We start from the raw sequence: 102,904 nt of genomic DNA on the forward strand, positions 1-102,904 counted from the left end.
AAAATTATTTTAAAAGGGTGATAGAAGATGACAAGACAAATTTTTTAATAAAATAATGTCGACAATCTTTTATTACCTTGAAAGCTTTTGATGGAAAGCCGACAAAAGGATGGGAAAGCAAACAATTTAGAATTACAAAAATGTCGGCCATCAAAAATTTTTAATTAGCTTTGAAGTTTCAAGAACTGACAAAGACTTGAAGATTACTTTGGTCCCTAGCAAATGATATTTTAATAATAATAATAATAATAATAATAATAATAATAATAATAATAATAAATAGATAAAAATTAATAAAATTTCTTAAAATGTATAAACATATTTTTTGATTTTTTTCTAATTTTTAATGTTTTTAGGGATTTTATTTAAGTTGAAACAATTGAAACAGAAATTAATACATATATATAATACAAACCAATCCAATAGTTCAAATGAACTGACCGGATCACACTTTTGAAATTTTACATGAAAAACATGTGCCAGGGGGGAGGGGGTGGAGGCTGGAACTATTCATTATTTCCTACCCTCAAAAACCCTAACCTTTGAGCTGTAATGCCCGCCGCTACCACGCTCCTATCCGTTGTCGTTTCACTTGCAACTAACAACTAACACAAAAAGGAAAATAAAAAACAAAGAAAAGAAAATTGTGCATAAAAATAAAATAAAGGAAAAGATGTTAATTCCACGATGATAATGATTACAGTTCATGGATATATCACCAAGATCAAAGCAAAAGGTCATGCTACCATGTAAGAATCACAAAAACTAAGCACATATCTAACTATTTAATAACAAGAACATGTCAATACATCATTCAAACCAAAATAAAAGGAATGTTAACATTCAAGAATCACAATAAAAAAGACTCTATTTTGATGTCTTCTAAATACTTTGTGTGGTTCAAGCCTTCCCCCCTTTGTTGCACGTAGAGTCTTCTTTCTTGTTGTATGACTCTTCGCAAGCCCACTTTCCTCTTCTCTCTCTCTCTCTCTCTCTCTCTCTCTCTCTCTCTCTCTCTCTCTTCAAGATTCAACGTAAAGCTCATCCTTTATCCAATATAGGCCTCCATTGTGCTTTTAACTTTTGCTCCCTAGTGCTTCCATTGTTAGCCTCTTGTTATATTCCCCCATAGCCTCTTATGTATAATAGGAGACTTAAGGCATCTAAAAACCTTTAATTTTCAAGAATTCCCTTTAGGACAAGGAAAATCTTCTCCTTGTCCTCTAGGATGCTTGGAAACTCACATAGCTCCATCCTTATCAAGAAAAACCAACAAAAAACAAGGATAAATGGTAATTAATTCCTTCAACTCACTCAATTGAGCAATTAAAAGCAAGAAATTTTAACAAGTTAAATAACACTCAATTAAAACTGGGCATTGGTAGAGTACAATGTCATTGTGGATTGGCCATTCTTGAATTTGATAAAGGTTGCCTCTCCTTTACTAAAATATTGAAGGGAAATTTACCATTCCAGTCATAAATGGATGATTGGACCTCAATCATAAATTTTCAATTGGGATATTTGCAAAAGTACCAACACCCTTATGCTCTAGGATGGAGTTCGATAATTAAAAAAAAAAAGCATTTCATAATTGGGGTCAAACTCATGTGTGCAACAAAGAACAACAAGCATAATGCTATCAGCTCACAAGGAGTTGATAGGAGACACTTCATAGAATGGTAGATGGCTATGAAGAATTGGTGAAGACAAAATTGAAGACTAGCCATTTCTTCATAAGAACATATCATTTCTAGATAAGGATGACACACCCTTCATTTTAAAGAGCAAACGGACAATAAAACTAGAGGGGATATAGAAATCATAGTTAGCCAAAGGAGACCCCTGGCCTTCAAAGTGCACAGTTGCCTAAAAGTCCACTAAGTTCCTCATTAGAAGGCCTCTCAATAGCCAAGGCTACAGCCTCGTGACCTTAAGGAATCATCTCAAAAGGAATAATGGATCGTTCTCCCTAAATGAACAAGTCTCTAGTCCTAGTAGACCTATCCTTCTAGGAAAAGCAACTATAGATAGGTTTTCTATGCTTGGAGGCTGCCAAGCTACCCTTCTTGGTGATCACTATTAAAGTAACACACACACACACACACACACATATACTAGGAAAATAAAAGAATGGATAATTCATCGGGGACTTACAATGAACACTTGGCACTACAAAAAATAAGGTTATTAGTGACGGTTTTGAATTAGTCGCTATATCTGCCATTACTAATACTTATTAGTGACGAATTTTTCAAATCGTCACTAATAATAGAGTATTAGTGACTGATTAAAACTGTCACTAAAAAGTCTAAGCCCGTTACAATAAATCTACACCAGCTCGATCAAAAATCGTCACTAAAGTCATAGTATTAGTGACGGTTTTAAATTCGTCACTAATGCTCTATTATTAGTGATGGTTTGAAAATCGTCACTATTGCTCATAGGCAACTATTAGTGACGGTTTTCAAACCGTCACTAATACTACAAAACTGTCACTAATAATTTTAAATTAATTTGTTTCCAATTATTAATTCCTGTAAAAATCTGTAATTACATTTTCGTATATGTAACATTAAACCATAATTGCTAAAAAAATCATAAATTATTCAAAGTTCTAATTCAAATTTAAATAAAAATACAAATATATTATACAAATTCAAATTCAAATACAAATATATTATACAAATTCAAATTTAAATACAAATACATTATACAAATTCAAATTCAAATACAGAAATTTCATATGTTTAGATAACAAAAAAAGTCAAAAGCTGCATCTGTAGTGCATGGCATCATGTAGACGTTGTGACGGTTGCAAACCCTACAAAATATGAAAGTAAAAAAAAATTAGTATATGCATTTTGAAAAATTTTGGCAGTATTTCTCCTGTAAATATGACATTTTCCATAGAGATATGCTCCAAGCCTAGGTGTTTACAATAAACAATTCACAATAATCCAACTAGTAATGAATTTTGCGAGTGCACAAGAGCTTCATATAATAAGCATTAAATAATGTAACATGTTCATGCATCTCATAAACAATATATATCAAAATATAGTTCTATGAAAAAATAAAAGGTGATGTTTATGGTTTCCATGGCTTCCATAGGACTCTAAAACAATTATAATAATCAAATAATGCAAATGAGTCCATGATTGATAGAATTTTCACTTAACATATGCAAAAGTAATTTTAGAGATGAAGTTCAAAGTTCATTTGAAGTTCACTCATTCTTTCAAAAATGCTTTAACATTCAGCACACTATAACCATATGAGCATATGGTATATGGCTATGATTATTTTGGAAAAAAGTCAACAAATTTTTGGCAGCATGCCATCTATAAATAGAACATTTCCCAAACCTGCAAGTCACAAAAGCATGCAATTCACAATATTTTTGCATCATACAAATGCTATTTAGATCAAGATATGCAACAACCTAAAAGTATCTACCAGCAGGCAATACACATCACTGCATTAGCCATGTAGGTGGTGTTCCAATCAAGCATGTAGTTCTATTGTCCACTACTAGCATGCAATTCACAAGATATATCAATCAAAGCAAGCAGTCTAGAAGTTAAATCATCTATTAAACTGAAGTTAGATATATACCCATCTCTAGCTGCAATGAGGTCATGGATGACAGAGAAGGACGACGAGGTCGTGGATGGTGGTGGCTGCATCAACGATTCTTTATCTAGTTTACCCGAAGTTTCTTTTCACAATTGATTTGAAATGCAATAAGTCTACCCATGTAGACAAAATGAATTTTAGCCTTTCATCTGATAGGTTGTCTCTTATAGTTAAGGTATGATTTAAATATTAATTTTATTTCTCTTGAATCTTGATGCCCTTCTTGTGGATGCAATGGGCAAGCTTATCGCATTTCAAATCAATTTTGAAAAGAAACTTTGGGTAAACTAGATAAAGCCCCTCCATTCATTGTATATACACTACAAATGATATGCCCACTATCAAAAATAGAAATTATCAAAAGTAGACCTAAAATTATATAACAAACCCTTCTCAATGACGGCAAAATCTAAGCTGAGGATAATTAAATTATATCTCCTTGACCCTTTTTACACTTTTAGGAAACATTTGATAATGTTGTTTGGTCCTAAAGTATTGTATACTATCAAACAAGGCAATCGCTTGGGGATGAAATGATGTAAACAAAAACTTAAATTTCATGAGCTCAACCATAAAGTTAGCTACTAACGAAAACATTAATGATCCGTAAAAGAATAGAGCCTGAAAAAAAAAATGGTCCTGCATACAAAATAAAGTAGAATTGACAGAAAAAAAATATATTACCAATGCAATTTCCTTGATTTTCTTATTTCATTTTCCTTTCCTTCGTCTAGTTCTTCTTCTAATTCATTTATACCTCGTGTTCAAACATAGGCTAGACCTAACCACTCATAGCCCATGAAAAAACACACCTTTACACCCACATACAATCGAGAAAAAAAATAATAATAAGCTTCTTGAAGATTGTATTGTACTCAGGAGTCTCCCAAAAAGACACGAGGCCGATCCCACTAGGGTCAGCCCCACAAGGGTTTTTACGGGAGACTCCTGGATACAATCTCCTAAAAAGTCAATCAAACTCCTATTAGAATTTCAAAAATGTCTCATCACCATAGTTTTAAGTGCCACTATCATTTAAATTTGTACACAAACTCATCAGAAACAAAATATAAAAATATAACATATTTTAAGATCTATACAATTTCAAATTTATGTATCATCCTAAAGGCTGCTAGGCCATGTTTGGAGCCATGGCTTTTAAGTTTTAGATTTAAATTGATGTAGATTTGGATGGGACTAAATATAAAATCTGCATTTCATCCAAAATTCATGAAAATCTAAAAACCTGAAATTTATGCTCTAGGTTAAGAAATTTTACAAGAATAATGTTGAGAATGAAATTGGAACACTACATAATATAAAGCAGTTTTACTTACGAGGTTAAACTCATGCAGCCTGCTGATTAGATTAAGAGACCCAACTAACAAATATTATTGTATTCTAGTGCAACAAGGCAAAAAAATTTCTCTTGTGCCCAAAAATTATATTTCCCAAACTAATATTGAAAATAATATCCTGCAAAGGATGGTCCTCTGCACACTGCAGAGGAGAAAATCTTTGCCCAGGTGTATTTTTAGTCTTCATGCTGTAAAAAAAAAAATTCTAAGTAGAAGAATGCAAATACTATATATTCCCCCGTCCCCCCTCTCGGCGTCCCCAACTCACAAACAAAATCACTTAAAAAAATGGGATCAAACTAAAATCTCTTTTGAGCATCCATGATCCAATTGAGTCACTGGCATACAAGATACAAATATTAGCATATCCCTACAAATATTAGCATATTCCCCCATGACCCATGATCTCCTACTGCAACTGTTAATGACAGCAACCAAAAACAACTGAAGGAGAAATGAGAACTTACTAGTCGCAGAAAAGGGGAGATTGCAACAGCTAGATTGCAGAGGGGAACCGAGCGATGGCCTATGGCGACTCACAGGCTGTGGCTTGCGGCCGAGAGCAGGGGGAGACTGGGAGAGACAATCGTGGAAGTAGGAGGCTAGGGAAGAGGAGGAGCTGGAGTAGGAGGTCGGGGAAGTGGAGGAGCTTGAGTCAGAGGTCGAGGAAGAGAAGGAACTAGAGCAGTAGGTTTTCAGAAGCAGGCAGAGGGGAAGAGGCCAGACTGGAGAAGGAGGGGAAAGTAAAGTGGGAACGCGAAAAATGAATAAGAGTTTTTGGGCAATAGTGATGGTTTCAAAACCGTCACTACTACTCTCCGTCTATTTTTTTTTTTTATAAATAACAAAGTATTAGTGACGGTCCAAAATTCGTCACTGATAATGGACTAGTAGTGACGAATATTGAAATTCATCACTAATAAGGGACCAATGGTGATGAATTATAAATTCGTCACTAATATTCTGAACTTAAATTTTTTTTAATTTTTTTTAAAAATGAAGTATTAGTGACGAATCTAAATCTAAAAATTCGTCACTATTGGTCCTTTATTAGTGACAAATCTACAACATCATCACTAATACTCTGAATTGAAATTTTTTTATTTGTTTTTTAAAAAACAGGAACTACTAGTGACGGTTCTCAAATCCGTCACTAATAAAGGACATATAGTGACGAATTCATAAATTCGCCACTAATACTTTGAACTTAAAATATTTGACTTTTTTAAAATAGGAAGCATTAGTGACGATTGTCTATCCGTCACTAATAAGGGGTCAATAGTGACAACTTTACAAATTCGTCACTAATACTCTGAACTTAAATTTTTTTATTAGTGACGGTTGTCAAATCCATCACTAATACCCTAAACTAAATTTATTTTATATTTTTTAAATAAAAGAACTATTAGTGACGGTTCCAAAATCGTCACTGATACCCTTAACTAAATTTATTTTATATTTTTTAAATAAAAAAACTAGTGATGACTGTTTCAAAACCATCACTAATATCCTCTTATTAGTGACGGATTTGGGTATCCGTCACTAATACCCTTAACTAAATTTTTTTTGTATATTCATAAATATTAGTAGTGACGGTTTGTTAATCATCACTAATAAATGACTTTTAGTGACGAATTTAATCTATCACTAATACCATAGAATCGTTACTAATATTTTCCCGAAAAAATTTTAGCATGAAAATTGTTTACTGCGCAGTTTTTAGTGACGAAAATATTAGTGACGATTTTAAAACCGTCACTAATACTTTCGTTACTAAAAACCTATTTTTTTTTAGTGTGGCTTAACAAAGGATCTTACTTAGAAAGATCGAGGATAGAATTTGAGAGAGGAAAAAACCAAAGATGGACATGAAAATGGGAAGAGAGAAAGAAGAAGTATTGGATGGTTGTTGGAGATGTCGCTCATATTTGAGTGGAATGCAAGCACCGGGGAAGCATAGTGATGTGAAGAATAAGGAAGTTGGTTGTAGGAGATAACCATCGACAGTTTGGTCGATGGTAGGCTCAACGATTTCAGCCTCGAGAGACAATCATCGATGGTTTTAAGGAAACTATCGACGGTTTCTGTCTGTAGTAGAAACAACTCTCAGCATCAAATCATCAATGGTTTCGTTTGGTGCAAGTTACGGATTTTTGAATTGGTGATAAGTAGATTGAAAGATTTCGAGGGATTTTCCTTCAAGGATTGCTACATAAGGATTTTCCTCCAGGGATTGCTACATAAGTATTTTAGTTATAGTATAAGTCTTCTGTATGCGTAGGGTTAGATTTAATCATTATTTTGTATCCCTTGATGTAAGCTTCACATGAGGTAGTGAAAATCAGTCGTTTGCTCCCGTAGAAGTAGGTAAATTGCCGAACCAAGTAAATTTCTTGTGTCTTTGATTTTATTGCTTTCCTTTATTCTCTTTGTGATTGATTGCTTGTTTACATATATTCATCATTAGGTGATTGCATTACTTGTTCCAGATTGATTCGAGTTTGTGAGGTTTCTAATGCGCATTTGAATCAACAACTAGTATCAGTGCTATTAGTTACAATGGTTGGGATCTCTTTGGTAATTTCGATGGAACGAGAAATTTTAAACTTTGGTATAGAAGGGTTAAGGACTTGTTGGTGCAATAAGGTATTGTAACAACCTAGCTAATTTACCATATATATATATATATATATATTTTATAACAACATACATAATATCTAGCTAAACTGTCATAGTCATGGTCAACCTGGACCCATGGTTACCAGGGATATATCTGTCATAAAACTCTGATACCTAAGCAGCCGAAAACATAAAATTATATGCATGCCATAAATACCAAAAATCATACAAGAGTTCTATCAAATTTGTCATATACATATACATACTATCATCCACAAAAGACCAAAAAGCGATCCTAGGGTTTCAACCCCAAAGTCCATCTAATCCTAGCTCAATCCACTTACCATATAGATAGGGTAGTCCATTCCTCTTCTACTGCTGCGGGGTTTTATCCGCCCTCCTACCTGGATTTCCTGAAATGTTTGTAATACTAGGGTGAGACACCTCTCACTAAGTGAGACAAATTAATATCAGTGTGTGGCAACATGAGCATTTTTCGTGATATACATAAAAACAGTACATAATTCATAACTGGTATAACAGTTGGATCATATTATATAAAAACATGGTTTATCATAACATAACATATCATACTAAATTTCTGTACTAATAAAATCATCTTATATAATCATATCATACTTCAATTATTACTCAAGATAGATAGTTAGTTAGCCATCGTCATGTCTTACCCCCCCATATGATAGGGTTGTGCGGCCCAAAGGCGGGACCTAGCAATGATTGGCCGACCATGTTAGTCAAACATAGGTATGTGTAAGTACGATGGGTATGTTCTACCTGTGTGCCGGACTACCTGGGGAACTACAACACTCCCATAAAGCCACATCGACTGCCATCTCCCACACTCTACATAAGATGTGTGGTATTACTAACATATTCTTAATCATAAACATATAGCTACTGTACCGTACTTCGTGAAACTAAACTGAACTATTCGGGTTCTGATAACATATAATACCTTTCATGATATTAAAACGTAACAGTTTCATAGGGTAAAACATGACATGATATTATTTCTTGAATCTTGACATAACTTACATAATCACGGCATTTACGCTGGCTTATCATAACATACTTGTCCATGAAATTCTTGCATATCGTAATTTGTAAATCACGGCATTTACGACGGCTTATCATAACATACTTGTACATGAAATTCTTGCATATCGTAACTTGTAAATCACGGCATTTACGCCGTCTTATCATAACATACTTGTACATGAAATTCTTGCATATTGTAACTTGTAAATCACAGCATTTACGTCGGCATAACTCATATCGTAATAAACATAATTCTTGCGTATTGTAACTTATTCTTAAAATATAGTTCCTGAAAACTGTGATAACATACTTATTTGGGAAAACTCATAGTATTTCAACATAGCATAATTTTCATAAAAATATTGTACTCGTGCCACACAAATATACATAACCATATAAACTCATAATTAATTCTGAAATCATATTTCCATAATAAACGTATTAAAATAATTTCCTTGTTCAACAGCAGTATTCCCAAACATAGTTTTAAATCATACATATTTTCCTAAAAATAAATGTTGTTAAATTCATAGTAATTTCATCAAAAATACTGACTTAATTTATCCTCTTACCTGACTTACTGAGAAGCCCACAAAATATTCCAAAACTACACCTATGGTGTTCCCAGCTCAACACACTGAAATTTACATTTTCCCAAATTCAACTTTAGTATATTCCATCTACTACACTTTTCTTAGTCCAAAAATACCAAATACCTTATAAAATACTAAAATAACCAACTTACCCAAATTTTGGGATGATGCCCAAGTTGGCCTAACAAACGATTTACTCCAGTAGACTTGAAGAGAATCTTCCCAGGAGTAACGTGGCCGCTTCAGATCGTTGATCCGGCCAATAACGAAGTCAGAATTCTAGAGAGAAGGAGAGGGAGATGAAGTTAGAGAGAGAGAGAGAGAGAGAGAGAGGGAGAGAGAGAGAGAGAGAGAGAGAGGCTCTGCATGAAATTCCCTCGCAGAAAAATGAGTTTAGGCCTTATATAGAGTGCTTGTCCATGTGGCCTCGTCGATGAGTCATGAAACCTCGTCAACGAGTTCATGAAGGAGGTTGACGATGAGTACTTGACCCTCATCGATGAATTTTAGATCCAGGAGACAATCGTATTGGTAAGTTCTCATCGAGGAGACACACGTCCACGTCAACAAGCCCAAGAATCCTATTCGTCGACGAGAACTCTGCACTCGTCGACGAGACCCTGTTGAATCCTTTTTGGAAATTCCTTTTTATCTTCTTTATCTTATTATTTAATTACCATAATCCTTTCGGTCTCTACATTCTCCCCTCCTTATAATATTTCATCCTCAGAATTTAATATCTGTATTGAACCCCATCCTTTGAGGAAAATGGGCTACTTACTTTATTACTTACACTCACTTATGGCGGAGGAATACCATGGTTACATTCAGGGTTCTAGGAGATTACATGATATATATAAAAAAAAAAAAAAATCTCCCAAAACCAAAATACTACCTACTAACAGAAAATTATTACATGTACTTAACTAGCCTGTACGAAATAAACTTACCATACTTAGCTGCATCTTCCTTGATTACTGCTGGTCCCCACTAAATAAGTGCTAGTATTTTTGTCGTACTTCTTCCTCAAGCTCCCGTGAAGCTTCTTCCACCACATGATTCCTCCACAGGACTTTTACTAATGGAATTTTCTTATTATGCAATTCTTGTTCTTTTCTATCTAAGATCTGCACTAGTATTTCCTCATAAGCCAGTGATTTTCGGAGTTCTATTCCTGCATAACTGATCACATGGAAGGGATCTGGGACATATTTCTTCAGTATAGAAATATGAAACACGTCATGTATTCTAGATAAAACTGGTGGTAAGGCTAGTCGATAGCCCACTAGCCCCCACTCTCTCAAATATCTCGAAAGGGCCAACAAACTTAGGGCTCAGCTTACCCTTCCTCCTAAACCTCATAGTACCTTTCCATGGCGCCATTTTCAAAAATACATGGTCTCCTACCTTGAATTCCAATTTTCAGCAGCAATTATCTGCATAGCTTTTCTACCAACTCTAAGTTGCACTAATTTTTTCTCTAATAAGCTGGACTTTGTCGTATGCCTAGTGCACTATTTCTAGTCCCAAAAATTGCCTCTCACCAACCTCATCCCAGTATAGAGGAAAACGACATCTCCTACCATATAATGCCTCATAAGGTGTCATGTCAATGTTGGTCTGATAGATGTTATTTTATGCAAACTCTACCAGCGACAAATACTGGGTCCAACTACACCTAAAATCCAGCACACATGCCCACAACATATCCTCTAATATCTTAATCATCCTCCCTAACTACCCATCCATCTGAGGATGAAATGTCATGCTGAATAAAAACTGAGACCCCAGAGCCTCCTACAGGCTCCTCCAAAATCGTGACACGAAACGTGGTTCCCGATTTGATATTATAGACACCGACACACTATGTGATCGTATTATTTCTTGAATATATATTTCTATCAGTTTATCAATGGAGTATTCAACTTTAATAGGAATAAAGTGAGCGATCTTCATTAGACTATCAATGACTATGCAAATAGAATTCTGCCCCTATCATATCGATGGTAAACCCGTCACAAAGTTCATAGAAATGTGATCTCATTTCCACTATGGGATGTACAGTGGTTGTAACTAGCCAGCCGATCTTTGGTGCTCAGCTTTTACTAGCTAGTACGTCAAACATTGCTAGACAAATTTAGCAATCTCTTTCTTTATACCGCTCCACCAGAAATACTCTCGTAGATCCCTATACATTATAGTGCTACTTGGGTGTACCATGTACAGGAACCTATGAGCTTCCTCAAGGATCGTCCTTCTGATATTCTTATTTCCAGGTATGCATAACCAAGTATGGAACCTCAGAGCTCCGTCATCAGATATACTAAACTCCTCCCCATATCTGTCCTGTACTTTCTCTATCAACTTCATCAACTCTATGTCATTCTTCTGGGCTATTTTAATCTTTTTATATAGAGTAGGTTGCACCACTAGGTTGGCAATAAATGTCTGGTGATCACCTTTTACTAATTCTATTTCAAGCCTCTCCAAGTCCATCTAGATCGAGGGCCGAACTACTGCTGCTAACTGTGCTATTTCTTCTAATTTTCGGCTCAAAGCATTAGCCACCACATTAGCTTTACCTAGATGGTAGCTAATAGAATAATTGTAATCCTTGATAAGCTCTAACCATCTTCTCTGCCACATGTTCAAATCCTTCTGTGTGAAGAAGTAAATTAAACTTTTATGATCTGAGAATATTTCACATCTTTCTCCGTACAAATAATGCCTCCAAATCTTCAGTGCATGAACCACAGTAGCCAATTCTAGATCATGAGTGGGATAATTCCTTTCATATTCTTTCAATTTTCTAGAGGTATATGCTATTACTCTGCCCTGCTGCATTAATACACATCTAAACCCCCTCAAAGACGCGTCACAATAGATCACGTAACCATCACCTCCTGATGGAATAGTCAATACTAGCGCTGTGATGAGCCTCTACTTCAATTCCTGGAAGCTTTGCTCACAACTATCATCCCATTCAAACCTAGCATTCTTTCTGGTTAGTCATGTCAGTGGCTCTGACAATGCTGAAAATCCTTCTACAAACCTTTGGTAATAACCTGTCAGTCTTAAGAAACTCTTGACTTCTTGTATGTTCATTGTCCTGACCCTATTCACTACTGCCTCTTTCTTACTAGGATCTATAGAAATTCCATCCCTTGATATAACATGTCCCAGAAATGCAACTTTCTCCAACCAGAATTCACATTTACAAAACTTGGCATATAATTTCTTTTCCCTGAGCATTTGAAGTACTAGCCTTAAGTGCATCTCATGCTCCTCAAAACTCCTCAAGTAGACCAGTATGTCATCAATGAAAACTAAAACTAACTGGTCTAAATACTAGTGAAAGATTCTATTTATCAAACCCATGAATACAGCAGGAGCATTCGTCAGACTAAATGGTATAACTAGAAATTCATAATGCCTATACCTGATCCTGAAGCTATCTTTGATACATTTTCTACTTAACTTTTACCTAGTGATAACTTGACGTGAGGTCGATCTTGGAATAGACCCATGTACCCTAAAGCTGATCAAATAAGTCATCAATACGGGGTAGAGAATACATATTCCTAATTGTTATTTTGTTTATTTCTCTATAATCTATGCACATTCTCATAGACTCGTCCTTTTTCTTCACAAATAAAACTATAGCTCCCAAGGGCGACACACTAGGTCTGACAAATCCTTTATTTAATAAATCCTGCAACTAATCCTTTAATTCTCCCAATTCTGCTGGAGCCATTCGGTAAGGAGCATTAGAAATTGGCACCATCCCTGGAAGTAAGTTGATAGTAAAAACTATCTCACGGTCGGGAGGCAACCCAGGTAATTCTTCAGAAATATGTTTGAAAACTCCTTAACCACTGGTGTGCTGGCAAGCTTTAATTCCCTTTTTGTCACTTCCTTTACATAAGCCATAAAGCCCTAACATCTGTCTCAGAGTAGTCTTCTCGTCTGCATGGCTAACACTAACTGAGGTGGGGATTGCACCCGCGATCCCAAAAATCTGAATTCTAGCTTTCCTGGTGCTCTAAAAATCACCTCTTTCATATGACAGTTGATACTTGCATGGTTAGTAGCTAGCTAATCCATACCTAGTATTACATCAAATCCATAAAAATCTAGCACAATTAGGTCAGTTGGTAATACTCTCCCCTAAATTTCTACTGGGTAACCCCGGAGTACCCTGCGACACCTCACTACTAACCCTGTCGGTGTTGCTACTGATAGTTCAACATCTAATAACTGTGTCTCAACACCACCCAATTTAACATACCCCGCAAACACAAAAGAGTAGGTGGTACCTGTATCAAATAAAATTAAAAAAAAAAAAAAAGCTTGATATGATAAAATAGTAAAGGTACCTGTTACAACATCGTCTACAGCATCCATGTCTCCCGGTGTCAAAGCATATACCCTCGTCAGAGCTATATTCCTCTTCTAGCCTCCACGAGGCACCTGATAACCTCCTTAGTGCAGTATGGGAGCAGGTGTGGTACCCAGTGGTGTAGGACAATCTCGCACCAAGGTCTACCATAGTGATAGCAGACGCCTTTCCCTACTCGACACTCTCCAAAGTGTCTATTTCCACATTTCTGACATATAGGGTAGGTCTGCACTCCCTGAACCTTACGGTCCCTAGTCTCTTGTCTCTGTTCTTTGCCATAATTTCCTCTCCTCGACTAGCCTCGACTAGATCTCTGCTAAAAGCCCAAAGGCATGGATCTTTTCTTCCGTCCCTGCTCCTCTGTACCCATCCACTCACCGGCCTTAGCCACAGCTACTATGTCTACCAATTCAGCAAAGTCCTGCATTTTCAATACAATTACCTGTTTATAAATTTCTTTCCTTAGACCTCTTTCAAATTGTCTCACTTTCTTTGCCTCATCAGGTATGATGTACGGGGCGAAGCAGGACAACTCTATAAACCTCGTCGTGTACTACTTGACTGACTGCTGTCCCCGCTTCATATTTAGGAACTCCTCGACTTTGGCCTCCCAGATGTCGAAAAGTATCTATCAAAGAAAAAATCTTTAAACTGGCACCAAATCATAGCTATAGGCATCACTCTCTGTTCCTCCCATAGTTTCACCGCAGTCCACCACCTTTCAGCCTCCCCTATCAGTTTATAGATAGTGAATAAAACCCTTTGTTCCTCCGTGCACTGCAGTACCGCCAACACTTTTTCTATTTCCTGCATTCAGTTTTTAGCAACTGTAGGATCTACTCTTCGTGAAAATGCCGGAGGATTCATCTTGGCCTACAGATGGGCCTCCCTACTCTCTAGTACTTCATGCGATCTCATCCATGACCTGCTAAACCACACTGCATAATATTGCATTTAAATCAACTTTGCCTAAACCTGAGGGCCCTGCTCCGTCACTATCGCTCGCATGTCCACTGCCACCTCCAGGGTCCATCTGGAAAAGACAATAAACATGACTTAGGGACCTCTGTCCATATAACTTACATATCTAACCAAAAACTCATATTATCCCTTCTATCTTAACATCCTTATTTTAATTCAGGATCCAATCTTACACTTCAAAAACACAACCCAATAATAGTTTACTATGGATTTCCTGAAATCGTCACCCCAGGAAAGACACAGAAGCCATGCCTCTAAACTGCGGAACAAAACCCAAAATCCTTTTCCTATACTCTGGTATTGTCTCCGCTGCACTCTAAAGTCTACAAAACCTAACAACCTAAGCTCTGATACCAAACTGTAATGACCTGCCTAATTTACTATATATATATATATATATATATATATAATAACATACATAATATCCAGCTCAATTGTCATAGTTATGGTCAACCTGGACCCATGGGTAACAAGGATATATCTGCTATACAACTTTGATACCTAAGCAGTGGAAAACATAAAATTATATACATGTCATAAATACCAGAAATCATACTAGAGTTCTATTAAATTTGTCATATACATATACATACAGTCATCCAAAAAAGACCAAAAAGTGATCCTAGGGTTTCAACCCCAAAGTCCATCTAACCCTAGCTCAATTCACTTACCCTACAGATAGGATAGTCCAATCCTCTTCTACTGTTGCGGGGTTCTATCGGCCCTCCTACCTAGATTTCCTGAAATGCTTGTAATGCTAGGGTGAGACACCTCTCAGTAAAGGAGACAAATTATTATCAGTGTATGACAACATGAGCATTTTTCGTGATATACATATAAACATTACATAACTCATAACTAGTATAACAGTTGTATCATATTGTATAAAAACATGGTTTATCATAACATAACATATCATACTAACTTTTTGTACTAAGAAAATCATCTTATATGAACATATCATACTTGAATTATTACCGAGGATAGATAGTTAGTTAGTTATCGTCATGTCCTACCCCCCCCCCCCCCACATGACAAGGTTGTGCTGCCCAAATGAGGGACCTAGAAATGGCTAGCCGACCATGCTAAGTCAAACATAGGTATGTGTAAGTATAATGGGCATGTTCCACCTATGCTGGACTACCAGGGGAACTATGACACTCCCATAAAGCCACATCGACTACCATCTCCCACACTCTACATAAGATGTGTGGTAGCACTAACATATTCTTAATCATAAACATATAGCTACGGTACCGTGCTTCGTGAAACTAAACTAAACTATCCACATTTTGATAACACATAATACCTTTCATGATATTAAAACATAGCAATTTCATAGGGTAAAACATGACATGATATTATTTCTTGAATCTTGAGATAACTTACATAATCACGGCATTTACATCGGCTTATCATAACATACTTGCTCATGAAATTCTTGCATATCGTAACACTTAAATCATGGCATTTACACCAGCTTATCATAACATACTTGTATATGAAATTCTTGCATATCGTAACTTGTAAATCACGGCATTTATGCCGTCTTATCATAACATACTTGTACATGAAATTCTTGCATATTGTAACTTGTAAATCACGGCATTTACATCGGCATAACTCATATCGTAATAAACATAATTCTTGCATATTGTAACTTATTCTTAAAATATAGTTCCCAAAAACTACCATAACATACTTATCCACGAAAGCTCATAGCATTTCAACATAGCATAATTTTCATTAAAATATTGTACTCATGCCACACAAATATACATAACCTTATAAACTCATAATTAATTCTCAAATCATATTTCCATAATAAACGTATTAAAATAATTTCCTTATTCAACAGTACTATTCCCAAACATAGTTATAAATCATACATATTTTCTTGAAAATAAATCTGTTAAATTCATAGTAATTTCATGGAAAATTCTGACTTAATTTATCATCTTACCTGACTTACTGAGAAGCCCACAAAATATTCCAAAACTACACCTGTGGTGTTCCCAGCTCAACACACTGAAATTTACATTTTCCCAAATACAACTTCAGTATATTCCAACTACTACACTTTCCTTAGTCCAAAAATACCAAATACCTTATAAAATACGAAAACAACCAACTTACCCAGATTTTAGGATGGTACCCAGGTTGGCCTAACCAACAATTTACTCCAACAGACTTGAAGAGAATCTTCTAGGAGTAATGTGGTAGCTTCAGATCGTCGATCCAACAAATAATGAACCCGGAATTATAGAGAGAAGGAGAGGGAAATGAAGTTAGAGAGAGAGAGAGAGAGAGAGAGAGAGAGAGAGAGAGAGGTTCTGCATGAAATTCTCTTGCAGAAAAATGAGTTTAGGCCTCATATAGAGTGCTTGTCCACGTGGCCTCATCGACGAGCCAAGACACCTCGTCGACAAGTTCATGAATGAGGTTTTTTGACGAGCACTTGACCCTCATCAAAAAATTTCAGATCCAGGAGACAACCCTCCCGGTAAGTTCTCGTCGATGAGACACGCATCCACGTCTACGTGCCCAAGAAGCCTATTCGTCGACGAGAACTCTGCACTCGTTGATGAGACCCTGTTGAATCCCTTTTAGAAATTCCTTTTTCTCTCCTTTCTCTTATTATTTGATTACCATAATCCTTTGGGTCTCTACAGGTATGGTGAAGGAACTATACGAAAAGAAGCCGAAAGACATAGATGACACGAGTCAGAAAGAGTTGAAAGCACACCTTGTGTCTACTATCAGGCTTTGTCTAGCTAATGACGTGATATATCACGTCATGGATGAGGAATTGTCGATGGTAGCTTGGCTGAAACTAGAGAGCTGGTATATGTCCAAGTCTTTATCAAACAAGTTGTACCTTAAGAAAAAACTATATTGGCTTAAGATGCTAGAGGCTTCAGACCTCACTTAGCACATCAACGTATTCAATTAGATCATTAGTGATTTGAAGCGAGTTGATGTGAAGTTCAAGGAAGAAGAAAAAGTGTTGATGCTACTTAATTCCCTACCTACATCTCTTACGTATGAGAATCTAGTTATGACTCTGACATTGGGGAAAGAAACCCTAGAGTTGGAGGATATTACGACTGCATTGTTAGGATTCTAGCAAAGGTGGAAGGCCATTGATGAGAGTTCACAACGTAAAGGGCTCATGGCGAAGGGTAATCAGGATCGCGGGAGAGGCAAGTTCTGGAGCAAATTAAGTGGTAATTAAACTCAATCACAGTCTAAAAGGAGGAAAGATGTTTAGTATTTTAAGTGTGGTAAAATAGGGCACATAAAATCAAAGTGTCCGAAGTGGAAGAAGGGGAATGTAGAAACTCAAGAGGGTTCATCAAAATCTATGAATGTAATGAAAGAAGGAGACTTAGGGAGCAGTGATTGTGATATGCTTTCTACTTCATCAAGTTTTAAACACCTCACAGATTTTTGGATCCTAGACTTGGGATGCTCTTTTCACATGACGCCCAACAAAGCCTGGTTCACCACTTATAGATTGGTGAGTTATGGTTTCGTTCTGATGGGAAACGATATTGTTTGCAAAGTTTTCGAAATGGAGGATATCAGAATCAAGATGTATAATTGTGTGGTAAGAACATTATGTGGTGTAAGGCATGTACTTGATCTGCAGAAGAATGTGATATCATTGGGCACTTTGCATTGTAACGAGTATAGTTACAAGTATGAAAATGAGACAATAAATGTGTGTAAAGGCGTCTTGATGGTCATAAAGGGATAGAGGTTAGCAGGGAATCTCTATGCACTGCTGGCGAATCAATGTAAATTGTCTACCACTCAATACCCAAGGACGGACGCCGATGTTCAGGTCATGTCAAAGGTTTCCTATGCCAATGTAGTGGGGTGCTTCGGCAGGCAACAGAGCGATCCATCAGTTATAAGATTTGTAGATGTAGACTGCACAAGGAACTTGGATGATAGGAGGCCTGCAACAGGATGTGCTCTGGGAGGGCATATTAGTTGGAAGTCTAGGATACAGTCTTAGGTTGCACTTTCAACAACTAAGTCGGAGTACTTGGTAGTGGCTGAGGCTACCAAGGTAGCATTGTGGTTTAAATTTTCAGTCAAGGAGCTGGGTGTTTAGTTAGGTGGAGTTCCTATTACCACGGACAAGTTCAAGCATCGCTTGGACTTGGTTTTCGTCTCAAGGTACTAGACGAGAGGCAATTCCAATCTACTAGCCTAGTTGGAGCAGCAGGTTATGCTTCTTCATTTCTCCTAAGTGGTGAATATTTGCCAAGGTGGAGATTGTTGGAGATGTGGCTCATATTTGAGTGGAATGCATGCACCAGGGAAGCATAGTGATGCGAAGAACAAAGAAGTTGTATACAATAGATAACCATCGATCACTTTGTCGACGGTAGGCTCAGCAGTTTCAACCTTGGGAGATAACTGTCGATGATTTTAGTTTGTAGCAGGAACAACCCTTGGCATCAAACCATAGATGATTTGTCTGAAACCATTGACGGTTTTGTTTGACGCAAGTTACAGAGTTTTGAATTGTTGATCAGTAGATTGGGAGATTGGAGGATTTTCCTCCAGGGATTGCTACATAAGTGTTTTAGTTATAGTATAAGTCTTTTATACTCATTGGGTTAGTATTTAATCATTATTTTGTAATCTTTGATGTAAGCTTGTTGTAAGCTTCACATGAGATAGTGAAAATCAGCCTTTTGCTCCTATGGAGGTACGCAAATTGTTGAACCACATAAATTTCTTGTGTCTTTTATTTTATTTCTTTCCTTTATTCTCTTTGTGAGTGATTTCTTGTTTCCGTATATTCATCGTTAAGTGCTTGCATTACTTGTTTCAGATTGATTTGAGTTTGCAAGGTTTCTGCTGCACACTCGCATCAACATTGAGGAATATTAGCATAGCTAAGAAGAAACAAAAGATAAGAGAGTAAGAGAACAAGAGGTTTGATGATGAAGATGTAGTAAAGAAGAAAGGGGATAAAATTAAAACTTAATCAAAGAAGGGCAATCTAGCATAGCCAATATGTGGTGCAATCCAAGTGCTTGGGGATCCCAAATTATAAGGAACATCCCCATCATGAACACATGGCCCCTGAGAACCGAAAGAATATCTAGGGCGCACATAAGATGCACATAAGATTATCATTTTACTTCTTGAGACATACCTCGTGAAAACAAGAAGTTTCGATAATACCATATGTCATATGCATGTAATTGAGACTGAATATTGAGTAGGGAGTTGCCGCGCTTATTAGTATGAACCATGATTACTAACCTTGGAGAACACTAATCTAAACACCCGACAAAATGCCATGCTAGAGGGCAACTAATAAAGGGGAAATGGCAAGGGGACATGTTTAAACGCACACACGCACCCATGAAGGGAATGGACCTTGGTAGTCTTGTATGGATTCCATGCGAATCATAATTAAGGCACAAGTCAACTTTGACGCCAACAAGTGTAATTGTCCCTTAATTACTATAGTGGGCACTATAAACTAGGAAAATACACCTAATTTTTCCCTTGATTACCTAGTAACATCTTATCATAAACGGACACAACTAAATCCCTAACCCCTCTCCGCCCCTCCCCCCCAATCCACACCTAAGCAATTAATGGGCATCCGTATAAAAGCAAAAGGAAGGGGTGTGAGCTAAGTGAGCACACTTTGAAACCTTAATGTTGCAACTCTATTAAGCTCTTCCTTTGACTTCCCTATAAGCTTAAGGATCATAAGTTTTTTAGTTTGGTGACTTTGTTTCTTAATGCCCCTTTCCAAGAGAGAGCTAATAAATCATGTTAATTTTGACCTTAACAATGAATAAAAATGATTCATGAACTATAAATAAGAAGAATTTTTTTAAGTTTGGTTGCAATGTCTCCTTAGTGGTCTACCCAAAGAAAAAAAAAGATTCTCTCCTTGGTAGGAGGTGAAGAGGGTCATCTTGCGCACATATATCTCTTTAACATGTAAGAATATTTTGCAATCATGCACCATTGATGTGGTTTATTACCGGTCATTTGATCACTCAAAGTCCTTGGCCTCCTTTTGTACATGGTCTCTTAATGGACATCTCAATGATCAAATATCAAGACTTAATATTGGAGGGATTGAGTCAAATCTTAGAAGAGGATGAGAAAGTATATGGAATGGAAGATTAGCTATCATATAGTAAATTGTTAAGACTTAAGTTGTGTTTGGTAGTATGAATTTTAGGTATTGAATTTGGACTAATTTAAATTTAGATTTAACTTAGTATAATTTTATATTATATTTTATATCCACACAATTATGAATTTAATGTTAAAATTCACCTGTCTAAACATAGGAAAAAGATAATTTTAGCCAGTCAAATTAATCAAAATGCATAAGTTCTTTTTTTTTTTTTTTTTTCTTTTGACATGATGCAATTTTTGTGAATTGTGGCTCACATTCTAAGGGAAAGTATGAAGGAAATCAGCAGTGCATCAGGGTAAACGTTGATGGTTGGGCTCAACGGTTTGGTAGCAGAATTTCAGATAATTACATTTTTTTCCTGAAACCGTCAGCGGTTTGGCTCGGGACACCCAGCGCATATTTTAAACTTTGAATGGGGAACGTTAATAAGGTTGGGGTTTGTAGGGAAAACCTCCGAGAACTTTATATATATGTCATATCTGATATATTTAAAGTGTTAGTTGATAGTTGTTGAGAGATTTGAGAGGGTTGTTGTATTACTCTTGTAATTTACACAAGAAGATAGTGAATCCTTATCATTTGCTCTCATGGATCTATTGTCAAACCACATAATTCCTAGAGTCATTGTTATTATTATTGCTTTCATTTACTTACTGTGGTTGTGGATTGTTTTTTATTCACCATTAAAGTGTTGCATTGTGTGTTTGATCCTTTTACACAAATATATATTCCAATGTGCATATTTAGGGGTTTTACACAACAAATTGGTATCGAACCAATGTTGTAATGGCCTCTGCAACTTCGTTTGCAAAATTTAATCTTGTCAAATTTGATGGAATCAGGAAATTTAGTTTGTGGCAAAAAAGAGTGAAGGATATTTTGGTGTAGCAAGGCATGGTGAAGGCCTTATACAGAATTCAACTAGGAGGCGTGGATGAAGCAACTTGGAATGAGTTGGGGGCAAAGGCAGTATCAACCATCCGTTTGTGTTTGGCTGATGCCGTGTTGTTTCACGTCATGGATGAGGATTCTCCAATAGTAGTTTGATGCAAACTAGGAAGATGGTATATGTCTAAATCTTTATCGAACAAACTCTTTCTTAAGCAAAGGTTGTATTGGCTTAAGATGGTGGAGGGTTCAGATTTGAACCGGCGTATCAACACATTCAATCAGATTGTGAGTGATTTGGTGCATGCTGATGTAAAGTTCAAGGAGGAGACAAGGCGATGATGCTATTAAATTCCCTACCAACGTGTCACATATATGAGACCTTGGTTATGACCCTTACATGGGGTAAAGAGACCCTAAATGTCGAAGAGGTGACAAGCGCATTGCTTGGTTTTCATCAAAGAAAAATGGCCAGCAATGAAGTTTCACATGGTGAAGGGCTTGTGGTGAAAAGCAACCAAGAACGTGGAAGACGGAAGTCTTGGAGTGGATCTCAGTTGCAGTCCGAGAAGAGGAAGGACGTGAAGTGTTTTAGGTGCAGTAAAATTAGGCACATAAGACCGAAATGTCCGGAGTGGAAGAATGGGAATGCTGAAAATTAGTAAGGTCCGACAAAATACACAAATGTAGTGGAAGGAGACTCGAAAAGCAGTGATGGTGATATGCTATGTGTTTCATCAGGTTTGGAATACCTTATGAATAATTCTTGGATCCTAGATATCAGATGCTCTTATCACATAACAGCAAATAGAAAATGGTTTGATACCTACAGGTTAGTTTATATTAGTTGTGTTTTGATGGGTAATGATATTTTATGCAAATTATTTGGTATTGGGAATGTCAAAATAAAAATGTATGATGATGTTATAAGAATCATATGTGATGTAAGGCACGCACCAAGTTTAAAGAAGAATGTTATTTCATTAGACACTTTAGAAAGCTCTATGGACAATCCTAATCTTCAAATTTTAAATGGGACATAAATGTCAGGGAAAGTAAAATCAACAAAAAAATTCTGACACGATAAGAATGATGTTGGCAATTATAAATTCTCATCGAATCATTAGTATGCATTTGAATTAGCTTTCGATTCTATATAGGGCATTATAAATAGATTTAAAATATTAAATATTTTATATTTAATTGCAAATTTTAATTTATGAAGAGTGGAGCTCGAATCGAGAGAGAAAATAGGTCATGCATTTTTGAATATGAGCATTTTTTATTTTATTTTTTTCTGTTAGGATAAATTAGAGAGGAAACTAGCTCCTCTATATTAATATAAACCGGCATGATGGTTCTCAATTTTGTTCAATTTAATTTTAAAAAATTGTTCTAAACAAAAAAACAGAATGGATTCATCGATTGATTGACTCATCATGATACTTTGACAGAGTCAATGTAATGAAATTAGATAAGCACGTGCAACACCAACCGCGAGGATATGGTTGGGTGCTTTGAGTTCTTTCTGGGTTAGCTGGGGGGCGGGGGGGGGGGGGGGGGGGGGGGGGGGAGAGAAGTCCCACAAAAGGGCGAAGACCCCAACAATCACACTAAAACCTTTCCCTCTCTCCAGATCGATCTCTCTCTCTCTCTCTCTCTCTCTCTCTCTCTCTCTCTCTCTCTCTCTCTCTCTCTCTCTCTCTCTCTGCGTGTGTGAGATAGAGAACAGAATGGAAGGCGGAAGAAGCAAGAAGATGAAGATACTGTGCCTGCATGGATTTAGGACCAATGGGAGTTTTCTGCGCAAACAAATCAGTAAATGGGATCCTTCTATCTTCCCTCCGCATCATTTTGACCTGGTATCTCTCTCTCTCTCTCTCTCTCTCGTTTGGCTTTTGTCCTGGGAATGATTTTTATTGCCAAAATATTATTCATTAACACAACTGATACTTCACCGAATTGAATAAAAAATACTTGTAAATAGTATTTTAGTGTAAAATTCGGTTGGGTTGGTCCTCCCTATATAAAAATGATAAAATAAATAAAAAGAAAGACGAAGTTTGGGAAGTTGATCTTACATAAATATTTTTTTTTTTTGTAATGTTGAACTTATATTAAAGACTGATTAATTAGTCGTGGAGGCACGTTTAGTTTTTCAAATCATGTATGGTTGGTTTTTAAGCTTTGTGCTTTTTCTCTTTTTTTTTTTTTCCGTACAGACTCCTCATATGATTTGTATGACTAACTTCCTAAGCATCCAAGAGTATTTTTCAAATCACCCCTTGTTTTGGAGATAATTATCTAGACAATTGTAATATAGAACGTTATGTGTGTTTGCGTGTGCACATATATGTTAAGTCTTTCTATAAAGAGTATTGTCATGTGGGAAGAGAGTACATCCAAGAGAGTGAATTTGTAAAAAGGGGTTAACTTCGTGTTTTTCCTCCTACGCTTTTCTTTTCTTATATTAGGAACGGTTGTTAGTTTTCGACAAGTGTAGAGAGAGGAGTGTTAAAATCACTTGTTATTTTCTTTTACATCTTGATAGTGACCTCTTGTGATGGAGGCCTAATGTCAACCTATATAAATTTCTTGTAAGGTTGTCTACTTTTTGTTAGGGGCGACAAAATGGGTTTATGGGTCAGCTTCGAGCGGGCTATAAACGGGTCGAGTCGGGTCGTTAATGAGTCGAGGTTAAACGAATGCCAATCATATAAACCCTAACCCACCCATTTATTAAACGGGCGGGTCGTAAGTTACCCATTTGAAAAAAATTATTTATTTTAAAACCTCAAATTACAGCACATCTGGTTAGGGGTGAGCCTAATTCAGGGAAACCCGAATTAATCGACCAAAATTGGTCAGTTCAAGTCAGTTAAGAAAATAGGATCAATCAATTCAATTATGGTTTTACAAAATTCGATTAATCAATTAATTAGTTCGGTTAAGAGAAATGTTAATTCGATTAATCGAAATAATCAATTTAATAATTAATTAAAATTTAAATATAAATTAGTATACGTTAGAAGCTGCTTAATTAAGCTTATGGATAACGTGACAATGTAAATTCTACTCTTATAGTTCAATAGTAAAATAGATAACGTGACAGTGTAAATTCTACTCTTATAGTTCAATAGTAAAATATCTTTTTTATTAATAAAATTAATAAATGAGGTGCTTAATTAAGCTAGAATTGGTTAAAAAATCTACAATTATATTTTGTTTTTATTAATTAATTTTAAATTAATTTGGTTAACCGAATTATCCAAATTTGGTCGGGTTCGGTTTGGTGAGGCCTCTCTATTCGGTTGGTTCGATTAACCGTTATCATTAATCAAAAATTTCGATTAATTCAGTTAATTAACTGAATTTGGTCGAATTGCTCACCCCTATATTCACATATCTCTCTCATTTATTTAAAAATTTAAAATCCCAAATTACAGCACATCTCTCTCTCGGTTGAAGGGGAATCAAGCTTCCTCACTTATCACAGCTCTCTCTCTCTCTCTCTCTCTCTCTCTCTCTCTCTCTCTCTCTCTCTCTCTCTCTCTCTCTCTCGACTTCCTCAGTTATCAGATTCAAACAAAATTACAAAATCAGTAAACCACTAAAAGTCTGAGACTGAATGATCATGAGTCAGCTAGATTAGCTAGAGATGGAGATGGAGATGGGGACAGGGATGGGGACGAAGACGATGGTGAACCGCAAGAATGACCAGATCTGTTCAGGCATATCAGACCAAAGATGAGTGGAGAGCTGCAACGTCAAAGTTCAAACTGACTTGCGAGTTTGCGACTGCGAGAGCAAAGAGCAAGAGTTGAGGGCATTAGAGGTGAGGGGATCTGCCACAGGAGACTATCTACGACAAAGAGGCGGAGCCATGGAGTCGGGGTTGGGATTTTTTGGGGGAGGGTAGGACACTGCAACTTTGCAAGTTTGCAACCGGACAATGAATAATGAAGACGGTCGTCTGTCTCCCACGTGATGGAGCGAAAGCAACGAGGGTAGAGAAAGCCAGTAGGCGGCAGCCACGGCCAACAGAAAATTTAGGGTTTTATGGTAGTAAGGCAGGGTTGTTAAAAAAAATGGCAGTAAGGTAGGGTTAGACACTTAGACGGTTTGTGGGTTAATGTGTTTAATTTATATATGGGAATAGGAGCCAAGTCACCCGAGTGACCTTACCTAACCGGATTGATCCGTTTATAAAGGCGAGTTACGACCTGTTTATAAACGGGTTGATTTTTATAAACTCACGGATGACCCATTGGGTCTAACCCATTTTGTCAGACCTACCTTTTGTTGTCTTTATTTTTTTTGTTTACCTCTTTACCAATTAATGTTGTGGGTGGTCCTTGTAGTCCAACAAAGTAGTCTCCGAGCTATGGTTTTCATCTGTATGGAGTTTGACAAAATTACTTGAAGGGAAAAAAACAATTAGAAAGAGCTATAAGCAATCAGTTCAAGGTGAGGAAATTTAATGACAAAAAAAAAAAAAACTTTAAACTATATATAGAAGTTGAAGGTCTGACATGTTAGTGCAATTTAAGTTATGGACCAACAATGTATATCAAGTTTTAACACTCTCCTGCACGTGCAACCCGACAGCACGTGGAGAGATAAACATATAATAATTTTTTTAATATCATGGAATAAATTCAGGCGACGAGACTAGAACCTAGGCTCTCCTGGTAACCAACTCTTATACCATGTTAGATTATCACTTACTTAAAAATTTAAGCTGTTAGGTTGTGGGCCAACAATGTATATCAAGTTTTAACACTCAGGAATGAGAAAGACTGAAAAAGATGTTCAAAGATGATTGTGAAGAAATAGACATAAGAGTGGCTTCTGCAATTTATTCATGTCCATCGAATGATATCTTATTCAATATCAAATGTGAGAAGATGGTTGTGAATTTGTGAAAAAAATTGGAAAACTTTTATCCAATTAAACCTCTATTCAATCAAATTCTCCTAAAAAGGAATATTTATTCTTTGAAGATGATTGAAGATAGTAAAGTCTCGAATCACTAAGCGAATTGAAAAGCATTGATGTGATGTCGAAAGATAAAAAAAAAAGGTGGTGAGAGTTTTTTTTTATGTTCTTGGATAGTTATAATGGTCTTATTATAAACTTTAGTTACTACACAAAATACCAACACAAATCTAGTTGATGTGAAAACTACACTATTAGCCAATGAACTTCAAAGAAGTGCAACCATTGAGAGCTTTGTGTTTAGTGGAAATGAAGTTCTTACTTTTAGACTACGATCGAGTAAACAAGGAACATCATCAAGGAGAAATGGAATGTTAAGAGCGAATTTCGAAATAGAAAAAATCAAGACAAGAGACACAGGGATCAAACAAGTCAAGTGAAAGAGTCCATTACCATTTGTAATTGCTAATAAGGTTCTCATACTCAAGAAAAATGAATTCTTGATAGCAATGCAACTCATCATATATGCTAATATATATCATGGTTTCATTTTTATGATATTAGTGAGGACAACTATGTGACAATGAGAAACAAATCAAATCTAAGGTGGCAGGAGTTTATTGTATCCGGATAAAAAAGTTTGATAGTGTTATGAGAACTCTTGAAAATGTTATACACGCATCAGACTTTAAAATAAAAAAGTAAAAAAACTTGATTTCACTCTAAAAATTAAGATCAAAGGGGTATATGTTCACCGCTCAAGGTGAATGTATAAAAATATCAAAGCTAGGATGCACTTGTGGTGATGAAGTGATCCCAAGAAGGAATCATGTAGTACAAGTTAATCAGTGTATCACATAAAAGAAAAATGTGGGTGGTTCAAGTGCATGGAAAAAGAAGTTTCTTTCCAAAGAAGTGAAAGGTGGTGGAGCCAATAACCAAAAATTTCACATTTGGGGAAAGGGCCATAATATTTCTAACAAGAGGAAATTTTACTAAGGTGGAGGATACAAGCTCGATGATGGAACCACATATTCGTGAAATAGAGATTTGTTGAGCTTGTCTTGCCCATGTGGTCAGATCCAACTTATGCAAATAATAAAATAAAATATAAAATAAAATAAAAAGGGAAAAGGCGGTTTGGAAGTTGATCATTGCATAGGGTATAAATATTTGGTAGTCATGCCAAGTTTGTATTCGAGGCTAACTAACTAGCCTTCAATAGTGGAATCATATCTTATCGAGGCATGCATAGTAGACTTTGCAACTTGACCGTTTTGTCCTTGAAGACTCCTTGTATGACATGTGTGACTTAACTTTCTAAGCACGTAAGAATATATTTTCAAAGTCATGACTTGATTTTGGACAACTGTCTAGAGAATTGTAACATTTTTATTCATTAGATGGTTGAACATTGTATATAGGTTGGGTCTCTACATGAGGAATAGGGTCTCATTACTATGAAACAAGTGAATTTGTAAAGGAGTTTACCCCATGAGTTCTTCATCCAACACATTTCTTTTCTTGTTCATATTAGGAAAGGGTTCAAGAGAAATGTTAAACTCTTTTCTCTATACCGTACTAGTAAATCTTGTTAGATCACAGTGCTTGGGATATTTTTAAATTTTAAAATATAACTACGATTTGTTATCACTTTATAGTTTTTAATGATTTTAAAATGGGAATAAAAAAGCCTCTATTGAAACCCTTTGTGGAAATGTATGGTGTTCCCCTGAAAAAGAATCTCATACATAAGATGTAAGCCAAACATAGGAATACACTCAAATATCAAATGAGAATTTTCCAGAGTTGTTGGCTGAATTCACCATCCAAATGAATCTATTATTTGCCTCCATAACAAGAATATAATTTTCTTATAATTATTTAATTTTTTAATTATATACTATTTTGTGATTGGTTAGTTCTTTTTTTAAAAAAAACTTTCGAGCTCCTACTAACAACTCATTTAACAATTTAATTCTCATAATTTTGAATTATTTCTATTAATGTAAAATTATAATTTTGGATTAGTTGATTTTTAAACTCCTCCTTTACTGTAAATTGCTCACTTAATAATTTAATTAATTTTTCACAATTTTGCATTCAAATTTTATCTTTAAATATTGCATATATCTCCTATGTTAATATAAAATCAAAATTTATTTATATTTATACTTTATGTAAATTTAACATTACAAATCTCCTTCATTTATGCCCAAAACCCCTCATTTTTATAATTATAAATAAAGGGGTGTCATGTTTTTTTAATTGTCCTCAATCCCTTTATAGTTCTTAGAATTTTTCCTCACCCTCTAACAATTATACGTATTTTATCACTATAAAGTTCATTCGCAAAAAATCGTCACCCCTTTTATGATTCTCTCTAATTACTTTTTTTTTTTTTTTCATCTTAAGCAAACATCTTTTACTTGGTTGAATCCTTGAAGCATGACGAAAATTGACAGAAGCGAGAGTGGTTTCTTCTTCTTCATTATTTTGTTTATTTTTTGTTTTTTGCTTTTTGTTCCTCTCTCAAAATATTATGCTATTGTGAAGTTTGTTCATGAGATTTTACAAGAAATGCATTAATTTGAGGATGAATGCATTGTGTTCAATTGATCTAAATTTTTTTAAATTCTTGTTTGGTAAATATTAGTTTGAGAAGATATGAAACAAAATATGGTTTATTTGTTTTGATATCCACATCATCAATTATTTCCTTCTAGTTATAATCCTCCTCATGAACCATAAAAAGATATTAAAATTATTAACGAGTTATATGAAAGTCAAGATTGAACTCAACAATCTGGTTATGACCTGTTGCAGGATAAAAATGGTGATAACCTGCAAAACTGCTCTCCGACTTTCGTTGACCTGAAAAGGGTGAAAGCAAAACAACCTTAGAGGACCCAAGATATACTTCGGGAGATCACTCTGATGCCTAGGTAAGGGGAATGCTTCAGAGAGGTTGAATGCAACAGTAAAGGTGAGTTAAGAATGTGATACCTTCGCTTGTTTGCGTCCCCCTCTTTATAGTGGAAAGGGTTGACCCTTGAGGTGATTCGTCATTATGACGCGGGGGACGTGGATCACTCCCAGGTCATAAAGCGCTAGCATGTATCACTCCGAGCGTTTAAGGCAGCAGCATGGATCTGTCCCCTCTTTATTGAGTTGGAGTTGATTGCTCTTGCCAGAAGGTTTGACTTGGGAAGTGATGTTTAGGTGTTGACTTCCTTTTTTCTAACGGATATATTTTGGGCATATTAATTGTCCCCCCTTAGTTTCAAATTTCAGAACTTGTTCTTGAAATTTCAAAATGGGGTCTCTCTCTTTTTGGGGGCTCGGTTGGTTCGAGCTGATTGGACTCCCTTTCAGCTCTACCGAGCCAATTCATGTGCCAAGCTCCCTTCTGTCGAGCTGATGCCCCATGGGTTCGGATAGTCCGATCTAGTTAGGCTCTCATTCAGCTTTGTAGAACTGGTTCACATGCCGAGCTACTTTTTTCGTGCTAATGATGTAGGGGTTTGGTTGGTCCATGTCAATGCTTGCTGAGACGATGTCTAGGAGGTTCGGCTAAGACGTTCTTGCCAAGTTGTTCTTCACAGCAGCTTGTGCCGATCTATTCTCTGTCGAGCTATGTTCTTAAGAGTTTCTTGCTGAGCTACTTTTGGCCGAGCTACCCTTAATGGCATTTCTTGTTGAGTTGCTCTTCATGGCATTTTTTTATGAGTTGCCCTTCATGGCATTTGTTACTGAGCTGTTTCGATCGAGCTACTCTTCGTGCCATTTCTTGCCGAGTCGTTTCTGCCGAGCTATTCTTCGCTGCATGTCTTGTCGAGCTGTTGTGTCGAGCTGCTCGTCATGGCATTTATTGCTGAGCTATTTGTGTCAAGCTGCTCCCCGTAGCATTTCTTATCGAGCTGTTTCTGTCGAGCTGCTCTTCGTAGCCTTTCTTGCTGAGTTGTTTCTGCCGAACTGCTCTTCACGGCATGTCTTGCCGAGCTGTTTGTCCCAAGCTGCTCGTCATGGAATTTCTTGCTGAGTTGTTTCTACCGAGTTGCTCTTTGTGGCATTCCCTACAGATTTGTTTCTGCTAAGCTGCCCTTCATGACATTTCTTGTCGAGTTGTTTCTGCCGAGCTACTCTTCGTGGCATTTCGTACCGAGCCATTTCTGCCGATCTACTCTTTGCGGCATATCTTGTCGAGCTATCCATGCCAAGCTGCTCATCATGACATTTTTTACCGAGCTATTTGTGCCGAACTGCTCCCCATAGCATTTTTTTTGTCGAGCTGTTCTGGCTGAGCTACCCTTAGTGACATTTCTTGTCGATCTGTGTTTGTCGAGCTGCTCTTCGTGGCATTTTGTTGATGTACTTTGTGGTATCACGAGTTGTGCTCGTCAGATGGGCCGTCCCTGCTTATCTAAGTGGTGCTTATTTGTCTTTGCATTCTTCTGGCCTCACAAGTGTTGTTTGTCAGTTGGGCCCTATTTGCCTAACGAGTTGTGCTCTTTTATCGGGCTATTGTGTGGCCTCACGAGTTGTGCTCGTCAGTTGGGCCTTGTTTTTCCTAATGAGTTGTGCTCACTGGGCTATTGTGTGGCCTCACGAGCTATGCTCGTCAATTGGACCTTGTTTTGTCTAATGAGTTGTGTTCACTGGGCTGTTGTGTGGCCTTATGAGTTGTGCTCGTCAATAGGGCCTTATTTGCCTAATGAGTTGTGCTCATTATTGGGCTGTTGCGTGGCCTCACAAGTTGTAATCGTCAATTGGGCCTTGTTTGCCTAATGAGTTGTACTCATTACTGGGTTGTTGTGTGGCCTCATGAGTTGTGCTCGTCAGTTGGGCTTTGTTTTCCTAATGAGCTGTACTCATTACTAGGCTGTTGTGTGGCCTCATGAGCTGTGCTCGTTAGTTGGGCCTTGCTTGCCTAATAAGTTGTGCTCATTTATTGGGCTCCCTCCTGGCCTCGCCAATATTGCCTGTCAGTTTGGCCGCTATAATGTGATGTTGGAGTCCTTCCTTGACGTTCGCCGCCCTTGCAAGATTTAATAATCTCTTGTTAATCGTGCCATACCTTGGGAGAATCAAGACTTTTTGGAATTGGCGTCACGTCAGCGTATGTATGGGGATTAGATTTCTTTCCCTCGAGATGCACACCCGGATTGATGAGCTCCAGCCTTATCAAGATGCTAACTTTTTGGGGATCCATGTAAACTTTCTCTATAAAGGATGTGGGCTCACTATTTTGCTCCTCATCTCACCCAAAGGGTCCCCTTCTGTCTGCTAGGTACGTTTTCCTTCCGCCTTGGTCTTGGTTGCTTTATTCTGTTTGTGTTTGCCATTGTGGGTTTGTTTTTGTTTTGTTCTTCATGTTCTTCAATTTTCTTGTAAAAGTTTGCCTGGTTGATCCATTTTTGCATAATAGCTTCCGTGTTCTTGTGGAAGGTTTTCCTGATTGATCCAATTTATATATAACAATAAGTTGTTTGCCTTGTTTGTCTCACACTTTGATTTTCTCATGGAGTCTTCAATGCCTTAGGCCAAGACTCCAATCACTATGAGGAGTGCTCAATGTGATCTTTCTCCCCCCGGACATGCAAAATGTTCGTCGCTTCTTTGTTATCCCTTTAAACATTAACATTAGGTTACCTACCAGCTCCAAGTCTGCTCTCGACTTAGGTCCCAATGAAATCTATTTATATACCAACTATCTCGACCTAGGACTTAGGCTACCTTTTTACCCTTTCATCTCTAGTGTGTTACGTGTTAGCTTTGGTGCAATCCCAAGAGGGGGGGTGAATTGGGTATTTAAAAATTATTGCCTAGGTCAATTGATTTAATAGCAGTATTACACAACCTAGGGTCAATCTATGTGATTAAAACATAAACATACACGTGCAATAAAAATAAAGTGCGAAAAAGTAAACAGTACACGCAATATGTTATCGAGGTTCTGCCAAATTGCCTACGTCCCCACCTTGGCTAACAAGTATAAGAATTACCACTATAAGCTCACTTAACAGGTGGAGCAGTACCTAAACAACTAGGTCAATTAGCATAGGGTTGACCTCAACCTTTACAACCAGGTCAATTAACACAGGGCTGACCTCAACCTACACAATCCTTCTCGGGCTAGATTACCGCCCCCTCAGGCCACACCTAGAAATACAACAATAATTTCTCAATCAAATGGTACAGTGATTATGCTTTCATGTAAAGCAAATATGTACCCAATATGCACAATATAATCAATACACTACCAAAAGATAGGATTTGGTAAGGTCAGTGTAGTCTAAGTGTCTACTCTCAAATATTTATGCAAATATTGCAATCAGTGCGTGAGAGTGTAAATGATATGGTCTTTGTGTTAAATAATGATTTCAATCACAATGCACAAATATAAATCACAAGCACATTTCAAATATCTCAACAAATAATTTTTCTCAATATAAACCACAAGAGATATTCAAATTTAATTTATAAAATGATTTGATCTTTGTATTTAACAAGATAAAGTCAATCAAAGGATATTTCAACAAAGATCTTTTTGCATATGCACAAATATCTCAACAAAATATTTCTCAAAGTAAATCACACGAGATATTTGAGATCGGTTTGTAAAAATTATTTGATCTTTGTGTTAAGATGATATTATCAATCAAGAGGTACACTAACAAAGATCTTCACAAGCAAAATATCCCAAAAGTATTTTTCTCAAAAATAAGCACGCGGGATATCTGAAAGAGGTTCATAAAAATTTATTTCACAAACAAAAAGCAATACGAACTCTTGATTATTGCAATGATGATGCAAAACTCACAAGCTCTACGAAGTTTTCCTACGGAAGACTTATTAATGAAGTCTCTTAGAAAAACTCAAGCTTACTCTCGAATAAAAATATATATATCAATCAATTAGAACTAACGAGAGTGTAAGCTTAACTAGAAACTCAGAATAGCACTCTTACTTTGCAAGGTTTGCAATGAGGATGAGTAAGAATGAAGAAATGAAGCTTGTATGTGAGAAATAGAGTTTTTAAGAATCATAGGATATTTGCTAATTGTTTTTCTAAAATTCTACTAATTATTCTAAATGAGGGGGTATATATAGACTTCCCCAAAAATATAACCGTTCAAGACATATATGGAATTATTAGGATTGTTTAAAAATATTTTAATACAATTAACCCCGTTTAAAAATATTAACCACGGTAGAAATATTGGGGCAACCCGAGAGCACCAGTCGACCGAAGGAAGTTCGGTTGATCGAGTTGCTTTAAGTTCAGTTGACCGAGCATAAAATGTACTACAAGTTCGGTCAACCGGACATGGAGATTTCAGGGGTGATTTTTCTATTTAGCGTGGTTCGATCGACCGGGAGGATTTGAACTAAGTAGTTCGGTCGACTAGACCATTGAGTTCCACATGTGGGAACTTAGTCGACTAGGGCGTTGGCATGCAATTTGGGCACAGTCGACCATAAGGTCAATTTGTTGACTCTTAGGGAGTTCGATCGATCGGGTGGAATATACTGAGCCGAGCTCGGTCGACCGGGCAGTGGTCAAAGTGTTGACTTGGTCCCATTTTGGTCGACCAAGAGGTTTTTGTACTTTCAAGTACGGTCAACCGAACATGCATATTCAGTGCATTTGAGTCCTATCTAATTATGCAATCACCCTATTCATATAACCATATATATTTGTGCATGTGTAAGTGTCCTAGGGTCATTCTAGGTCTTTTTCATTTTGAGAAAACCAAAAAAATCTGGTGTCGGTCGACTAAAGGGTGTTCCCTAAGGTCCATCTATGGTCTTGAGTTTATCCTTCCTACCATACAGGTAAGGCATTAATTATTATAGACCATTTTCCTATCTTACTATTACAGACCCAAAATGATAAATAATGAATTACAACACAAATTGATCTTTAGGGTCTTTGTCTTCTTTAAGCCCATGTGCTTGCACCATATGATACTTCTGATTGGTCATGCACACAAACTCATCAACCATTAAATACAACAGGTATTTTTCATTATCAAAACCAGGTGTAACCTATAAGGTCAACATTATGCTTTTATCGCATAGCCCCTCACAACTTGTTCCCAACTCTTACCTGTCATTGGTGTGCTTTGCTATTCTTCTGCTCCAACAAGGTCATCAACCCACGGTGCCTCTCTTTCAAAGCTGCTTCCAATTAAGGACGCACTTTGTAGAGAATGAACTGTACTACTTCAACTCCTTGCCCAGCTATAAGCTATTTACTCCGGGTAGCTCTTCCATTCACGATTGGAAGTCTAGCTACTTTTTTGCATCTGGGGAGTTAAACTATCATGGGCCTCGCATTTGGTCTATGCCTCTCGATGGTGATATTCTCTTCTCCTTCTTTACTAGTTTTTGTCATCTTCTATACATTTAATAGCAACCAACAAAGCAAAAGGCCTAGGATGAATAGTACATACCAACTGTGTCTACTTTGTTTTATCCTATGAAATTCCACTTTGACCAGACCGACCTCCAGGGAGCAACTGAACCGCAATGGTCTCTGAGCACTCGCTTAGACAAGGTCTTTCTTAGGCATCAAACGTGGAATCAAGGATCCTAACAGAGGAACACCTCCGTATCAACACTATTCAATCTAGCTCTGATACCAATTGTCGTATCGAGCACCCCACTTGTGCCAAACACCAATACTACAACTAATGCTATTGAATATATATAAAAAAAACTAAAGTAATGCAAAAACTAATAATAAAAGACAGTAAAAAGAACAAGACAAGAATTTAACGAGATTCGGTATAGAATTACCTACGCCCTCGGGCCCCAACGATCAATCCACTATCATGATAAAGCACAACTTTGAGATGTGTTTTAAAAATGGAGAGTTGAGCTCTTTATATAGTTTCAACCTCAACTCCAAAAAACACTTCTCACCAATGTGGGACAAACAAAGAAAAAATTCAAAACAACTTTTTATACCAATGTGGAACTATTCTACCAATGTGGGACAAAAAATAACAGAAAATGTGGAAGGTGTGGATTGATTGATGCTATGAATTTTACATACTTCAAAAGTATTGATGGTCATGCTCCCATAATTTGGTAATGGATTAGTTTTCACATTTGGCCGAGGAAATCGAGGAGAGAGAGAGACGATAGAGACGTGAGGAGAGAGAAAGAGAGAGCTAAGCGCTCTCTGGATTTCCAACTTGAAGGATTAGATCCTTTAGGTAACTTAAGTTATATATATATATATATAATTTAATTATTTATTTATTTTATTTTTAGAATCACTACAGAAGACATAAATTTTCAAAACCTTTGACATGTCCATCTTGCATGCCTCGAATTAACCTTAATTCTTCCTTCTCCTACATCCTACAATTTATGGAGAGTGGGTATAGCACTCATGCATTGTAGTGATAGTGTGTGAATTAAAGCACTTATAAAATGCAAATGCATAAACATGAAATGAAACTCCCTTTTATGCTCTTCATTTTCACCTTTTAAGTAATAATAATATTATCTATTGTCGCACAACCCTAGATGAAACTCCCATAAAATGGAATAATAATGTTGCCAAAAGAGGGCAAATTCAACAAACTAGGACCTTTGTAATGACTTTGTAACCATATTGCAGAGACTAATCAGCCAAAATTGGCCAAGATAAGGCTATACCTCTTAGAAACTAGAACTATCACAGTTTTTGTTATCTTCATTGGAACATCTCTAGATTCGACAATCCTTTACACTTCTTTCCAATACTAAAGAACTCACAATATCCTAGTAATTTTTTAATAAATTGGTTGGAACCCATGTGATCTAGGGTCTTTGGAATACTTCATCAAAATAAGAACTTCAAATACCTTATTTTTTTGTCTTTAGAGTCACAAGGCTCTAAGCCTCATCACAGGCAATCTCATATAATTATTAGTGGTTAGGAAGGGGGTATGCATGAAACTATTAGAAGCAAAAAATGGATTTATAATATTTTATTTTCCTGTCTTGGAGAGTATGCTAATCAAAAGACCAAGACCTATCACTAAGTTTGACTCTTTCATTTTCATTTTTTTTTTCCATCTTTTTTCTAATTGGTTTTAATTTCCACAAGAATAATTACTTTTCTTGTTCATTATAAATTCCATCAAACCTTATACATAAAGTAGTTAATGGTGCCCCATTCTTCTTTCAAAATCCATCCTATATTCTAAGACTTGAACTTAAGAACTTCATGCACAATGGAAGTTTTAAGGATGGGAAGATATAAGTAATTAATTTTTTAGTCCTAGAACTAGATAGGTCAATTAGACATATAAAATGTATGACATTTGTTGGCCTAGTAAGCACCTATTAGTAGGGGTGATTATTGGGTCATTATAATATTGAAACAATTATGTACAATTAAAAAAATGAACAAAACATGCACAATAGTTGAAGCAAACAATAATAAAAATAAACAAGCTGGAAAAGAGATATGAAACTAATTTATAGTGATTAGATCAACCTAAACTACATCTCCTCTCCAAGGCATGCTTGGGTAGTCCATTGTCAATCAAACCTCACACATGCTCTCATAACACATGATCCTCAATTCCTTTTTTTCTTATAATATATCTTAGAAAGATGAAACAAATATTTGTGTTCTAAGAAAATTCTTCACTATCATTTTCTTTTGATTATCAACAAACACTATAAAGCATTATAAAAAAATTTAAGAAATGAGATAGTGAGTACACATAAAATATAGCAAATAGTCATTAATGAATTTGACAAAAAATCTACCATGGCATGCTCTTACATTCATATGATCACAAATATCAAAGTACACTAATTGTGAGGGCTCATAAGTCCTAATAACCTCACTAAGAAGCCTTTTACTAGCGACCTTGACATATTATGAGGATGACCTTAGAAAGGACCTAATAAATATATTTTTAGTGAATTTGATCATCCATATTTGACCAATGGCTATTCTTGACAAATATGACCAAGCCTAACATACCATATGGCATAATCAAAAGAATTGATAAGAAAAGTAATTAAGAGAATGACAATTTATCATCCAAATCTTACTTAAAGAAGTCGTTAATTAAGATAATAAAGCATTTTCAAGGTATATCTTCCAAATATCACTATGAAAATGGAAAGAGCGTCATAAAGATTGTCAAACTATAATTGGAAGTAGATAACATGTTGTGAAAGTAGAGCGCACCCACGTTGCAATTGAGCTAGTACTATCAAACACCAATGAATTCTTCCTTTATGTCATTACCTAAAACAATAAATTTTTTCTGCTAATACTTGCTAACAAATAATTTATGAAGCCAACTATAGTTTGAGTGCCTTTAAAATACTATAGACATCCAGGCCCCCTCGCCCTTTATGCAAAACCTCCCACTTATAACTTATTTCAAGTGGATAACCCCATCTAAATATGAGTTAAAACTCAAAAATATTTGAAAATCTCTTAGATAAGGGTTATTGTAACATATGGTCAATATTAATCAAAGTATATGTAGAAGACCCGTGTGGAGGATGAATAATACATATGGATGCCCCAACAGGTTAGACCTAACAACTTGATACAATTTACTGCATATAATATGTCTATTTATCTTACTAATCAATGAGTAAACTAAGTGAAAAATTACTTGTCTATTTGATTATGCATATTGAATAATTGTTCATCCATTATTGTAGGAGTTCCCAGATGGCATATTTCCTGCTGGAGGCAAATCAGATATAGAGGGCATCTTTCCACCACCTTACTTTGAGTGGTTCCAATTTAATAAGGTACATAGAATAATTTATTTTCTTCTACAAGAAAAGTTACTAACTCATAATGTGAAATTAATGTTTCTTTTTTCTTGTAAAAAATAAAAAATAAATAAATAAATCTTAACATTGGTGGAGTAACAAACTAAGGCTTTTTTCAGGAATTTACAAAGTATACAAACTTGGAAGAATGCATCTCTTACTTATGCGAATACATCACAAGCAAAGGCCCTTTTGATGGATTGCTTGGCTTTTCTCAGGTTAGTTTGCCTATGTATGATCTATTTATAAAAAAACTAGGAGGAAAACAATCTTTTCAAAAAATAAGAAAAAAAACATTGTATGTTATTGAAATGGAAACTACATATACATAGTAAGCAAGCCATCTTAATTAAGTGCAAGAAGATTATTAGATGAAATTATTGCAATATGATTTTAAGGTAAGACAATATTCATGTTCAAGGCCTAAGAATTGAATTAGGTTAACTTACGTTTAGCCCACCACTTTTTGATATAATATTGCTTTCAATGTGCTCCTTTATGATTTCTTAATCTTGTTTCTTCTTGTATGTCCAACCATGTATATAAGCACCCATCATCTACTCAATTTTTTCTAATGTGGGACAAGCTTACAAGTGAAATTCTCAAGAACAATAACTTGGCATCAAGGTCAAGGCAACTTGAGCCTTTTGTTCTTCACTCTTCAAATGATTTCAATATAATATCTTCAATTTTCAATTCCTTTAAAAGAGATTCTAATTTGTGGTTTCCATTAGAGGGTTCTTTCACATTAGGAATCATTGGTTCCAAATTTTGTTTCATAAATTACCCTAATTATTGCTATGTTAGATTCACTAGCCTTATAATTTTGCTTTTAAAAGGTTCTTAGATGGATAAGGTGAGCCCCTTAAATCTCAAATTAATGTGGCATTTTAGACCCTCCTTCCTTACATTAACTCCCAATTGAGAGACATTCTATGTTTTCCCCAAGTATGAGCTCTTCATCACAAAGCTAGCATTTTTCATAAAATGTGTTAATTTTTGGTGTAAGGGAGGAGGGTCTAAAAGATAAAATGATGTCTTGTTGATATATCATAGAAATAATTAAAAGGATACTTTTTTTACATATGAAATTCACCTAGGAAATTTGGGAAACCTCTATGATAGACAAAATAGCTTACTTTATATGCTTCCCTAATTTTACTATAGCCCTAAATATAGATGACCAAAAAATATTTAATAGTACAAATACGTTGCATAATTACACTTTTGCGCATAGATATAACCCTTATAAATTAAAATACAGAATTCATTGTATATTTTAAAGTTATAGTTAGTCCCAAATTACACTCCTCTAAATATTCCCATAGGACAAATCTATGCAGCCACAAAAAAAAATGTAAATATGATGGTTCTTAGACCCCTTGGATGGAATAAAACAAAAGGTAGTTTATATTCTAATGGTTTCTCCTAATTAATCAATATAAGGACACATCATATATAAAAGTGAAGATCTAGGAATATTCTTCTATAGGCTTAGATAAGGGTTTATCTATTAATATGCATGAATTTGTATATTGATGTTAGAATATAGCATCCAAGGAAAGCTAATTAGGCAATACAAAAAGCTTCATAATTTGTTACACAAGTGAAAGTTAAATGGTAGAGCAACATAGATCTTAAAAATCTCAATCGAGCAACAATGAAAAAATGGTTCTCCTTAAATCCTTAATTTTTGGAGAACTTAGACCATTCCAAATTTATAGTAAACAAAGTACAGTTACGAGCAAGATTGGCCATAAAAAAACATTGAAGAAAACTATGCAAAATCTAAAAGAAACAATGATGAGTTGCTCTAGCAAGGACAACACATTACAAACCAATCTCCAAGAAAATTAGGTGACTACTATGAATTGATTCATCTCATACACATTTGAAAAAAAAAATGGAGATCCACTAATAGAAAGATGAACAAAGAAAGAAACAATTTGAAAAGGCTCGCCTACCCTCTAACAAGTCTCCCATGCCCTATAACATATCTCACAGGCCTCCTAACATGGACACATTACAATATTAGGACAATAAAAATCACATCACATTATCTCCATTTTCTTGAACTTCAATATTCAAATCCAAGCATCTATAAAAGGAAATTCCTAAACTAGTTTTCATTCTCGATTGATTGTTCTCTTAAATTCTCTTATATTGTCATGTATCGTATCTATAAGAAGAATTTATTAAGCATTGATCAACAAAGTGCTTGTAAGATCTGTAAAATTCTATTCATAAGAATTATTTTAATTTTAGTCTCTTTCTGAATATTTTATTTTCTTTCTCTCATTTTCTTGCTTTGTTTTGCTTCAATAGTTCTTTTGCTCCATTTGATATCTAAGCCGTGTTTCACTAAGCATTATTCAATTAATGTGTTCATTCTCAAGGTGTTAAGTCATTATCAAGTCTCTATCACCATTATGTTTATGGCTGGTTGAGACTTTATTATTATGAACTACATTTCTATCTCCACAATGTCAACTCATTGATCAACATCTAATCACAATCCAAATGAACAAATTGTTGAGTAGCTGGAGTTAGAGACGCGTGTGAGCTGGTGCCGCGTATGAGCTGTTGAGCCGCGTTAAGCTGTAATCCTTAGCTGTCCACGGCTATTGATTGAAGCCGAAATTGATTACAATTTAATTTACCATTTACTATAATTTCTCCAGCCATCTATAAATAGATAAGTGTGTGCAAGTGAAAAGGTGCGTAGAAAGAGCGTGAGGAAGAGTGTAGAGAGAGCTGAGAAGAGAGTTTGTATTTTCTCCCGATTTCATACTAGATTGTGGTATGCTCTATGGATGTAGGTCAATCTAGACCAAACCACGTAATTTCTATTGTCTTTTATTTTTCTGGCATGTGTTTATTGCTGGTAGATTCCTAACAAGTGGTATCAGAGCCTGGTTCGGAGTAGAAACGTCAAATTGGAGAAATTTACAGAAAAACAAAGCCTTGTTCAGTGTTTTGAAATTGCATTTTAAGAGCACTGCTGCGTTCTCTCGTCGAGATGAAGCCAATGGTGCAAATCGGAGCTCGAGAGGAACCCATATGACACCGCACGCACTTGCACGCGCTGCCAATGTCCTGACAACTTGTCCACGTGCTCCCACGCACCTTCACGCACCGGTAGACAGTCGGTAAGTCATCCCATGCGCACCTACACGCCAATGAATGCCTGGCGAATCAGCGGATGGTTGAAGACAACATAATGTTAGCACCACATCACTTGTCCACATTAGCGCTAGGTCAACGCGCTACATCGACAACATCAGCACCACATGGCGCTGAGTAAGCGGCCCAGTCAGCAGCCACGTCATCCCCCAAACAGTGTCCGAGTCAGCCGCTACATCTCCCCAAGCCCCCCACGCCATGCCATCTGCCATGTCAGCAGCTAGGATACACAGAATTTGCTAGTAGGTGGGCTCCACGGTGCCACATTTGCGCCATGTCAGCAGTGGACCCCATTCCTGCCATGTTAGCAGACAACGTCAGTAACGATGTCAAGTAATGACGTCACTAATGGTAGGTATATTCCATTAAGTTTGGGAATATTCTTTTAAGTTTGACCTTTTTGACCGAGAAGTTTGACCAAGCTTATGGAGTCATTTCAAAGCCATTTTTCCAAAGACTTAAACCATTTCTAAGGTTTTCGACCGTTCCGAATCCAACCGTACTGTTCATTTGAGTAATTTCATCTCTAGATCAGCGAATCAAGATGTCAAACGAAAAGAGCTCAAAGATAGAGATGTTTAACGGCAACAATTTCAGTTTCTGGAAGATGCAAATTGAAGATTACTTGTTTAGGAAGGAGTTGCACTTACCATTGAAGGGAAAGTCAGGATCTATGAACGAGGACGAGTGGGAGTTACTTGACCGAAAAGCTCTCGGAGCTATCAAAATGACGTTGTCAAAGTCAGTGGAATTTAATATCAAGCACATATCAACCACTAAGTCTCTAATGGATGCGCTTTCTAACATGTACAAGCAATCATCAGCAGTTAATAAGGTACATCTTATGAAAAGGTTATTTACTATGACTATGTCTACAGGTGAAAGTTTTAGCAGGCATTTGAATAGTTTCAACGAGTTTTTGAATCAACTCACTTTAGTTGGGATTACATTTGATAGTGAGATTCGTGCTCTGCTGATTCTCAGTCAGTTGCTCGAAAGTTGGAATGGTATTGTTACTGCAATCAGTACCTCTGTAGTGAAATCAAAGCTAGTATACGATGACATCTTTAGCAGGAGTTTGAGGGAAGAAATCAGAATGCAGTCAAACCATAGTTCGACTTCAAGTTTAGCCTTGAACATGGAAAGTCGAGGCAGAGGAAGCAGGCATGGATGATCAAACAATCGCGGAAAATCTAGGTCCAAATCCAAAAATCCCAAAGGTTCTCAGGACACAAGTTCCCAGAGCACAAAGAATATAGAATGCTAGAACTGTGAAAAAAATTGGTCATACAGAAACTAGTGCAAAGGTCCGAAGAAAGAATATGAGACGAAGGCGAAGACATAAGCAAATGTTGCTTCAGGAAATGATGATATATTGATTTGCTGAGAGCAAAAAGGATTCTTGGGTGTTAGCCTCTGGAATTTGTAAAGATTGCCTAGAGAAGTATACACCAGGTGACTTTGGTAAAGTATACCTTAGTAATGATCAACCTTGTGACATAACCGACAAGGGGACAGTGAAGATTAAGATGAACGGTTCAGTATCGAAGCTATGAGATGTTAGATATATTCCAAATTTGAGGAAGAACTTGATCTTAGTTGGTCAACTGACAGAGGAAGGATATAACACAACATTCATTGGTAATGAATGGAAGATTTTGAAGGGTGCACTGACGACTGCACGAGGTAAGAAAAGTGGAACTCTTTATGTAACCCCTAATGCATGCATGTCTATTACAGTTGCTACAAAAAATGATGATAGCCACATTTGGTATCAACAACTCGGACACTTGAGTGAGAAGGGACTCAGGGTGTTGCACTTAAAGGGAAAGTTGAGTGATTTATAGTTAGTGAAGATTAACACGTGTGAGGATTGCATATTTAGGAAATAGAAGAGGATCAGTTTCCAGACGAACACCAATACCCCAAAGAAGGAGAGACTTGAGCTAGTCCATTCAAATGCATGGGGACCAATGACCATTTCATCCACAACTGGGAAGCATTACTTTGTGACATTTATTGACGATCGTTTTCAGAAGGCATGGGTTTATTTCCTGAAATACAAATCTGATCTCTTTGATGCTTTTAATATTTGGAAAGAAATGGTTGAAAATGAAACTGGTTTGAAAATAAAAAAGCTGAGAACCAATAAAGGTGGTGAGTATGATGACACCGAGTTCAATAAATTCTGCTATAAGCATGGTATTAGGATTAAAAAAATTGTGCCAGGTATGCCTCAGCACAATGGCATAGCCGAGCGGATGAACAGATCATTGATAGAAAAATCTAGAAGCATGCGTATGCAGTTAGGATTACCAAAGATGTTTTGGATAGGAGTAGTCAACACAGTATCTTACTTGATTAACAGGAGTCCATCAATACCATTGAACTATAGACTACCAGAAGAAGTATGGAGTGGTAAAGAGGTAAGACTTTCACATTTTAGAGTTTTTGGTTGTGTTAAGTATGTACATATCAATGATCATGTTAGGAATAAGCTTAATCCAAAATCCTGGAAATGCACCTTCGTCGCTTATGGTGGAGATGAATATGGGTATCACATTCGGGATGATGAAAACAAAAAGGTGATCAGAAGTAGAGATGTGATTTTTGATGAAAAGGTAATGTACAAAGATAGACACACAACATAACCTATAGAGTTTGAAACAACCTATGTAGATGTGGATGATGTCCTAGAAGGTGTAGGGACACGACAGTGGAACACCGAGATTCCTCAGGTAGAGGAACCTGTGGAGTATATTGTTGCACCACTACCTCCTACTCCAGCTCCAGAGCTTAAGAGATCTTCTCAGCAGCATGTACCAAATAAAAGGTATGTGAATCATATACTTCTTACAAATGGAGGAGAACTTGAATGCTATGTTGAAGAGTATCAGGCAAGAGATTCGAGCAAGTGGGAGCTTGCAATGAAAGACGAGATGAAGTCTTTTACCCTCAACAAAACATGGGAACTAGCTAAGTTGCCTAAAGGTAAGAAGGCTCTTCACAACAAATGGGTGTACAGGATCAAAGAAAAGCATGATGGATCCAAGAGGTATAAAACCCGATTAGTAGTCAAAGGTTTCAAGCAGAAGGAAGGAATTGACTACACTGATATTTTTGCACCGGTTGTGAAGCTGGTATTTTTGAGTATTGTTGCCTTAGAAGGCTTATATCTTGAGAAGTTGGACGTGAAGACGGAGTTACTTCACCGTGATCTTGATGAGGAAATTTATATGCAACAGTTAGAAGGTTTCTCAATTAAAGATAAAGAGAATCTTGTGTGCGGATTGAAGAAGAGCTTGTATGATCTCAAACAAGCTCCTAGACAGTGGTACAAAAAGTTTAACAGCTGTATGCAGAGGAAAAATTTTCAGAAGTGCAATGCCGACCACTGTTGCTATTTCAAAAGGTATCATACTAACTATATTATCCTATTGTTATATGTTGATGATATGCTAGTCGCAGGGTCAGATATAGAAGAGATCATAAAATTGAAGTAGCAATTGTCAAAGGAGTTTGACATGAAAGACTTGGGTCCTGCAAAATAGATTCTTGGGATGCGGATCTCTAGAGATCAGTAACAAGGAACATTGCGGTTATCTCAATCAAAGTACATTAGCCGTGTTTTATAGAGGTTTAACATAAGCAGAGCCAAAATAGTAAATACACCATTGGCAGGTTACTTCCATCTCTCTAAGGATCAATCTCCCCAGAAAGATGAATCAAATGATTTCATGGCTAAGGTACCATACGCCTCAGTCGTTGGAAGTCTCATGTATGCTATGGTTGGTACCATACCAAATATTGGCCAAGTAATGGGAGCTGTCAATAGGTACATGTCAAATTTAGGGAAGACTCATTAGGAAGCAGTGAAGTGGATTTTGAGATATTTATGTGGCACTATTGATAAGTGCCTATGTTTCGAAAAAAGCGACTTGAAAATTCAAGGATATGTAGATGCTGATTTTGCAAGTGAAATTGATCATTGCAGAAGCACCACCGGGTATATATTCACTATTGGCACAACAACTGTTAGTTGGATGTCACAAATACAGAAGATTGTTGTTCTATCCACTACAAAAGCTGAGTACGTAGGAGTGACAGAAGCAAGTAAATAGATGATTTGGCTTCAAGGTTTGTTAACAGAGCTCGGAATAAAGCAAGAGAGAAATGTTTTGTATAGTGATAGTCAGAGTGCAATACATATGGCAAAGAACTCTGCATTTCATTCTAGAACCAAACATATAGGACTTCGTTATCACTTTGTCAGATCTCTGTTAGAGGACAGCGTGTTGACATTTGAAAAAATCCAAAGTAGTGGGAATCCAGCAGATATGTTAGCAAAGGTGGTAACTACAGAAAAGTTGAAGTTGTGTTCAACTTTAGTTGGTCTTCGTGCCTGAAGACATATTTGAGCACATCATTTATCACTGGTTGAGGAGGCGTCTCCATCTCCAAGTGGGAGATTGTTGAGTAGCTAGAGCCAGAGATGTATGTGAGCTGGTACCGCGTGTGAGCTTTTGAGCCGCGTTGATCTATAATCTGTAGCTGTCTGCAGCTATTGATTGAAACCAAAATTGTTTACAATTTAATCTACCATTTACTGTAATTTCTCCATCCATCTATAAATAGAGAAGTGTGTGCAAGTGAAAAGGTGTGCATAAAAGAGCGTGAGGAAGAGTGCAGAGAGAGCTGAAAAGAAAGTTTGTATTTTCTCCCAATTTCATGGTGGATTGTGGTGTGTTCCATGGACATAGGTCAATCTAGACCAAACCATGTAATTTCTAATGTCTTTTATTTTTGTGGTGTGTGCTTATTGCTTGTAGATTCCTAACACAAACTAGCCAAAGAATAACGTGCTTTGAGTCCTGCTAGGATGATAAAGAACTAGTTATTTGGAAGTAGTATTTATTTGACAAAATTTCAATAAATTAGAATGGAAAAGCTTAAAGACTAGAATTGGACAAAAACAAACTAAAGATATTAACATAAGTTTTACAAATGAAACATATACTTTAAATCTACTGTCAATTTAGATCCGTAAACCATTATTCCATGATTGGATTCAATAACTTCCGTATAGGATATGTCTAAATAGGGTTAAAGAGTTTAGAAAATACTAGGTTAGAGAATTCCTAGTGGATCTTTCTTAGAGATGCAAAGATTTCTAACTGTATGAAATTTATCTTATAAGTAGGCAAAATCCCCTTAGCAAATTGATAAATTTCCTTGTTTTAAGTGCTTTATTAGTTAAACTATGGACCTCAATGGATATAGCCAAAAAGAAAAATGTTCAATAATAAATATGCAGGCACGTAATTACAATCTTCCTTATAGACCTAGCCCTTACACACTAATATGTAAAATCCATTATAGAATTTAAAGTTCAAGTGTAGTCCACTCCTTTAGATATTCCTTTGGTACAAACTATTTGCTATGAGGAAATGTCAATATGATGGTTCCTAGTCACCTTAAATGGAATGAAACAAATTTTCCAAATCAATGGATTAAAAAGAAAGTAGTTGTCGTAAAAATACTCCATCCCAACACACCAACAAAAAGCCACATTATCGATGAAATTGGTGGTTTAGGAATACACTTCCATAAGCAGAGACAAGGGTTTAGCACAAAGTCAACAATTTCATAAGATGACCTTTATATTGCAAGGAATACTTTTTCCTATGCAAAGATGCTTTTCTACTTGTAGAAAATCAAGCATAGATTTTGAAAGATCTTGACCATCAAATTTTTCCAAGGAGCCTAAAGACCTATCTTCTCAAATGAAAGAAAAAAGATATAGATAGAAAAATGGGTAGCATAATCTATTTTTGAAGAGTAGGAACCAAAACAAAGCCACTACTATTTTCAATCATAGATTGTTGAAGTCAATGTTCAAGATTCCAACTTTGAAATCTATGAATAACTTATATCAAATGAATTTCTTTCTAAGACAAAAAAGAGAAAAGAAATTATATGCTTACTTTCAAGCCACCGCAAAAATAAAACCCAATACTATATAGAAGAATGGTATGAAATAATAAGACAAACTCATATAAGCATTCATTTTTATCTAGTTTGAAAACAAGAAATGGATTAGAAAGGAATGGACAACATTAGAAAAAATACAAGCAATTTATAAAACACCCATAGGACCAATAGTAATTATACAATCATCGAAATATAAATTATCAATGGAATATAAAGGAAGAACGTCGAATGTAACCATTTTCCTATTGTTGAAATTTAGAGTTACTCCGATGTTCAACTCAAGCGTAAATACGCACAAAATAACAATAAAAATAAACATTTAATAAACTTAAAAGAACAATAGACAAAATTTAAAATCAAGTAATAAACACATCATATATCTCTTACTTAGGACTAGAGCCAACAATCTCCTATCCCCCATTTTATTTCAAAAAAAAAATAAAGCAAAACATATTATGACAATATTCTCTACATGAATAGCTTTCCGCAATCCATCAATTTAGGGGAAATGCTTTTTTGTTGATAAGGCTGAACTTCTAGATGTCATATCGATCTAAAATTGTTGGTCACACTATCCATACCTCCAAAATGATCCCCATTTATGAATCTTCTAAAATAGGTAAATAAATAGACAATCACATATTAGAAATCTTGATCTAGAACAAAAGTTCAAAGATAATCCAACAAAAATTATTATCGTATTTCCTTTTTCAAAAGGAAAAGTCCCAAAAGAATTAGAAAAGAAACAAAGGAATTAGGCAAGCTATAGTGGTAGATCTCCTTTGTTATGATATGGATCGTATTATAAAGATACACAACGGAATAAACAACAACAAGTAAATGTAAATAACACACACACAATCAGAACAAGATTAACACAAAGATTTACGTGCTTCAGTAAAGCCTAATCCACGGAAGCAATGGCACACAAATTTCACTAAGGAAATCAAAATGTACACAATACACTTCTCTAATGATCATCTCTCTTCTCAAAATATGCCTAGATGACATATATAGAAGTTCCTCAGAGGTTTCCCTCTGTTTGCCCAACCACCCAACGTTCAAAAAATTCAAAATTTAGAAAAAATGCCGCAGCCCAGGCGCCTCTCGTCGACGAACACAAAACCTCGTCGACAAGACCAAGTAAATACTTCGTCGATGAATATAGGGCTCTTGTCGACGATGCCAAAAGTCTGAAAAATTCCTGCTCTCAGTAATTATTCGTCGATGAGCTTCAGAACCTTCGTCGACAAACCTCTACTGTTCCCTCGTCGACGAGCATAGGCTCCTCGTCGACGAGTCCTACTGTGCTGCCCCCTTCAAGTTTTTCCTCCTTCCTTCTTTTCTTATCAAAACAGAAGTATAGGAACCACAAATAACAATCTCCACCTTGGCGATTATACACCCCTTAGAAGAATCTCAAAAACATGAACTGCTTCACTTTGAACTTGAAAATGCTTAGTTGGGTATTTCTCCCTTCTAACACTTGGAGACATTAAGTAAGTTCAAGCAATGCTTGAACTTCTCTAAAGTAACTGATTTGGTCAGAATATCTGATGTATTATCAGATGTGTGAACTTTCTCCAACGTAAGTTCACCTGAAACAATCAATTCCCATACTCTGTGGAATCTCACATCAATGTGCTTGGTCCAGCATGGTATACCTGATTCTTCTCCAAATAAATGGCACTCTGACTATCACAATGCAGCACCACACCATCTAGCTATAACCTCAGCTCTTTGACTAAACCAGTAAGCCATAAGGCTTCTTTTGCAACTTCGACAACTACCATATATTCCACCTCAGTCGTGGACTATGCAACTAGAGATTGTACCATGGATCTCCAATGTACTGGTCCTCCTACAAGGGTAAACACATATCCCATTGTAGACCTTCTTTCATCCATATCTCCAGCATAATCTGCATCAACAAACCCTATAACTGAAGGACAACCATGTTACTTGTCGAACATAATGTCATATCCCGATGTACCCCACAAGTATCTAAGTATCCATTTTATAGCTTCCCAATGTTACCTTCCCGGATTAGAGAGGAACTTGCTCACCACGCTTACCGCATGCGCCAAATCTAGTCTCATACATACCATGGCATACATTAAACTCCCCATAGTACTAACATAGGGGACCTTTGACATGTCCCGAATTTCCTTATCCGAACTTGGGCAAACTGTAGTAGACAACTTGAAATGATTCTCTAGAAGTGTACACACAAGTCTTGCATCAGCCATGCTAAACCTCTCCAACACCTTCCGCACGTAACTATCTCTGCAGTCCTGTCACGGCAAATCTCCATCCCAAGTATTTTCTTGGCTGAACCAAGATCCTTCATGTCAAATTCCTTATACAACAGGTCATTTAACTGATTCACCTCTGTTAAATCCTTTGCAGCTATCAACATGTCATCAATGTGCAATAATAAGAAAATAAGAGAACCATCCTCAAGTTTATTCACATAAACGCAACAATCATACTCACACCGTTTGTAGCCAATCTTTACCATGTATGAATCAAACAGTTTATACCAATGCCTTGGAGAATATTTCAACCCATAAAGAGCTTTCTTCAACCTGCAAACAAAATTTACTTTTCTTGGTTCAATGAATCCCTCCAACTGTACCATGTAGATTTGTTCCTCCAAGTCACCATGAAGAAGCATCGTCTTCACATCCATTTGTTTCAAATGAAGATCATAATAAGTTACCAACCCCAACACAACTTTGATAGAAGTACGTCAAACCACTGGAGAAAAGATCTCATCATAATCTATCTCCTTCTTTTGTGAGTATCCTTTTGCCACCAATCGTGCCTTGAATTTCTCTCCTCACTTTTCTGAAATTGTCTCCTTCTTCCTATGCACCCATTTGCAACCTATCGGTCTCTTCCCATTTGGAAGCTCCACCAAATCCCAAGTTAGGTTATTATGTAATGATTCCATCTCCTCAATCATTGCTCTCATCCACCTATCTTTCTCCTAGTCGTGCACTACCTCTTGAAAAGAAGTTGGATCATTGCAACAAGTAAGGAAAGCATAAGATACTAACTCATCAAAGTCATCCCTTGATAGAGGTTTGATAGTGCGTCCAGATCTCCATATAGGAATATCGTTGACTTGCTAGTTTCCTAAGTTAGAGCTTCCCACAACCACGAGACCATGATCATTTTCATTGCCCTGAGCTTCCAACTCCACCTGCACAACATGTTCATCACTGCCCCTAGCTTTCTGGCTTCGGTTTCTATTCATTAAACTCTTGAGTACGCTTCACCATAGTCTTCTCATCAAAGACTACATCTTTACTGATCACCACCTTGTTTGCCATTGGGTCCCATAGCATATACTCTTTCACACCCTCTAGATATCCCAAGAAGATGCAACAACAAGACTTTGGGTCAAGCTTAGACCTCTCCTCACTAGACATGTGGACATAGGCTGGACACCTGAATACCTTCAATTCAGAGTAGTCTACTGCATTTCCCCTCCAAACCTCTTTCGCCACTTTACCCGCTAGTGATGCCCTTGGTGATCAGTTAACCAAAAAACAAGTCATACTAACTGCCTCAACCCAAAATTTTTTCAGTAGCCCTACATTCAATAGGAGACACTGAGCCCTATCAACAAGAGTTCGATTCATCTATTCTGCCACACCATTTTGTTGAGGTGTCCGGCGAACTGTAAAATATCTCTTGATGCCCTACTCCGCACAAAACTCCATAAACTAAGAATCAGCATACTCGGTCCCATTATCCGACCTTAAATATTTGATTCTCCTCCCTGTCAGGTTTTTCACTTCAGCCTTCCAAATCTTAAACTTGGAAAACGTACTAGATTTGTGACGCATGAAGTAAACCCAAACCTTCCATGAGTAATCATCAATGAAACTCACATAGTACACATGTCCACCCTTTGATGCAACTCTAACTGGGCCCCAAACATCTGAATGTTAGTCAAGAATTCCTTTCGTCTTGTGAGTAGCTGATTTGAACTTTGCCCTATTCTGTTTTCCAAGAACACAAAATCTGCAAAATTCCAAATGACATGATTTTAAACCTTTTAAAAATTTTCTCTTGTGTAGTTCTTTCATGTCATGTTCTCCCATATGCCCAAAACCCATATGCCACAAGAAGGTCTCATCTAATTCAATATCCATAGCTGCAACTCCACCTACAACGGTAGTTCCCTACAACGTGTAAATATTCTCATCTAGTTTCTGCCCTTTCATCACAGTCAGGTTACCTTTCCATACCATCAAGACTCCACCTTTAGAATTGTAATTAAAGCCATTACAATTCAAAGTACCAAGAGATATCAGACTCTTTCTCAAGTCAGGTATATGTCTTACATTACACAATGTTCTTACAGCACCATTAAACATATTTATCTTTACATTTCCTATGCCAACGATCTTGCAAGAAGCATCATTACTCATAAGAACTGATCCAGAATTTACTAACCTATAAGTGCTAAACCACTCCTTGTTTGGAGTCATGTGATAAGAACATGCCAAGTCAAGTATCCAAGAGTCCGTTAGATTATTCGACTCCGCTGAAACTAATAAAACATCACCATCTGCTGAATCCACTTCTTGAACAACATTCACAGATTTAGAAAAACCCTCATGCTTATTAGTATTTCTCTTCTTCCAATCCGAACACTCCGGTTTCACTTGCCCCTTTTTACCGCATTTATAACATCGTATTTCTTTCTTCTTCTTGGATTGATTCCGGGATTTCTGATTAGGCCCAATTTTAAACTTTCCTTTATCTTGCTCATTACTGCCCTTTACCACAAGTCCTTCTCCTTCATCACATATTTTCAACCTTTGATGAAAATTTAACAAAGCACTTGTTACTTCATCCAAATCAAGTGTTTCTTTTCCCCACATAAGAGTGGTCACGAGATTTTCATAGGTATGAGTCGAGAGCAAAGAATTTAACAGCATCAAAGCCTTATCATCCTCATCAAACTTCACATCAACTCTCATAAGATCACTTATGATTTGATTAAACTCATTGATGTTTTGATCTAGACTAGATCTTTCTACCATCTTAAGCCAATATAAACGTTGCTTAATAAAAAGTTTGTTATTGAGGGATTTAGACATGTACCGACTTTCTAACTTTCACCAGATAGCTGCTAAAGAATCCTCCTCCATCACCCGATGGAGAACTTCGTCGGCCAAACACAAGCGTATTGTTGACGCTGCCTTTGCTTTCAAATCTAACAATGTTGCCTCATCCATTCCTTCCGATTAAGTATCAAGCAATGCTTTAGCCATTCCTTATTTCACTAGAATATCTTTCACTCTCCTCTGTCATAAACTGAAGTTTTCGGTTCCATCAAATTTGACGATGTCAAATCTTGCAGAAGACGATCCCGATGCCATAACAACAATCACTCTAATACCATTTTTTTGTGATATGGATCGTATAATGAAGATGCACAATGGAATAAACAAAAATAAGTAAATGTAAATAACACACACACAATCAGAACAAGATCAACACAAAGATTTACGTGGTTCCGCAAAACCTACATCCACTGAAGTAATGACACACAAATTTCACTAAGGAAATCAAAATGTACACAATACACTTCTCTAGTGATCATCTCTCTTCTCTAAATATATAGAAGTTCCTTGAAGGTTTCCCCCCATTTGCCCAACCACCCAACATTCAAAAATTCAAAATTCGGAAAAACTGTCGCAGCCCAAGCGCCTCTCGTCGACAAACACAGAACCTCATCGACAAGACCAAGTAGATCCTTTGTCAATGAATATAGGGCTCTCGTTGACAATGCCAAAATTCTGAAAAATTCCTACTCTGGGTAATTATTCATCGACGAGCTTCAGAATCTTCATCGACGAACCTCTATTGTTCCCTTGACGATGAGCATAGGCTCTTCGTCGACGAGTCCTGTTGTGTTGCCCCCTTCATGTTTTTCCTCCTTCCTTATTTGCTTATCAAAACAAAAGTATAAGAGCCACAAATAACTCCCTTCATGAAATTAACACACTTAAACAATAAATAAAAGAACTAAAGCAAATAAAAAATTGCAACAAAAAAACTATAGTAACAAAATTAGAGGGAAATTAGAAATATAACAAAATTTAAAAACATAGAATCTAATGAGCAAGAAGAACCAAGCATTGATGTGATTCAAAAGAAAAATGATGAATTATTCATAAATTTACTTGATAAAGCAATAGTCAAACATGATTCTATGAAATATAAGTTACAATCTCTCCACATTGTTGTATAAAATTCATAGCTTTGATTGGCTTAAAAACAAATATGAATTGAATTAGAGGATCAGACCTCTTTAAATTTTTCAAGAAACCCATCGTATGCCTTTGCATAGCCAATAAATAAAAGTTGCAAATAAATTAGCAAATAGTTGTAGCCAAGGAATGCAATCGAGGAGTTGTTTAAGATAGCATTATCCTTTTAGAACCATATTTCATTTGTAATTTTAGGATCACCATCTATTTATGAAGAATCACCACCTTACAAATTAAGGCAAGATATACAAGAAAAAAAACTTTGTTCAAATTTATTCATTCACTAATAACTAAAGATAGTGCCTTAAGACACTGCTTTATTTATGAAATTGAAAGTACCATTGAAAGAAGTGAAGTCAAATTTCCATCCTAAAGAATCACCTAAGCTTTGAAAGAGCAAAGCAATCTTTGATGACCCAAGACATGCAATAGGAAATAAAATTGTTCAAAGAGAAATTATAAAAGGCAATATGGTTAAATCTCTCAAATGCCTTTTGGAGAGAAAGCAACATATTTAAGTTTTCTCTATAAGTATGACATTTATTTTTTGAAAAAAAAAAAAAAAAAAGGCATCTCTACTAAGGTCAGGCCAATATAAATGTCACAAGATCTTCTTTAATTTTGCAAGAGGTCCAAAGCCAATGAGTTAATATGAAAATCGAAGTCACTTAGAGCTACTCCACGTTTTATGTACAAAAAAAATCACTGAATAATGATAAGGAAGCAAAAAGGCTAAAAAAACCCTAAAATAAAGGAATTATAATGCATATGACGGTAAATAAATTTAATTTATTAAAAAAATATTTTGCAACACCAAGATCTTCTCTAAGTGTGAAAAGAAATATCTTTTGGAAAATATAAGTAGCAGAATGAGACAAATGCAACATAGCATTTACTATGCCTTCTAGTCAGTACGAATGTATAATCATGGCCATCGATATAATACCTAGTAGTGTATTATAGATATTCCTTAGTACTTTCTACCCTTTCATCACTGTTAGAACTCTCTTACTCACATTCATTATCCCGCTTTCATATTTGTAACTAAACTCGTTACAATATATCTTGATTTCGATATTCCCCATTTCAACGACTTTGTATAAAGCATCGTTTCCCATCATAACAGAACCAGGATTCACCAATATGTAAGTGGTGAATCAGTCTTTGTTGGATGTCATATGATAAGAGCACGCCGAATCTAAGATCCAAGAATCTGAGAGACCATCTGAACCGGATGAAACTAAGTGCATATCACCATCATCGCTCCCAAAGTCTCCTTCTTCCACTACATTCATCGTGTTTGATGAACCTTCTTTATTTTCAGCATTTTTCTTCTTCCTCTCTTGACAATTCGATTTTATATGCCCCTTTTTCCCGCACTTAAACCACTGTATGTCCTTCCTCTTCATGGAATTGGACCTAGCCTTATTATTACTCGCTCCACCCCAAAACTTGCTTCTCCCACGATCCTGATTACCTTTTGCCACAAGCCCTTCACCTTGAGAATTCTCATCGCTGACCTTCTTCCACTAATGGAAACACAATAGAGCACTCATGATATCCTTCAACTCCAAAGTCTCTTTTACCCATGTTGGAGTCGTAACCAGATTCTCATACATATGAGACGTAGATAAGGAATTCAACAGCATCAACACCTTGTCTTTATCCTCGAACTTCACATCAACTCACTTCAGATCGCTTATGATCTAACTGCATACGTTGATGTGTTGATTTAGATCTGAACCCTCTGCTATCTTAAGCCCATATAGTTTTTTCTTAAGATACAACTTGTTCGTCAATGACTTGGACATATACCAACTCTCTAGTTTCAGCCAAACTGCCCCCGGCAATTTCTTATCCATGACATGATAGATCACGTCATCGGCCATACAAAGCCTGATATTAGCCATAGCCTTTGCTTCCAACTCCTTCCAACTCATGTCGCCCATATATTCCGGCTATTTTCCGTATAGTGCCTTCACCATACCTTTCTACACCAATAAGTCCTTAACCCTCCTCTGTCAAAGTCTAAAATTTCCCGTTCCATCGAACTTGACGACATCAAACTTCGCCAAAGAAATCCCAACCATTACAACCAATAGCTCTAATACCAATTTGTTGTGCAAAGTATATACCAATGCGTAGCGAAAACACAAATTGAATTGAAACAAGAAATGCAGCAATCAACGATGAACAATACAAAACCAATCAATCACAAAGAGAATAAAGGAAAGCAAATAATCAAAGACACAAGATTTTATGTGGTTCTAAAGTGTGCCTATACGTCCACAGGTGCAAGCGGCTAATTTTCACTATCGTTATTAATCAAGGGTTACCAAATAATGTTTATATGCTAACCCAATACATGCAAAAGACTTAAAAATTATCTAAAGTACTCCTGTAATTATTCTCAGAGGAAAATCCTCCAAAATCTCCAATCTACTGATCTTTTCGATTCAAATCCCGTAATCAGCACTGAACAATACCGTTGACGATTTCAGCAAAACATCGACCCAAGTTTCGACGGTTTCTTCTTGCTTCACCATGTTTTCCCTTGAGCGCGTATTCCACTCAATATGAGCCACATATTCCAACAATTAATTTTTAGATTAGTCAAGGAGTCAAAAGGACTATTCTCTTTTGTGGATGTCTCGCCCTTGGTGTGATTAGAGCAAACTCGGAAGCACCAACAAAAGAGATGTTTCCTAACCTCAAACATATATAAAAAAGTAAGTCTTTCATCTATTTTGAATTAGTTAGGTGTAAGCCAATAGTGACTAGGTTAAAAAATAAAGTTGAGATAGATAGTATGAAACAAACCTACAAGGCATCATCATAGATACTAAGCAGCCCTTCAAGACCAAAGCAAACTGTCTCTCTCTTCCCGGCTTGGAAGAATGAATCCAGTGAGATAAAGAGTCTTCGAGTAATTTTTGCTATACTTACATTTAAATCCTCTAATTAACTAGTTGCACATTTTGATGGGACATGGCACTAATAGTCCCTCAGTTTAGACAACCCCACTTATATTAGATTAGATGCTAAGCATAATTAATGACGACATATACGTATTTTCTAGTCACCAAAAAGCCAATCCTCCATGGCCCACTCAAGGGCACAAGGGAAGATAGGTTCATATTCATATTCAACTTAATTGCAGCAATAACACGTACGTCCTTCACATCACATGGTGTATACACATAATTTAGGCCACTGGTATGATTCTGAGTTAGTCTCATTTTTTATATTTTATAAAGTATTGAAGCGTATATAATTAATAATCCTGAAAATTGTGAACAACTTAACACAACAACGCATCTACCCTGACATATTTGTTCTTCCTACTCAGGGAGCAACACTGTCGGCCCTTTTGCTTGGCTACCAAGCACAGGTAATTAAAGAAGTGAATTAGATGCACCACTCTCTCTCTCTCTCTCTCTCTCTCGATCAGCATATCAATATAATGTGGGTTTTTTTTTTTTTTGAAAATAAAATTAAAAAAAAAATAATATTTCAGGGGAAGGTGTTGAAGGAGCATCCGCCCATGAAATTGTTTGTGTCGATATCAGGGTCGAAGTTCCGAGATGCGAGCATAAGTGAGGTTGCTTACAAAGACCCCATTAAGGTGAAATCAGTTCACTTCATTGGAGACAAGGACTGGTTGAAACTCCCTTCTGAGGACCTTGCCACTGCCTTCCACAACCCTCTCATCATAAGGCACCCTCAAGCCCACACTGTCCCCAGGTTAGGTGGGTAATGCATGCAAAAATCTCTCTCTCTCTCTCTCTCTCTCTCTCTCTCTCATATTTAATATGTGCTATATATAAGCATATTGCAGATGAGGCAACTATAGAGCAGCTGCATAATTGGACCACAGGGATCCTCCAAGAAAACACAAGTGCGGCTTCAGGAAAGCCAGATGACGCCTGTAAGGTCGATGAACCAACGGATAGCAAAGAAAGTGGAGTGTTGGCCGCAACACCAGTCCCAGCCTGAGCCTGAGCTTGAAGACCACTTTTTTAAGCCAGAAAGTAAAATGATTTGGGTTAATGAGAGAACCTTCTAGGAGACTTGCTTCATGTTGCTCAGAGTTTGAAATCTCTAAATTATTAAGGGTCAATTTCCTATCGATGTTTTTTCCTGTTTTATGCTTCTAATTTTACTTTCGTTTATAAATAAAAATAGGAACATATTATAAAAATACATTTACTTATGTTGTCAACTTTCTATTTTTGTTGCTGATTTTGAAGTGTCTGCGGAAAAACTGAAAATAAGATTTTATGATTTTCAATTTATTTTGACATCCTACGGTGCTACTATCAGAAATTTTAATATCTAAAACTATTTTTTTCCAATTAAATCAGTCATTTTTCACACTTTTAAATTAAAATAAAAATAAAAGTATCATATGAATTTAAATATAATTAAAATAATAATACACATAAATATTAAAAAAAAAATCAATTACAAAATATTTTTATTATTTTTCAATTGTCGTGTTTAATAAAATTTTTATTATAAAATAAATTTTGGAATAACAATTAAGTAAATAATAATAATAATTTTTATTTTTATTTTCATTATAATATTTTAATGTGTATTATTTTTAATTTTATTAGGTTAATCATATTTTTATAAAATTATTTGATTTAAATATAACAATGAGCTTTTTAAAATTAATTTTTCAATTTGTATTAGTTTTATAAATATTAGCCAAACAACTTGGTGATTTTTGGTTTTTAGTTTTGAATTTTTATTTTTTGTTTCTAATTTTCATTTCTGCAATTTTTTATAGTGATAACAAGTGACTCCTAAGTTACCTATCAAGTTCCTTCACCCTAGTAATTTGAGTTGATGTGGAATTTCTTCTCCCAATATTTTTTTTTTTTTTTTTGAAATTTTTAATTATATCAAAACAAAATTTTATCTTCAAATATTTTATATAGCGAGAATATATTATGAAACTTGATTTTTTTTTTTTTTTATTTCTTCATTCTCTTTCCTTTCTTCAACAATAAAAAAGATAAAAAGAACAAATTTTCACCAGAGAGAACATGCGCTACTGCAATTCATGTTGGGACATAAAGGATCATTTGGAATCACTTATAAATATATTTTTTTCTAAAAAATATACATTTTTTAAAAAATATTTATATAAAAAGTAGTCTAAAATTACTTATTATAAATATAATTTTTCTAAAAAAATAGTTTATATAATAATTATTTTTAAAAAAAATAAATAATTTTAAAAATTATTTTTTAAAATGATAAGTACTTTATTAAAGTATACCACTTTAACACGGGGCCATTATCCTCTCCCCAAAAAGCTACCTTGTTAAGGTGTGCAACGCCCACGCTTATAAGCCCTCAAGATCTCCCAACTGTTTCTGATATGGGACAAAAGCATCCTATCTACCCTTTGGCGCTTTGGCGAGACACCCTTCCTACCCCTCCTAGGTGCTTGACGTGTCACACTGCCTACCCTCCTAGGCACTTGGCATGATATTCTCCCCCACCTAATCCGACGATGCCCTCATCATTGATGGCTTTCCTACATACCCCCTTGGGCACTTGGGTGCTTCTATCCTACATCGAAAATGGTTGGAAGATCCTGAGGACTTATACGTGTGAGCATTGTTGTTGCAGTATGTGACTCATATTGAGTGGAACAAGTGTACAGAGAAAGCAGGCTGATTCCAGAAGTGGATCAATGGAGAAAAACGAAGCTCCACTTCTGGCATATGCATTTTGGGCTTGTGATGTATTGTTTTATTTCCTGAGATAATTAATGTGTTGAGGGTGTAGGGGTGGTATAGGGTGATGGGAATTAGCAGGCTTTGACTGTTTCCTTCACCAACATGGTGACACGTGGATGACCTTCAGATGTCCACTTCGGTTTGTAACTCGTTTGTAGGTACACATGGATTGCGTGAAGACCTTTGGTGCATGGATACCCAGTTGATATGCCAAAGCAACTTCGAGTCTAAGACCCATATGGCCCACATGAATTCAGGCTTCCCTTTTGACTTATTTTTTATATTTAATTTGTAATATTGCAAGACAATTAAACTTGTTTGCATGTGTGTGAGTTTAGTAAGTTGTGTTAGTAATTATTGTGTTAGAATTAAGTGTAGTGTCTTGATTACTTTGTTTCCCCATGTTTAGTTTCCCATGCCTAGTCCCCCCATGCTTGTGTAAGAGTTAATGTCTTCTTCCCATGCTAAGTCTTTAAATCTTGTATCATTGTAAGAATTCTACAACTAAGTTTGAATATTGAATACTAAAAGGAATTTCATTTGCTAAAGTTTATTAGCTTTATCCAATCTTACGATTGTGTAGTGTGAGGCTACGTCGTTCTCTCTGAAGATCAGGTAGTGAGAAACCACTATCTATCCAGTGACTTCATCCCCATCTATCCCTCAAACACCCCTTCACAGCTACTTTTATATTCACACAACAGTTCCCTTCTTTCATTGTGTTCAAAACTTGTTCCAAGGATTTTTCTGGCATGATCTAAGCTTGTGGTGAATCATATCAAGTCATCCAATGATTTCATTGGTAAGATTGTTATTTTCCTTAAGCCTTATCTGGTTGTGAACTCTTGCTTTAAGTCTCATAAACCTAGTTGAAAACAGCTCTTGAATTCCTACATTTTATTCAAAACTCATGGGTGTTTAGGCGACTGAAGTCATTGGTTCAGTTGACTGAACCACTACTGCCAATCTAAATTTCTGCTTCTAAATTCTTCAAGCAATTGACCCTGAAGTCCAGGCGACTAAAGTCACCTAGAATCTTTAATTTTCAATATTATTTCACTTGTTCATGTCAATTGTGGTAATATTGCTATGCTAACAACAAAACTTATATTTCTTGATTTTTGAAATAGCATCTTTTATGCATATAACTTGATTCCTTTGTGAAAGAACTCTTGAGACTTATTTCAGGACAGCATCATACGCCCTTTCAAAAATCCAACAACTTGTGAAATAAAACCTGATTTATGGTGTTTATGCTAGTTAATTAAATTCTTACTTTAAAGAGTTTTGAGTGTATGTGCTTGTGTGAGGGTTAGGACTTGGCCACCTTTACCCGTCCTACATCACAGGGGTATTTGAATAATTTTTCTAATACCTTTATACGACTATGGTTAGTATAAATACATATGATGTAACCCTTCTTTCTATATAGTGAAATTCAGTCGCCACTCGATCCTGTGGATGTAGGCATATTGTCGAACCACATTAAATCTATGTGTTTTTGTTGCTTTATTTATCTCTTTGTTTTTCATACTATTCATCATGTAACGACCTCCTTATAAAGATAAATTCTCTACTATTTTAAATTAAAACAATTTCCTACACAGCAGAAAGCAAATAACATGAAACACAACCTCATATATATACAATACCAGAGTGTCTAAATATTCCACAAATATTACATATTTCACTGCACTCTCAAGAACTACACTTACTAATACCAAGGCTAACAAAATTGTACCCCAAAAACACTCACCCTCAAAAAGGACAGACTAACCGCTCCTCTATCCGTGAGTCTGCTTCGCTTGCCCAACTGGCTCACCTGAAAAATAACTCAACACTGAAATGAACCAAAGCTCAATAAGACGAAACATACTATCACTAGTGTATGGCTACTGAGATGTAGATCTGTAAAAATTAATCCGAGTTAATAGTAGTACGAATAACTAAAACTAAAAATGTTGATACTACATAACATATTATAAAACCTTTAACTACATAATTTAACATGTCAAACTGTATGAGATTACTTTTCATAATAATACTACTATTTTGGAAAATCTGACAATACTATAATATCTGAGAATATTTCCCTGGATGGTTGTATGTCATGATTTAACCCCTCATGATAGGATTGTGTGGCCTAAAGGCTGAATCTATCCTAATTGGCCTACTAGGGTAAACGACTCTACTTCTCGGTCAGATCGGCCCTCCTCAACCCATATCTGATGGGTAGCCTGTCCAAAACTTGGCACGATCGACCTCATACCACTTACTATCTGAGTTAAGTGGTTGCACTTTGAACTGAATATCAATATATCTGTAGCTACGGTACCGTGCTCTACTGTCTGATCCATCAGGGTCTGATACTATATAATACGTTTCTATATACAACTAACTATTTTACCATGATTCTGTAATAACTGTATAAACCATAACACTGTAAGAATCTATAACTATATCAACTGTATTTTTCTGAGATAACTATAAATCTACTTGTTATGGTGCTGTAAAACTGTAAAATCATGGTATTCGGAAAGATACTGTAAATGCATTTCACTGTTTGTATATTCTTTAAAACATATTCCTGAAAACATTGTATAAACATGTTTCTATACTGTATTCATACTCTCATGCCACACAATAATTTAAAACACTTTAATCTCAATAATAAATTGCATAAATTTCTGCTCTGAATAATAACCTGGTAAAAACATAAACTTCATATTGAAATCATACTAGGTTTTTCTAGCATAGCATGTTTCCCTTACCAAACTGTTAAAAAGCCCCTATCGTATACTGATCCTACACCAGCAGGGCTTCCTATTCCACACCCTGAAAACCACATTTTCCAAAACAGAATATCAATATATCTTGGTCTATATCATTCTTACAACTGTCATAAGGTCAAAAACTGAATAAAAGGCCTTACCCTGATTCTAGGGAGAAATTTAACTCAATCCCACTAACGACCCGCCCCAGCAGATTTGAAGAGAACTCCTCCAAGAGATCGTGGTGGCCTCAGATCGTCGATCTGGTGACTAACAGGGCCGAAATCGAAGAAAGTAGAGGAAGAAACCATAGGGGAAAGGAGAGAGAAAAACTACAGCTGAATTTCTGCAATTAAAATCAGTTTAGGACTATTTATACTGCCGCCTTCATTGACGAGCCATATCATCTCGTCAAGGAGCCCTGTAGAAAGTTTGTCGATGAACCTGCACCCTCGTTGACGAATCTCAGACTTCCAAAAATCCTCTCTCGGTATCTTCTCGTCGATGAAACTTGCTCTCATCGACGAGACCCTCTTGTACCCTCGTCGACGAATCCCTATGTTCGTCGATGAGGTCATGAGAAAATCCCCTGGGTTATTATATTCAAAATGTTCGTCGACGAAGTCGACTGCCTCCTTCAGTCACTGCTTCCATTTCTCTCCCTCTTTATTATTTAAATACCATTATTCTTCATATTGTTACACATCATATTTGTCGCATGTTTCACAAAAATTGGTATCAAAACCAGGTTACGATATCAGATATTTCTTTTGTGAAGTTCGACATGGTCAAGTTCAACAGATCTAGAAATTTCATATTATAGTATAGGAGAGTCAAGGATTTGTTAGTGCAATAAGGTATAGTGAAGGCATTATAAGGAAAGCAGCCCAAAGGCATGGACGACATAAATTGGAAGGAACTAAAAGCAAAAGTTGTGGCAACTATTAAACTTTGTCTGGTTGATGACGTGATGTATCAGGTCATCGATAAGAAATCACTGGCAGAAGTTTGGTTTAAAACTAGAATATGTTCAAGTCGTTGACGAACAAGATTTATCTTAAGCAGAAATTGTATGGTCTTAAGATGTCATGACCCTAATGTTCCACACTGGAATGATGAGGATTATGATGAAGAGGATTTATAACCAAGGAGACCATATTGTAAGGAAAATCACAATCCAAATATGGATGTGACGAAAAAAGTGAAAATTGAACCCCCTACATATGATGGTCAAATGGATCCAAAATTTATTTAGGATTGCGTAGGTAAAATGGATTTATACTTTGATTAGTATAAGATGAATAACCCGCATCGATTAAGATTTGCAAAGATGAGGTTAATCAGACAAGCAAATTGCTAGCCTTGTTGGCTACACTATCATGGTCTTATGTGTTTTGATGATATTAACCTATATATGGGTTCTAGTGTTTTCCATCTTTAAAGATCATGTTTAGTACAAGTTCAGTAGCAATTACTAAGTACTAATATTAGAGGTAAAGATCAGCCCGAGTTGGCATTCGAATAGGAAGATCAAATGGACACATACTCGGAAAGGACTCAAGCACATCTAAGGAAGCTTAATGTTGTATTATATGTAATGGGGTGCGTGTTTGAGGTGGTTTATGTTGTAACTCTTGCGTTTTATTTCGTACATGATTTCTGAGTAAGAGTTAAGCAATTGCATGCGTACTAGGACACATGAGTTTATAGGATTTCACCTAAGTCAACAGACTCACATACATGGTTTTCAAAGTTAACTCAAAGAGTTTGTCAAAAGAATCATAAACTTAAATATGTTTTTCAAAGAGACAAGTTTTCATTATCTTGGTTTTATAAACGTTTACATACTTAGTCCCGGTTGTTTCAAAATGAGTTTTATGTCCTAAGCATTCAAGAAAGTCAAGTATATTTTCATAAATGACATACTAAGCATATAAGATATCGAAACGAATTTTCAAACATGTTTTTATTAACAAGATATCTTATACTCAAGATGAAACTCATTTGGACAAGTATTAGACTCTATTAGACTTAATATATCTTATATACTTTTGTTCAAGAATGTTTTAATTGTTTAAAAGGCTTTTTGGTTGGGTTTAAAACCTAAGTTATGCACCTATCAAATTTTCTAAACACCCTTCGGTTTTTGGGGCATAACCTTTGCTAGAAAAGTCCAAAAAGGACAATCTTGGAGTCCCTGGAAAATTAAGAAAAAATCCCACAACTTTCATGTTTATGACCTTTTCTTATTCAAGGCACCCATTGACGAGAATAGGGGATTCGTTGATGAGTCACTAGTCAACACTAGTCGACGAGTGCAGGGCACTAGTCAATGAGCCCAACAAACAGAATGACACTAACGGGCAAAAATGGCTAGTTTTATTTGGGAATTGCTCCAAATGGTCCAATAACGGTTGGTTGGGTATTTTAGCTATAAATACAAGCTATTAGTCTTATTTAGATATGGTTTTGATCATTAGTAAAAGCATTTTAGTGAAAAACATCTTTGAATCCAAAACCTAGCACTTTGCACTTGCATTTTAGTTAGTCATTCACAAAGTGCTCAATCTCTCTTGCTCATTCATCTTGTTTGAATCATTACTTGAGAGATTAGTGTGATATTGTATTGTAATTATTATCAGCTCATTGCGAGAGGCATTTCTTTGTAATCATCTAGTTGTTGTAAGGTTCTTTGTGAACCATTTGGTGAAGGTTCTTTGTGAACTGAACTAGCAAGGATCTTGGAAATCCTTGTAGCTCTTGGTGAGCGCGGTAGGGATTTATTCCCGAGTTGTAAGGCTTCTCTGCCAGTGAATGAGTTTTATCATGGATTGTGAAATCCTTGGCTTGGTGCTAAGGTGTAGACGTAGGCTTGGTGTCGAACCACGTAAAAATACCGGTGTTGTTCTTTCTCTCCTTTACACTCTTTATTTCATATCTTGTGCATGAAATATATAAATATTATGATATAATTTCTTGTATCTTGCCAAGAGTTTTTATTTTGTAGAAAAATATGCATTCCGTGAAAAGAGTCCATTAAACCCCCCCCCCTCCCCCTCTAACTCTGGTGTATACACCTAGGGCCAAGATGCCGCATTTAACAAGTGGTATCAGAGGGAGGAGCTTGCATTTTTCAGAGTAAATTCATAGCGTAAAAGATCAAACGGAGTATTTGGTGAGAACCTCCTCCCAAGGTCAATCTCTGGCAAGACCTCCATTATTCAACGACTCAAAGTACCCGGTTTGGAAAAACTGAATGACTACCTTCATCAAAGAACACGATTTCAAGATGTGGTGGGTCATCTCAGAGGGAGAATATGAATTCAAAAATGCCAAAGGTGAACCAAAACAACCTAAGGAGTTGTTGGACACTGAAATAAGGTTATTTGAGCTTAACTTTCAAACCAAAAATTTTATTTATTGTGCTATGAGTGATAATGAATATAATAGGATTTGTGGTTGTGAAACGGGCAAAGAAATATTGGACAAACTTGAAGTCACATATGAGGGTACATCTCAAGTCAAAAAATCCAATATATATATATATATATATATTCTAGTTAATGAATATGAAATATTCAAAATGGATGAGGGAGAATCCACCACATCCATGTTCACTTGGTTCACACACTTCATAAATGAATTAAAAGCACTCGGTAGAACTTATTCTATGGAGGATAATGTTCAAAAACTTTTACGATCTTTACCTGAGTCATGGCATGCTAAATCTACAGCCATTGAGGAGGCAAAGGATTTTACCAAAGTCACAGTACTTGATGAGCTTATTGGGTCACTTATGACTTATGAACTTAAGAAAAATACGATTTTAGATCCTAAAAAACCTAGGAAGGATAAATGTGTTGCTTATAAATCATCTAGTCCAAATTTCAAAGAAATTCTAGAAGATGATGAAGATAGTAAGGATGGCATGGAATCACTCATAAGAGACTTAAGGAAATTCCTTGTAGGTAAACAACATGTTAGGACTGAAGAAATAAGCAAAAATGAGAAAGAAGCACATCAATGCTTCATGGCTAACGAACATGAAGTAGAAGGAACAAGTTTGGATGAAGATGATGATTATACTCCTTCATATGATGAAATAGAAGAAACTTATAGAAAAATTTATAATGAATTAATTGCAACTAAAAGGAGAAATAAACATCTTGAAGCAACTCACTCAAAATGCAAACAAAAAGAAATTTGTTCTTGTGCCACTTTAAAATATGAAAATGTTTCTCTCAAAATTGAAAATGAAAAGCTTGTTAAAATTTCCCAAAATGATCACGATATTTTTCAAAAAGAAGTCGGAGATTTGAAAAATCAAATTGAAAATGTTTTGAAGGAAAATTCTATCTTGAAAAATAAGAATGAGGATCATGGCAAAGCCACAAGAGGGAAAGAAAACTCTAAAAAGTCTTTGGGAACTAAGAAAAATAATTCTTACAAAAAGAATTTTAAAACCTCTTGTAAATCACATCATTATGTCTCAACCAAGTAAATTGTCGTTTTTTATAACTTAAAAACACTTATTTCTAGGATTGAGCTCAAAATGTGAAAATTCTAGTTTTTTGTATTTTGTTCAAATTATTTTGCTAGAAATTTTTTTTATGCCAATATTGATAAGTTCAAATGATAAAACCAATGTGAGTATATATTATTATCAATTGGTTTCTTTTTGAGAATGTTGGCTATTGCTTAATGGGATGAAATAGCATATGCTCCAAGCTTGTTTAATGAAAAAAAAAATAAAAAATTTGTTTTTCTCTTGTGAATTATTGAGGTTTTGGAATTTTTTTTTTTTTTACAAAAGCATGTTATGGCTTGTTTTGATGAAATATGCTCTTACTTGGATATATAGTAGATTTCTTAAAAGCATTGCAAAACATATCACATACATTGACTTGAGTTTTAATGAAAGTTAATCATAACAACTTTTGGAAATTTTGCATTGAATGATTGATTTACATCATATGGTATAATTCATAGAAATCATCATTCAAGTTTTTGCAAGAAAGCCATTCTTGGTTTTTCAAGTGTTATGGTTTAGCAAAATTTTTTTTTTGGCATATGTATCTAGTACACACTCACCTCACCACCATGGAAACAAAAGGAGAAAATGTTTTTTAGGCCCTCTCTTTTTTATGATGATCAAAAGGGGAGAAGTTTTGTTGGTGTTACATATATGAGGGAGAAATGTATGTGGGGCTAAAATGCATATGAACTCAATTTTATAATATGCATGTTTAAAGCTCTTATATGAAAATAAAGTTAAATATTTTTATGACTTATATACATAAAGTAAGGGGGGACAAATTGTAGATATGCATATAGTAAGGGGGAGCATATTTTAGTCCAATTCTAGAATATGCATAATTTGAGGGGGAGTTTTAAATTTTACCCTATAGAGAACACCAATAGTTTGTCATCATTAAAAAGGGGGAGAATGTTAACCTTAGAGGCTATGTGAGCTTGATTGTATTGTTTTGATTATAACAACCCACTAATGGTTCTAGGTGAACTTGTCTTTGCATAATAAGTTATAGTAAGTCAAAATCAAGTTCAATGATTAAGTACATTAGTAATAGGTTAGACGTCATCAAAAAGGGGGAGAATGTTAGCCTTGTTGGCTACACTATCATGGTCTTATGTGTTTTGATGATATTAACCTATATATGGTTTCTAGTGTTTTACATCTTTGCAGATCATGTTTAGTGTAGGTTTAGTGGCAATTACATGAAGTACTAAGATTAGAGGCAAATATCGGACCAAGTTGATGTTCGAATAGGAAGATCAAACGGACACGTACTCGGAAAGGACTTAAGCACATCCAAGGAAGCTTAATGTTGTATTATATGTAATTGGGTGTGTGTTTGAGGTTATTTACATAGTAACTCTTGTGTTTTGTTTCTTGCATGATTTCTAAGTAAGAGTTGAGCAATTGCATGCATACTAGGACACATGAGTTTATAGGATTTCACCTAAGTCAACAAACTAACACACATGGTTTTCAAAGTTAACTCAAATAGTTTGTCAAAAGAATCCTAAACTTAAATATATATTTCAAAGAGACAAGTTTTCATTATCTTGATTTTATAAACATTTTCATACTTAGTCCCGGTTGTGTCAAAACGCGCTTTATGTCCTAAGCACACAAGAAAGTCAAGTATAATTTCATAAAGGACATAATAAGCATATAAGATATCGAAACGAATTTTCAAACATGTTTTTATTAACAAGATATCTTATACTCAAGAGGAAACTCATTTCGACAAGTATTAATTTCTATTAGACTTAATATATTTTATATAATTTTGTCCAAGAATGTTTTAATAGTTTAAAAGGCTTTTTGGTTGGGTTTAAAACCTAAGTTATGAACCTATCAAATTTCTTGAACACCCTTCATTTTTTTAGGGAATAACTTTTTCTAGAAAAGTAAAAAAAGGAAGATCTTGGTTTCCCTGACAAGTTAAGAAAAAATCCCACAACTTTCATGTTGATGACTTTTTCTTATTCAGGGCACTCGTCGACAAGAACATGCGATTCATTGACAAGTCACTAGTCAATACTAGTTGACGAGCCCAACGAGCAGAATGACGCTAACGGGTCAAAATGGCTAGTTTTGTTTGGGAATTGCTCTAAACGGTCCAATAATGGCTAGTTGGGTATTTTGGCTATAAATACAAGCTATTAGACTTGTTTAGTTATGTTTTTTATCATAAGTACAAGCATTTTAGTGAAAAACATCTTTGAATCCAAAACCTAACACTTTGCACTTACATTTTAGTTACTCATTCACAAAGTGCTCAATCTTTCTTGCTCATTCATCTTGTTTGTATCATTTCTTGAGAGAGTAGTGTGAGATTGTGTTGTAATTGATATCAGCTCATTGCGAGGGGCATTTTTTTATAATCATTTAGTTGTTGTAAGGTTCTATGTGAATCATTTGGTGAAAGTTTTTTGTGAACCGAACTAGCAAGACATCTTGGCGATCCCTTTGGCTCTTGGTGAGTGCGGTAAGGATTTGTCCCTGAGTTGTAAGGCTTCTCCACTGGTTAAAGAGTTTTATAGTGTATTTTGGAATCCTTGGCTTGGTGCTAAGGCATATACGTAGGCTTGGTGTTGAATCACGTAAAACTACCGATGTTGTTCTTTCTCTCCCTTACACTATTTATTTTATAATTTTTGCATGATTAATATTTGTATTGTGATATAATTTCTTGTATCTTACCAAGAGGTTTTATTTTGTAGAAAAATATGCATTCCGTGAAAAGAGTCCATTCACCCCTCCCTCTCTGACTCTAGTGTATACTCCTGGGGCTGGGACGCCGCATTCAACAAGTGGTATAAGAAGGCACTTGCATTTTTCGGAGTAAAATCCGGAACATAAAAGATCAAATGGAGTATTTGGTGTGTACCTCCTCCCAAGGGCAACCTATGGACAAGCCGCCATTATTCATGTTGATGACTTTTTCTTATTCAAGGAACTTATTGACGAGAACAAGGGATTCGTCGATGAGTCACTAGTCGACGAGTGCAGGGTATTAGTTGACAAGCCCAACAGGCAGAATGACGCTAACGGGTGAAAATGGCAAGTTTTGTTTGGGAATTGCTCCAAACGGTCCAATAACGGCTAGTTGGGTATTTTTACTATAAATACAAGCTATTAGGCTATTTTAGTTATGGTTTTGATCATAAGTACAAGCATTTTAGTGAAAAACATCTTTGAATCCAAAACCTAACACTTTGCACTTGCATTAGTTACTTATTCACAAAGTGCTCAATCTCACTTACTTATTCATCTTGTTTGTATCATTTCTTGAGAGAGTAGTGTGAGATTGTGTTGTAATTGATATCAGCTCATTGCGAGGGGCATTTCTTTGTAATCATCTAGTTGTTGTAAGGTTCTTTGTGAACCATTTAGTGAAGGTTCTTTGTGAACCGAACTAGCAAGGCATCTTGGTGATCCTTATGGCTCTTGGTGAGCGTGATAGGGATTTGTTCCTGAGTTATAAGGTTTCTCCATCGGTGAAGGAGATTTTTGGTGGATTGTGGAATCTTTGGCTTGGTGCTAAGGCGTGAACGTAAGCTTGGTGCTGAACCACGTAAAAATACCAGTGTTTTTCTTTCTCTCCCTTACCCTCTTTATTTTATATCTTGAGCATCATTTATATTTATATTGTGATATAATTTCTTGTATCTTGCCAAGAGTTTTTTTTATGTAGAAAAATACACATTCCGTGAAAATAGTTCATTCACCCCCCCCCCCTCCTCTGACTCTAGTGTATACACCCGGGGCTGGGACACTGCATTTAACACAAAGCTTCATTGGGTGAATATTGAAACACAAGAAACTCGCCTTAGTCATAGGCCTATAGAACATTGGGATTTGATGAAAGAAAGGTTGAAAGAAAAGTATGTCCCAATTTCTTATAGGGAACGTCTCATGGATCAACTCTATAGCCTTAGACAAGAAAATCTGAGTGTTACCGAATACATGAGCAAATTTAATGAACTTTTTATTAGGTGTGGTGTAGAAGAAAGTATTAGCCAACAAATTTCTCGAGTTAGGATTGGCTTCAATCTTGAACTGAAGAAAGAGTTGTTTCCCCATCACAGTGATTCACTTGAGCATGCCTTTAATTTGGCGCACAACTATGAGCAAATGAGCAAATCTCAAATGGGAAGAAAATTTGGAAACACTTCCAATGACACTTATCAAAGAAAGGTCATATCCTATGAGAAGACTAGACCCACCAACATGGGTCAAGTAACTTCCAGAGCTAGCAATCCCACTGTCCAACAACCAGTGGACAAAGGAAAGGCACCCATGAATGGGTCTTCAAAATAAATTTATGGGAATGATGTGTGCTACAAGTGTCACAAAAAGGGCCACTTTTCCAAGCAATGCCCAACTAGAAATTTGGAAATTGAAAGAGAGGATTAGGAGGAAGGTTCAGGAGAAGAACAATCCTACATTCTTGAAGAAGTAACAAGTGAGGATGAGTTGTCATTTGAGGAAAATGAAGATGTTAATATGAATGTTATGAGATGCATCATGGTGACCCCTCAAGAACAAGAGGATGGGCATCGCACTTCTGTTTTCCATACTTACATCAAGTGTGGGAGTAAAAGTTGCAAAATGGTCATTGACGGAGGAAGTTGTATGAATGTAATTTCAAAATCAACTTCAGAAAAACTGAATTTAAAAGTTAAACCTCATCCTCATCCTTACAAAGTTGCTTGGGTAAATATGGCAACAATGCCCATAAGATATAGATGCTTAGTCCCCATCAAGATTGTAGACTATGAAGATAAAATTTGGTGTGATTTCCTTTCTGTGGATGTTGCACATATTTTCTTTTAGGAAGACCTTGACTTTATGACCTTGATGTCTCACATAATGGTCATGCTAACACCTATACCTTTAGGTGTAAAGGAAAATAGATTGTCTTTAATCCTCTTCAACCTAAAACTGATAAAAGGGACAAGCAAGACAAGAAAAAGAAGGACTTGAAAGGAAGAGAAAATATTGGAAGCTCATTGCTTATTTTGAGCAAAAAGCAATTTGAGCAAGAAAGCAAGGAAACACAAGTTTTTTATATCGTGGTGACTAAAGAAAATGACTCCTCTATTCCTAAACATGAGACAACACCCGAGGTGTCACCCATACTATCTGAATTTGAGGATGTCATTTCTTAACCTCCAAATGAATTGTCTCCCATAAGAGACATTCAACATGTCATAGACCTTGTTCCAGGATCATCTTTACCCAATTTGCCTCATTATAGGATGAATACCAAAGAACATGAGAAATTGAAAAGGCAAGTTGATGAGCTGAGGAGTAAGGCTTTTATTCAAGAGAGTATGAGCTCATGTGCATGTCCCGCCCTTCTCACTCCTAAGAAAGATGGAACATGGAGAATATGTATTGACAGTAGAGCCATTAATAAGATCACGGTCAAGTATAGGTTTCCTATACCTAGGATTGATGACATGCTTGACCAAATGGTTAGTTCCAAGATCTTTTCAAAGATTGATCTTAAGTGTGGATATGAAAAAATAAGAATAAGGCTTGGAGATTGTTGGCCTTACTAGGTTTGATACTCCATTTTGATGCTAACAAACAAGTAGGATTTAACATGCTTTAGTTGAGTGTTGTGTTTTCTCAAGAATTCATATTGAAGGTACTCATGAAGCATGAATCAATAATTGATAGCATGGATTAAAGTTTGAAGACCATAAGAGCATGATGATTAAAGCAGAACAACATGAAAGCTTAAAGTTCAGAATATTTTGAGAAATCAGATTTTAGCCACAAAGGAAGTCCATATCAGAGCAAAGGAGAATTTTTGAGAAATTAGGACAAGTCGTTATAAGTATTTTAAGTTTATTCAAGTATAAATTTTTCATTTTGAAGCTCTTTAATCAAATAAACTTAGAGATCATAAAAAATAACTTGGAACATGTTTTCAAAGTTAAAACAAATTTATATTCCAAGTAAAATGAGAGAGAAATCAAAAATTGATTAAAGAAAGAAATTTTTCAGTTGACAGAAGACTATGGGATTATAGACAGACGACTGACTAAATTTAAAGGCTTAAAATTGAAACACAGAAGCCTGACAAACGACTATCAAGGCTTTCATAGATGACTGTCAGTGAAAGGTGAGAAGTCTGTGAAAATTTCACCAGACGACTGTCCACCATATATGTTACTAGAAGGCTCAAATATTTTACATGGACAGACGACTGTCATCTTATATTCTGATGACAGACCACTGGCACTCAAGGGACAGACGACTGCCACCTTTCTGCCTATGAATATTACAATTATAATTAATGGATAGACGACTATCAGGACCTCACAGTACTCTGCCTCGCGAAAATTTTCTATTTTCCAACGGATATAATTTTTTGAAATTCAAAAATTTGGAAACTAAAATAAGTTTATTTTATGGAAACAAGTCTGAGTTTACTTGGGGAACAAGCAAAGAAGTTTTATACATCTATAAATAACCCCAAGAGTCATTGAATTATACACCAAGATCATTAAGAGCTCACAATATGTTGTCATACTCTCTCTTACTCTGAAATTCTGAAAGCACCTCATATTGCTCACATCCTTGCTCGAAAATAAGAAGTTCTTGCTGACTCTTACTGTGTTTGATCTTTGAAGTTGCAAATTCTTTCATTGAGAAATATCCATGGTGATCAATTTCTAAGAGCTTCATTCTGAAAAATTATAATTTGAATTTACTGAAGTATATTAGTGTTTTAAACTTGTACTAATCAGCTCTTTGAGGAGCAAGTTTTTGTACATGTTGTTTCTCTATCATTGTAACAAGGCTTGTTGACAATTTGAGTGTTGAATCGTTGGACCAAACAAGGGGAGAATTGTTTGGAGAAAGCGGGCTCTAACCTTACCAAAGGAGTGCTTGTAATTGTTTTTGTTCCTGCTGTTAAAGGAACGATGATAGTGAATCCTTTGGCGGTTTGGCCAAGGGCGAGGACGTAGGCTTTGTTGAAGCCGAACCTCGTAAAAATCCTTGTGTTCTTCTTTCTCTACTCTACTCTACTCTTTATTTTTCGAAGATATAATCTGCATGGTTGTTTTTAAATTTTAATCTTGAATGTTTGATTGTTAAATAGACCGGAAGGTAATTCGTTTTGGATAAATCAGCATTGATTGCGGAAACCGAAAGGGACTACGTTGGTTGATTATCCTTGACCTATTAATCTAAAAGTTTATTTAAAAACTAAACATTGGGAAAAAGAATACTTGTGATACAGGGATTGTATTGAGCGCAGCAAATTTTCACATATATTGTTTAGTTTGATCTTGTTGTGATTGATTTTGAGTGTTTCTAAGATTAATAACTTGAAAGAACTAACTCTAAAAGAAATTTTTTAAAAAACCAATTCACCCCCCCCCCTCTTGGGAATCTATTCCTAATTTTAGAGATGAATGGAAGACCACTTTCAAAACCAAATATGGTTTGTATGAATGGTTGGTGATGCCATTTGGCCTTACTAACGCCTGTAACACGTTTATAAGAGTGATGACTCAAATCTTAAGACCTTTTATTGGGTATTTCCTTATTTTCTATGAAATTAGGAATAGCTTCCCAAGAGGGGGGGTGAATTGGCTTTTAAAACTTTCTTTTAACTTCTTTTAAGAATCCTTAACTTCTTTAAACACTTAACCAATTCTTTAACTTATTTGTTTAATTTCACCAATCACACAACAACTTAATTAATCAACCAATCAATTAAACGCAATCTTCAAACCAAACATTCAATTTATTTTCCAATTATAAGTCAAACAACAAACAACCAAACCAAGATATAAAGTATTCAGCACTTTGGTAATATAACAACTCAAGATGGCTGTTTGTTTATATTTGCCAAATTTGAACCAAGCCCTATAATGAATGAAAATTTATGCTTGCTGATGTAAAGCACTGTATAGATGAATCAAATCACTCTTTCCAAATATTTAGAACTCAAATAAACTCTTGGTAAATTTATCTTTGGGATGTTAACCAAGTAATGTACTCCCGTAAGGTTTCCGCAAGATATGGTGAACCAACGTACTCCCTTTTGGTTTCCGCAACCCAAATCAAAATTAAACCTTAAGTTTGTTTGATTTTCCAAATATATGTAGTTTATATGATTCCCAAATTTTAAACCATCCACACAATTTAAATATGCTGAAAATAAAGAGTAAGGGAAGGAGAGAATGAGACGGAGATTTTTACAAGGTTCGGCTTATACCCAACCTACGTCCTCGCCTTTGGCAAACCACCAAAGGATTCACTAGTTCAATTCCGTTGACGGGTGGAACAATACCGATTACAACACTCCTTGGTTAAGGCTAGAGCCCGCCTTCTCCAAACGATATTCCCTCGTTCGGTCACTCCTTACATAGGCTAGAGCCTGCCTCTCTAAGCAATGTCCCCTTGCTTAGCCAACGATCCAAACGACCCTTGGAACGTCAGAGAACTACAAGAAACACAAGATAAGATTTGCATACAAGTAGACTCTCTCAAAGAGCAAGTTAGTACAATTTCAGCACTATATACTTTGAATGTAAAATATCAATATGAAATACAATGAAGCTCAAGTGTAGATTTCACCAATATCCTTCTTAGATAAGAATTAATAGTAGGAATCCAAAGGAGGAAGGATTGGTACTTCAGAATTCTCAGTAAAAGAATTTTTTCAATGAGTGAGCAAGAATGCTTTTGAAGAACAAGAATACTTTCAGCTTTACAAGCAGATTTTTCAATTCTTGGATGAGTTTTGATTTGAAAAACCATGTATTTATAGGCTTTCAAACTTGTTTCCATGTTGCAAAAGTTTCCTTTAAGTGTTTCCCAAAATTTTAGAACGTTTGGAGCTCAAACGGATATATTATAAAATATTAGAATTTTAAAAAATTTTCCCGTTGAACAGTGTTCAGTTGACTGAAGTGTCATGGTCAGTCAACTGAAGTTTCTTAACCCCTTTGATGTAGGACGAGAATGGTCAACCTATGTCCCACGATTCAACCCTCATACAAGCACATACACTTAAACACTTTAATTTAAGAATTTAATTATCCAAACATAAACACAATAAATCATGCTTTATTTCACATGTTCAAGGATTTTCAAAAGGTGTATGACTTGTCAAACAATTAAGTCCCAAATGGTTCTTTCACAAAGGAATCAAGTTATATGTTAAAAAGTTGCTATTTCAAAGATTCAAGAATATAAGTTCTATATTAGCAAACTAATATTCATACAATTGATTTTAACTAGCAAGTACCAATATTGCAATCTTTGGATCAAATGGGTTATTCAAAGATGTGATTTTAATCTACTAACAAGGGTCCACAAGATATAACAAAAGATTCAAGCACAAGTATTGAAGTTACCAAGATATTGGTTTGGATGACTTGACATTGTTCCACACGTAGTTAGGTCACACCGTTGGTCCTTCGTACAAGCTTTGAATCACAAGATGAACACAACAATGAAGTGTAGATGATAATCATCATGTGGGTGTATGAAGGTGCTGGCTGTATGGTGTTGATGGGGGCCGTGAGGGTATTAGATGGAGGAGGGGTTGATGGAGTCGTTGGATAGTTTAGTGATCTCTCACCACTTGATCTCCGAAGAGAACGCAATAGCCTCACACTACTCACTCACAAGGAGAGGAACAAGCTTTACAAGCTCAAGCAAAGAGATGCTTCTTCAATATTTAACTTCAACTTCATGTCTTCTATTCTTACAATAAGAAGGCTATTTATAGGCATAGCCTGGGAGACAAAGCTTTAAACACTCAACAACTTTCAACAACTCTCAATAACTTTCAACAACAACTCTCAATAACTTTCAACAACAACTCTCAACAACTTTCAACAACTATTAACCTAACACAATTAATACTTACTAAAAAAACAAGGAACTCCAACTCATAAGCACACAAGTCAAGCTTAGTTGTCTTGCATTATTACAATTCAAATTTGAAATTTAAACACATTCCAAAAGGAAGGCCAAAACCGTGTGGGACCCATTGGAGCCATGTGGGGGCCACATGGGTTTTGAGTTGGACTTTGCTTCAATACTTCACTTGGGTCTTCAAGCATGGTCTTCAAGAACCTAATAATCTTGAAATAACATATCCACGAAAAAATATAAATTAACACAATAGCAAAGTCTTCACATGAAAAAAGTCTTCCACCAAAGAAGTAGAAGATCTTCAATTAATCCCATGTGTTCCTGCAAAAATAGATATAAACAATAGTGGACATCTGAAGGTCGTCCACGTGTCACCATATCAGCAAAGGAGTGGAGATCGGTAGGTCGTCCATGTGTCATCATATCAGTAAAAGGGATACATAAAGCATGTTGATCCCCATCACCCTTAAAAATATAGAACTAGATACAGGGTCAGTTGACTGAAATCAGGGTTCAGTCATCTGATGTTGCAAATTCAGTCGACTGAAGTCACAAGTTCAGTCATCTGAACCGCTACTATCTGCTATATATTCTGTCCAACAAATCTTCAGTCGACTGAACTTAATCTTCAGTCGTTTGAAGTCATCTGTTCAGTCATCTGAAGTCGCACGTGAATAGTGTTCAGCTGACTGATAGCAGTGACCCCCCTTCAGTGTTTTAGCCATAACCTTTTATGTATAACTCCAAATTAGGTAATCTTGGTGTCAAAAGAAAGCTAAGAAAAAATCATAAAACTTTCCTGTTCATTACTTTTAAAAATAATGAAGTTTTGATAGTGAAAAATACACCTGAATATGGCTGTATCAAAATTGACAGCAAACAAAAAAACCCTTTTTGGTGCTTTTTATTCCAAAAATGATTCTAACCCTTTTAAAATAATTTTTGACTTTATAAAATTATTTCATAGATATTTTAAAAGGTATTTAGGTCCAAGAAGTTAACCTAAGAGCTTCAAAATATTGCAAACGATATTTTAAACATTTAAAGTACTTACATGAAAACTTCTAAAACTTTTCTCATTCTTAAGTCTTCATGTTTTGTTTCTTCAAGCTTCCATATTCTTTAAGCTTTATCACTTTGCCTTTCTTTGATCTTTTAGTATTCCTTGGCTTTCAACAACTCATTCATGTCTTCATATTCTTTAGGATTTAATATATCATCTTTAAATCCATGCTTGGACTCTTTTAAGCTTCATTTGATCCTCTTGAACACTTTGACCTTTGCTTTCTCATATATAAGCCCTGAAATATCATTACTCACACAAATACATTAAATTTCACTTGTTTGTTAGTATCAAAATAAGATAACAAGGTTTTAAGCCTTGTAAGGCCAACAGTCTATTTCGATGACATTCTGATTTATAGCCAAACAAGGAAAGAGCATTTGATTCACTTGAGAAGAGTCTTTGAAGCGCTAAGAGAGTATAAATTATATGAAAATTTGAAGAAATGTACTTTCATGACTTCTCAGGTAATCTTTTTAGGATTTGTTGTAGCTAAAAATGGAGTTTTTGTTGACCCTAAAAAGGTCAAAGCCTTTAAAAATTGGCCTACTCCTTGGAAAATTCACAAAGCAAAAAAACGTCCACAGATTAGCCATATTTTACTGAAGGTTCATTAAGAACTTTAGTACCATCATGGTACCCATCACCAATTGTATTAAGAAAGGTGAGTTCATATGACCTAAAGTTGCAACCAAAGCCTTCCTAGACATTAAAAACTTGATGAAAAAAGCACTAGTGCTACACCTTCCTCACTTTCAAAAATTATTTGAAGTAGCTTGTGATACTTCTAGTGTAGGCATAGGAGGAGTGCTTAGTCAAGAGGGTCATCTTGTTGCCTTCTTTAGTGAAAAATTGAATGATGCCAAGCAACATTACTCAACCTATGATAAAGAATTCTATGTTGTGGTTTAATCTTTGAGGCACTGGAGACATTACTTGCCTCCACAAGAGTTTGTACTCTTTTTTGACCACCACGCCCTTAGATATTTGAGTACACAAAATAAGTTGAATCATAGACATGTAAAATGGATTGAGTACATTCAGCAATACACTTTTGTGCTCAAACACCAAGCTAGTGCTAAAAACAAAGTCGTTGATGCCTTGAGTTGAGTTGTGGCAACTTTATAGGCCCTAGAGGTGAAATTCATAGGCTTTGAGTATTAAAAGAATATTCTCAATGTCCTGATTTATGTGACATTTTTCTAATCTGTTACAAGGACTACCTAGATCCCATCCTAATTTTGTGATTCATGGTGAATTTCTGTTTAAAGGGACTAGGTTGTGCATACCCTCTACATCTCTACATGACCAATTGATTTGGAAATTGCATGCAAGAGGTGTTGTAGGTCACTTTGGTAAAGATAAGACCATTGTCATGGTAGAGGATAGGTTCTTTTGGCCTAGCTTGAGAAAGGATGTTGCTAGAATCTTATCTCATTGTGGCACATTTCAAACTGCAAAGGATAAGAATCAAAATTTTGGATTGTATACTCCTTTACCTGTGCTTCATACCCCTTGGCAAAACATAAGTATGGACTTCGTTTTAGAACTCCCTAGGACTGCTAGAAGGAATGATTATGTGTTTGTTGTAGTAGATAGATTTTCAAAAATGTCACACTTCATTCCATGCAACAACACACATGATGCATACAAAATAGCCACTATCTTTTTCTGAGAAGTTGTTAGACTACATGGTCTTCCCAAGACTATTATCTCTGATAGGGATGTAAAATTTGTAAATTATTTCTAGAAAACCTCATGGGCTATGTTAGCTACCAAACTCCAGTTTTCTAGTCCTTACCATCCCCAAACTGATGGGTAAAATGAGGTAGTGAATAGGAGCTTAGGTGACCTATTAAGATTTCTAGTGGGTGAAAACATAAGTTCGTGGGATTTATGTCTTTCTATGGCTGAATTTGCATTTAATGGTTCGGTGAATAGAACCACAGGATGAAGTCCTTTTTAGGTTGTCATTGGTTACCAACCTAGGAAGCCTATAGATCTTATCTCATTACCTCCACAAGCTAGAGTGAGTAAGCAAGCTGATGCTTTTACAAAGCACATACATGATCTATACTCTGAAATAAGAATGAAAATTAACTTGAATAATGAGCATTATAAATCTAGTGCTGATATACATCGCAAGTTGCAAAAATTTTCATATGGTGATATGGTTATGGTCCGTATTCGTCCTAAGCGAATTCCTATAGAAAAGGTAAGAAAGTTGCATGCTAAAAAGATGGGACCTTTCAAAATTTTAAAGAAAATTAGTTCTAATGCTTACATGCTTGATATTCCTATTGAATTTGGCCTAAGCAATGTATTTAATGCTGAGGATTTAACCCCATTTCTTAAAGCACCATCTTTTGTGGAGCCTTCAAATTCTAACCATGCAGGTGATCAAACTCCATTTCCCACTCCTCTTGAACCTGAAACCCCAAATCTACCTTTGCCTCCACCTTTACCCATACTCAAGAACCTTGATGAGATTGAAGAAATCTTGGATGACAAGACAATGTTCACACGAGCAGGATTATACCAAATGTTCTTGGTCAAGTGGAGAGGTAAGCCACTTTCTGAGAGGAGCTGGATTTGTAAAGAAGACCTCCTTCGTCTCAACTCGAAGTTATATTCCCAATACTTCACTTCTCATTCTTCACTAAAGAATTCCTTTGGGCCCAGGAGAGATGATGGGGATTAGCAGGCCTTGACTGTTTCCTTCGCCGACATGGAGACACGTGGACGACCTTCAGATGTCCACTTTGGTTTGTAACTCTTTTGTAGGTACACATGGGTTATGTGAAGACTTTCGGTGCATGGAAAGCCCAGTTGATATACCGAAGCAAGTTCGAGTCCAAGACCCATGTGGTCCCTACATAGTCTTATGGGCCCCACATGGATTAGGCCTCCCTTTGGATTTATGTTTTATAGTTAATTTGTAATATTGCAAGACAATTAAGCTTGTTTGCATGTGTGTGAGTTTAGTAAGTTGTGTTAGTAATTATTGTATTAGAATTAAGTGTAGTGTCTTAATTACTTTGTTTCCTCATGTTTAGTTTCGCATGCTTGGTCCCCCCCATGCTTGTGTAAGAGTTAATGTCTTGTTCCCTTGCTAAGTTTTTATATCTTGAACCAATGTAAGAATTCTGCAACTATGTTTGACTATTGAATACTGAAAGGAATATCTTTTTCTAAAGCTTGTTAGTTTTGTCCAATCTTCCGATTGTGTAAGGTGAGGCTACGTCGTTCTCTCCAGAGATCAAGTGGTAAGAGACCACTATTTATCCAACGACTTCATCCCCATCTATCCCTCAGACACCCCCTTACGACTAGTTTCATATACGCATAGCAATTCTCTTCTTTCACTGTCTTCAAAGCTTGTTCCTAGGATTTTTCTAGCATGATCTGAGTTTGTGGTGAATCATATCAAGTCATCGAACGATTTCATCAGTAAGATTGCTATTTTCCTTAAGCCTTATCTAGTTGTGAACTTTTTCTTGAACCCTCGTAATCCTAGTTGAAAACAGCTCTTGAAATCCTGAATTTTATTCAAAACCCATAGGTGTTCAGGCGACTGAAGTCATTTGTTCAATTGAATGAACCGCTACTGCTGATGAGTGGCATAAATTAGAATAATTTGGCACTTCCTAACTTTAAACTTTGGTCTAATTTTATTTATTTTTACCAATTTTAGGTCTCACTGCGGTCATTTAATTTTATTGCAAATTTAAAGAAAAGAAAGAAAATTTTTTGGAAATCAAATATGGAATTAAAAATTAGTTCTTGGTGTTTTCTTGAAGCACGAACGCTACACACGGCGGCTGGGCTGTGTGTGATTCCTTCTTCCATTCCCATGAGAAAATAAAATAGGGTGAATTTGTTTATGTGGGATTTTATTTTCAGCATGAACTAATTTTTTTATTTCTAGGAAAATGATGTAAATTAGTTTCAAACTATGCTTGCTTTTCTATGCTAATATGAAGTAATTTTCTTCCCTATTTATCTGATTTATTCTAAGCTTATTGCTTTTGATTAACTGGCCATTAATTAAATGATTTCAATCCTGTGATTTGCTATCGAAAGAGGGAATTATAGGATAGATCTTGGATATTTCGACATAGGTAAATGTAGAGATTGAGAGACTTGTATGAACCTATGTAGTATTAAAATCGTGGGTCTTATTGCGTTCTTGTTTTATTAATTTGCATACTTTTGTGTTGAATGATGAACAAGAATAGTTTCCAATTAACTATCGAAAGGGGCTTTTGGAAGAATTTAAGATTTGCTAACAAGTAGAGAAAATTAATTTCTATTAGTTAGATGAGTAAAGCATAGTGAGAAACTAGGTGAAATCGATTTCCTAGAAGTTTTCTCTCTCATTAATTTGATACTTGAGCAAACATTTTCATTCTCCTTTGAATATTTTCTTTAAATTGAGTTTATTTCAATTTTTGCACTTACAAAAATCTAAATTTCTTTTCTAAATAAAGTCAAGATTAGTATAATTTTGGTACTTGGCAAAAGTAAGTCACCAATCCCTGAGGACGATACTCTTCTAATCACTTTACTATAAAATTACGATACTATGCACTTACAGTTTTACACCGATCAAGTTTTTGGTGTCGTTGCCGGGGATTAATTTTTTCTTATTTTTTCCAATATCGATACAAAGTAATCTTGGTTTTAATTTAGAATTTTATTTTTATTTTTATTTATTTTATTTTTATTCTATTTCTTTTTTTTCTTTTCTTCTTCAGGTGTGTTTTTTATGTTGGATGCATCGTGTTAGAACCCGTGACATCACTCCTTTTGATCCGAAGATTGAAAGAACTCTCAGAGCACTAAGAAAGAAGAAAGTACTAGCCATGGAGAACGGACAAGAGAATGTGCAGCAACACGCTTTGAATGATTATGTACGGCCAGTTGTGAATGACAACTACTCGGGTATATTACACCAAACCATTAATGCCAACAATTTTGAGCTCAAACCCACCTTGACTAGCATGGTGCAACAAGCCCAATTCAGCGGATCACCACTTGATGATCCCAATATTCATTTGGCAATGTTTCTAGAGATTTACGACACTATAAAGATCAATGGTGTTACCAAAGACACCATTAGACTGAGGTTGTTCCCTTTTTTTTTTAGGGACAAGGCAAGAGGTTGGCTACAATCTTTACAACCAATAAGTATCACTAGTTGGCAGGACATGGCTGAAAAGTTTATGGCTAAATTCTTCCCACCTGCAAAAATAGCCCAACTCAAAAGTGAGATTCGTCAATTCAAGCAAAATGATTTTGAATCACTCTACGAAGCATGGGAAAGGTATAAAGATTTGATTCAATGCTGCCCACAACATGGATTGCCGGATTGGTTGCAAATTCAAATGTTTTATAATGGGTTAAATGGGCAAACTCGGACATTAGTTGATGCTGCATGTAAGGGAACTTTGATGTCAAAGACTTCTGAGGATGCTACTTCTTTTTTGGAAGAAATTGCCTCAAATAACTATCAATGGCCAACCAAAAGAACTATAGCTAAGAAAGTTGCTAGGATTCATTAATTGGAGCTGTTTGCTGCCCTTTTAGCTCAAGTTGCTTCTCTATCCCATTAGATTTCAGCTTTGACCACCCAAAAGATACCACAACATGCAAAATATGTGGCAGTTACAAGTAGGACAAATCCAAGCAATGAAGCGAGTTAAGAACAGGTTCAATACATCAATAATCAAAGCTACAACTATCAGGGTAATCCTGTGCCACAATATTACCATCAAAGGCTTTGAAATCATGAGAATTTGTCTTATGGAAAAACAATGAATGTGCTACAACCTCCTCCAGGACTTGATAGTCAACACATCAAGAAGAAGATGTCACTTGAGGATGTCATGGTATCATTTGTTGAGGAGACAAAAGTAAGGTTTAAAAAGACTGATTCATGGTTGGATAACATTGAGACTCATTGTAGCAATATAAGAGTCACTATGAAGAATCTTGAAATGCAAATTGGGCAACTAGCCACAACCATAAATGCCCAACAAAGAGGAACTTTTCCTAGCAACATAGAAGTTAATCCAAAGGAACGATGCAAGGCCATCACACTTAGGAGTGGAAGAGAAATTGAGAAATAACCATCAAAGGAAACTACGTACACCCCTACAGTCTACTCCACTTCCTTATCCTCAATGTTTTCAAAAACAAATATTAGATAAGAAATTTTCTAATTTTTTGGATATTTTTAAGAAAATTCACATAAATATTTCTTTTACAGATGCCATGGAACAAATGCCAAGCTATGTCAATTTCTGAAGGACATCATTTCCAAGAAAAGAAGGTTTGAAGAGTTTGAAACAGTGAAGCTTGCTGAAGAATGCAGTGCTATTCTTCAAAGGAAATTACCTCAAAAATTAAAAGATCTAGGGAGTTTCACTTTGCCTTACACTATTGGAAATTCATTTTTTGATAAAGTTTTACGTGATCTTGGTGCTAGCATTAATCTTATGCCACTTTCTATTTGCAAGAAATTGGGACTTGGAGAGATGAAACAAATAACCATTTCTTTGCAACTAGCAGACCGATCCATCAAGTATCCACATGGAACCATAGAAGACATATTGGTAGAGGTGGACAAATTTATTTTTCCTACTAATTTTATGGTGTTAGATATGGAGGAAGACCAAGAAGTCCCACTAATTCTTGGCCGATCATTCTTGGCCACTGGAAGGGCTTTAATTGATGTTCAAAAGGGTGAGTTAACATTGAGATTGGACAAGGAAGAGGTTATGTTCAACATCTACCAAGCCATAAAATTCCCAGAAGATCCAAGCACTTGCTTTCAGGTAGATGTAATTCAATAAAGTGTAGAAAAAGCCTTTCAAAAAAATATACCAGCTGATCACCTAGAACGATCCTTGCAGCAAATTAAAACACTTAGGAATGAAGTGGGAAGGCTGGAACCTATGGTAGCAATGAAAGATTCTATATTTCTAAACAAAAGATGCAGCAACCTATAATTCCAAAGTTGACGCAATTACCTGAGCATCTTCGCTATGCATTCTTAGGTGATGCGTATGAAAATGCAAAAGTCTACAAAGAATGGACGAAGAAGTGGCATGACAAATAGATTCTTAGGTGTGAGTTTGCTCCAGGACAGCAGGTTCTATGCTTCAACTCGCGATTAAAACTCTCTCCGAGCAAGTTAAGGTCAAGATGGATAGGTCCTTATACAATTGACAAAGTTTTCCCTTTTGGAGCAATAGACTTGAAGGACAAGACAGGGAATATATTCAGAGTTAATGGTCAGAGATTGAAGCATTATTATGAAGAACAAGTGGAGAGGAACTGTGGATTTATTCCTCTTGGAGATCTTAATTGATGAAGATTGGAAAGTCTTGCTGGAGACGTTAAAACAAGCGCTTATGGGAGGCAACCCAAAGAATTCATTTATTCTTTTATTTTTATTACTTTATTTATTTAGTTGTTCATTTTTGAATAATTTGGATTCTTGATGTAGGTTTATTTAGCATGAATAAAGAGCTAAAAATTCTTCGATTGATTCACCAAGAAACCAGGGAAGCTCCTTTCTTTTCTTCAATCTTTCTCACCTTTGAATTACAATGAGGACATTGTTTGGTTTAAGTTTGGGGGTGTGATTTTGTATTTTTTATTGTGAGTTATGTTTATTTTTCTTATGATTTTTTTTTCTTTGCTTGTGATTTTATAAGTCTTGAGTTGTTGGATTCTCTTACCAAGCATGTATTTGAGTATGAATTCTCTATAACACTGAAATTTGTGATTGAGGATGGGATTGAGAAAAATTTTCAAAATTTTTTTTTATGTCAAGCTGAGTCTTGTGGGTACTTTGATTTAAATATTTGTCCTTGAACATAATTGCACACATAGTCATTCTTTTTCTCTATTCCATTTTGCTTATAAAGAGAATGAGTAGAATTGATTGGGTCAGAGGAGTTCAATCTTGCTTTGCTTTAAAATCCGTTGATGGATCCTTGAGGCGAAATCCTAGTTGACACCAATTATTAGAGAAATGATCTAGGCAAAAAAAAAATTGTCATAACCAAAAAAAAAAAACCTTCCCAGCCATCCTGATTATAATGCCATCATTGCATGGTGTATTTCCATAGTCAGCCCTCTTAAGCCTCATGTTACATAAGCCTTTATTTGTTCTTTTGACCACATAAACCATTCCCATTCTGAAGCTTGAAAAACCATGAAATTAAATTCACATTTGGAGAAAATACTTTGGTGGAAACTTACATTTAAAGAGTAGTTTTCGTCAAAAAAACAAAGAAAGAAAGAAAGAAGACTCAATATGTGGAGTATGGATCACTTCAGATTTTGTTAAAGGTGTACTTGGTACTACTTCATTGGTTATAACAACAATATTGTCATCAGTATGAGCATATTGTCGAGAGAGAGTTATGGTGTGAATCTTGAGGATATCTCTTTGATTGTTCTTTCCTCCAAGTATTTTCCCAGTTTGCTTTAATGTTCCTTATCCATTTCTTTCGTAACCCTCACCCAGTGGCCTATCATTACAACCTTGATTAAAGACCTTTTGATCTCTGATTTTGGCGTTGGACTACATTAGTGGAGAGGATTACTAAAAATTGGACCTGTGGGGTTAAGTTTTGGGAGAATTCTTCTGGTTTCAGTTATTCTACCGTTATCTGAATTTGCTAGTGGTTTGGAGTTAAATTGACTATATCACACACATACTCAAGGTCTTAGCCTTTGGTTGAAGTAAACATCTAACTCTTGCTTGACAAATTGCTAATTTTTTTTATTGATTTTTTTGCCATCTTTGATGTTAAAAGAGTAAGATACTAGTAATGAAATCTAAATTTAGATCGTAGCTTGGTGAGTGATGATACTACTCTATGAGGTCTTTTATTTTGTTTTCTTTTGTTTGAGGACAAACAAAGCTTTAAGTTTAGTGGTGTTTGATGAGTGGCATAAATTAGAATAATTTAGCACTTCTTAACTTTAAACTTTGGTCTAATTTTATTAATTTTTTCCAATTTAGGGTCTCACTACGATCACTTAATTTTATTACAGATTTGAAGAAAAGAAAGAAATTTTTTTGGAAATCAAATATGGAATTAAAAATGTTTGAGAAGTCGTGCACTACACAAGGAGACGTCGCATGCACTACACAGGTCGTGAGCATAAATAGAAGTCGTGTACAAGTCATGCATGAAATAAAAGTGGAGAGTCGTGAGCTATTAAATAAACGTGGGCTTGTGCATGGTTTTAAAAGAAGAAAAAATAAATAATAAATAATAAATAATAATAATTATTATTATTATTATTATTATTATTATGAGTACTGTAGAGACCCGAAGAATTTTACCGAATTAAATAATAAAAGAAAGGAGAGAAAAAGAATTTTAAAAAGGGATTTCAGTAGGGTCTCGTCAATGAGTGTAGAAGTGCTCATCGACAAGCAAGGCTCTTGGGCTCGTCGACGGGGACACGTGTCTCGTTGACGAGAAATTACCAAGAGAACTTCTTCCAGAGCCTGAAACTCGTCGATGAGAAGAAGGTGTTCGTCAACGAGACTATCGCTTGGACTCATCGACAAGGAGATGTCACTCGTAGACGAGACCATGTGGATGAGCAATCTCTATAAGGCCAAGAATTCATTTTTCTTGCGAGAAACATGTAGGAATCCTCTCTCTCTCTCTCTCTCTCTAAACCCGTCCCCCTCTGCCTTCTCTCTAGGTTTTTGGCCCAATTCTTTGTTGGTTCGACGATCCGAAGCCGCCATGCTACTCCTGGAGGTTTCTCTTCATATCTACAGGAGTAGATCATTGGTTAGGCCAACTTGGGCACCATTCCAAAATTTGGGTAAGTTGATTATTTTAAGTTTTATTAGGTTTTTGGTGTTTCTGGACTAAGGAGAATATGTTAGGGAAGATAATACTGAAGTTTTGTTGGAAAAAATGTAAATTTCAGGATGTTGAGTTGGGAACACCACGGGTGTAGTTTTAGAGTAATTGGTGGGCTTTTAAATAAGTCAGGTAAGGGAATAAATTAAGTCAGTAATTTTCATGAAATTGTTTACCATATTACAACATTTATTTTTAGAAATTATGTATGTATTAGCATAATGTTTGTGAATACTGCAGTTGAACAGGAAAATGGATTTAATGTTATTTATCAAGAAATATGATTTCAAATCAAGTTTTATGCTTAAAAACATTATTCATATTTGTGTGGCATGAGTATAATTTTCATGAAACTGTATTATATTAGAATAATGTGATTTCCCCAAAATAAGCATGTTTTTCTTAGTTTTCAGGAAAATCATGAAAATAGTATAGGAACTATGTTTAAAGTATGGTATTGAAACAGTACAGGGATTTCAAATTATGTATGTTAAAATATATGTCAACGTAAGGGCCGTGATTTTACATGATATAATATGCCAGCGTAAGGGTCGTGGTTTTTACATGATATACTATGTTGGCGTAAGGGTCGTAGTTTTATAAGATATGCTATGTCGGCGTAAGGGCCGTGGTTTTACATGTTATACTATGTCGGCGCAAGGGCTGTGATTTACAAAATATAATCTTTCGGCGCAAGGACCATGGTTTATATGATATGGTTTGCAAAAATTCATGAAAATATTATCATGACAGATATTATTATGAAACAGCTATGTATCATTATTTGAAGTTTACTATGTGTGAAACAGCTATGTATCATTATTTGAAGTTTACTATATGTTATCAGAACCCGGATGGCTTGGTTTAGGCTTTCACGAAGCACGGTACCATAGCTATATGTTCATGATCATGTATAATGTTAGTGCTACCACATGTTGTAAGAGTCTGTGGGAGAACGGCAGTCGATGTGGTTTTATGGTAGTGTAGGCGTCCCTCTGGTAGTTCAGACTAAGAGGAGCAGACCCATCATACTTACAGACTTATGTTGATCTAGCGTGGTCATCCATCCATTGCTAGGTCCTGTTTTTGGGCCACACAACCTAATCATATGGGGGTAAGACATGACACCAGCTAGCTATCCATCCAGGGTGTTATTTCATGTATAGTTATATAAGATGATTTTTATGTAGAGAAACTTAGTATGTTATACCATGTTATGATAAATTATGTTTTATTCAGATATGATACAGATAGTTTTACCGAATATGATTTATGTACTGTTACATGTATAACACGATAATACTCATGATATCACACACTGATATTAGTTTATTTCCCTTACTGAGAGGTATCTCATCCCAGTTATATAAAAATTTTAGGAAACCCAGATAGAGGAGAGGATAGAGTTCCGCACTGTTAGAGGTCAATAGTCATACCCTGTCAAAAGGGTAAGTCGTTATGCTAGGGTCTGATGGATTTTTGGGTTATGACCCTAGGGCACTTTTTGGTTTTTTTTTTTTTTTTTTTTTTATGTGTATATGTATATGATAGGTTTGATAGAACTCTGGTATTGTGTTGGTTGGATGATTTGATATGTATATGATTTTATGTTTTCCACTGCTTAGGTATAAGAGTTGTATTTCAAGTATATCCTTGGTACCCATGGGTTCAGGTTGATCATGTTTTGTTAGCTAAACAGGATATTAGGATTATTATTATGGTAAAATAGGCAGGTTGTCACATGTACACCTTGAATCAAAAGAAGAAATGTCAAAATTAGTGGGCTTTGAAAAGCCCACATGAACAGTGCCATGCAAGGGAGGTGAGGCGTGTAAAGAAAATAAATAAAGGAGGAGGGCTTCTTTGCTGGAAGATGGGCCTAGGAGGAATCAAATGAGCCAACCTTGGGGAATAAAAGGTGAGCTGGGCCATTACGTGAACAGGAGGCTGTGAAGCTGGATGTGACTACGTGCGCTAGCAATCCATACGCTAGGGTTTGCTGGGTCTTCAATAAAGGAAGGATTTTTAGAATTATTTGGGTCTCTCTTCTTGGAGCCCGGGAGGCAGCAGTGATAGCAAGAGATCTTTCTTTGAGGATTTTGGGGGCAACTCTGAAGAAGGACAACACGCACAGCAGCGTGGGGGATTCGGAAGGTAGCAAAGGGAGGCAAGCACTTCTTTTTGGTGTCTGGTGCGTGTGCACAGCAAGGAGAAAAAAAAAAAAGGAGGCTTTCTTTTTGGCTTCAAAGGGCAACAGTTCTTGGTGTTTTCTTGAAGCATGAATGCTGCACAAGACGGCTAGGTTGTATGTGATTTTTCTTCCATTCCCATGAAAAAAGAAAATATGGTGAATTCGTTTATGTGGGATTTAATTTTGAGCATGAACTAATTTTCTTATTTCTAGGAAAACGATGTAATCTAGCTTCAAACTATGCTTGCTTTTCTATGCTAATCTGAAGTAATTTTCTTCCATGTTTGTTTGATTTATTCTGGGCTTATTTTTTTTTATTAATCGGCCATTAATTAAATCATTTCAATCCTATTATTTTCTATCGAAAGAAGGAATTATAGGATAGATCTTGAATATTTCGGCATAGGTAAATATAGAGATTGAGAGACTTGTATGAACATATGTAGTATTAAAATCGTGGGTCTTATTGTGTTCTTGTTTTATTAATTTGCATACTCCTATGTTGAATGATGAACAAGAATAGTTTCCAATTGACTATCAAAAGAGGTTTTTGGAAGAATTTGAGATTTGCTAACAAGTAGAGAAAATTAATTTTTGTACTGAGGCGTGCATGCAGGTTCACCTTACACGTGTATTTGAACAGAAAGCCATATCATGATGGTGTATGATGATCAAGCAGAAGAATGAAAAAAATTGTGTTGTAATTGTAATTATTTTTACTTTTCCTCATTCTAGGATGTAATTTTATTATGAACTGTACCCCAATGTGGCTTGTAATAATGTGCATCATGCATGATAGGTAGGTATGCTCTAAACGACCTTAGTTGGACTTTAGGTTCCTACACACAGTGTGCAAAGTCCCCAATATCACATAAATATTCAGGGAAATTAATAGAAGCAAAATTGGACTTAATAGGTTAAATTTATGAGAGGTCAGGTGACCAAACCCATTGTGTTCAAAACACTTTGGGCGACCGAACCATGGACAGGTCAACAAGTTAACCTACATTCGGCAGACTGAACCAAAATGTACACATCTTCCACGGTCGATCGAACCTGTATCAAGTCACTTTTCACCAACCCGGGTGCCCGAACATTTCGTTCATTTTAGCCTCGGGCAACCGAACTTCAGACCAGGCACCCAAAACACAGTCTTTTGGAGGAATCGCCCCATTCAACAAACCGAAGTAAAATTCAGGCACCCGAACCATAAAATGACCTTTTTGCACTGTGTCTATTCGAGCACCTGAACTTAGGCTCGGGCACCCAAAACTCTTGGGTTGGATTTATTTTTACCGAGATTAAAGAGGGGTAAACAGGGTTAATTTTCTTAATTGGTTTTCAAACAAAATTAATAATACCATATATGTCCCCAACGGTCATAATTTGCCCCTTGCCTATATATACTAGTTCATTTGCAAAAATTAGCAAGGATTAGCAAAATCATTAAGATCAAATTCTCTCAAATTTCCAAAATTCTATTTTAGCCTATACTACTCTCATACACTCAAAAGCTTCATTTTTCTTGATTATCCAAGAGTTGTGAGTATGCTTAGAGTTTTGTGCTTCATTCTCATTAGCTTAATACTCTCATTTGTCGTGCTTATTGTTTAATTTTATTATTGAGAGTAAAGCTTGAAGTTCTCTGAATGATTTTATTTTAATAAATCTTGCATGTGAAGACTTAGAGGCTTGTGGTTCTTGCATTCTCATTGCAAGTTATCTTAGCCCGTATTTTTGTGTGCAAAAATTATTTTCAAGTTTGCATTCAAACATCTCTGGTGCTTAGATTATTGAGAACATATTATTAAGGTTGTTTGAATCATATTACTAGCATATTTGAAACCCTAAACTAATATTGTGATATTCAATACTGTGTTTCAAAGCTTGCTTATATATTCACTCTAGATCTTGATTGCTTATCCATACTTGACTTAGTGTTAAGCATATATTCATAAGCACCAAGCAATATTTACATATCATTCGTGCTTGGGTTATTATTTAAGCTATACTGTGGTACATATCTGCTTATGAAGAAGCATATTTTCGTGTACACAAAATTTTATACATATTTGTTGTATTCCAGACATGGGTCTAAAGAGGGAGACTAGCCCTGTTGAATAGTCCCAGATTGGCTTAGACTCGGTTAGAAAAGTTAGGTGCACCATCCTGGTAAGGTGTAGGCTGAGGTCAGCCCCGCTAATTGACTTGGTTGTAAATAGTGCCACTCCACCCGTTAAGTGAGCCATAGTGAAATCCTCATGCTGGTGAGCCAAGGTGGGGACGTAGGCACTTTGGCCGAACCCTGATAACATATCTGGTGTCAATTTATTTTCTGCACTTTATTTTCTGTACCTGCATGTTTATTCTTATTGATTAAATATCTGTTTGGATTGAAATTGCTTAGACTGCCCTTAGGTTACGTAATACTGATTGTTGGATTAGTTAAACCTAAGTATAATTTTTAAATCTCCAATTCACCCCCCCCCCCCTCTTTTGGGATTGCACCAAAGCTAACATTTGTTATCAGAGTCTCATCACTTAGACTTAAACGTTATTTAGTAAAAGATCATGATGGCTCATGTTAGGGCATCCCCTTCATGTAAGGGAAGGTTAGTCACACACCCTCCAGTATTCTGTGGTGAAAACTATGCTCTATGGAAATTAAAAATGATTGTATTTGTGAAAGCTTTAAATTTGAGGTTTTGGAAAGTCAATTATCAAGGTGATATTGTGCCTGTAAAAACGATTGATTGTGTTGATGTTCCTAAATCTGAATATGAGTTGGATGATAATGATAAAAACTTAGTGCAAGTGAATTTTGATGCTATGAATACCTTACTACATGCTTTAGATTCTGATATTTTATGTGAGGTTATGGAATCTAGCAATGCTAAAGAAATATGGGATGAACTTGAGAGGAGATATGGAGCATCCATGCAAAATAAAGTGATTACTCCTTGTGACTTAAGCTCTATGGATCTTAAAGGAGGTAACCAGTGCTTTGTTGCTTTAACTAATGATGAGGTAATCTCTACTCCTTCCATTTTATTAGATAAATCTGAAAAAGATTCATGTGATGAGTTGAATGACATATCTGATTCTGAATCATGTGATAGCACTAATAGTGAAAGCATGCCTACTTATGAAGAACCGCAAATTAAATATGTTAGAATTCATAAGTCACTTGTTAAATCTAATAAGAAATATGTTGCTTTGGAGAACAAGTATGAAGCATGTATGAAAGAATGTGAATCTAAGTTCTAGCTAAAAGAGAAAATGACCTGAAAATCAAAAGATTAGTGAGTAAGAATGAATCATTAGAAAAAGAAATGACTATCTTGAAATCTAAAATTTCTAATGATAATAATAAAGATCTTTTGATTGCAGAACTTGAACAAAAAGCAAACAATATGACTAAAGAGTTCATTAAATTACAAGATGTTTGCAAAGGTCTTAAAAACTTGAACATGCAAGAGTTAAAAAATAAAATAAAAGACCAAACTAAGATCATCCACATTCACTGGAGGGAAGGACAACTTTGATAAGTTGCTATGACAATAGAAGATGATCTTAGATAGGGAAGGTATAGGATACAACGGAGTTAGAAATAAGAAGAATACAAATTTGTATACGTGGTACTTTGTGAAAGAAGCTGATAATTATGCTAGTACCTCCTCCAGTCCTTATACCCATACCTAATGTGCATTGTGTAAAAAGAAAGGACATATCAAGTTTGATTGTGCATTTAAAAGAAAATGGGTCAGATTGAAACAAGTATGGAGGGTGAAAGAAAAATCCAAACCCGACTTTTCTTTACCCAAAAATGTTCCCTAGTGTCCATAGGGTAGGTTAGGGAGACTCCATAAACCCTAGGTCTCATATTTAAATCATAGGGGGTCTTTCCATATGAGAAAAGGTCAAAAGAAAATGTGTTGACCAAGTTCGAGCTGCTAAACTTTTTGTGTTTTGGCATTTCAAGCAACAGAACTTGAAGTTTGACCAAGCATGTTGACCTCACTCGGGCAGCTGAACTTTTCAGTTCAAAATCATTTGGGCAACTGAACATATATTTGGGTAACTGAACTGAAAAAGACGCTTGAAATTCAGCTGACCAAATCCTTATTCGGTCAGCCAAATAGACTCAGCACCTCGGATAATCATTGCAGTTTGGGCAACTGAATTCCTGTTCAAGCACCCGAACCGCACTATATAAATGATTTCACCCACGGAAAAGGCCTCATTATCACTCCACTTTTGAGAGCTCCTCCGGTTTTCCTCACTTCCAGCCACTCTATTTTCATTCCTTGCCTAGTGCCTTTTAGAAAAACTTATTCCCACCATGTCTAAAGACCAAAGACACATTGCGCTTGACCAATGGTTCCGTACACCTGAGAGACGGATCAAGTATGATAAAGTTTTCCACCTCAAGGACCTCATCCTTGGTAAGGTACTATACATTCAATTTATGCAAACGTATTTTAATAATATATTAGACATGTTCAGATACCAAGGATGGTATGAGTTCATAAGTTTCTAGCCTAGGGGGATCTACCATATACTCGTCAGGCTGTTCTAGGCCAACATTGGGCAGGATGACCAAGGTTGCTACTCGAGGGTGTTTGAGACAGACATTCGGTTCAATGATGCATACTTGGTAGAGGTGTTTGATATCCAGTGAGGCAACTTCGACTGTTCTGACTCCACCTCGACCTGGATAAATAGGCAGGACTTCACCGTGAGCACTTTCATAAATCTTGTGATATGTCATCCTGTGGTAGATCTTGTGCACACCCCTAGTTATAGATCATTGACTCTGGAGGCAAAGGTGGTACACCACTTGATTTTATATAATATCTTGCCGAATTCAGAGTCCAGGGATCATGTCTCATACCTAGACTGCTTCGTCATGTGGTGTTTATTCACTAGGAAGAAGCTAGATCTTCCTAGACTAATCCTCAGGTGGATGTTTGTGAAGACTGTGGGAAAGAGGATCATAATTCCATATGGAGGCATCCTATCTAGGATGTTTGTTAGAGAGAGAGTTACAAGGGCTCCATACGCAGTATTAAATAATATAAAGAGCACCGACGTCTTCTCCTCCACCACTCTAAAACTGATGGGGTATGAGCTCGCAGGCAACATGTGGTTACCTACTATTCCTGAGAGAGGATCAGGGGCTCAGAAGATGCCACAGGAGCATCCCCATGTTCTGTCGAACGCTGATATCATGGCGGCCATCACCAGTCTCACAGCATCATTTCAGGAGTTTAAGACCTCCATGACAGAGTAGGCATCCTCCTCCTCACCCAGACTTGATGCTCTCTATGGTGAGTTCTCTGAGTTCCACTCCGATGTGCGGGCGAACTTCCACATCCTCAGTGAGCACCTGAAAAAGATGAATGACGAGGACATCGACAAGGACCAGATGGAGGTGAGTGTTGATGAGGACGACGATCACGATGATGGTGAGACTTAGAGGAGTATTTGGAGTTCAGTTGTTTTACATTTGATCTATCTTATGCATTATTTACATGCATTTATATTTGGGGTTTGTAATACCTAAAACAGCTTTTTATTTTTGTTTTTCGGCTATACACACTCACCACACACATACACAGATACATACAGATACTATCTTGTGGTGATTTTCATGTTACTTATATTTATATATATCTAATAGTTTATTGTCTTGCATGCTTTGATATATATATATATATACATGCTTATCAGATTGAAAGTCTCCTGCATGGCGGATGCAGTTGATGTGAAATTGCCTGCTAGTAGATATATTAGATTCTCGCATGCTCAAAACTTGTGATATACTGTCTAGTTGAGAATCTTTTTGTGCAAGTTTAATATGGGAAATGTCTTGTTTACAGACGGCATGCTACCAGATTTTTGGTAGACATTTTTCCAAAATATTGAAATGTTTTCTAAAATGAAAATGGATGTGCATGTAATTTATGGTTTAGATTTCAAAATGTCTGCACTTAGCTCATTTTAATTTGAATCATTTGGAACTGCTTGTGCATACATATTTAAATTATTTGAAATTGGCAGGTTTTTATGGGATAAATCACATTTTTAGACAAAATGCTACCAAAAATTTTTTAAAATCACTGCACATATCCTATATCTTTTATAAATGTTGAATATTTCAAAACTTAAGTTGTGCTTCTAGAATAACATACTTGTATTGTGTTCAAGGTATAAGTTTAAAGAAAATGCACAATCTTAGGGGGAGCCACTTTGCTTTAAAACATACAGCTCTAAGAAAATGAAATGTATTCAGTACTATAATTCTATATCTTGGGGAAATATGTCAACAATTGGTATCAATGCGTACACTTGTAAACTTTAACAATTTGTATCATATTTTTCTAATAAGTGGTAATAACAATTGTTATAACATTTGGTATCAGTCCCACATTTCTTTTCTTGCTTTATATCTTGTGGGAATACATTTTTTTGCTGACAAGCGAAAATCAAAGATGATTATGACAGATTAAATATGTAAATCTTTTTGAAAGGATGAGTGAAAGCTAAATGAAAATTAATTTTCATCCTTACATAATCATCAATTGGGAGAGAAAAGGCAAATTAAACAAAGTGGTAACAACTCATAATTGGTATCAGTTGATGTCCTAAGTCTTTTGTGTTGCATGATAATATTAGCTCATTGACTTATGTACTGTTTGAGTTGATTGAATGTAATTTGCTATATATTGTTTTTTGAAACTCAAAAAAGGTCACTTAGGTTCAAAGTTATTTTGGGAATATTCTATTTTCAAACGGCATGATCCTGAATTTTTCAAAAATCTTCCCAATGTATCTTTTGTATCTAAATGATTTTTTTTTGCTTCATGCTATATTTCTTAGCCTTTTTTGCTGTTTCCAAAAGAGGAAGAAGAGGCAAAATTGGGTACATTGATAAATTATAAATTTAAAAAAAAAAATCAATTGAGCTTTAAGTCTCTTTATGCATATAGTCAAGGGGAGCCTTTCTTGGTTGTACCAACTTTTGCATAAAGTATTTGTCATCATCAAAAAGGGAGAGATTGTGGACCTAGTTGGTCATATTCCAGTTTTGATAATGACAAATACGTTTAGTACTAATTTTTGTACTGAGGCTTGCATGTAGGTTCACCTTACGCATATATTCGAACAGAAAACCACATCATGATGGCGTACGGTGATCAAGCCAAAGAATGAAGAAAATTGTGTTGTAATTGTAATTATTTTTATTTTTCCTAATTATGGGATGTAATTTTGTTATGGACTGTACCCCAATGTGGCTTGTAATAATGTGCATTATGCATGATAGGTAGGTATGCTCAAAACGACCTTAGTTGGACTTTAGGTTCCTGCACATAGTGTGCAATGTCCCCAATATCACATAAATAATTAGGGGAATTAATTGAATCAAAATTGCACTTAATAGGTAAAATTTGTGAGAGGTCGAGCGACCGAACCCATTGTGTTTGAAATACTTCGGCGACCAAACCATGGACGGGTCAACAAGTTTACCTGTGTTCGGCAGACCGAATCAAAATGTACACATCTTCCACGGTCGACCGAACCTGTATTAGGTCACTTTTCACCAACCCGGGCGCCTAAACATTACGTTCATTTTAGCCTTGGGCAACCAAACTTCAGACCGGACACCCGAAATGCGGTCTTTTTAAGGAATTGCCCCATTCAGCAAACTGAAGTAAAATTTAGGCACCCAAACCATAAAATGACCCTTTTGCACTGTGTCTGTTCGGGCACCCAAAGTTAGGCTTGGGCACCTGAAACTCTCGGGTTGGATTTATTTTTACCGAGATTAAAAAGGGGTAAACAGGGTTAATTTTTTTAATTGGTTTTCAAACAAAATTAATAATACCATATATGTCCCCAAAAGTCATAATTTGCCCCTTGCCTATATTTACTAGTTCATTTGCAAAAATTAGCAAGGATTAGTAAAATCATTAAGGCCAAATTCTCTCAAATTTCCAAAATTCTATTTTAGCCTATACTACTTCCATACACACCCATACACTCAAAAGCTTCATTTTTATTGATTATCCAAGAGTTGCGAGTGTGCTTAGAGTTTTGTGCTTCATTCTCATGAGCTTAATACTCTCATTTGTTGTGCTTATTGTTTGATTTTATTATTGAGAGTCAAGCTTGAAGTTCTCCCACTGATTTTATTATATTATGTGGGAACTTAGAGGCTTGTGGTTCTTGCATTGTCATTGCAAGTTATCTTAGCCTGTATTTTTGTATGCAAAAATTATTTTCAAGTTTGCATTCAAACATCTCTGGTGCTTAGATTATTGAGAACATATTATTAAAGTTGTTTGAATCATCTTACTAGCATATTTGAAACCCTAAACTCTAGATATTGATTGCTCATCCATACTTGATTGAGTGTTTAGCACACATTCAAAAGCACCGAGCATATTTACATATCATTCGGGCTTGCGTTATTATTTGAGCTATACTATGGTACATATCTGCTTGTGAAGAAGCATATGTTCTTGTAAACAAAATTTCATACATATTCGTTGTATTCCAGGCATGAGCCTGAAGAGGGAGACTAACCCTGTTGAATAGTCCAGGATTAACTTAGACATGGTTAGAAATGTTAGGTGCACCATCCTGGTAAGGTGTAGGTTGAGGTTAGCCCCGCTAATTGACCAGGTTGTAAATAGTGCCGCTCCACCCGTTAAGTGAGTCGTAGTGGAATCATTGTGCTGGTGAGCCAAGGCAAGGACGTAGGCACTTTGGTTGAACCCCGATAACATATCTGGTGTCAGTTTATTTTATGCACTTTATTTTCTACACTTGTATGTTTATGCTTATTGATTAAATATCTATTTGGGATTGAAATTGCTTAGGCTTCCCCTAGGTTGCGTAATATTGATTATTGGATTAGTTGAACCTAGGAATAATTTTTAAATCTCCAATTCATTCCCCCCCCCCCCTCCCCTCTTAGGATTGCACCAAAGCTAACAGAACTCTTAGGACTTATTTCAGGACAGCATCGTACACCCTTTCAAAAATCCAACAACTTGTGAAATAAAGCATGATTTATTGTGTTTTTGCTAGTTAATTAAATTCTTACTTTAAAGTATTTTGAGTGTATGTGCTTGTGTGAGGGTTATCAGTAGGACTAGGCCACCTTTACTCGTCCTACATCACAGGGATATTTGAGGAATTTTTCTAAATCATCAGTGATTTGAAACAAGTTGACATGAAGTTCAAAGATGAAGACAGGGCGTTGATGTTACTAAATTCCCTACATGCTTCTCCTATGTAAGAAAATTTGGTTACAACTCTGATGTGGGGAAAAGAAACTCTCAAATTGGAGGAGATCACAAGTGCTCTTTTAGTTTTTTATCATAGGATGAATTCCAATGATGAGAATTTACAAGATGAAGGGCTTGTGGTGAGGGGTAATTAGGAACGTGGGAGAAATAATGTAAGAATAATGTGAGGAAAATACTACAGTGCTAAAAGTTTGCTTCAAGGCACGTTACAATGTCGTTTTCCTTAAAACATTATTTTCCCCCACCAAATTGGTGTGTATTGGGTCAGCATATACGTTTCTAAGATAATATGATCTGATATCAATTTGCGTTATACACAGATGCAAACTGATCACAAACACCTTTAGAGTAATCTGAACAAATTTTCTAGAACTCTATCTCTGCAGAAAATAGAAACTAGATTTTAAGAAGATATAATTTATGGAATGATTTGAGAGAAAGAGAAGTAGAGAATGATGAATTTTCTTATGTTTTTCATGGAGTTAGCTCTGTCATTATATAGCCAAAATCATGCCTTTTCTGAAAGGTTGCATCTATTCCAAAAGGTTGCATCCATTCCAAAAGGTTGCATCTATTCCAAAAGGTTGCATCCGTTCCAAAAGGTTGCACCTGTTCCAAAAGGTTGCATCCATTTCAAAAGGTTGCATCTCTTAACATATTTTAAGAAATAATTCCACCTTGTCATTTATTAATGACCTTTCCTTTTCCACTTTTTCCGATATGGGATGAACCCACGTAACCTTAAATGCTTAAGAAAATTCATCAAAAGAAGACTTTGAAAACCCACCAATAAAATTGTATATTTTAGAAAATATTTCAACAAACAAGTCTAGGAGTAGATTAAGTAACAATAAATCTCGATCTAAATCCAAGAAGAGGAAGGACATATGGTGTTGTAAGTGCAAGAAAAAGGGACACAAAAAATGAAATTGTCTAGAGAAAAAGAAGGGGAATACAAAGAATAAAGGGGTTGATCAAAGTTTGCGAATGTAGTGGAAGAAGAAAACTTAAAGGGCGGTGACAGGGATATGCTTCCTATTTCATCTAGTTCAAATCATCTCACAGATTCTTGAATTTTGGATTCATCATGCTCCTATCATATGACACCCAATAATGATTGGTTTGACACCTAGGGATTAGTAAATTCTGGTTCTATTTTGATGGGTAACGATACATCATGCAAATTTGTTGGAATAGGGAATATCATAATTAAAATGTTTGATGGTATTGTCATAACATTGTGTGGTGTTTGACATATACCGAATTTAATGAAGAATCTGATTTTATTGGGCACTTTATATCTGCAAGTAGAGTAATGAAGGTGGGTAAAGGTGTCTTAACAATGATGAAAAGGAAGAAACTAGCAGGAAATATTGATACACTGCTAGGTACCACAGTTGTAGGTGGAGTTGTAGCTATAGAGTCTAAGTCAGATAGTACAGTCTTGTGGCATATACGATTAGGTCATATGGGTGAGCGTGGAATGATGGAGTTTTATAAAAGGAATCTATTTAAGGGTGTCAAAACATGCAAGCTTAATTTCTACAGGTATTTTGTTCTTGGAAAACATATTAGGGTGCTGTTCAAGACAGCCACACACAAAAGAGAAGGAATTCTTGACTATGTTCATAAAAATGTTTGAGGGCTAGTAAAGGTAGCATCACAAGGAGGACATATGTATTTCGTGAGTTTTATTAATGACTACTAATGAAAGGTTTGGGTGTACTTCATGCGGCACAAGTCAGAAACATTTGTCAAGTTCTAATTGGGGAAAGCTAAAGTAGAAAACCAAACAGGGAGGAATACTGTTAGCTTTGGTGCAATCTCAAGAGGGGGATGAATTGGTATTTAAAAATTTTATCCCTTAGGTCAATCCTCTAACAACAGCATTACACAAGCCTAAGGTCAATCTAGTGCATGTAAAATGAATCAATGTAAATATACAGTGGGATTTAAACTGCAATAAATGATTAACCAAGCATACACAATAAAGAAGTAAATGAGACGACACCCAGAAATGTTATCGAGGTTCAGCTAAATTGCCTACGTCCCCGCCTTGGCCAACAAGCACAAGGATTACCACTATAGGCTCACTTAACGGGTGGAGCGACACCTAAACAACCAGGTCAATTAGCATAGGGCTGACCTCAACCTTTACAACCAGGTCAATTAAAGGACTGACCTCAACCAACACGCCTTACCAGGATGGCGCACCTAGCTTTCCTAACCGGGTCTAAGCCAATCCGAGACTATTCCACGGCTAGTCTCCCTCTTCAGGCCCGTTCCTGGAAATACAACAAATGTGTATATAATTTTGCGTACAAAGAAATGCTTCTTACACTAAGCTGATTATGTACCACTAACCACAATGAAATTATTAAACTACCAAGAGATAGGATTTGATAAGCTCGGTGTAGTCTGAGTGTCTACTCTTAAATATTTATGCAAATATAGCAATCAATGCGTGAGAGTGTAAATGATAGGATCTTTGTGTCAAAATAATATTTCAATCACAATGCACAGACAAAGATCACAAGCACACTTCAAATATCTCAACAGACAATATTTCTCAATATAAATAATTTGATCTTTGTGTTCAAAAAGATAAAATCAATCAAAGGATATTTCAATAAAGATCTTTTTGCGTATGCACAAATATCTCAACGAAATATTTCTCAAACTAAATAACACGAGATATTTGAAATCGATTTGCAACAATTTATTTCACAAACAAAAAGCAATACAAACTCTTGAGTATTGCAACGATGATGCAAAACTCACAAGCTCTACAAAGTTTTCCTATGGAAGACTTATTAATGAAGTCTCCTAGAAAAACTTCAAGCTTGCTCTCAGATAAAAATATATATATCAATCAAATAAAATAAATGAGAGAGTAAGCTAAACTAGATACTTACAATAGCACTCTTACTTAGTAAGATTTGCAATGAGGATTAGTAAGAATGGAAAAATGAAGCTTGGATGTGAGAAATAAAGCTTTTGAGAATCAGAGGATATTTGCTAATTGTTTTTGCTAATCTCATACTAATTATTCCAAATGAGGGGGTATATATAGACAACCCCTAAAATATAACCGTTAAGGACACATATGGAATTATTAGGAAAGTTTTAATGCATTTTAACCAAGTTAACCCCGTTTAAAAATCTTAATTGCAGTAAAAAATGAGGGGCAACCCGAGAGGTCCGGTCGACGAGAACAAATTCAGTTGACCGAAGTTATTGAGGTTTGGTCGACCGGGCAAGAAATGAACTATATGGTCGATCGACTGGGAAGGGCAATTTTTCCAAACAGTGCGGTTCAGTCGACCAGGGGAAAATGAACTGAATTTCTCGGTCGACCAGACAGTTGGGATTTCTCCCGAGGACCCTCGGTCGACCAGATAGTCAAATGTTTGACTCCAGAAGGTTTTGATCAACCGTGAGTATTCGAACTGTAATGGTTCGGTCGATTGGGACATGGTCAACCGTTGACTTGGACCTGGG

The 102,904-nt window shown here is 35.9% G+C and overlaps 1 protein-coding gene and 1 non-coding gene across 2 annotated transcripts; one reads left to right on the plus strand and one right to left on the minus strand.

Moving 5' to 3' along the window:
- Nucleotides 1–23,289: 23,289 nt before the first annotated feature.
- Nucleotides 23,290–58,152, plus strand: LOC131144073 (family of serine hydrolases 3-like). The gene is made up of 6 exons (XM_058092445.1): nt 23,290–23,591; nt 38,365–38,457; nt 38,601–38,699; nt 57,301–57,342; nt 57,469–57,700; nt 57,790–58,152. The coding sequence occupies exons 1-6, from the start codon at nt 23,463–23,465 to the stop codon at nt 57,945–57,947; spliced, it is 753 nt and encodes a 250-aa protein (XP_057948428.1). The 5' UTR covers nt 23,290–23,462; the 3' UTR covers nt 57,948–58,152.
- A 25,093-nt stretch (nt 58,153–83,245) lies between these two features.
- LOC131145320 (small nucleolar RNA R71) lies at nt 83,246–83,352 on the minus strand. The gene has a single exon (XR_009134103.1). It is a non-coding gene; the product is annotated as a small nucleolar RNA R71 (small nucleolar RNA).
- Between the last annotated feature and the right edge of the window lie 19,552 nt (nt 83,353–102,904).

This window comes from Malania oleifera, chromosome 12 (genome assembly GCF_029873635.1).
Source record: "Malania oleifera isolate guangnan ecotype guangnan chromosome 12, ASM2987363v1, whole genome shotgun sequence".
NCBI classification, from domain to species: Eukaryota; Viridiplantae; Streptophyta; class Magnoliopsida; order Santalales; family Ximeniaceae; genus Malania; species Malania oleifera.

Excerpts from the sequence above, each read along its gene's own strand:
- LOC131144073 (XM_058092445.1), top strand. The coding sequence starts at position 23,463 with ATGGAAGGCGGAAGAAGCAAGAAGATGAAGATACTGTGCCTGCATGGA. Across the intron at positions 23,592-38,364 it reads CTCCGCATCATTTTGACCTG|GAGTTCCCAGATGGCATATT; the intron begins GTATCTCTCTCT and ends CCATTATTGTAG. Across the intron at positions 38,700-57,300 it reads GATTGCTTGGCTTTTCTCAG|GGAGCAACACTGTCGGCCCT; the intron begins GTTAGTTTGCCT and ends CTTCCTACTCAG.